Source organism: Lepeophtheirus salmonis, chromosome 4 (genome assembly GCF_016086655.4).
Source record: "Lepeophtheirus salmonis chromosome 4, UVic_Lsal_1.4, whole genome shotgun sequence".
Classification (NCBI taxonomy): Eukaryota; Metazoa; Arthropoda; class Copepoda; order Siphonostomatoida; family Caligidae; genus Lepeophtheirus; species Lepeophtheirus salmonis.
The window spans coordinates 10,563,418-10,689,125 of NC_052134.2; the positions used below are offsets into that span (position 1 = coordinate 10,563,418).

General features: G+C 33.0%; 7 protein-coding genes and 5 long non-coding RNA genes across 19 annotated transcripts; 3 read left to right on the plus strand and 9 right to left on the minus strand.

The window, feature by feature from the left end:
• Nucleotides 1-17,291: 17,291 nt before the first annotated feature.
• LOC121116643 (neuronal acetylcholine receptor subunit alpha-4) lies at nucleotides 17,292-20,120 on the minus strand. The gene is made up of 7 exons (XM_040710907.2): nucleotides 19,790-20,120; nucleotides 19,019-19,427; nucleotides 18,744-18,960; nucleotides 18,495-18,672; nucleotides 18,267-18,419; nucleotides 18,034-18,203; nucleotides 17,292-17,973 (listed from the first exon to the last, which is right to left on the minus strand). Exons 1-7 carry the CDS (start codon nucleotides 19,854-19,856, stop codon nucleotides 17,704-17,706), a joined length of 1,464 nt encoding a protein of 487 aa, XP_040566841.1. The 5' UTR covers nucleotides 19,857-20,120; the 3' UTR covers nucleotides 17,292-17,703.
• Nucleotides 20,121-20,597: 477 nt separating this feature from the next.
• Nucleotides 20,598-22,437, minus strand: Fkbp14 (peptidyl-prolyl cis-trans isomerase Fkb14). The gene is made up of 3 exons (XM_040710908.2): nucleotides 21,932-22,437; nucleotides 21,083-21,306; nucleotides 20,598-21,010 (listed from the first exon to the last, which is right to left on the minus strand). Exons 1-3 carry the CDS (start codon nucleotides 22,212-22,214, stop codon nucleotides 20,846-20,848), a joined length of 672 nt encoding a protein of 223 aa, XP_040566842.1. The 5' UTR covers nucleotides 22,215-22,437; the 3' UTR covers nucleotides 20,598-20,845.
• A 24-nt stretch (nucleotides 22,438-22,461) lies between these two features.
• LOC139905127 (uncharacterized) lies at nucleotides 22,462-22,884 on the minus strand. The gene is made up of 2 exons (XR_011779622.1): nucleotides 22,755-22,884; nucleotides 22,462-22,661 (listed from the first exon to the last, which is right to left on the minus strand). It is a non-coding gene; the product is annotated as an uncharacterized lncRNA (long non-coding RNA).
• Nucleotides 22,885-27,749: 4,865 nt separating this feature from the next.
• On the minus strand, nucleotides 27,750-31,168 carry LOC121116646 (uncharacterized). Its single transcript, XR_005863910.2, has 2 exons — nucleotides 28,142-31,168; nucleotides 27,750-28,079 (listed from the first exon to the last, which is right to left on the minus strand). It is a non-coding gene; the product is annotated as an uncharacterized lncRNA (long non-coding RNA).
• A 6,371-nt stretch (nucleotides 31,169-37,539) lies between these two features.
• LOC121116645 (uncharacterized) lies at nucleotides 37,540-38,771 on the plus strand. The gene is made up of 2 exons (XM_040710909.2): nucleotides 37,540-37,951; nucleotides 38,026-38,771. The coding sequence occupies exons 1-2, from the start codon at nucleotides 37,654-37,656 to the stop codon at nucleotides 38,610-38,612; spliced, it is 885 nt and encodes a 294-aa protein (XP_040566843.1). The 5' UTR covers nucleotides 37,540-37,653; the 3' UTR covers nucleotides 38,613-38,771.
• A 220-nt stretch (nucleotides 38,772-38,991) lies between these two features.
• Nucleotides 38,992-48,880, plus strand: LOC121116647 (uncharacterized). Of its 4 annotated transcripts, none has more exons than XM_071887610.1 (9): nucleotides 41,492-41,563; nucleotides 41,623-41,836; nucleotides 43,519-44,199; nucleotides 44,268-46,031; nucleotides 46,252-46,585; nucleotides 46,649-46,957; nucleotides 47,022-47,281; nucleotides 47,352-47,534; nucleotides 47,597-48,880. In XM_071887610.1, exons 2-9 carry the CDS (start codon nucleotides 41,669-41,671, stop codon nucleotides 48,644-48,646), a joined length of 4,749 nt encoding a protein of 1,582 aa, XP_071743711.1. In that variant the 5' UTR covers nucleotides 41,492-41,563; nucleotides 41,623-41,668; the 3' UTR covers nucleotides 48,647-48,880. The 4 variants fall into 4 exon arrangements, with proteins under 4 accessions (XP_040566844.1, XP_071743711.1, XP_071743712.1 ...); XM_071887612.1 differs by having other exon boundaries at nucleotides 41,521-41,563; nucleotides 43,467-44,199; XM_040710910.2 differs by having other exon boundaries at nucleotides 38,992-41,836.
• A 5,876-nt stretch (nucleotides 48,881-54,756) lies between these two features.
• Nucleotides 54,757-101,838, minus strand: LOC139905125 (uncharacterized). The gene is made up of 3 exons (XR_011779619.1): nucleotides 100,669-101,838; nucleotides 100,428-100,594; nucleotides 54,757-56,957 (listed from the first exon to the last, which is right to left on the minus strand). It is a non-coding gene; the product is annotated as an uncharacterized lncRNA (long non-coding RNA).
• On the plus strand, nucleotides 64,670-78,622 carry LOC121116648 (solute carrier family 23 member 2). 5 transcript variants are annotated; one of them, XM_040710913.2, is made up of 13 exons: nucleotides 64,670-64,809; nucleotides 64,873-64,930; nucleotides 71,738-71,894; nucleotides 71,955-72,112; nucleotides 72,170-72,384; nucleotides 72,766-72,892; nucleotides 72,957-73,062; nucleotides 73,127-73,268; nucleotides 73,335-73,588; nucleotides 75,828-76,055; nucleotides 76,493-76,640; nucleotides 77,564-77,672; nucleotides 78,452-78,622. In XM_040710913.2, exons 3-13 carry the CDS (start codon nucleotides 71,757-71,759, stop codon nucleotides 78,498-78,500), a joined length of 1,674 nt encoding a protein of 557 aa, XP_040566847.1. In that variant the 5' UTR covers nucleotides 64,670-64,809; nucleotides 64,873-64,930; nucleotides 71,738-71,756; the 3' UTR covers nucleotides 78,501-78,622. The 5 variants fall into 5 exon arrangements, with proteins under 5 accessions (XP_040566847.1, XP_040566845.1, XP_071743714.1 ...); XM_040710911.2 differs by lacking the exons at nucleotides 64,670-64,809; nucleotides 64,873-64,930 and adding an exon at nucleotides 70,559-70,746; XM_040710912.2 differs by lacking the exons at nucleotides 64,670-64,809; nucleotides 64,873-64,930 and adding an exon at nucleotides 70,560-70,731.
• Nucleotides 79,525-82,373, minus strand: LOC121116649 (uncharacterized). The gene is made up of 2 exons (XR_011779620.1): nucleotides 81,426-82,373; nucleotides 79,525-81,259 (listed from the first exon to the last, which is right to left on the minus strand). It is a non-coding gene; the product is annotated as an uncharacterized lncRNA (long non-coding RNA).
• Nucleotides 92,803-98,632, minus strand: LOC139905126 (uncharacterized). The gene is made up of 3 exons (XR_011779621.1): nucleotides 96,212-98,632; nucleotides 94,006-94,491; nucleotides 92,803-93,962 (listed from the first exon to the last, which is right to left on the minus strand). It is a non-coding gene; the product is annotated as an uncharacterized lncRNA (long non-coding RNA).
• Nucleotides 101,839-103,747: 1,909 nt separating the features above from the next.
• Nucleotides 103,748-104,740, minus strand: LOC139904709 (low choriolytic enzyme-like; the record flags this gene model as incomplete). Its single annotated transcript, XM_071887502.1, has 3 exons — nucleotides 103,748-104,248; nucleotides 104,314-104,594; nucleotides 104,657-104,740. Coding segments are annotated over 3 exons (705 nt in total), but the record flags the coding sequence as incomplete, so codon positions are not given.
• A 2,271-nt stretch (nucleotides 104,741-107,011) lies between these two features.
• On the minus strand, nucleotides 107,012-108,490 carry LOC121116651 (low choriolytic enzyme). Its single transcript, XM_040710918.2, has 5 exons — nucleotides 108,056-108,490; nucleotides 107,713-107,993; nucleotides 107,439-107,647; nucleotides 107,282-107,380; nucleotides 107,012-107,223 (listed from the first exon to the last, which is right to left on the minus strand). Exons 1-5 carry the CDS (start codon nucleotides 108,452-108,454, stop codon nucleotides 107,120-107,122), a joined length of 1,092 nt encoding a protein of 363 aa, XP_040566852.1. The 5' UTR covers nucleotides 108,455-108,490; the 3' UTR covers nucleotides 107,012-107,119.
• Between the last annotated feature and the right edge of the window lie 17,218 nt (nucleotides 108,491-125,708).

Below are 125,708 nucleotides of genomic sequence, written 5' to 3' on the forward strand. Positions count from 1 at the left end.
TGTTGTTGTTGTTGTTTTTTGCGCCCAAAGACTGCTATAAGGCAGGACTCTCTGTATATACATATATACGAGGAGAAATCAATAAGAAATTAGACTCTTGTCCTTCAGGAAATGGAGCATAAGTATATTATAACTAAGGGTGATAATTTTGGTAAGAATAGAAAAGCGTGAGAGGAGAAGAGAAGAAATACGCATGGCATCATTGATTAAACAATATGCATATTCTCCTATCAATCAAGAACGTTATCATTCCCGCCCTTATTATTTAATATTAATATAATATTAGATGCTGATAGTCGATGAAGAACTGAATAAAATGCCTAAAATAACGTCGCCTTCTGTCTGGATTTCTGAAATTGGCGGCCCGGGAATTTGGAAAATACTTACCGGATGAGAAACAGATGATTTGTCGGACTTATTGATATAGATGTGCCTTTAGTCACCTCTCTAGAATTAAGCGCCACTCGTTATCCTCATCTCATATTAAGAGTGGGGATATTCATCTATAAAATCAAGTTAACGATGAATACATCAAGTCAGACTTTAACTTTGATCTCAAAAAGATGCTTATTACACCTTATCCATTGCTAATCATCCTACGTTCAAAAAATTTATGGAGAAATACACCGGTAAATTATTCCTTTCCCGAGGAACCATCATTAATTAATGGAGGATGTTGGTAAAGATGTCATTTATAGAAATACCCCCATTGTAAATTGTGAAGTTAAGATAATTTTCAGCCTGTTTAGAGGCATCCACCCCAAATTACGAAATGGAACTCTGAATTTTGTACTATCTAATAGTAAGTATTCAATTTTTTTTAAATCTAACCATAGAATATGATTCTATTTTAGCTAAACATATCAAGATTTACGATACACAACTCATTCAATGGCAAAAAAAAAAGTGCTTAAATGGTCACAACAACGGGGGTAGTAGCTTTGGATAGTTCGCAACTAGTTTGTCTGAGACTAGTTTTTTCACTTAAAGACTTAGGTATGATCATTAGGTTTTCCAATATTACATAGTCAATAAATATTACTTTTTTATCACTTAAGGCTTAGCTATGGTTTGATAGGCTCCAAGAAATGGTGTTCAGAAAACTCATAAAAGGCAAAAACAACTGCTTAAATAGTCACAACAACGGGGGTAGTTGCATTGGGTGTAGCATTATAATTCGCAATTGTGTATATATGTTGTTATATAAGCATAAATAGCGGAGAAAAAATCTTTTTTGATGCTCTTAATAAGGAGTAATATCGCCGTATACAATACTACATAATTAGCTTTTGCTCTAAATCTTTACGATGTCATGTTAGAAAACTACATTAAGTCAAGAATGGTTGCCTGAATTGTCTTATCAGTTATAAAGGAATCTTATTTTTATATCTAAGATAAGTAATTAAGGTTTAAAATTTGACTGCATGGATTAACTTTTCTTTTTTTAGATAAACATGAAATAAATGAAAGTGGGATTCTAAAAGCTGTTCTTACTAAGATTGGAAGAAGATATGGATTGAAATCGAACATTATTTTATGATTTAATAAGTTTTAGAAACGTGTAAAGTTACTTCGTGATAAAATTTGAGATAAATTATTGACTTTAGATTTGTTTTTGTAATTACAATAATTCATGACGTTTTTTTCTTCGATAGAAATAATTTAAAATCAAAAATGACCCATGACCTTTGTAGGCTTGATTAAGCAAGTTCATATTTTGACACGAAAGTTTAACAATCTTTTGTTTTGGTTTCTTCAACATGTTATGTGTTTGTTTAATTCAATGATCTTCTCTGTGTCTGTTGCACCAAACTTCGAAGAAGAAGTCACCCACCACTTTCTGTGTGTAACCTGGAGGCGCTCCAATGATTTTGACTTTCAGTACCACTCTTTGCAAGATATTCTGCAAATTCGTTTCCTGGAATATCTGAATGGCCTTTGCACCAATCGAGACATATGTTTATTTCCCATTTTCCAATGTTTAATATTTCTCAGCACTTCTTAAGTATATTACTTTGTGTAAATGGATTTAGAATAGCAGCAATTGCCGATTGAGAATCTCATCGAATTATTATGTTTTTTGATGACTTGTCTTTGTTAAGTAGAGCTACCACTGATTGTGTGATGGCGATGATTTCTGCTTGGAAGACCAATGCTTCGTCATTTAAGGATGCTGATGATTGATGAATTGACATGTCACCTCGACTGATAGCCCATCCTGCACCTGTGTTGCCTTTCTCATCTTTGGATCCGTCTGTATATATAATTGTATCAGGGTGCTGAACTGGACGGTTGTTGACCAAGATACGATTGCCGGTGATATCACCACTTACTTTATTCAATTCAACTTAATCAAGTATTTTATCGCAAAGGAAATGATGCCCACTACGCCTTGGAAGATCACCGACACCATCCCAGGCTCCCTGGAGAAAATACCTTTTGCTCCATCTATTTCATTGCTTGTATTTGTATGTAAAGGTCGAGGGCAGTGATGCCCAGCACTGCCTCCATCCCTATTATTGGTGTTGATTGGAGGGTATGAGTCATACCTAGGAGTTACCTGCTTCTCTCTGAATGGTGGTTAATTGTTTTCCTTATTCCACCTTTCTTGGCAATAACGGTGTGCCCCTATACAAGACACACATAGGTGATGATGGGTCTGATCATGACTTCGTAGAGCCAGAGAACTTTATCTGATGTTAACCCCTCTTTATCTCTATGACTGCCTTTTCCATGTTCCATATACGTGAACACTTCGTAGCTTTTTCTTTCCAAGTGAGTCCTTGATCAAATACCACATTTAGGTACTTTATTTGTGTTGCTTATTTCATAACTTTGCCATCCATAATTGTGGAAAGTATTTAGATCTTAATTTATATGCTTTAGAGAAGACTATAGTACTTGAATTTGATGGATTAAAAGTGAGACCATTTGTTTTCTCCCATTCCAGAATCAAATCTATAGCATCCTACAGCTGTGGTCGCCTTTTCCTACCCTTTGGACATTCCAAAAATAATATAGGCAAACGAGTACTGGGGAAGATAGACACTCAAATGAAAAAGATCAATATTCAAATCGAATAAATATCGCATACATGGATGTCTGAGTTAAAATTATTTACATAGTCCATACAGGGAGAGTTGAAGTAAATACAGCCCGTCAAAATTTGGAACCGAACCGTAAATTTCCTATCCTCCTTGACAAAAGTGAGGGACTCCATTATTACCATTTTCCATTTTTGCGGATTGGTCGAGAAGACCAATATATGTTTGACAAATTCTCTTTGCATTATGTTTGAAGGGAGTCTGAAGTAGCATCTTTAAATGCCAAGGTATAGGAGACTTATGAAACTTACTGCTTTTAGCAGAGGATACTAAAAATTTCCAGACTTAACCTTTGACTCTTGTATTGTAAACATATAATATATAGTTAAAATTTCTATGGAAAGAGACTCAATCATGAGACTAATTGGGCTATCAAAAGGTCCAAAGAACGCTTTCTTTTTTAAAAACTGACGAATAATGTCTACAGTGGAAGCCGAGCCATACGTCGTAGAAGCTTTCCCCAATTTTTTTAAGGAGGCATCCCAGGAAGTAAGTATGTCAAACAGAAGAGAAATAGATAAATCTGTTCCCATCATAATGTATTCAAAGATTTTACTACTAGAATTGACAAAACGCCTTATTTATCCGGATTACAGGATAAATCAATTATAAACTTCATGTATATTTTAGGTAGAACATGACCTAACTGAACTAGCCCTCCTCAAGTTGTCTCCTTGGTCATTTTAGAGCCTCAATATAAATTTCGTGATATAACTTCTGTAGCCAACCTTATTCAGCATGGATCTACCAATTGGCCAATCTTGGCAATGCAGTAGCTAAATAAAGCACTGAAGGAATCAACTTTACATTGTACATGTCGACACACGTCTGCAAGTTCAATCTCCTCCATTCACCTATCCCAAATTTATTCATAATCCTTCTCTGGATTCCACTCCTCCAATGGAAGGATTATTGTTCTCTTTTTATTTATTTCCAAACCTGAGAATTTCTTATATTTTGCAAAGAACAACAGTAAAATTTCAATCCTTTTCTTCAACTACAATTCCAAATTCCCTTCCACATGAATAGTTATATCATCAGCATATATGTATGTCTAAAAGATGGGTTTTCTTTCCAAAATTAACTCCAAATCCAAAGTACTTGCCCTTAATATCCTGAGCAAATTCCTCTATTGCAGCAATAAAAAGAAGGGGAGCCACTAAGCATCCCTTCCTGCAACTCCATTTAAAAGAAGAATTGGAACACTTTCAATACTATCCAAGGTAATTGTAGAGGTACCCTTTAATGACATTGCCCTCACTGGGTTAAAAAAACGAGTGGGCAGTAATTGTTTAACAGAAAAAAGGTTTTTCCAATAATAAATAGAATCAAATGCTTTGTTGAAGTCAATTGCTATAATAACACCAAACATATTATTCGAACTCAATTATTCTATCGAACATTGAATGTTGCGTGATATATCTGAAGTCTTCCTATTTTCAAAAAAGCTTTTCTGATGGGCTCCAATCCTTTTGGTTGAGAATCGGCTCTATTTGCCATAGCAATAACAACCAAAATGACTCTATATGATTCGTTTAACACTGTTATGGGTCTATAATCCTTAATATCCATCCCTTTTCTTTGGAATTAATACAACTCGACCTTTAGAGAACTTTTTATTAAAAAATTTCCATAGATCTATACTTTTAAGTCCTTGTAGTTATTTCATCTCCAAAAGGTTTAAAAATACACCTCACACTCCATCGGGACCAAAGGCTTAATTACCCTTTAATTTTTTTTTTGATATATTCATTTATATTAGCGGATGAGAAAACTGGAACATATATTCCCTTTTTTCTAACTGGAATTTTCGGGTCCCTTATACCAACTAAGTATTGGACTAATGTATCATTTGGCTTTTTGATGATGCTGTAATGTTTCCTTTCCTCTTCAAGTTTTTATACACTGAGAGTGTCTATGAACACCTTTTTCTTCATATCAATTTCCAAAACTTCTGATATTCGATAAGTATTAATTAAGTCTGACGTGCAGCTTCTTAAAAAAGGGACCCATTCTCTAAAATATCATCCAAATCTTTTTGAAACTGCAGTACTGCAGCCCTTGTATTTCTAACATGTTGATACGATGATAATTTAATGATCCTGTTAAACTTTTTAGTAGCTTGCTTGCCAGAAACATTTGAATCTAAATAGTAACTTAGTCTAGTTTTCATGGTCCATTGAAACACTTCTTCTTCAAGAATATATTTTGGCATTTTGAAACTTCGAGTTCTCACAAGGCTGTAGAATTCAATTTCAATTATTTTATGAGCTGAACTAGGTTCCAAAGGATACTTGACAGTCTTAATTATTGACAGAAATGTTGAAAAGACGCGGGCATGATCAATTCTTGAAGAATGTAGCCCCCTCCTCCAGGAAACTGTTTCCTCTGAAGATGTGACCTTCATAGCATCTACTAAGTTAACTTGCCGAATAAGTTTATTTATAATGAGCTTATTTTCGTAGTACCCATCCTCCTTGTCCAGATCCACATTTAAGTCGATAACAAGTAGTAAAGGAATGTCATTACTTATTTGACTATTAATAGTTGACTGAAAAAAGTTAACGATTTCTCGTTAAGGCTGTAAAAGTTTATTATTGAGAAACAGTAATCTGCATTAGAAACAAAAATTTTGTGACAATCACTAGAATGAGAAACTTTCTTTACGACAGAAGATTCATTCAATCTTTTTGACACTAATGTTAAAACACCCTTTTCTTATCTGAGCCGGTAAAATAACTTCTAAAATTCCTGGGGAGACACGTAGGACAGGAAAAGTTAAACGTTGTTACGAAAGCGATTTTTACATCCTGTAGACATATTAAACCGGGCTTCATTGATATTAAATGGTTCATGAGGGCGTGACGAAACTCACGCTTCTTGCCATCTTGAACATTTGACACTAGAATGGCCAAGGCTGTCAATATGACATCATCGGCTAGTTCAATATTACATTAGTAAACAAGTAATCCTCCAATTAACCTGTACTTTTTTTACTTTTATTTTTTTAATGATGTTTGTGGAGTATAAAGTACTGCCAAAGACACGTTACCAACTATAAGGGCCGAAGATGTCATTTTGATATCACTTATATTATTAAATAATGTCAATGCATCAGCAGTTGATACAAGTATGAACACGTAGCAGAGTCAAAGATCTAAGCTCTCAACACTTCTTAACTTGTTTTGAAATGTTTGTGGCATCGTCTACTACTTATTTTGTATAAACAAAGTACCTGGCGCTTTGTAGTCATAATATACTAGAGAAATAGAAAATGAAAATGTATGAAAAGAAACATTTATCCGAATGGGAAATACTGAACATTCTTGATCCTACACCGTATTCTGAAACTGAAGGAGAAGATCAAGGAATAATCAGTGATGACGAATATATCTAACCACCTGGCAGTTCATCAGAAGAGGATAATGCCCCTGAAGAAATGGCTGTTACTGATAGTCACAAAAGTGCTCCTCCATCAGTTTCATATTTTACTTCATCATTAAGAAATCTTCATAAAAAACGAAAGTTAGATATCATGCCACTTATATTAGGAACTGATTTCACAAGCAAAAATGGAACAAAATGGGAAGTTAGTTCTTCAAATATTGTCATTGGGCGTGCTGCATCGCATATTGTAATGAAAGATTATTTATTAAAATTGATCTGCAAATTACAAAATCTAGTGAAACTTTATCTATCTGATCAAGAAACTGAAATACAGCCTCATCCTACTTCTGCAATCGTAAAAAGAGTATGTTGTCAAGTAAAATGCAATAAAAATAATATAAAAAATGTAGGAAACCAGTTTGTGGTCAATTTGTGGCATATAAGGAGGAGGCAGTTATTTGTAAATTATGTAAACCTTGATTGTTATGTTCATTGCTATTATTGTAGAAGTTTATAAGAAACATTTTGTAAGGAAAATAATTTTGTCTATACGTTTTTCATCAATACATATTGAAAATTTACTTTATGTTAAATGTATATTTCATCCATAGATGTGGGGAATTTATATAAATTACATTACTTTATTAAATTGTACATAAAAATAACTAATTCATAATAGAATGAGGTAACTATGAATATGCATTTTGTTATTTGCTCTTTAAATACTGCAAAGTATCATCAACTTAATTAAAATAATAGCTAAGACTATTATTATTTTAATTTTTTTCAAATAACAAAGGGGATGATGTCAAAATGACATCACGTGGCCAATTGAAGTGGTATAATAGCTTAGCCCTTCTGTTGTTAAAGAAATCATCTTACTAATGCCCATATTTTTGTTAATATCATTCGTTATAATGTTGGTAAAAACATCATTGATTTTCAACTGAATAGTATTACTAAAAAAATAATTTTTCGTGATAAGTTTTCCATTTAAAAGTAATAATAATGACGTTAATAACACTTTAATGGTGTTTTTTTCCTTTCAAAAGAATTACCCGATGAAGAAAAATCTCTCTTCCCTGCAGATTGGGATCTTGTTCGACTTAATAAAATTTCCTTGGTGTTCAGTGATCTCTCCAGTACTATGTTAGTATTATTTTGGTGATCAGGTCCCTCGAAATTGTATAATTTGGGGAAGCAAAGAGTGATCAGCAGCTATTTCCACTATATAATCACTATCCCTCCAAATATTCTTGTTCTGAGTAAATAATTCCTCAGCCCTCATATCCTCGGGATTCTTCTTTGGATAGTATTTAACTATTTTTCCGAATTGTTTTAACCCATCTACAAGTTTAAGTTCTTCAACACGTTTAAATGTATTAACTAACGTAATACCTAAGTATTTCCCCCCTGATAATGGATAATTTATCAACGTCTTTCAATTTTAAAGACACCTCTTCTTTGACTCCATCAGTATTTTCCAACATCCTTTTTTTCATTCTCTTCAAATCTTCTAATCAATGAAAAAAAAAAAAAACTACTATATTTTTATTTTTTATGCATTATCGTTACCCGAACAAATAAAACTAATGACATCACAAGAAAATAAAAGAGAGAGAGTTACTTACTTACTCTGCTGTCTTTGTCCCATGATTTTATTGTTACCTAACATGGTTCAAATCAAGATATTTAAATATAATAAATTGTATAAGAGACACTATTTTCATGATAATTCTATTGATAAACTTACCCAATTCTGTATCGTAATATATACAGGGTCGTTCAGGAGCAACACAATCATCGAATTTAATTGCGCGGGATTAAGCCCAACCTACATCAGGAAGATGCTCAGATAGCTAAAGAGCACAGTCTACGACGTCTGCAGCCCCTGAATATAAAAGAAAAGCCTACAAGCCCCGGAATGTTAAAAAACGCACTCTCATATGCTTCGTAGGGCTGAAACTTCCTTGAAGTCACCTAATGGGACTCCAATTAACACTCGTGGCAAAAAGCGCCAAGTAATTCGTAAAAAAGGCTCCAGGGTCATAAACACTTACCTTGAGGATGAAGTCAAACCACCTTTACAAAAGACAAATCCTTATAGACAAAATTAAGGCCATGGAAGAAAATTGCTGAACTATCAGAAGACCCATAGTAACTGAATCATCTTTTATTCAGATGAGAAACAAAGGACTGTCCACGGATTTTGGAACATCCAGAACGAAAAATGTTTGACCAAAGAGAGAACTAATTTTCTCCACGTATTTAAAACCAAATTTTTGGTCAGTACCACCACCCTTGGGGTCAGTGGCCAAACAGCAGTGGCATGTACACCATCTTTTTGTAGCCAAAGGAGATTGTGAGTGCAGACAGGTACTGTTAACTCCTGTCTGACCAAATGATACCTTGGACGAAAGCTTATGCCAATTGTCTCGAGCTCCTGTTTCAACAAGACTCGGCTCCTCTTACAAGACCCAAAAATTGTTTAATGAAGAGAAAGTGTCATTTTTACACCCCCACACCTGACCCTCTAGCTCCCTCTATATGAACCCCATAGATTACTTCTTTAAAGGGGATTAGAGAGGAAGGTTTCTTCCAATTAACACAACAACATTGACTCCTTGAAGACAACCATCACTAGTTTAAACAAAAAAGTCTTAACTGCAGACGTGGTGAAGACCTGCAAATCCTTTTATCGACCGAACTATTAGCTAAAATTGCAAAACTACTATTTTTTCAGTAAATCAAACCTCTTCTTTTTCCCATTTGTTAAATTCAGAAATGCTTTAAATAGTTACAAAAACTGTTAAGATTATGGAGGTACCCCACACCTCGTCAAGCTCCGGCCTCAATGAGAAGATGACGACATCACCCAGTCCATCCTATATACTGACGGTGGCACAAGAAAAGAGCTCACACTCACGACATGCAATTCACTAACGATGAGGAGGACTACAACACAGACAAAAATGGTTGGGGACCCATAGCCCTATCTACAGATTTTTGTGCTGAAGGATGCCTTCATGAACAAGAGAGGAAGAACTACTATGCTTTATATGTACCAAAACTACCCTCCTGGCATCAAAGCCTCAAGGATATCCACCGACACCAGCTCAAGGAGAAATCTGAACCGACACGTCAAGAAACATCACCTCAACAAGGTGGAAGAATTCAAACTGCTACTGGTGGCAAACACTAAGTAGTTGGATAGGCGCTCAAATACGGAACATGCAATTATAAATAAGGATAAGCAAACGTCCATTCTTCCCTGCACCAAAGCTCACCTGAGCTCATGGATGCCCAGGTCACCATTGACAAAATGATTGTTGACTGGATGATAAATAGCCGCCAGGCCTTCCATGCTGTCTAGATCCTAGTTTCATCAGGATGATCACGGCTTTCACTCTCGTCAAAAAGGGTAATCTCCAAGGCAAGGCTTATGTCCGAAATTGATAACACCTTTAAGTATATGTAAGAGACGATAGTCAAGAAGTGGGCTGAGGCAGACCATATCTCTGCAACTGCAGATATCTGATCAGGTGGCCACCGCGAATTCCTCTGTGTCACAGCTCACATACTCACATCCTGACTCCCTAGTTGGGCAGAAAAAACTTTGCCATCGTCTGCTATAAGATGAAAGGCAAATATTACCACCGGAATATCAAGAAGGAGCTCATCAACATCTTCAGGGAGTTCAGCATCCAATGGATGTTGATCAGTGTAATCACTGACAATGCCAGCAATTTCAACGAAGACTTCCAGTAAACTCCTTGATCTTTAGATCGAGCACAAACCCAAGAGGAAGATCCCCTCCACCAGCTATATGTCCTGGAAGAATCAAATTATGAGACACATCTCATCAATCTTTGTGACATGTCGAAGAACGTGGTCGACATTGATCTGGATCTCCCCATGCACTTCAGGTAAAAAATTATAATATTTTTAAAGTGTAGGTGCTGATACAATATATAATATATTTTGTTATAATAATTTGAATCTTTTTTTTTCTTTTAAAGGTGTTCCTGTCATAGCCTAAATCTTGTAACCATAGTCGATAGCAAGAATGCGTTAAAACCGTTCAGTGTGGTTTACCCTAAGAACCATTATTATATCTTCGGTCTCCTCCAGAAGTTGTGGAATAAGAGCAACCAGTCGACGAGATACACAGAGGAGTAGCTGCGTATGATGCAGCACCTAGCCACCGCCCTTGATGTGACATGTCTATTTGCTTATAACATCACATATTTAAAGACATACCTCGACGATAAGAGATGACGTCGACGAATGCAAGCCCCTGGTTGCGCCTTAATAGCTGTGATTGACAAATGCTTCGAAACCTAATTTGAAATGAGGGAGATGCTGGTCGTCTCAGCTTATCTCCCTCAACTCAAAGTAGCGGGTTTTTTAATGGGAATACTCAAGAAAAAGCTAATAAGTTCCTTCTTGAGGAGATCATCATATTTGAAGATCAGCCATCCAACCAGCTGTATGAGGATGTGCAGACAAAGTCTAATTTCTTGACCAACCGTCACAAAAAGATTGATACGACCAAGGAAGAAGTTGGAAGATACCCGGCTGAAGACTCTGAAGATCTGGAAATGATCTTGGGCTACCAGAGGGTCAAAAAAAGTATTTTCGTGCTTCCCAGTAGTGCCAACAGTGAGTGCTTGTTCTCTATGGCCAAATTGTCCTGAGGAGGACTAGACAGATGCTGAGAGACTACACCTTTGAGAAGTAGCTCCTGTTAATATCAGATAAAGACCTATTATTACCATAGTAAAATATTATAAATAAATATATTTGAAGAAGGTGTATAAATCGTTTATTTAAGTTAAAAAGATATATATATATGTATCTATAAGTTTAGTTATAGGCTTAAAGAAGTTGTATATTTGAAGAGATTTTAGAAAAATGTCAATAATTTTATTTTTTGATTAAGAATTTTGAAATTTTTTTTAGAAAACTTTGACAAACGACCTTTGTGAACACGTTCACTCAATGTGGCTACCCTCAGCAGCAATTGCATCCTCCATACGGCGGCAGAATGCATTGCAGGAGTTGATTATGAACTTTTCGGACAAGTTGTTCCACTCCTTCACAATGGCAGCCTTCGGGGAGTCCACGTTCGGGTGAGATGTCTGGTGAGTCTCCTTCTCCAAAGTGCGCCACACAACATAGTCCAACGGGTGCAAATCTGGCGAAGATGGTGGCCACATGTCCTTGGCCGAAATCCACACATAGTTGTCCTCTAGATTGGTGGCCTTGAGCCATGGCATTACGTACCTCAGCACCTTGTAGTAGGTCTCCTGTCCGATTTTCTCCCCAGCATTAAAAAGGAAAGGAGGCATCTTCTTGCCGTCGGGAGCCCCTACCCCCAGGACCATTTTTTGGGTCGGATGTTTTGTACAGAACACCACATGACCTTCTCTGGCGATCCCCCAAGCCAACAGTCGTTCCGAAGTTTGTAGACCTGGTACACGGTGAAAATCTTCTCGCACGAACTTTCTTGCACCTCAGCATTCTCCTTTCCTTCAGTGTGGCATTCAACAAGTTGTGTGGGGTCCTTGTATAAGAGAAAAACCCCAAATCCTCCTTAGCAGACCTCCTGATTGTCCCCTCGTCAATGTCAAACTCGTTAGAGAGGCGATTCATGGATTTCGGGGACCCTCCTTGATCTTCTTCTTCAGGTCCCCCAGAAACTCAGAACCCCTTTTCAATCTGTGTCATCATCTTCCTTTTTTCCTTGAAAGGTATTTTCCATCCTTTTTCATCTTAGCCACCTTGAAAATGAGGTTCCTGGAGCACTTCACAATGTCCATCATCTCTGCCACCTCAATTTTAGCATCCAGAAAGGTATGACATCCTCTGTCTTTTTGCTTCTTGCTCACTCATGATGAAAGATTTGATAAATGTTTATTATTGTTTACTTATGTAAAAAGGACAGGAGATTCGGAGTATGCAGGGGAAAATCACACAACCTCTCTATTTTATTTTATTCCGAACCCTGTACATAATATGATTAGGCCATTTTTGAGTGTGTCTTAGGACTGCACAGATACTTGATCTGAGAAACAACAATGTAATCCAGCATGTGCGTCATATTAAGAAAGAAAAGTACACCATATAAAATAATGAACATGAATTTAAAAAAGGTTTAGCAACAACGTGTGTAGCTTAACCTCGGCCATGGAGCGCTCTAGAGACTAAAATACTCTCTTTTTTATCATTTATTACGTCACAATAAAATGAAAAGGGTAGTACATATATTTAGGGTTGAAAATACTTGACATTATTTGGCGTGCGAGTTTTTTTTGTTCCTGGCAACTTGAACAGCTTTTTTATTCTGAGGCTGTTATTTCCATTCTTGAAGAGAAAACACCTAAGCATCGAGTGACTACGTGTGAGTGTGCTCATGAAAAATCGGAAGAAATACTGAGGATTGGTTGGGAAGTTATCCTTTATATTAATACTAGTGGAGTACCTCGAGCTGAATTTTTCGGTAAGAGTATTTTCAAGTTAATAAAAAAATAAAAATAAACTCGAGGAATTACTCACTTGAATACTCGTTCCTCAGTATAACACTTTCGTCTTGCTAAAAATCTCATCATTCTAAAAAATTTGAAATTTAATTTAGAAATAGTTTTCGTAATTAATGTTCCAAGATTAACTAAAAAATTAGTACAACTTATTTGAATCGTGGTCATAAGTATAATTCAACAGTTATAATATAGTCTACATATCAATATTTTACTATAGTCTAGTTATAACTTATAACCAACATGTTTTTAGTGGTACTGATGCTTATTGATATGAATACATATGATAATATATAGAAAAATAATTTATTTTTACATATTCATCCTTCAACCTTGATGTACTAAGTTATCTATAATTAAAATAGTGCTTATCCGAATAAAAGATGTGTCTGTAAAGAGCCTATCAATCCCTAAACGTATCTAGGGAAGAATCGGAATCAGCAGAAGTTCTTTTAATTAAATTTGAAAAAGAAACCAGGCTTGTGAATGAAATAAAATTCCTTTAACCTAGTCTGCAAACCGTAAGATTGTCCTGGAATCTTCCTGTTCTTTACGACAAAAAATAAGAAGTCATTAGACTTCAGAGCCTATATATATTTGTATTCTACTATTGCTTTTGACACTAGTAATCCTATTATTATACCTAAGGGAACTTTGGCCGAGAGACTCGTACCTAATACACATCAACGTCTCTTTTATTGTTCACAGAAACAAACGTTCAATACGCATAAAGCTCGGTATTGGTTCATAGGTAATTATGTATTTGTCAAATCTTAAGTTAGGAAGTTATGCAATGTTTCTAGGTGTCGATATGTAAAGTTTGAGTTCCCTAGAATGGCATCTTTATCGACTATGAGAATGGATAATTGAAGTCCAGTGCAAAATGTAGGAATGAACTATCTGGGTCCATACATTGTAAACATCAGTGTGATGAAGCATATGTGAATCGTTGTCCTTCATCCACCAACGTTCAAAGTTATACACGGCTTTATTTACATGCCTTTCATACGAGAGCTATCCAGTCGAAGTAATTGAATCTTGTTGCACACGAGAGCTTCTACAAACTCTCAGAAAATTCGTTGTCCGATATGGCAAACTGGCAATTATCTACTCGGATAGTGCTCGCCATTTTGTAGCTGCAAATAAGCAACTACAAACACTTAAAAAACTGGATTTTAAGAAAGTTCAAGAGGATAATTATTCAGGAGAATATATTGATTGGAAATTCCCCCACTTGGAACGACTCTAGATGAGGAACAAAGTATATCTCCGAACATGCTACAGAATGCCAGAAATCTCAACACCATTAACACACCTTCAGATAAGGTGATGGAAAGAGTCCCGTGTTCTGACATGTGGATCACTCGAAAACGGATTTAAATTCGTTTTGGTGCGTACGGCAAAAGGAATACTTTCATGAAGTAAGTATCCCTTCAATGTGGATTGAACAATCTACTCTCCAAAAAAAATCTCCAACAAGGGGGTGTTGTTTTGCTTAAACCAGACACCCTAGAGAAAAATTAATGAAGAATTGGAAAAGTCGTAGAAATCCACAGCAGTAACCAATGTATTGCTTCGACCGTCTTGATAAAAATACATATGTTAGACAAGTAGCCTTGCTTGAGTCTTTGCAATTTCCCGTCGAGATGGACGATAAGATTCAAGACTCGGGGAATTTGAATTCAGATAATAGATGTATCAGAAGGGGATGGTGGATGTTGAAGGTCACCCAAACGAAGGAATGGATCACTCATGAGGGAGGGACCGAACGATCTTCCGTCAGAGGAAACCCCGTACAGGGCTATTATAAAGGAGAAACCAATGACACTGACCCAGGCAAGAAGACAATAACTGCAATCTGTTCTCATACCACATCAGTGCTTAGACGATGCTGAGGAGTACTCTACTGACTGCACTGAGGATTTTTCAAAGAAAGACTCTTCTCATAGTGAAGCCTTGAAGTGCCGCAGGAAGGAGAAGACGCCACCCAAGTTTGATAAAATCCTTAGTAAAGGAAAAATGCAAAGATATTTTTTTTTTTTTTTTCAATACTGTGAGTATTTTTCCCTTGTATACATAAAATCAAAAATCTAAAAAATTCCCATGACTTAGCTTCGGAAGAAAGTTGGGCCGCATTATTCCTCAGAGATTTTACCTGTTTTTCCCCCTCAAGGAGGTTTTTATGGCATAACTTTTCATTCTGACATATAGTTCTCATCCGTGAACAGCCGACAGAAACGCACGGGTAAAGTTAAATAATGTTGGAAACCCCTGCAGTAGTCGGACCTACCGAGGGCCAGAAGCCGTATTACCTTCTGACCAGAGATTATATATGGGATTTACGACCCCATGGAATACAAACTCCTTGATCTAGAGTACAGCTGAATGAATTTCAACTCCGGTCGAGACTCCGGATACTGGAAGCTACATGACAAGAAGGCGTACCCCATTTACATATCCTCCGTTTTTCCGACCTATCAGTTTTATTTGGAGTGTGAAGTTTTTCCCCTTAGCCAGGAGACGCCTTAGCATAATCTGACTTTGATCTGATTCAACAAAGATGGCAAGGTTCGGATGATTAACCATCGTTTTGAGATTTATTTCGATTGTTTTTCCGATGATGGTGGGGGGGGAGTATATTTCTTTCGAGCATGTAATATTATGTAGTTTTGTAGTTTCATTGGATCGATATTCGAGTTGTATTCCAGACTTATACAGCTGGGTGCCGAGTAAAAACTTTGTGGGAAAGTTAGAAATTACCAACACGATTTTATCAAAGTTATCGAGTGGACAACGTCATTGGACCAATTAAAGAAATTATACATAATCCCACCTCTGGTTAATGATGCACACGTTAACTCAATAACCTCTAGGGATCCGCATATTCCCTAAAATAAATTTGTCTTTCATTATGATACCTTTATATCTTTTAAGATCGCTAAACGTCTCAATGGGGGGAGTGTCGCGGCAAATCTATCATTTTAGCATAATATTGCAATTTGCATTATACAAACCACGTTAGTATAAACAATAATTACAATTTTTAACTTGTCCAATAATTGTTGCAAGTTTGAACTTGTGCAATTTTCTCCTTTTGTCTATAAGCGCCAAAAGAGAGAAAGATTCTAACTTGGTACGCTATTAATGCACGCCACTAAAGGAGTTCTCAACAGTGAATAAATATATATAATCCATCTTTCTGAGTAAGTGCTATTTTGTTTGCTATTGTCAGGAAGAATTTAAATTTGCTTATTTGTATTCAATGAAATAGTATCATTTCCATTACAAACATTGTCATATTTATTTATTGAGTTAATAATATTTATCATATTCATTGTTGAGAGTTGATATTCATACACAAGGTTACCTAAGTAGATTTCCGAATTATACAGTCCACTAGTCTTTAGATATTTAAAGGAGTGTCTGATCTTTTATTAGAATAAATGCCTGTATGGATTATGATTGTCAGAGTGAGAGTAGTATTGATTAATGTATCTATTAAGAATATACATGTGTTCCTATTAAATCCAATCCTTGCGTCATTCTTCCACGTCTTCTCTTCATTTCTTTTGGTCGTCCTGGACTCCTCTACTAAATAAATTGTGTCTCTCAACCTCGTCATAGACATATCAGGCTGTGGATGTGCAAATAGTTTTATGAGCGAATCAAAGTCCTAATGTGACAGACGTGCATTGAACAAAGTAAGTCTATTCTGGATTCAATTTTAGACTCAGCCAGTCTAAGATCATCCTTCACCTTCAAGCACGATATGTATTTATTTTTTAAGTTAATACAGAAAATGTATCATCTCATAAATAGGTTGAACCAAGGGGTATAAGTAAATTTAAAGCTGCTTAGCCAACAGGGGTTACTCATTTATCACAGAAATTTAAAACAATTTGTCATGTGTTTTAGAATCAAAATCCATTTTTAGTGTTAGGTCATATGAAAGTTTGATATACACATCTTCCTGTCAGACGACAGATGATTAGCTGTGGCGGTAAAAGGATCGTATAAAGTTATGTTTATGTGGAGCGCTATCTTCTTGGAAATACTTTTGAAAATGATCCAGAAAAGACTTATAAAAAATATGAACGTTCATTATTATTTAAGTTTTGATGCCACTCAAAGTAATTTCAATTTAAATTAAATTCTTATTTTTTTGAAATCATCTCGTGAACCCTCCGTTGTATCCCGCAACCCTCATAGGGGTCGCGACCCCCACCTTGGGAAACACTGTTGTAAGTAATGAAACAATTAATTCAGAGGTCATTTATCTTATTCTCATAATATTCAGATATAAGTAACTATAATACTTTGGAAACTTAATAACGTAATAAAAAAGTAAGTGTATGTATAATATTTTCGATATCAATAAAAATTAATTAATTATGCCTGCTCAAGAAATTGACTTATGCACTTGAGAAAATGATAAACTACGATGAATATTGCATAATATGTATACAGAATAATTGTCAATAAATTAAAACGAAAAACGTAATACACCTACACATAGAAATTACTACTTCACTTAATAATGAAAGTCCTCGTATACAAATGAATAACATAACGAAATATTTCAAAATTTGTCAGGCGGAATGCTAAGCTCACACCTATGCGCTCACACAATCAAATAACTTTTTATTTTTCCCCATAAATTAAGTGTTGATTTCTCAAGAGTATGAATATGTCACTATGGAAAAGGATAGAGCATAAGTGAAGAGACATATTTTTTCAATCCCAGCCGCCACAAGTATCCATTCACCCATAATATCATTCCCCGAAAAAATATAATCATTTTCGTCTTCTTCCATTGAGTTTATTCGAGTTAATCCATCATTAGAACTTATTGTTCGTCTCTGAGAAAGATCTGGAGGCTGTTCGCTTTCAGCCATGTCTATTAGCTCATTGTTAACCTGAAGTCGTGTATGTGTTGAAGAAATCTAAAAGAGATGATCCAATTAGATGGAATACCTAATTAAGTATAATTAGGTAATATTTACTTGATGGCGGTAATGGTCTAGGCATAAACACTTTCCGAGAGGCCCAGCGAATATTATTCTTAAAAATTTTGGTGGATACACGTGTTTGCGAACTTGAGTCATATTAAGGACAATGACGTTAATAACAATTGCTGCTCCAATGAGAACCACAGTATTGCTATAGAATTTCACTATCAATGATTGAATGATAAATTAGATATAATTTAAGAATTACTACATAACTAAGTACGAACCTAGGATGGGCACTGTTGAGGATTGAAATGGTAAAATCGTAGCAAAGTATACTAAATATAATACACACACAATGAATGCAATTCCATTTAAGAATAGTTTTTCGTGTGAATTGGAAGGTAGTCCAAATGAGCAAGTAGACATCAACATGGTGACTGTGGATTATATTAAATAAGAGGAAATACAATAGTTAAGACCAATAGTTATAAGGAATCGAGGTAAACCATTACCTAGACATGGTAATATTATAACGTATTTGTAGGATTGCGATATGCGTTTCATGTTGAAGGAAAAAGTTATATCCGCATAAATATCTGGATGTTCGACATAACTGACGGAATTTTTGACTACTGTTGTATTCAAAACAACCCATTCTCTGTCCTTTGTATAAAAATCTATTTTTTCAACCTGAAAAAAATGATGGATTTGTGAATAAAAAAGAACACACACTCAGCAAGATCATGAGTAAAGTTACTAACAACTGTAGCATTCTTAAAAAGTGCTAAATCAATTTGATTAGCATGTGAGGTCCAAGAACCAAATTTGAGACTACAAGTTTGAGTGTCCAGTGGCCACATTTTTAAATCCAATCGACAAAATGCCTTGAGATGGACGGGGGGAACCCAAAGAACATCTCCCGTATGATGAACCAAAAAACTCGTTTTATGATAAGGATTCAAGGATTCCGGATTCGCACTAAATTTGAAATATCATTTAGTTTAAATCTATGAGTTAAAAGCTTTTAATGATATACTTATTATAAGGCAAAATATCTGGTTGCCATATTTCATCTTCGGAAAAGTGAATCTTTGTCAGATTCTCATAATCACTTGGATCCCATGAAAGATATTCGTCAATCCATGTAAATCTCATCCATGCATCAACATCCATTGTAGACTTAAGCTCGTTAATATCAAGATGAATTAGGGACATACCCACACTCACAACCACAGTATCCGAATGATTTGAGACCGGGTGAACTTCTTTATCATATTTTTCTAATAAAACATTTCTCAGTCTATGTCTAGCAGAAAAAACTCTAGTATTTAACTTTTTATTAGGACTTTTTGGAGAACCCGTCGTGGTTGAGGGAGTGACAACTTGAGTTGTCTCTGATGGTTCTTTATCATGAGTGACACTTTTTATTTCATTTACACTTAAACCTAAAATTGAACCAAAATATTTAATAAATAGAGTTAGTTTTGTGAAAAATGAATAAGCGAACGTGCAAAAGAAAAACGCTAAAGTTTTCATTAATTTATGAATGTTATAGTATTGTTTTTAATATTAATTAATCTCAAAATTTATGATCATTATTATATTTCTATAAATTGATTAACTTTACTCATTTCTTTAATTTAATTCAACATGAGTAAAATTGTAATAAAATTCGTCGGGATCAAATTTCAACTAGAATAAAGTAACAAAAATATTATGTTCATTTATATTAACCATGAATGACTACTAAAGGAATATTATATAGGTTGCAGACTTTATAACAATGTTCAAGCTCTAAGTAACTTACTACATACGGCATGGAAAGCCGTTCCAAATGTAAATAGAAGTAAACTCCATGTAACCACGATCCTCATTTTGTCATGGTATTCCTAGTCGTTACTCAAAATACACAAATCACTTAATCGAACTTCATAAAACATCAACAGGAGCAGCTTGCAAAGTTTATATGTTTTTCCGAAATGTAGTAGATATATTAATAATTCGTCTTGTATACCTGGAGTAGGTATAATTTTTACTCATGTACGCACGTTGACCACTCACACACGCCGCTATTGTGATAAAATCACATTTCAACAACTAGGGGACCAAGGAATGATAAATCCTTATATATTTCACCCAGAAAAAGAAAAGAGGTTTTACGTGTGAAAAATTATCGTATATTTATAAAACCTACTCCCCTAACTGTTGCACCCCTATACACTAAGGAGTTACAATCGATTGCAATTAGCAGGTATGAACTAAGGAAAAAATAGCCTTAGTCAGTTTGAACCCAGAGTTCACAACTCATAATTGATCCATTATGCAGTCCTTAGTTTCGACGACATAAATTAGAGGACAGTGCAATGTACAGAAAACACATTTATATTTAACAATGGTATGTTATTCAAGACATGAATGAAGTATCTTTAAAACCAAAAACTACGATGCTTTGTATTTAAGTAATACCTCAAGCAACTTTGAATATTATTCTCAGATAAACACTGATCCATGCATTTCATTTCCTAATTCTTAGTACACAAGCTTTCTTATCGTGATTGCAATTAATAGTTAATTAAACGATGAGTTGCATAGGAATGAAAGATAACACAGAGAGAAAAGTTTAAAAAAATACTTTTATTCGTATGAAAATACTCTGAAACCTTTCACCAACAAATAATCTGCGTGTTTTTGGTGGATTTTATAAATAATGAGATGTTTTTATACTAACAGGATTTTCTTTAAAATATAAAATGCGTTTGAATATAACGATTACTTAGGGATTTTGGTTTGTTTACATGTTTTTCTAAATAGAAAAGAACTTAACAAGAAAATGCGTTGTAATTAACAAAAAATAATATCCATTTTAAAGTTCGTCGTGCTTAGGACCAGAAAATTCCTCAAAGGAAATGAGACCATCTTTATCCTTGTCCTCATGTGCAAAAACTTCTTCAACAAGTTTACCCTGATCACTCATCAACTTCTTGGCCTCATCAGTTGGTTCATCCTCTTCTGTTTTCATTTGATCGATCTATACAAACGAAAGGAAAATTAATTATCAGAAAAAACTTGCCAGGATAATAATTATATACTATTAACATACTTGAACTTTCAGATAGGCAGAGAGCTCATCTCTTGACAAGTGCTTATCGTTGTCAGTGTCGATTTGTTTGAAGACATTGGTTGGTGGGGGTCCAGAACCAATATCAATGAGCTCAATGTCAAAATGAAGAGTAGCTCCACCTGGGATGACGTCTCCAGCACCCTTTTCGCCGTAGCCCATTTCTGAGGGCACAATGAGCTTACGTTTTTCTCCCACACACATACCTTCGAAAGAAAAAATAAATTAATTAATGAGGATAGTTGTGAATAATTAATGACAACATATACTACTATTTGACATCAGAGAAATATATAATTTAACAGAGAGACAATGTGTGATGTTATAATTATTTCATCAAACAATATCGAATAGCTACTATTTGATACGTTATTTTCTTATTTCAATAGTACTATATTATTAATATTTAAAGAGCTTTAAACGCCTCAAATAGAGGGTAAGAAAATCATATTATACACATGATGAGTACAATATTCCTAACACAGAATAGGTACATTAAAAATTTAATACAAGTAGGAGGAAACTAACTACCTGTCATTGATAGATATGTACGTACTGAAAGGCACTATATAGAATAGTAATCGTGTTAAATTTTTACCATTACAATTTTCCCTTTTAGTTTTAGGGAATGAATAATATTAATTATTATTTGGGATAAAACGAAACGGGATCTCCTATGGCTTTAAAAATAAGTTGAATACATGGGCAGTGTTCCTTATGAAAGCACATGTCCCTTTCAAATAATACAAGAAAAAGAATGAATTGAAGCTATTGGATTGAAAGAGGCGAGACGTATTCTATTAAGTGTAGAATTGTGAGAGGATTCTTTACCTAAGACACCCTCTTCCCATCCTTGAATTACTTGTCCCACGCCAATTTGGAAGGAAAAGGGTTCATTTCGATCCCGAGAAGAGTCAAATGTAGTTCCATCCTCAAGAGTTCCTGTGTAATGCATGGAGAGCATGTCCCCATTCTTGGCCATTTTGCTACATTCTTCCGGTTTCTCATGGATCTCAATTTTGAGACCCGATTCTCTCTCTTCCACTTCCACGGCTGAGGAGGAGAGAAGGAGGTAGGAGGAGGCGAGGGCAAAGAGAAAGATGTGGGACTTCATTCCGGATAATGTGGGGTAGTGGAGACGAAATGAGGTTAGTCGAGGAGAGAGGACGTGTGCTGAATGCAATGCTATTGTGAGTCAATGGATGCGAATGAGAGATCTGTTAGATTTACATTGAGTGAGAGAATCAGAGTTTGAGAAGTAAGAGCACTCCCATTCACTCCGTAGAAACTTACAAGTTGCTGCTACTAGTGAGTTGTAATAGTAGTCAGACGATTTCGCTTCGCTTCACTTTCTCTTCCTCCTTCTTTTTCTTCTTTTCCTTCCCTGCCCTGCCTGAGCTTCAACTTCTTTCTCTTTTCAGAGTTTTCCTCTTATCAGCTCGCCGGTTTCAAAATAATCATATAGGCAGCTGTAGTACTCTGCTGCTCGTCATCGTAATATACAGAGATAGACTATGATGATAATTACAAGTCGACGTGTCATTTGGATTAACAAATCCCTCTGGAATACGTCAGACTTACATATTATATTCATTGTATCTCTACAAATTAGTGTATTCCACATCTTTAGTAGATGAGATTGTAATATATTTACCTAAGATGACGTCACATTTCTCTCTGAATAAATCACCACATGTTACAGATCCACTTAAACGTCTTAAATGTGCGTAGATCACCATTACAGATTGAAAGAGGCAATAAATTTATAGCAATACCTGAAAAAAAATCCTCTGACATCACAAATTGCATCATAATTGAAGATGACATCATCTTGAGGGCTCATAGTTTATATCTTTACTACAAAAAAAAATTAAGTCCAAATAAACACCTATATTGTATATAACATGACGTTTAAAAAGAACATATAGGTATATTTGAATTAAATCTATGTTACTAAAAATCCCGATTGAATGGCTAGATTTTTAAAATTAATTTTGTTTTAAATCGATGAGTGACGAGCAAAGTAGGATAATTTGTTCAAAGTATCTTATCCTTGCAATTTTAATAGTTAATTGATTGTCTATGCTGAGTAAATGAGTACCAATAATGATGCACTAACATTTTTTTAAATAATTATTGAGTCTGAAATAAATAAAAACTAGATACTAAGGGTTTAAGTTCTTATAATTGTTGATCCTATTTATCTAAATACACGGAAGTGGCTCACTATTTTCCTTAATCTTCATGAAAAAAATGTATTTTATTCTTATAAAATTTGATTGTTTAGATCTCCAAGATGGGCGAACTAAACAATGTTGTCGTCACATGAAAACGCTCTTTACCTAACGGCAATGTTAGGTGGTGTACAAGAAATGATAGCCTTTCTTGGTTGAGTATACCAATCTATTTGTTAGGTCGTTTCGTAAGTTTACTCAAATTCTATTTCCAATATTGTACATGTTTTAAATAAAATCTAATGGCACTAATCAAAACTGTAGAGAGTAACTTAAAAAGACGAAATTATATTATTTTTTTATTGTTTAGTGATTTTATGACCTTTAAAATTACTTTGAGATGAATTAATTATTGTTTTTTACAAAACTTTTAACTTTTCATGTATAATTTATTAGCGAGGAGATTTTGTTGAAAGAAATTATCAATCAAATATTAATTGAAAATATTTTTATTATTCGTTCATATGAAGTAAGATTTTTATATTCTTTTTACAGGATATTTATAATAATCCCTCTTCCTCAAATTTAGAATGAAGGACGATTGATTTCAAAAATCATATAATATCAGGCTTGGATCCGTTTACCCTACAAAATCAGAAATTCATTCGTTCACTTATGAATTTCCGTTTAGGCGCTCAGTTCTTGATTTCTTTCAGTTCATTTTCACCCTTTAATCAAACTAGTGAATGACAAAATAAATAAAAATTACTGCAGCCTCTTTCATGAGCATCAAGGAACCCTTCAAATATCCTAAAATACACTCCGGCCTGCAGGTTGTACAGGTGATGTGCTGGTCCAAAAAGTAGTTAACTCTATTGGTGCCATGTTTCTAAGCACCAATAACCCCTTCTAATATTCTATAGTACATCTTGGCCCCTGGGCTGTGTAGGTGAACTGCTGGAACCCAAGACAAGTTAAATATCTCTACTGGTCCTTCCCTGATGATCAAGAGACCCTTCTAATATCCCGGAATACAAGCCACCACTCAAGTTGTACAAGTGAACTGCTGGGACCTAAAGCAGCCTAAAATACACCGTCGCTGCGTTTATAAGCACCAATGACCCCTTCTAATATGCCACAATATATACCCCGGCCCTCTGCCTTTTGGCCCAGCACTTCATTATCTTGTTTGGATATTGAAAGGGTTCCTAGATGCTTAGGGAAGCGTCAGCGAATCAATTTAACATGCCTCGGAGCCCAATAGTTCACCTGCACAACATGTGGGTCGGGGTGTATCATAGCATATTAGAAATGTCCTTGCCTTGTTGCCCTGCAATTTACCCATATAACCTAAGGGCAGTATTTTTGGATATTAGAAGGATTCCTTGATGTTCTAGGAAAAGACTGCGGTTGAATTTGTCTTTTCATTCATATGTTTGGTTGCCAAAGATAATATAATTGCACACGATATTAATATCTTTTAATGAAATTACTCATTATCATATTACAATGAACTTGCTTCGCGATGATATTACCCACAACCATTTTGTTTCACAATAATAATGTATACGACAATTTTACCAAGAAACGATATTGAATCAATGATTTTTTCTGCAACCTTTTAATCACAATCATTTTACTATACACCACCTTCAATACTCCTAGCGAACAAAAAAGTATTTTTCAAGCCAATTAAATTTGGACAAAAATAGATGACATGATAGTCGTTTCGCAATTTTATTTTTATTTAAGATGTCTTTGGAGACGAAGAACACAAGAAATAAACGTAACGGCTTTACCTCTCTAACAAAAAAATATACGGCATATTTTACTGTGCGCTTTCGAAGTTTCTGCATAGCTTTTCTTCAAATCAGTGTTCTGAACGTCGATTGGTTGAATTAGAGTTAGCTCTTGCTAAGTTGTATTGAACAACGATTCTATAGTTGGGAAGAATTGGCTGGCTCAAAACATTTTTGGTGTGATTTTTCGGTTTTTATTATAATTAAAGGTTGTGTGATACAATCAAGGTAACGACGTGGAACGGTTAAATTACCGATGAGAGCAAGATTTTTCAGTTTATAGTTCAGTTTTTTACAACACTTACTTTCCGCTCAATATTCAAGCTTTAACTTGAGTATTGCGAGGAGGATATTAACAGGGGCGTCCGAGGATTATATATATACAAAGGCGAAAATCCAGTGTGGAATGGGCATGCTAAAAAAAGAAACCGAAAATCAACATGGTAACCCGAACAGTTTGAAGAATGTTTTGGAGGAGAGGAAGAATAATGCTCATGACGTTTCATTAGATTAGTTACAATCAGCTGTGACAAGAATGGAAGGGAAAAAGGATATAAAAATACTTAAATAGTCGTTCTAACCCTTACTTATTTACTGGTTCCTTTATGTACATTGTAAATATATATATTAGAATAAAGTAACTTGTAATCAGTTCTAGATAGGAATCTAATGTAGTAATACCTTTAATCATTTTCTATTATTCTTGATTCAGTATTCCAGTGTTTCCCTTTGGGAATCCCTCATCCTCCTTTGGATGTCACTAGCGTGCCTGATGCCTTTTTGGGCCTATCCCTTTCGTCGACCAGAATTATAATTCATAAGTGGTTTATTACTCTTAAATAGGTTAATAGTAAATACACATCAAAAGGACATTTCTTAGAATTAATCGGATATTAATCCCCAATTCTACTCTAAGTCCAACAAGGACTTACGATTATAATTCTGCATCATATCCTCAGGGTTACGCTCCGTCTTTTATGAGCACACACGAATGTTCAAACAAGGTTTGAATATAATTGAATATATTTAGGAAAGGATGTTCACTACTCAGGAATTAAATAATAATGACACTGCTAAGGAAAATAAAATTTGTTCTTTATCTTACCAATTACAAATTAACGGCCCAGCTAATAAATACACCGTAGTTACATGTATGTATGTATTTATTTTTTATGAGGGGGGGGAGGGGCGGCTTGGTTTTTGGAATAAAAAAAAAAAGGAATCCAAAAATTAACATTTTATGAAAAAAATTGACAGTTCATAAAAATTTAATTTCTTGGAAAAAAAATTCAAATATTAAACTTTTTGGATTTCTTTTCAAAAATCCATAGCTATACACAGAAAATAACTCCCAAAGAAATCCTCAGTGTTACTCTTCGTTTTTCATGAGCACACTCAAACTTCGTTATTAAGTACTTATTTGAATTCATATGACATGTTCTGCCTCAAAACTGATGGGAAAAAGGAAGATGATGAGATGACAGATGGGTACTTTAGTTCTTTAGAGTACTCACTAACAAAACAAACAATGCAGTGCTACACGTATGCTTAAAGTTGATAATTTTGGTAAGGATACAAAAGCGTGCGAGTGGAGGGAAGAAATACTTATGGTATCATTGACTAAAATAATAAACATCTTCCTCTATCAAGAACCTTATCAATTCCGCCTTTATAATATCCAATATTAATATTAGATACAGATAGTAGATAGAGAACTAAATAAAATGCCTAAAATAACATCGCCTTCTGTTTGGATTTCTCGAAATGGAGGGCCAGGAATTTGGAAATACTTATCGGACGAGAAACAGATGGCATTTCGGATTTGTTGATATAAATGTGTCTTTAGTCCCCCGTCTAGAATTAAACACCACTCATTATCCTCATCTCATATCAAAAGCATAGATATCCATCTAAAAAATCAAGTTTATGATGAATACATCAAGTCAAATTTTAACTCTGAACTCACAAAGATGATTATTACATGTAATGCACCCTTATCCATAGCTAATCATCCTATATTCACAAAATTATGGAGAAATACACGGGTAACCCCATCCCTTCCCGAGGAATCATCATTAAATTAATGGAGGATGTTGGTAATGATGCCATTTATAGAAATGCCCCCATTGTAAACTGTGAAGCTGAGAGATTTTTTAGCATGTTTAGAGTCATTTACAGCAAATTACGATCAAAGTTATTAGTAAAAAGTATAAAATATTTACTAGTTTTGAAATGGAACTCTGAATTTTGTACCATCTACCAGTAAGTATTCATTTTTTTAAATCTAATCATAAAATACGATTCTATTTTAGCTAAAAATATCAAGAATTATGATATACATAATTCATTAAATTATGTAAAAACAACTGCTTAAATGGTTACAATAACGGGGGTAGTAGCTTTGGATGGTTCGCAACTAGTTTGTTTGACACTAGTTTCTTCACTTAAAGACTTGGGTATGACACAAGGAAATTTACTCATTTCTAAGTCATACTCATATTTCATTTAATTAACTCTCCTCTCAGCAAATAACTAAATCTGACAAGTTATTTATTGTATGTAATTGTCCATACTATTATACACTTATATGTCTACTATTTTGTTGCAACTCTGATGTTTTTAATAAAGTAATGAACAGTGTTAAACCTATAAAATTGAATTCTTTTGTCTTCATTATTTGATTTTCATTTTTGAACGTACGTACGTTTGTTTTATTTTTTTTTAAATATGTATATTATATTAAATGATCGAAATCTGCCGTTTCAACGACATCACAAAACACTTTTTTCCTCTTAACGTTTTAAACGCTGCGAGAAGAGGATGAACCATCATTTTATATTATCATTGAACTTCCCTATAAATAACTTTATAAATGTATATTACATTCTACAAGACAAAATATATTGTTAGTTTGAGAACATCAAACCCATCATAACAGGAAGTGTACTCATAACTTCTTAGTGACGACTGACCATAAAGGCTGAATAGATAACTTTGGCACGAAATCTGAAGAATAGAAATTAGGCAATTAAGTAACAAATTATTTAAAAAATATTATTAATATTTACGTGTAGACAATTAAATGATAACGAAACATTCATTCCATTTGGTGATCAACAAATCCCTCAATTTCTTAGTTCTTAGTAGGGAACTTCTTTTCGTATTGATGATATTCATCATACTAAAGACTCTCAGTATCACAATTGACAATATTTTTGTATACAAGGTTGTCACATGTTGAGAGTTCCTTTAGTTTTGTGTAGCCAGGATTCTTTTGAAGCACTTCATTTAACTTGGTCTTGAATGGCTCTTCCTTTAAATCTTGAGTGAGATTTCATACTATGGTTATACTGGTAAGAAGAGGCAATCTTTCCTCAATCGCAGTCATTGTCAAAGGTATTTTCCAGTATAAATACGATTTCTTCTCTTAAGGAATAATTATTAATTACTTCGTGTGCTCTTCCGGTTGCGATTAAATTTCTATATGATAGCTAAAATTTCTTCATATAAATAATAAAATGGAAAATACATAAATAAACAACGAGGGATCAACATGAAATTGTATTCCTGTTCTTTTGGAAACAGAGAATAGGTATAAGATTATTACTTTGTTTATTTACCAAAAAAAAGACATATTTTTGATTAGTATTATCGTTTGGAAAATATTGTAATTATATTTAAACTCATTTATATTAATTTGATTATGCATTATTAAATCAATTTATACAAAAGATAGGCGAGAATTCTCTTTAAGAGATAAATGTTAAGAACTCTCCACAACTTATTAAATAATGAACAAAAAAGGAGAAGATTATAACCATCAACCTTTTTTTTATTTTTTATTGCTAAACCTAGTTTTTTCTTTACACAAATACCCTCTTTAGTTTTTATTTGTGACTATTATATAAACTTTCTATGTAAACAGAGTACACTAAATAAACTAGATTCAGATGAAACAAAAACCATCTTTTATAAAATATTTCAAATGTAGTCAAGATGGTTGTATTCAAATTTATGTTGGGGGCAAAGTCATTTTGTATTTCCCGCCTTTTTTTTAAACAAGTATATCTAGTTATTATAGGTTACATTGAATCATGCGAGTTTTTTTTGATAAGGTTTGAGTGTAATTTACAAAAGCTTGTCGGATATTATTGTGCTTGACTTGTGGAGTTCTGAATTATCGTGCGTTGAGTTTCTCAAAGGAAGAAATTCGCTATATTTTATATGTTGACTATCTAAAAGGGAAAAATGCAACGGAAGTGTTTAAGAAAATTTGCGATGTATACGTGGTAGATACTCTTTCTGTTTGTATTGAACAAAGATCCTATTTAAGACTAACCTAACTTAAAGATACTCTAAGGAAAGACGTGACAGACATATCATTGGGAGAAAACAAAAAAATATCCCCTTGAATACTGATAGCCTAATCGATTTTATTTCGGATATGTTAAATAAAGAAACCAAAAACCAACATGGTAATCCTATCAATTTGAATAATGCTTTGGAGGAGAACAGTATTATTTTTGCGTGTTTTTACAATTAATTATATTAAACTTTTTTTTATATAAATACCCCTTATTTTAGTGATGTACATTCGTAATAATTTTTACTGGTTTTAATCAGCAATGTACGTTCTACTATAATGACCTTTACTCTCCCTTTTACATCATTTAACAAATACACTGCATGTTCATATTAGTTTCTCGTCTACAATCATTACTCTCCGTTCCGTGACTCGGTTACCCCCTTTGAGTTTCGGCGACGAGAATCGTATAACTCTTTAATTACATTAAAGTAAACACCCCAAGCAGATTAGCTATAATGACGTTTAATTACATCAGCTACAAGCAGCTGTGACGAAGGAGGATAAATAAATAAACAAGGGCAAAGGCAGAAATTACTCCGATGTCGATCTTCAATTCTACTCTGAGTCAAACAAGTACTTAAATTATAAATATATAACAAATCGCCAAGATATCTTATGAGCACACACAAATGTTCAATCAGGGTTTGAACATAATTAAATGTAGTTGAAAAGGAAGTTCACTCCTCAGGAATGATATAATATTGACAACAGCTCATGAAAGGCTACTCTTCAGTTTGCCAATTCCAAAAAAACGGGCGAGTTAAAAAATTCTCCCGATTTTCATCACTAAATATTACACGCTAAGGTTTAGACACGCACGCTTTTTGCTACATTGATATTTCTTATATCAATTAGTCAAACAATTATAAGATACTTTTGATCATGTGCTTAATACCTTAAAACTGTGTGACCATTTGATCAATGAAATAACAATTCACCAACCAACGTTTGTAGCTAAAGCTCACCGCGTCTTTTTTTTTTTTCTAATACTCCAAAAATACAAAATCCTTTTCAATTATACCGGGTGGTTCATTGAAATCTGAACAGTTAAGAATTCAATAACTAATTATTCTTGAGTAATTGAAAATAATTCATATTTCGATATATTAAAGCATAAACAATTAGTTACAAAAGTCCGAAACGTTGGAGAGGAAGAACGTCTCCAAATAGGCCAAACTGGATCTGGAGGCGTTAAATAAAGCAGCCCTGGCCAATCCATGCAAGTCGCCCGAAAACCCGAGATATCTTGCATGAATTACCATGCAAGATTTCTCGGGGTTTCACACCAGACTGTCTAGAGAGCTATCAAATAGTGAGTGGAAAGAGTCATGTAAGGGTGGAGAGGTTATTTTTGACACCAGCAATAAAAGGAACCCACCTCCTCCGTTGCAAGACTCTTTTGAATTCTTTTTTGACACTTTTGGTCCCTTCGGGCTTGACACTAACCCCCTCAACTACATCTTTAGAATGCATGTCGAGGTGAAGGTCTGCATTGACCGTCATCACAATACCGAGGCCCTCAAAGCTACTATTAGCCAGTAATGCCTTGATAAAGTACTAAATCTAAAGAGGATGCCAGGCCTTCCGTCGCCACCTGGCAGCCATCATTATCACTAAGGGCGGCTACATTAATGAAAAGAGCCCAGACACACATATAAAATGATGTAAATACAGTTTTTTTTTAGCTGGGCAGTTAATTTGTAATTGGTAGTATAAAGAAGTAATCTTCTTTTCCTTAGGAGTTGTCATTATTATTTAATTCCTGAGTAGTGAACATCCTTTCCTAAATAGATTCAATTATATTCAAACCTTGTTTGAACATTCGTGTGTGCTCATAAAAGACGAAGTGTAACCCTGATGATTTTTTGCAGAGTTCTAATTGTAAGTCCTTATTGGACTCAGAGTAGAATTGGGGATCGACATTGGAGTAATTCTAGCAAATGTTTTGTTCATATCCTTTCTCCTTCCTCTCTCATCACAGCTGATTGTTGGTGATATATTGAAACGTCATGAGTATTATTCTTTCTCTCCTCCAAAATATTCTTCCAATTGGCAGGGTTAACATATAGATTTTCGTTTTTTTTTTTTAACATGCCCATTTTACACTATATTTTCATAATTGGTCATCTATTCATGTATTTTTTTTTATCATGAAATTATATTGTTAATCAATAAATTATACCTTGTTGAAGTCAAAGCGTTCAGATTTTAATGGACCACTTGGTACTTTGGATGCTAGAATTATATGTTAAATATTTCTTGAACTTTCTGTAAGTAATTATAATTTTTACATATGTGCTTAAATTTTGTGTTATAACTTAACAAATAACTTTGAGTAATGGCCTGTACTCCCGCTAGTTTAGAATATTAATATTATTTGGTTGGCAATGAGTCAATCAACAAAATAATTAAATTTATTTCTTTAGTCACAAGATAAAAAGGAGGAACATTTAAAATAACAAAAACTTTATTGTTTGACCCAAGAGTATTTAATAGTTTTAAACAGGTCATCTGTTGTACAACATTTTGATTGTATATCATAAACAGTTTAGTCTGATCATTGAACAAATTAAGATTTTTTTCAGGAAATTTGGAAAATATTAGTACTTTTTTAAGGTAGAAAATTATTAGAGCTTCAGAAATGTTGAATATTTTGACATACTTGAGTAATTTTAGAAAAGGTAAAGAACAGTTCTATTAATTTTCAATGTGTTATAAAACATTATTGTATAACAATATTTATATATTATTGTACTAAGCCTTATAGTACCTCAAATTTTAACAAGCAAAAGAATCAATAGTTTATATAATATAAGTTTTAGCTAAAACAATGATAAACTAACATTAGAAAATATTGCTACTCCCAAAAGCTACAGTGTTTTTCAGGTAAATCCAGACCATCTTTAACAACATCCTGAACAATAAGGAAATCATTTAACTCGTTTATTTCAATTTTGAAGCGAGACGTTGAGCGTTAGATTTAAGTTAGTTGCACAGCTTTTAATTCAAAATATGTATTTACGATGGAGGAGACCCGAAAGAGCACCATCATTGAATTTGCTTGCTCGGTACACAGAGCAGCGTTCATCAAAAAGATACTCGAGTATCCAAAGAGCACAGTCTACGACGTTTATAACCACAGAAAGGAGGAGGGGCGTATAGGAGAAAAACTCATAAGTCCAAGAGTGAGAAATAACGCACTCCCGATTACTCGTAGGCCTGAAACGGTCAGTGAATGCATCCCCTGCAATACGGATTAACGTTCCTGCCAAAAAGGGCCTTGTAAGCCATGCAACAGTCTCCAGTCCCATAAATACTGACCTGAGGATGAAGTGATACCGCTTCTACAAAAGACAAATCCTTATAGACAAAATGAAGGCCACGTAAGAAAATTGCTGAACGATTTGAAGTCCCATAATAACAGAATCATCTTTTATTCAGATAGAAACAATGGACTGACGACAGATACCCCAACATCCAGAACTACTGATGGTTGGTCACAGAGAGAACTAATGTTCCCTGCGTCTTTAAAACCAAGTTTCCGGCTGAGCATAATTAACCTTGGGGTTATTGAGAGCAACGGATGTACCATGCACCCCATCTTCTTGTATCCAAAGGAGAGGGTGAGTGTTGACATGCACTGTTAACTCCTGTCTGACCAAGTGATGACTTAGATGAAAGCTGAGGCCAATGGTGTCCAGTTCCTATTTGAACAAGACTCACAATACCCGCAAAACCCAAGAATTGTTTAATGAAGAAAAAGTTTCATTTTGACACCCCCACACCTGGCCCTTTTACTCCCTCTATATGAATCCTATGGATAACTTCTTTTAGGGGAGTTAGACATGAAGGTCTTTGCCAATTCACACAACAACATCGACTCCTTGAAGGCCTCCATCATCAAGAAATGTGATTAATTTCATAGCTTATTTTTGGTTCATTTACAGTATGTGAAAATATATGAAAAATCCTGAAATAACCTAAATAAGTGATTTTTTTCGGGATAAACTTTATTTTCTTCCCAATATGGCGACCTTTAAGCTTAATACATTTTTTTATGCGGTTTGGCATCCCTTCATACAGATTATTCAAAGTATCTGGAAAAAAAAATTCCCAAGCTTTTGTCGCTTTTTTTTTTTTAAATTCATCCTCTGAAGTTGCTGGCGTATTTTCGTTGAGTTCCCTCTGGAACACAAATTTTCAATGAAAGACTGTTGGCAGGCCATGTGCCTTTGCCCCAGAAAGAATCCAAGTTGGCTGAACCCCACTTTTGTATCTTTTTGAAGTGGTGAGCAGGGGAATCATCCTGCTGGAAAATTGCTCTTGATGTGTCAAACAACATTTTCCTCTTCAAAGGACGTCCAATTTCTTCAGTACGAGACAAAGCTAACATCAGAGACTTGCTAAGGATCTCTGTTACGTAGTACTCGGCCGTCACAGTTTGGTTTCGTGGAATCAGGTGAAGATCGGACACTGCCTGGTGGCTGATAACGGCACAAGCCTGAATGTTCGGTGGAAATTTCACAGTTGGAGTGGGTTCCACATCTCCCTTATCTCCTGCCCAAACCCGATCTGTTTGGAGATTTTGGGCATGAAATAGCTCGAATGGACTTTCTGAAGAGGATACATTTCCAGTCATCTACAGTACAGTGTTTCCGCTCACGACAGAATTGAACCCGGGCCTTCCTTTGGTTTTCTGAAAGTTTCGAGTGCAGACGAGGTTTGTATGGCAAAGAATTCAAAGAGTGCCTCAGGTAGTTGTGGGCAGATGACTTGGATACTGGATGGACTGTAGTCCTCCCCCCCCTAAAAAAATATATATCCAAAGAATCAATTTTTTTAAGTTGTATTGCAAAAAATTTAATTTTATGTGAATCACTGTGTTTTTGATTTTTTTTCTCCAAAAAGTAATATATAATTTTTTTTTTCAAACAATTAGATATTTATTAAAAAAATCAAAAATTAAATTTTTTTTCGAAAAAAATGTTTAGACAAAATTTTTACTTGTTAATAGCTGTGAAACTTTGATTTTTTTTTCCAAAAAACTTAAATTTAATTTTTTTAAAAGTATTTATGAATAGCTATTTCATCGACAAATATGAGTCAATTATGGACATTGTATTCAAATATGTGGAATTAGTTAAAATACCCAAGAATTTGAACTATAGTTTAGAACATTTGTATGATTTGAAAGACTTATATTGGTCCCGATCTGGTCTGAAATAACAAAAACAATCATATTTAGTATCACATTGTGACTAAGAAAACTATTTGATTTCATCAGATTAGGGGTAGTTATTTAATTAATAATTTTATAAAAGGGAATCCATCGTATATATTTACATATATATATATGTCATTTCAAAACTGAAATCCAGTAGAATCGTTGATTCGCCTAGAAGAGATCATGATCGTAATCTGTCCTATGACAGATTACGATAAAAAAATCATGATCTACTAGAAAAAGAAATCATGATCTACTAGTTACTAGTTAATTCTACTAGTAGATATTTCAATCCTATTCTTTCCTAGGAGAAATTACAATTTTACTGAGGGAAATAGTAGCATTGAATATTTGAAGAGGTTGCATGTTTTCGGGAATATGACGGCAAGTCATACAGTCTATTGTACCGTGACCGTTAATTTACTTCCCAGTAAATTCATCCCGTGTCTTTTCATTCCTAGTAATTTAATTCCCGGGCATCTTATTCCCACTTTGAAGAATGATATTTAATGGCGTCATACGATTACTGTTTCTACACTAGTTAGTAATTTTTGTGTAGGGCTGTAGAGGGGGTCTTGGGAGTGGTCAGTCGGCAATTTAGATGAGTGATGATTAATATAATAAGTGAGGGATGGGAGACGGATACAAATGACTTATGGTGTTATTAGATTAGAAATTACGTCATGATAAATTTTTAATAGTGAGTAGAAATGGAATCCGTTGATATTATTTAAAGGTTGAGAAATATAAGTAAATCTCATTACTTTTCTTCATCGTCTATTTGTATTACTACTCGCTCCTACTTCTTCTCATCCACCGACAATCATCAATTTAATAATCCTCTTTTCTCTTTCTTTCTCTTTCCACTATTAATATCTACGTAAACAATTAAGCTAATTGCTCGGGCCCCTCACTCCGTTCTCCAGGACCCCTTACTCTTCCTCTGCTTCAAGCTCAACTCGGGATTGAATCCTACAAGTTACAACAATCATCATCTTTCATAGGATAATGCTGGAACTAGTATTATATTTCTAGAATATATCATTCAACTGAACTGTTTTAACAAATTAACTGATTCACTAAAAGAATTGAGTCTATAAAGAACTAAATATTTAAAAGAATTGAATCATCAAAATAAATGATTCACTAAAAAACTTATTTAATAAAAGAACTGAATCCTTTACATATTATTCGTATATCGTACATTCAAGTAGCAGTTCACTTGAGTCCACTCAAACTATTAAATCAAAAAAATTATTCCACAACCCCTTCCTTGAGCATCATAAATCCCATATAATATCCAAAAATCCACCGCTTATGCAGGTTTTCTTAACTAAAGATAATTTATTAACTAAAATAAACCCTTACATTAATATTGGGTTAACTAGAAGACAAGTTAAAAATGTTATATCATTATTCATGCGATATGGAAGTTTTAGGATATAAGGAATATTGAATTGAGTCCAACTAAAGTCAGCCAGCTTGTATTCCTTAATACTAATTTGGATTAAATGCAGTTTGATCCAATATACATAATGTAGTAATCTATGATATTTAAATCTATATTTAATACTTTCGAACAATTTTTTCGGTAACATTTAATCTTTAGAATTTTTACTATATTGATTTTATACAGGGTTTTTAAATCAATTTGAATCATTCTAAAAAATGGTAACAAAGCATTTTTATTGGAAGGGGGGTATCTTAGAAGTGATTCATGCAGTGAACAAATCTTTTTGTCACAATTCCCAGCATTATACAAAACATAATTTTCACAAAAAAAAAAAAAAAAAAAAATCGTCAATGAAAGAATCATTTTTGTACAACATTGCAATATATAATACCATAGACTTGGCGTGTTATTTTGAAAACACACAACCTCTTCAAATATTCAATACTACTATCTCTCTCAGTAAAATTGTAATTTGTCGTAGGAGATAATAAAATCGTAATCTCTACTAGTAGAATTATTGATTCTCCTAGGAGAGATCATGATCGTAATTTGTCATAGGACAGATCAACGATTCTACTAGATCTCTACTGTGACATATATATAAGAAACGTTCGTTTTCCAAAAGGAATCCACTTATTCGTCTCCTTGCTCCGTTTTCCTGTTTTTTGGGAAAGAGTTCCTAGATGAGTTTTGACAGGCTCTTATCTTCATTTGGATGGTAATGTTAAAGAAGTTTAACCCTCGAAATCTGTTTCTATACTAACCAAGGACTGACTCACAAAAAAATGGAAGAGCTCATATTGTTTTAAATCAAGATCTTTAAAGAGAATAGGAATATTCATGAATTACTCCTTGACGCGTACTAACGAATGATTAACAAATAATAGATATATAAAAAATTAGACATAATTAACCTATTGAAGTATTTAATTTTTATATTAATGACTAATTCGACGTATTTAAGGAGCTTTCCGAAAATCCTTCTCAGATATTTATAACATCATGTACAAAGATACTCCTTCAAAAATCGATCCCTATATTCATCGTATAAAATAACCTCCTAACACTCAGTTTTCAGTCAATTTTTTTTTCATAAGATTATGTACTAATATTTATTAGACGATATGTTGGATATAGGGTGAGATAATGAATCTAAGTGTGTAATTATTTTAATTGAAAAGGTTCTTATTTTACTATTAAAATTTTGATGATTTGATGGAGATACACATTATGCCACGTGACTTAAAAATAAAGAAGAGCCTATGCTGTTTTGAAAAATAAAGTAAATTATATATACTTACGGTGAAACTACAATTTTATTTTTTCATTAAAATGTTATTAATTAAACCCACCGATGAGGTTGCGCAGTAGATGTGGCGACTCTCCAAATATTTGTTTCTTTATTTTTGTTTCTTTTCAAGTTTTTTGAGCGCCCTCTTTCATTTCTATCCAAACAACAACAAATCCGTGGAAATTATTGACGTCCCCGATCACATGCTGTAGACGTAGATTTTGGAATTATCATTGGATTGGCAAAATGCCGAAGGCAGAGGTGAAGTTGGATGGAAATGCTGCTAGATTAATAGCTCATCTTAATGTCATTAAAGCATCAATTAAGGAAGAAGGGAATGAGGCTATTGGCGCATCTCAGAACTACGATGTCCTAGTTCATAATCTTAATGTTTTAGCGTTGAGACTATCTAATGGAGATGAGGATTTGAGTGATACGATTGAGAAAATAATAAGATTTGCCTCTTCTCTCGTAGTATCGGGATCAATCATTGAGGGTCGTTTTCTACGAGAGGAAATCAATGAATTCGCTGAGACCCTTATTGGTTTGTGACTTATTTTGTACGATCATTACTAGTTAACTATGATAGCTTATTTCTTCATTATTTTCCTTAAACAGAAAGAGCAATTGACTTCTCTCGGTTAGTCTTCCAAAAACCCTACCCGTCAGAATCCATTCAAAAACTTGGTATAGTGTGGGACCTCTATGATGTCTCATTTTCCTCTAATAATCTGGAAGCTTGCATTAAAATTCTATCGCGTGAAAAGGATCTAATAAAAGATGCATTGGATGAGTTATTAGAAAATGATGAAGGAGATACTGAAACCGAGGAACTTGCACGATCCAAAGGTAGTGGTCTTGTTAAAAGTGTTTGGGTCTTGAATAAAAAACTAATTGAGTCTATTGGACACGCCTCCACGGATATTGATGACATTACGTCAGCTTCATTAAAATTAAGTGAATATGTGGATGACTATGTGTTTTCCTTGTATTCTGCATCAGAAGAACCAGACTCCGTAAGGGAATCAGCAGAAATTCTTAATGAATCTGCCAATAATATACTTGACAAGATTCATCAAAACCCTGAGCGCTCTAGTGATTTTGGGTCTTGGGGTGTATTTTTAAAGAAGGCTTTTTCTCATAATTATACGCAGATTCAAAATGTTATCAATGAAATTGATATGAATAAAAAGTTAAAGTTATAATATATCTAGAATTGTTATGTTTTTTTTTAAAATTCCTTGCTGTAATTGGCCAACCAATTAACAAATGTCACTTCTTTAAACTAAATATAAAATGTACGCCTGAAATATTCATACTTAATGTAATAAAATACATAATATATATAAACACAATTCGTTAAATCTAGTAAAAATACCTTAGTGTAATATTTTCTTTTTAAAACAAAAAAAGTTATTGAGTTGCAAGAAACGTATTAAGTATGTGTGACTTAATATCTAACTTGTACTTAAACTAATATCCTTTCAAATTCAAGTTACTTATTTGAAACATCAGTTCAAAGATTCAAGATAGGACATTCATTTCACGCTGACCCTTTATAAGACAAACTTCTCTCTATTTTTTTTTCATATAAAACGTTTTCATTGACGTCATAAATTGAATAATAATTGAAGGAAACACCATTTTGGGGGCTCAAAATTGATAATTTACTACATAAAATTGACAAATTTCTAATAAATCTTGATGAAACTACATCAAATGGCCCCCAGAATAAATAAATAACACCTGTATTGTAATATTAATTGATGCCTGAAATAACAGTGATATTTGAATAAATTCGAGGTAATATTTACTTAAAATCCCTATAAAATGTCTAACTTTATATAATTATTATTCTTTTTTACCAATTAGGGACAAGAAAACTATGATAATTAGATATAAATATCTTGTTCTTTTCATTTTAATAGTTAATTTCTATCTACAATATAGAAATAAGATTGTATAACAATATAAATTCATATTTTAATACAATTTAGGGTCAGATCTATAAAAACAAGGCAATAGAGGGATAGAAATTTAATAGATAGTAAGGTTTAAATCCTTCTATTTGTTGATCCCATTTTGAAATCTAAGAGTTCACTATTTTCCATGATATTAATGAAAAAAGAGTTAGGGTGTTCAGGTTCCCAAAATGGAGGACATCAAAATTGTGACTTCACGTGAAAACGCACTATACAAACTCGGATCATATTTTATTGTTGATGCTTCATGATTTCTAGTGATGGGACGATTAATCGGAATCGGGTATTTTTTCTTGAATTGGCATCGGGAAAATAATATTTAATTTGCGATTCCGATTCTTATTTATTACTTTTCTATGTTATTGTTATATATTTGGACCCCCAAAAAAAAAAAAGGAATTTTTGCTTTTTCCTAGAAAATTTTGAATCAAGTCAAAAATGGCTCATGAATTAAAGGTACACTGTTATAACATTGGACAACGAAAATGAACAGAGAATGCATATCCTTTTTCAATGATCCTACTCCAAGAGGACACATCGAGCGAAGTGTTTGAATGTTGTCCCACTTAATATGCTTTGTGAATGCATCTTTCCAAATAAGCTTACAGAGTTGAGACGAAATACAAAAAGATCCTCAGTTGCTCTTTCCAGACTTCTCCAGAGCATTTTGACACAATGCTCTGGTGGTTCAAGTTACCTTGTGGTAGGTAATGACTAATGAGCGATGACGTTTAATAATTACGTAATTTATTTCATAATATTTAATCAATAAATTCTTAGAATTCTTTTATTTATTATATGAAAATGTGGCTGAAATGAAGGTCTCTAAAATTAAGCTTGTCCGAATGAAAACTTGTTCAAATGAATGTTGCTAAGATAACCCTCGCTGAAATAAATATTATGCAGATGGGGTGGGCATATAGGTGACCGCGATGAGGGGCGGGAGTGGGATATATGGTACTATTGATTTAAGTTTATTTATAAAAATCAGCTGCATATTATGCTATGATTTTGGAGGATAGCTAGAATTTGCCTTGTTTCAGCCCTAGAAACGATAATCTTTTGAATAACACTAAGGGAGAGTTAATTTAAAAATAGTTAAAATTTTATTTAGACATTTTGGGCCTAGATCATATAATTATTAATTGAAATAAAGAAAAACTTCAGTGAATTGCATTTACATAGGCAGAAATTAATAAAGTTGTTCAATACCAAAAATTTTATCAGAATGAAATAGTTGATTTTGAACCCTTGATTCTAAAGACTGCCTTACTTTCTCACTATCACTCTCAGAGCCTTCAGAAGAAGGCTAATATTTTTTTTTTTGTATTTATAAGATTCAAAGTGTTTGTAAGCACTTGGTTTTGAAGAAATGGATAAATGATATAAATATACTTAAAACATAACATTCAAAAGATTTTAAAACAATTTTTAAAATGTATTTATCGAGTAATCTTCGTAAAAATTTGAAAACGATTGCCTTTTCTTCAGAGGCTCATTGCAGTGGATTTTATTGTTAGTGATACTCATAATGTTACTTCAGCCATATTTACTAGCTAAACATTTATTTGACAGGTTCCAAATTGTGAAGAGTAAATGAGTTCTATAAATATCTGGGGTGTCACTAGTGCAACTGTACAATCTCATCATTGGGTTAAATAAAATTATAAGAAAAAAATATAATGGCAGATTCTTAGCCGATATTTCCTCATTTTTTATAGTGTGAACCTATACTGACCCGAACTTTTCACAATAATCATGTGAAATTATTTCTCCTTTTTTGTAGTTAAACACTTAATATAATTTTTCAAAATAGATTTTGTTTTTTTAATGATGAAATAAATGAATAAAAAAAAATTTTAATTTTTAAAATATCATAATGGCCTGAATAATATCTACTAAAAGAACTTTTATAGAATAAATTTTAAAGTCAAGTGACCCTAAATACTTTTTTGTACAATCCAATATTATTAATTTTATGTTTTGTACAAAAGAAGGTTTATCTAGCCGAATAGCTATCCCTTGTTGTTAGAGATGATGCGGTTTTAAAAATAAAAAGCGGGACGCATAGCATAAATAAATAATAAATAGTTATTTATACCGTTGTCTAAATACCAAGTGAAAAGAGTGTAGTTCCATAAATTAAGAGCAGATTTAACATTCAGCTAAATGAAGTGAGTAGTTTTGTTTGGAATTGGAATCTATTAAATAACAATAACTAATTATACATTAGTAGAATTAATGAAGAATAGTTGATATTATATATAAAGTGAATAAACATGTCGAAAGAGCTTTTCACCATTGAGAAGGATTTTGAAACAAAACTCGCAGCACTCGAAAAGGAAGTACTTTCAGAATCAGACCTAAAAGTCACCAATCCTTCTCCTCCGAAGTCTCCATCAGCCACAAATATTCTAAAGAAGCAAATTCCTCTTATTTTGAGAAAAGTATGGGCTATTCCTAATTTTTACTTATATTTTCCATCCTCTGTAACGACTTATTTTTTTAAATGTTTATGAACCACTTTTTGTTTTTGTTTTTACTATTTAAGTTTTAAGTCTCGCAACCTCTTCTTTTCTTATGGAGGGATTTAATCCTTTTGGGCGGTTGAAATATGGGATTAACTTATTGAGTATTCTATATGTAGATCACCTTTGCTAGGCTATGTCTAAATTGGCCACGAAAACCCCTATATTATATGCATTTAAATATGTAAGAAAAATTATTTGAATTAATTACACTAGTCAATAAATTTATATCTACTGGAACGTAGCGGTTAACAATTTTTTCAAGTTTTTGACTTACTAAATACTAATTGTGTAGTCAAATATCTAATTATGCTCAGTATATCCCGAGATATATTAATTTTAAGGGATTAAATTTATCTATTCCTCTATAAATACACAATATCTAAGGGGTTTTAAATCACAAACTCAACTTCTGAATTAAAATAATTTGGATGATAAATGAATTAATAAGCACATGCTCGATGCTGCAGTCTCAATATTGAAATACAGTGTTGATCTGATCTGGTGGTATACATTTCATTATTTTCATTTTTTCAAGAGTAAAATTTAATCGAAAGGTTTTGTGAGTACATAGATTTAACAAAACTATCTGAAAATAGTGTTTGCCACAACTTTTATTCAATATGTGAGTCCTCCGCTCTAATAATTGTCTGATTAAGAGCCCTAAATCCCTTACTTAGAGACTGGATACTCTTTTGAGGAGTGACAAACACCCTCTCCACCAGACGCGTCTAGATAGAGTAGACCAAGAGGTTCGCATCTGTAGATGTGGGCAGGGACATGTTGAAGTCCCAAAAGTCCGGAAAGTTGTCTTAGGAAGGCCTGGATTTTAGCGGCGCGATACCAAAGAGCTTCGTGTGGAGTTAAAACAAAGTTGTCCCCGAACTTTTCTCTGCCCGAAGTTCTTTTAACTTTCTTATCCATAAATTCATTTTAGTATCTGCAATGAGCCGCTCCTATCTCTTCACAAAAATGGGAAAGCAGACTCCACAACTCCCTACACCATGGCTACGGCTAGATTTTTTTGCTCTGGAGACATGTCTCAATGAACCTGTAACATTGTTTGGTTGTGATGTAGCGGCTCTTCTGCTTATTCAAAGTGACATTCGACAGTGAAAAAAAAAAACTAATAAGAAAAGAGCAAAACTTAGCCGAATGTTGGTTTTGAGAAAATTTAGAATCTTCCTTGCTCTTTCATATCGCCTCAGCTTGCTCTGTTGGGGGATATGATGTTCTGTTGTCCTCCTCTGATTTTTTTCCAATGTTATTCCAGATTGAAAATAATAAATGTGCACCACCATAAAAGATTAATCCTGTATGTTAAGATTCAATATATGTAAAGTTTAAAATTTCAAGTCAGCCTTAAATTTTTATTGTATCAACTTTCTATTGTCGTCTTCAAACAAAGAAATGTTCTAAAATGCTTAAAATATTAACCTATTCGGCTCTAAAAGTAACGTTGAGTAGAAAACCTGTATTACACAATATATTTGGGCAATCAAATAGGTAATTCTAAGTTATTAGATGATTGTTTTTGTTTAAATTTCAGCTGAACAAAGATATTTTTACTCTGCTTATATGGAACTTACTTTATTTTTTAGCCTTCCGGACAAACTGGCAAACTAGCTCAACTATTACCTAAAGTAAATTCTCCCAGTATAAAAATTTATCCCGCACCCGTATTTCAAGAGAAAACGACTACTCATGGTTCTAGACCTATTAAACTTATCCCTGTCAATTTGGAAAAAGATGGAGTAAAATATCTTATACCAGAGAACAGAAATACTCCAGAACCCATTAAACTCTTGGTTCCACACAATCCAAATTCCAAGAATAAAACTCCAGTATCTAGCAGTTTGCCTGTTGTTACACCTCCAATAAAAGTTGTGGTTAGTAATGGTGGAGTACAGGCAAATGTACCAAAACCCATTAAGATAATTGTAAAAGGAACAAACTCGATGAGAGTATTTGATCCTAAATTAACTAAAGCTATCACTGCAGTCGCTTCAGGATTACCTGCTACATCTCTCAGTAGTAGTACTGGTCGTTGTAGCATTAGTACGTGCATTAGCGGCAATACTCCGTTGAATTTGATGACTTTGCAAGCAAAATCCAAAATTGTCAAAGTACCCGGGAATTTGAAAGCAATTAAGTATCCTATTGATCCCTCAATAAGTACGTTAACCACTATTCCTACGACTAAGATCATCAATACTAATCAGCACAAAAGTACATTGGATTCCACCAAATTAGTCAAGATTGATAATAGATTCATTCAGTTAGTAAGTATTTATTCATTCTGTCTGAAAGATAAATTTGATCCTAATCTTTTTGTTTCTTACACATTTAGCCTTATACAAATTCAAAATCTGCTCCTGCTTTCATTTCGCCCACAAGTAACCAAAAATCCAAAGTAATAAAAGTTATCAAAGGCCCTTCTGTTGATCGGAACAATTCCCTAACAACAAAGGAGTTGTGGAGCATTCACAATCAAATATTACCGAGTAAAACATCTGAACCTATTCATGATGATTTTTTGGAAGAGGTCAACTCATTGAAATTGAATTTAAAAGATGTTATTGCAAGTGCTTCTCACAATCGTATGGATATGCTAAAGAAACTACATTTTATTCAACGATTCATCTTTGATAGTATTCTATCAAAAAATAAAATAACTTCTCTGGAACCAAAAGTGTATCTTGACCTTTTTAAAGAGCATTATTTTGTGATGAAAAAATTACTGACTGTACGAAAACTAATTAGAAAATATGAGGGTTTTTCTATTCCTTATCCATATCATATTAAGGCAACAGAAAGCTCAAAAAACGCAGAATATGAGAAAGAGCTATGCAAAGAAATGAGAATATTTGGAATTGATGATATACCAAGTTTATTCCATTTAAACGATGCCAATCACGACTTTCTAACCGTAATGTTAAATGCTATGGAATCTAAAAATAGCAATCAATTTTGCTGTCGTACTTGTTTCTCCAAATTTGGAATTTTTTCTAAATATATCCGTCATTTGATTTTGAAACATCCAGTCCTATTACGTTGTAAATACTGTGGAGATGTGTTCATTAGTGCATTAGAACTCAAAGAACATATTAAAAGTGCTCAACATGGCTACTGTGGGAGGTGTGATATCTTTTTTAACAATTACATAGAGTATTTTGATCATATAAAGGTTCTACACGATGATAGTAAATCTTCAGTTCAAACGGTGAATACTGTGGTTAAGAAAGATGACGTGGACAAACATAAACACGATATTTATTTACATATGTGCAAATATCATCCCAACAATAATTGCTTTGTTTGCTCTACTTCAGCTTGCAAACTTTCTTTTGATTCAGTTAACAAGTTATACGAACATTTTATTGAAAACCATGTTGCAATATGGTGCAGATTCTGTTCTGAAGATCCTGGTGAAAATGAAACAATATTTTGTTCTGACTTGGAATTTTTCGCACATTGTAAGATAAAAAGTCATGTCTTTTGTCCTATTTGCGATATACTTTTTAAAAATGAATACTTGATGCAATGTCACTTGACTGGTGTTCACTCCCTCTCTCCACTAAATGAATCTGTAAAAACTTTGATGGAGACTTACCCCAAAATATTTAACCACATTCGCTGTCAGGCCTGTGGTTACACTTCTATTCACGCCAGAGAAGTGAAAAGACACATTCAACATATCGCTCAAATGAGCTTACCTCCAAACGCCCAGTCAGACTTATTAATTATTCAACACAAAAAACTAATTTGTTCTTATTGCAATGAAGTCTTCTACGATCGACAAGAATGTGTTAGTCATTTATCGTTAAAACATAGTCCCAAAATTACTTCTTCGAAATTAATCCCCCTTGAATCTGAGATACATTACTCCAATGAAATTTTCATTAGAGCAGAAAGTATAATCGATCATGCAGTCTCGAAAGTGGATCAAGAAAGTAAAAAGGTTGTTTATTCCATAAAGAAAAGTGACTTCATCAAGAAGATAATGAATCCATTGAAGCAAAATTCACCTGATAAGACTAAGCGATGCCTCACGTGTCGTATTGCTTGTGCAAGTGCTGCAGAACTAGAGAGTCATGCCGACGAATTTCACAAGGTATTATTCTCTTCTTTATATTTATATATTCGAGGTCTCTTCAAAAAGTAAGGTTCAAATTTCGCGGGCAACACATATTTGGTATCCTATTTTTTATTTTTTTATGTTAGTACATTCGATACCAAATATAAATTGCCCGCTAAATTTGAAAAGTAACCTTACTGTTTGAACACATCTCGTATATAACTCAAACTTATAATTGAAATTAATTTTCTTCAAGGAAATTCATTGTGGTAAGTGCGATTTTGTTGCCAAAGGGAAAAAAATGTACCAAGAGCACTTTGACGCCAACCATTTTCACGAGAAGACGGTTGTCAAGCTAATGATACCTGTTCCCCCTACTCCGGAAGAATCCTATATTTGTACAATTTGTAGTGATAGACCCGTTTATAGTGATAAAAATGATTTTACCTCCCATATACTTCAAAATCCATCATTACATCCTAGTTATATTTGCCCAATTTGTGTTACTGCCTTTTTATCGACGGAGGAACGAAATGAGCATGCAAGAGTTAAACATTCTGATAAAATTTGTCATTTGTGTGATAATTCTGGTATGAGATAATTTTATCATTATGTATTTAAACTAAACCTAACTATGTTTTATCTTGTTTCAGATGTCGTACAACTTTTCATTTTCAAATCTTTACTCCATAACCATTTCGGCGAAGTTCATAAAGACAGAGTTTGTATGTATTGCCAAGCCAAAACAATTTTTGAATCTCCAGAGCTACTGAATGTGCATGTAAATATTTTTCATAATAAGCATGTAAAAAAAATCAAATCTAAGGACAAAATGGAAGCTCACTTATGTTCTGAGAGGTCCTGTCAAAATAATCCGACCAAGGGCACAATGTTTATTTCACAAATCAATCACGATGTTCTTAGACATAACAAATTTTTGGACATTGACGAATCCCAGAACGGTATTCATGATTGAAATCAGCTATATCCATATTTTTGCTAATATTTTTCCCTTCTTTATTTTAGATGAACCATTTATTCCTAGTCATTGTGGGTTTTGTCCAGAGGGGCTTAAATATTACACATTTACTAAACTCTTCACTCATGTGAAGGAGCGTCACTCTTCAATTGTAGCTTGCTATAACTGTTTGGACATTCCTATTTTTAAAGTGAAAGAAAATTTATTTCTGCATTCTAAATTATTTAATCATTATGGCTGCTTTTGTTGTTCTCGTGGAAATTGGAACTCTAAATTATCATGGATGGAAATTCAATTTCATATGAAGGTATATTATACTGCTCATTTTCTCTTTCATTTCTCATTTATGTATCACACGCTTGATTTATTTTATTTAGAAAATCCACAAATTCTACTTTTGTTGGAATTGTGAAAAATTGTGTCAATCTCTTGATGGCCATCGGTCTATCTGTTCTATGTGTGATACTGTTCATTGTCTTCCATTGTCGAATTCTGATCATAATTGTTCTGAAGAGGATCTTGAATTGAAGAAGAAATTATTTAATAATAATGGATTTCTTGTACGTATAAAAAATATTTATTTATTTATTTGATAGAAAATATCAATTCTAATTCTCAATAGAAATCAAGAAAGAAATCAATCGATAGATATTTCTCAGAATCATCAAACAAAATGCCAAAAACAAAACTCAAACTTCTACTTCAACACATATTCCAAGATCAATTTGAATCTATATTTTGGTTTGATCCTAATTTGGATACATCCGATCAAGTAACGCTTGAAGAAGCGATTGAGGTATTACACGAGGCAACCAACTCTCCTGTACCCAATGAATATCTAATTAAGCTTTGGCGAGATTTTTCGAGTATGTGTAATTCAAAATTTTTCGATCCCATGGTGAAGGTTAAAGAAGAAGTTGATACTGATACAGTCTTTGCAACAGTACTTGAAGAGGCAGTAAAGTCCACTTCTATGATGGAGACTGATGTATTTATCAAAGAAGAAATTCAAGATGAAACAATTGACTTGAAATCTAATGATGAACACTTTCAAAGGATAGAGGTCGATGCGTCATCCACTTGCTTGCAGGGATCAGAATCTACTCTTGATAATGTTCTAGTCGAAGAGCCATCACAGATACATTCACCAGAAAATGATATGTCTTCATTTTTTGTTGATGAGCTTGACGTCATAGAGCCTTCGATTCCTTTATGCTTGGAGGATATTCTCAAAGAGGAGGAATGTGACGACTACATCAGATCAAAACCTGGACCAAAGTGTTCAAAGAAAAGGAAGAAGAAAGAAGAGGACGAACTTTCTTCGCTAAATGATAGCAGGAATGATGATAGTGCTCTTTTAGAGGATATCGATGACATACTAGAGACCACACATAAACCCGCAACTCCAATCAAATCCACGGAAATTAAAAAAGATGCAAATTTATCACCTTCTCTTGCAACACGCCAGAAGAAGAAAATCAATTATGTCAAAATGGGTGATGCTGAAGCAATGGTCGTTGATAAAGATGTACACACAAAAAAGAAGCCAACGTCATTAAGACCATTGACTAGGAGATCAGATGGTTCTAAAAATAGGTCAAATAAAGAGGGACTGAAGCGTAAAAGTTATTCAAACGAGCGGGTATTGAGGAAAAGGACTAAAACTTCTTGATATTAACATCTTAAATATTTTTGGAAACTGAATTTCATTACCAATTAATAGTAATATTATATTTATGGTATATAAGAAAACAAATTAGTCATGCTCCAAAATGAATAAACATTTTCATGTGATGGGATTATTGTACCTACAAATAATTTAGATTAATTAATTATTTATTCAAGAAAATACTCGAGAGATATTTATTTATAGAAAAATATATATATAATTCTTATTTATAAATAATGTACTTTGTATATCTACATATTTTATATGCAGTTTTATAATAATGGTATGTGATGGTGAGAAGAGACACTATACGTAGAATTTAATTGATGGATTTCCCTTTTTTGTTTTGACATCATGAGTAATATTCTAATAATTATCTATTAATGCTAAGTTATAATCATTCTAGTTATTACATATTGATGCTTTAAATATGGATTTGATTGGTTTATTGAGATTATAGATAATTGAGGACCTCTTGATGAATGAGTGAGCGGAGGCACTATATAATTTAATTGATGGATTGATTTCCCTTTTTTGTTTTGACATCATAAGTAATATTCGAATAATTTTCTATTAACTTTAAGTTGTGATCATTCTAACTATTACATATTGATGCTTTAAATATGGATTTTATTGGTTTATTGAGACTAAAGATAATTGTGGCTCTTAATTTAATTTGCAGTATCCTAATATATCTGACATTGATTTTTTGTTTTAAATACTCAAGTTGGCAGCAATTCTAATTCATGTAATATTTAGTTCTGGCTGAGTAATAAAAGACCAGCTCTCAGTACAAATATTGTTATTTATTCACATTTCAAATAACTATTTCTGATGATGCTATGCTTCGTACAAGGGATGCGTAAAAGGGGGGACCATAATACAACACTTTTCGGGAGTTAACAATTTTATCAACAGTGATAAAAATTGTATGCAATTTGGGCATGTTAAAAAAATAAACCGAGAATCAACATGGTAACTACAAAAAGTTAACTCTTCCATTATCATACTTTTTTCATCTACATATTATTCTTCCTCTATTTTTTTTTTAAAACAGGAATTGTTACCCTCTTAAAACAACTAAATATTTAGTCATGTAAATGAGTAAAAACCACGACTGAGATGATTTATGGTTATGAAGAAAATCGTTAGCATTTTTTGCAAGAAAAACCCGAAAATTAAAATGGTGACCGTCCATGGAGAAATAAATATATATTTCTTTCTCCATTACTGCCAATTTGAAGTATGTTTTGGAAGAGAGCAACTAAGCTTTCATGATGTTTGTTTAGATAAGCTACAAGTAGCTGTGACGAGGGAGGTGGGGAAGATGGTAATTAACAAGAAAGTAGAGGCAGGAATTTGGATCTTCAATTGCACTCAAGGGCATACTATTGAAGCGCATAGGAAAACATGTTCTTTTGCTCCATTTTGGCGAAAATGAGTTTATTGAATTTTGAATTTGTTGGTATGTACTCTTTATTTTCCAAGTGGTTTTATTTCTAAATTAAAATAACTAAGGATCGAGTGGACAAATCTCCATATTCACACCTAGCACCTTTTTTGTGAAAGATGCTCCTATATGCAGGTAGAAGACTAAAAATGTGCACTTGAGTCCCTCATCAAGGCAACTCCTAATATTGCCGCAACCCGTGGGATCACTTTCCAGAGATGCAAACTACCTATGTGTAGGAAAACCACGACAGGAGAGGCAAAATATACTCCCGATGCCATTCCTGAAGCGGAGCATCTAACTTTACCCCATCAAAAATGCACTTTCCCAAAGGAACTGAATGATGCCCATCTTGACCTCCTACCTATTAAGGATGCAAAGCTCGGAGATATTAAATCCCTCTTGAATCATGTTTATCTTCCCGACACTGTAACTTTTTGTGACAACTTGAGATTCTGAAGTAATGAAATAAGTATGAAATGAATAAGGAACGATATCTTCTTTTAGCGTGCACTTTTTTTACTAGAGTGCATATGGATTTATCATATTTGATATTAATAAAGTAAATACAGTAAATTGAAACTTTAACAGCTCATAAGTCATTACTTACTCTTTTTAAACTACTAAAAACTTAATTTTGTTTTACCCGTAATTTTAATTGAACTTAATTTTATAATTAAACAAATATAATATGTTCAATATTCAAATGACATTGAAGAAAAGAAGGAGCTAATTCCCTATTCAATCTGATTTCAGGTTTGAATTTTTTTTAGTATTTTTGCAAGCCCTTTTCCTTTTTTTATTTACATGAAGATGGCTGTTTGCTTCAGACACCATTTTTTTTGTAAATACATTAAACATTTTTGATGCAATTTGATTAAAGAAAGCGCTGCTGAGAAGATAATTATTACTGTATAAAGATTTTTCAAACCATGCTGTAGTTTGATTACAAGTAAAAAATCTTCGTGCACATTTTACAAAAACACTTCTTAGAGTAGCCATCGATAAAATAACATTTCGCCTTCCTTTATTTGAAAAAAAATATGTCATCGAAGTTCATCGAGATGTCCTCCCAGAAGATGGATTACATCACCGGACTTTTTTAGACCACCCCTATTAATTTTATTAACAAAATGAGTCTAATTTTTAATATTTTCAAAATATAACTATTGAGAAAGTAATATTTCCATCCGAAGATAAGAACTTGGTGCAGCACTGCCGATTTAATTTTTTTTTAAATAGAATGGGTAACATACAAAATAAATGAGCGGCTACAGACCTTTTAGTGAATCTAATTCCATTGCAGAATTGGAAGATATAAGGCTGATAAATGTAGAAACATCTTCTTCACTTGTATAATTAGATTCTCTTGTATCGACTAACATGATGCAATTGATGATATTGATTTTAAAAGTAGGGTAACAATATTTTTTTTTAGCTTCAAAAAACTGTAGACAACTCAGTAATTTCCACCAGCAATGGATGTATACCACCGAAAACGTCTTTCTATTGGGTCTTAATTAATTTTAAAAAGAGAAAAATAAACTTAATTTTATTTTTATCCAGTAAATATATCACTAAATGGTCTAGTCCCATGGATGTTTGATAGGTGGGATGAAATCTGTCTCGGAAGATAATCGGTTTTAATGAATCATCTCTCTTTTGGATGTACATAGTATTAGAGTTCACATTTATGCAGTTCCAAATACGCATAAGGATATCCATAACTTGTGCTGTTGTTTGAAGCTTCTGAATTGATCCTTTTTCAACACATAATGGTTAAGTACATTCAGAATGGAATCGTGAAAAAATCTTACGGAAAGATCAACATTACACTTTTTAATTGGTTGGGGAGAAATTGCTTTATGATTAAGTTTGTGATCTAATTTCAATCCCTGGTCTAGCTCCATGTAGTAGATTTGGATCACATGCCCAACTTCGGCTTCAAGAATAATATCCTCATTTTCAAAAGATGGACATGAAAATTTTTGTTTTCTAGTAATTTTTGCAGATATTGACCTATTCGAATAACATTAATATTTTTCTTTCCGAAGTGGAAAAAGGATTCTGTATATATTTAGGAAAAATACCTTTTCCTAGTTCATCCATATATCACTTTTTTGTTTGAGACATTCGCATCTGTAAGGGTTGCAGCGGGGTGTAGCCCAACTTTGGTAAACACTTCAAGAACTATCATATAATATTGTTTTATAATGGAAGATTTAATATTTGTGATTTGTACAATAGCTACCATGTCATTGTATTTTTCAAGTACACTCTTCACCATAAAACAAAGTATGGTTTTAGAATAGTTGCCCTTCCTATCATATCCAAAAAAATTGCCACCACTAACTTCAATTCTCTCTCTGAGGAATATAACTTCGTTAATTATTATAGAAACATTAATCTCTTTAATCCAATAATTTATATATAAATTTTAAATAATCAATTGTTCAGACTGGCAACCTCCTTGAACTGAGAACACACTTGTTATTCTTCTTATACACGATTCAGATGGCAAGTAAATAATTCCAGATTCTCTAATTTGATTATATATATATGTAGCGTTCAGCTATACAAGTTGATTCCACGTTCTTCACGAGAGTATCTCTTAATCTATTATTTTGTATAAACTGTTTCAGTCGTTCACGTTTACTCGAGAATACAACTTCTATTTTAGTAATTATAGGAAGCGTGTATTATTCTGTAGAAACTACACTGGTGACCCCGACATGGCGAAGTCGAATGAAGTCCCTCACGTTGTAGGGCAGCTCAAAGTCTGCCCTTTCTGGCCGACCAAACCTATAGCTTGGTTTCGTCGCATGGAACCTTAGTTTCAATTATACTAAGTTAAGGAAGAATTTGAGAAATATCATCATTTATTGTGTGCCATCGATGACAAAGTCCTGAACCCTTTTGATGATTAGAGCAAAGCCATATTAAGTGCAACCCCTTACTCTGATCTGAATGCAAAAGTCTTGGATAAACACAAAATTGCCACCCAGGATAAAATTGAAAGGCTCTTCCAGGTCATTGAAGCACCGCATATACACCCTATTGATGAAATTGTGAGCCTGGCAAGGGATTACCTCTCAAATGTTCCGATGTCCGTGAGACTATAATCAAACAAATACTCGTGAGGAGTCTCCCAAAAAGCAGAAGGGCTGGGTTATCGGTCCAGTTCTCAGATCTTAGCTTGACGGATTTCATTAGGAAAGTCAAATATCAAACAACTATGGTTGAAAGTCCAGGCCTGATTCATTCTATCAAGAACTTAAGGCCCCATGACCCAACGAAGGAGAAAAAGGAATGCTTCTATCACAGGAAATGGGGGAAAAATGCCACAAAGTGGGAAACTCCTGAAAACTGTCCAAAGCTCATCACTCCAAAAAACTAAGCAATTGTTGGGTCCTTATCCCGACGTTAAACATAAATTCACATCCAGGGACTCACCTTTTAGAAATGTTCTTTTATTTATTTATAGTAATGGGATAAAGTTCCTTGTCGGTACCAGATCTCAGCGGTCGATTGTTCCGAGGGGCCTCTTCTGCGGTAGACGTAATCCAGTATCTCCCAAGCTCGTTGCCGCAAATGGAACTCCTTTTGGAACTCATGGTTCTATAAAATTATGGGTCGAATTTGACCCCGTGGGCGAGGTCCGGTGGGAGTTTTTAGTGGCGGATATTGAGTATGGTGTCGTTGGTACCGATTTCTTGAGCCATTTTAAACTCTCTGTAAACATGGAACTAGGTTCACTACAACAGAACTAACTTACTGCTTCGGCGATAGAAAAAAAAGATGTAACATTTGCCAGGAAAATGCTAGGTTGATATACCAGTCCTCAGTGTGAGGAAGAATTCTGTCCGGAGCCACGTCATGCAGTTCAGCACGAAATTTTCACAACGGGGAATCCCTGTTTTTCACGTACTCGCCGTCTAACTCCTGAAAAAGAGACTATAGTGAAGAAAGAAATTTCTGAACTATTGTCGGCTGGAATTATACGCAGGTCAAAATCCAATTGGTCTTCCCCAATTCATTTGGTACCAAAGAAGGATGGTTCATGGCACATGGTTGGTGACTACCGACAGTTGAACACCCTAACCTTTCCAGACCGTTACCTGATGCCTCATATTCATGATTTTATAAGGAATACTGGAGGCTTTAACTTCTTTACTAAATTGGATTTAAATCGTGCTTACTATCAAGTACCAATGTGAAGCGAAGACTGCTAGAAAACTGCAATAACGGCGTGCGCAGGGCTTTATGAATTCACGAGAATACCCTTTGGACTACGCAACGCCTGCAATACTTTCCAAAGATTGATGGATTCCTTGTTTGGAGGTTTTAACTATGTTTTTGCCTATATCGACGACATCATGATAGCTTCTCATTCCGAAAAGGAACATCATAAGAAATAGAAATTCTACCATGTCCATGTCGATTTAGTTGGCGCCATCAAGTAAATGGAATGAGATATCTGCTTACTATAATTGACAGAAGGACTAGATGGCTAGAATCAGTGCCTCTTTCGAATACTACTGCTCCAGTGATAGCGGATGCATTTCAAGTAGCGTGGGTGTCCCGATTTGGTGTCCTGGCTATAATGACCTCAGACTTAGGAAGACAATTTATCTCTGAAGTATGGAGGTACATGCGTAGTAATTTGGGAATAGAAAATAAATGTACCACACCATATCAGCCGCAATCCAATGGTTTGGTGGAAAGAGCACACAGGATGTCGAAGGAGGCTTTGAGGGCTCGTCTTTCGGAGAATGAGGAAAATTGGATAAAAACACTAAATAGGATCTTATTGGATATGAGAACTACTCTTAGTACGGATTCCGGCGTTTCTCCTGCTCAAGAAGTTTATGGCGAAGAAATTCGTTCTCACTCTCTTCCTGATGTGATCGAAAGGGAAAAAACATCGAATAATAATTTCAGGACAAATCATCACTCTTCATATAGCCAAGAGACTTCACCTGAAGAGAAAAATCTGCGTTTACCCAAGAAAGCCTTCATAATGAGTTCCCCAATCGGAGGACCTCTTGACGTTCCATATGAAACTCCTTTCGAAATATTGGAGAAACATGATCACTATTTTATTTTAAATAGAAGAGGAATCCCTTCAAAACAGCCAATTAATCGGTTAAAAGCAGCTTATGTTTCTATTTAGTTTAGTATTTTGACATTTTTATTTCATTTACAATTTTATAATCGTCATTTTATCCGTGGTTTGTAATTTCAACCCGGGAGGAGAATATACGTTCAGGGATACAAGTTGATTCTACGTTCTTCCCGAGAGTATCTCTTAATCTATTAATTTGTATAAACTATTGTAGTCGTTCACGTTTACTCGATATGTATACAACAATAGGATACAAAAGAATAAAATACAAAAAGTACTTTTATTCTTTGAACAATATATATACTATAAAAAATACAATATAGCACACTAGAAATAGAGTGATTTTTAATGGTTTAAATTAGATATCTTGAAACTAATGTATTTATTTCTGTGGTATTTCACAACTTGCAGTAAACCGTTTTTCTGCTGTTGGTCGGTGGTAATCCTAGTTGCGAAGTCACTCATTGTGAAGCTATATTCAAAAGAATACAAATTAACACGTTTTTTAGCCATTTTCTAGAGGCACCAACAATAAATTTTCAAGGCATTTGCGGCAGGCATAGCCGTGGTCCAAAATCCAAATGACTGGTATATTTAGTTTCTTTCCAAGTGTATAACGGAGCTGAATAGTTATAAGGAAATGTTGCAATTTAGAAAGGTATGGCTGTATTGAAGAGATTATGTGTGTCACATTTGTCAGAAGTGTTAGTTTTGGCTTTTTTTCTTGCGATAATTTTTTTGTCACCCCATTTTGGAGGGAGATATATTGTCTGAGTTTTAGGATTAAAGAAATGTTTTTGGGTTTACTTGGTGCAGAGACATCCAAGCAAATGTTATCTGTAAAAAAATGTTATTGACACCCTATATCTTCTTATAAGTATAATCATAGCTGCTGAATGTCTTTCAAGTAAGGCCAAACGAATCGGGTTCTTATTTTGAATACGTCATAAAAAAAAACGACGTTGTGGAGTTACTTTGGGGGATTTGGTACATCGAACATAGTGAAAATTGCATTAGGTATCAGTATGTATTCTTTTTTAAATAGAATTCATGAGCATGCAGTCCTCAAATGCTTATCACAAAGTCTAACTCGACCTTCCTCTTAAATTGGCTCGACGATAATTCTAAATCCATCTTTTGCAGATATCATTATTCAGAAGAAATCTAAAGAAATGCAAACGGTTGGGATTCCAATTGTTGAAACAGTTTATCACCGTACAATAAGTTCCCATATCCGTTCTCATTTTGGATTAAGGGCTCTGAAAAGGAAATGAGCTAAGTCTTCTTTGTTCAAATAGATAGATGCTTTATCAAGCCATTAAAATGTGGAAACTATATCAAAGTGTCTTTTAACGGGCTTAAAGTTAATTATCACCAACTTACCTAATTAATGTTTGTTGAAATATTCAATTTTTTGAAGATTGATTTACTTATCTGTCTTATCGATGCTCACAGAACGTTTGGGGGTGCTACTTTCGCGCATTTGTCAGTAGCACTTGCCTGTAGCTATAACTCTATATATGATCTGTAATATTATCTTGAAGTTATGCGACACTTACAAGAAGTAATACAAAGAAAACGTTCGGTAGTGTGGAAAACAGTTCCAGACGTTTTCATCCACAACTGAAATATTGGGAAGGATGTTTTGGCCAAAATCAACACTATAATCATGCCTCAGTCACCATATCCACTGGATTCGGCCTCATATGACTTTTTCTTGTTTCCAAAACTGACGAGACCTATGAAAGGACGGAGATTTGCAACGATTGAGGAGATAAAGACTGCATCGCTGGAGGAGCTCAAGGCTATCTCGAAAAGGGCTTATGGAAAGTGCTTCAAGAAAAGAAGCGTTGGTATTGTATCTGAGGGGAATTACTTTGAAGGGGACAACATAAATATTGATGAATAAATTAATATTTTTCCGAAAAATACAAAGTCACTTACTTTTTTAACACCCCTTGTATTTTGCTGGACGGGATATTGTTTTTGAATACATAAATATAACTTTACATTTAGTTAGAAATCGTTACTATCACTAGAGCATACCCTGGAACATAGTCTTGGGCACTGGGATACAATAAAGTAGTTAGTAAATAAAACTCTTAGTATGGAAACATATAATATATTACATGAGTCTTCACCCTCCTACTCCTCTGCAGAAGACAACAAGAAGATAAGACGAAACATTTCGTTTCGTCCTATTTCGTATGGTGTGTCACATTTTGCTTTGACATAAGAAGAGTTAACTCGTTAGAAATGAAAAAAACTCCCTTTATAAATTGGAAAAGGAAAAACGGTTGTTTTAAATGCTCTTTCTTCTTCTTTGTTCATTATTTTATTGGTGGTCGTGGTGTTAACTTCTCCCTCTGAAGTATACATTATTGCCTATCTTTGGTGTAAAATGATTTAAAAATAAATGTATATTATATGAGTTAAATACAATTATGATATTTAAAGGAGTTGGGCTGGAGGGGTCTAGCTTCTCTCCCTAAATATTCAAAAAAATGATTTCTTCCATTTTTTTTTCCCCAAAAAAATAATTTTATTTTATTAGCTATGGAGTTATTAAATTTTTTTCCACAAGATTTTAATTTTTGTGAATAGCTATCGCTTTAGAATTTTTTTTTTGGTGAAAATTTAAAAAAAAATTCCAAAAATGTAAGATTTGGATCTATATCGTGCAGGCGGCCCAGGAGAAGCTGTTTGAGGGGATCTTTGTTATTAAAATCTATATCGATGATGTGCTCGTCTTTTCATAATCGAGAGAGGAACACCTGAAGAAGTTGGAGCAAAAACCACTGGACTTTCCACAACCTTCTTGGACTCGTCGTCCCATCATTATTGTTCATAGCAATGAGCGAAATCCACCTTGGAGAAACAACTAGATCCAGCGAGATCCACAAACAACTTTTCAGAATGAGGGAGGGGATACAAATGTTTATTAATGATAGGTGATATCGTGTGTGTAAAATAAGCACATATCCGGACTTTACCATTAGGTTAAAGTACAGAGACTATAGGAGACGCCCACTCAGAATACTCGACTCTACTATGTATCCCTCTATCAACCCTTTCCCGAACTTCATCAGACACATGCTCACGTAGGCAAGAGGTATAGTTCGCGCCCGTATGTAACGTGGGCGTGCGCTCTTGCTCAGGTGGACTCTAACCTTTATATGGGTTTAGGAGGATTTGCCTTGTACGTTTTCGCCTTGTGAGAGTAAATTATTTTGAAAAAATGAGGAATGGGTATTGTTCCTGAACACATATTTGGATGCACAATATTATTTTAAAGATGATTCTTAAATGCAAATACAACGTAACTTTACTTACAAGTGCGAAAATCAGGGCTAGTGTTTTTGATGACACGAAAATACGAAAACTCTTCAGATATGTTATTCAAGAGATATGACGAGAGATAAATAAAGGGAATATAAGGAAGATATTTCTTACTTGATTCTTACAGACAATTGTAAGAAACGGTCTCAAGGATTAACAGTCTTAAGGACCAATATGATCAGTCCTAAGATTAGAATGGGCCAGACCGAAGAGATTGAAACTGACACATGATTAATTATTAGGCTTAATAAAAGAAAGGTTATTATGATATTATATAAAAAAGTAATTACTAGGCATCTAATTTATCAACATGATTAACTGAACTTATTAGATATATGTAGATGTCTGCGACATGTTGTAAGTCATCATAGCCTATTCAAGTGGCAGGGACCAGGAGTTTCATCCCCTCCTCACACAAAGAATATCTTATTGGGCACTAAAAGTTATAGGTGCTCAAATTAATTTAAAAAAAGAAGAAAAGTGGAAATTAGTTTATAAATTTTTTTAAATCAGTAGCCTACAAGCAACGAAAATATTCTGAAGGGGCACCTAATCGAAAAAAAATCTGAAATGTATTAAAAAAAATATATGGCCGGAAATCCCCCTAACGAGGATTATTTTTTGCGTATACATATTTGTATATCTGTAGTGTAGATTTAGTAAAGTTCACACATGGCCTCCCCTGTGAAAGTCGTCCTACTCCAAGAGCTGGCCTATGGTGAAAGATCTCTGAATAAACTTTTCTAGTTTATTAACTAGGTCATCGAGTGTACCTTTCTCTGGTTCATTCAGCTATGATGTTTTCGTCATTTGTACCATTTGTATTTTCGATTATAAATGATTGAGAGAGAAACTGATTCTTTTCTATATATCCATAACAATCATTTTCGATTACATACATAAGTCTCTTTCATTTCATAATCCTTTTTATACTTGTAAAATGAGACAACACGTTTCCCTCTCCCTAATAATTTGTATAAGATCCTTCATGTTTGAAACCTTTTAACTACAGAATGATAATTCATGTTCAAGGTTTAAAAATAACAAATAGTGTTAAAGTCAACAAATTTTTTTCACAACATGGTATTAAATATACGAAATAAGATATATCTAACAAAAATAAAAGTCTTCAAAACGACAAACTCATCATGAACAAGGGCTTAAAACTAGGAACAGGAACAAGTTATGACTTAAAATGTATTCTTTTTATTTATTAAATTATCTAGCCATTTATTCTTCTAAACATAACATTGAATCATAAGAGTTGACAAAAACACTTGTCCTCTTCAATATAAATACACATATAACATATAAAAACCGGTGGATCTAATAGGAAGCTACCACGTGACTGAAGATAATAGAGGATCTCGATTCAGTTCTCATAAATAATTATCTATCAACAACATTGTTCAAAACGGTTGAAGCACCCTCAGTTTTCCGTCAATGAAATCCTCGAGTCTTGTCGTTCTTATTATAGAGCCACAGTCCGGGTGAAGCATAAAATGCAGGTAACTTTCGTGATGACTGCGTTAGCCTTTAGGTGAGCCTGAGTCGTATGTGACATAGCCACCAGCTAATATTTTTTTAAAGTTCTATTTTGAGTGCGTCCCTAATTATCCGTTCCACGATTTCCTCTACATGTATCACTCAACTGCATTCATAAAAAAGATAGAAGGATGACTCCGTGCGATCCTGGCAGAAAGAGCAGAGCCTCTCCCTGGTGAATACTGTTGACGTAGCGAGAAGATATCTAAGCCACCTCTCTCTTGAATCGATGAATGGATTTCTCATGACCGATCTCCATCCCACTTTATGTATTCTTTGTGTTTTCTATTGATTCATTAATTAGTTTCATAGTCTTATTTGAGTTACTTAAAAATTTAGTTTATGTATATGGATATAATTCATGCCCAGATTAACTGTTTTATAAAGTCTGACCAAAAAATCAATACACAAACAATGTCTAAACATAGAACACGTCGTTATCTCTTATTAATTATATTAGATTTAATTAAGTATTAGAATAATACATGTTGTTACATTAATTAATAGGGCAACCTTCCTTACGAAAATAAATAGGATGAAAGGACTAAAAATCAGTTGATAATTACATAATTCTTCCCTATTATGGAATTATTATTGAATAATTAAACAGTTGCCAAGGACTAAGAACATTTTTCAATCCATAAGACCGGAAGAAGTGTAGTTAGCCTAACTAAGGGGTTTTATATTATTCTCATTTTTGCTTCAATTGAAACATTCAATGAACGTTTAGAGCATGTAGAAGACTATTATTGTCATTCATTGTAAACGTAATTGTATTAGATCAAATACACTATTCAGATTTTTAAATGTTAATAGTGTATTTGATTTATACACTGATTGGTCGTAAATAGAAGGTCAAGTGGACTAAGCAAACTTTATATGTTTACTTTGTGAATTATTTGCCAATGATTACGCACAAGCATGCATTGCAGTCATAGACGGTGTTTAAAATTGGGAGGGTCTAATTTTATTTATATACCAGGTTGTGCAAAAGTTTTGAGGCTAAAATGAACGAATTAAGCAATGATGATTAGTTTTGTATCCATCACAATTTTATTCATATAGTGAATAATAATGATTTTAAGGAATAGTTAATATTGAATGTGACCACCGTATTCAGCAATAACAGCTTCAAGGGTGTAGTTGTATTTGCTACATGTACTTTTGATGTAGGACTCTGACATGGCTTCAACATCTGGTTGTCGTATTCTGCAGGCATTGACAACCAGATACTATAATGCAAAGGATTCAGATCTGGTGATTGAAGAGGCAAAGAGTTCTTGACCCCGAGTTCAATCACAATCATTCCTGGATAATCTCGGACGTGTGGAAGTGTGCTCCATCCTGTTGAAATATAATTTCAGGTGGTAAACGGTTGTGTTTGAGCCATATTTGGCTGCAATAACTGCTTTTGAGGACATTGCGTGAGAAAGTAAGGTTGCAATCATTCGCCTTAGTTTTACTTGAAACATGGAAATAAACTACTAATGTTTTTTAATAACGTAAACGACAAGAAGAGACTCTAGGCTCCTAGAATAAGGGAAAATAATCATATTGTTGATATATAAACGGTGTTATTAAGTTTTAAAAATTGTCCCAAGACTGTTTCACGACACGGTACTAGAATATATGGAATATTTACACACATTCGTTATGCGCAAGTTGACTTTTTTTCAGTTCCCGGGTCAGCTCTTGCATCTCTTGAATTCTGTAACTCCGCCCGACCTACGCCATTTTATGAAATTTGACTATTTTACAAAGTTTGAGTATACTTAGTTGTTTCTTGATCTACAGGGCTCGGAAGCAAAACGTGGACTGAATGACTTATTTTAGAAAATTGTCAGTAATTTTATTGTTTGATGAATAGTTTTGGATTTTTTTTGTACAAAACTTTGAGACACGACCTTTGTGAACATGTTCACTCAATATGGCTGCCCTCAACAGCAATTACAGCCTCCACTCGGTAGTGGTAAGCCTTGCAGGAGTTGAGGATGAACTTCTCGGACAAGTTGTTACACTCCTTCACAATGGCGGCCTTCAGGGAGTCCACGTTCGGGTGAAATGTCTGGTTAGTCTCCCTCTCCAAAGTTCCCGACAAGGCAAAGTCAAATGGGTTCAAATCCGGAAGAAGATGATAGCTACATGCCCTTGGGTCAAAAATCAGCCATGTTGTCGGCGCACATTTGGTCGATGTGTGTGAGAGTGTACCATCTTGGGTCCACACATAGTTGTCCTCTGGATAGGTGGCCTTGATCCATGACAGGATGGTGAACCTCAGCACCTTGCAGTAGGCCTCCTGGCCGATTTTCTCGCCAACCTTAAAAAAGAAGGGAGGCATCTTCTTAATATTGAGATTGATGACACCAAGATATGCGGTGATTAATTTTTATATAGGGAGTTGCTAACACGACGACAACCTATTAAGTAATGAATAAAAAATACAAAAGAGCAGTGACTACAACCATTTTCCTTTTTCTAATTCTTAAAGATAGTGTAAGAAGGAACCGAGACTCAGCAATGTGGTCGGGCAATATGCAATCCCTCATAGAACTATGTGAAAATTCGACCCAGAGATAAATAAATGGATCCTAAACGGTTAGCTAGAAGTCAGCACTAGGACGGACGGTAGTGTAATTCCCCTCATGACCGTCGAACAAAATAAGAAAATGAAAGTGAGACCTGTTTTGGACTCCAGGGAGTTGAACAAATATGTGGAATGAGGTTGTGTAGACGCAGATGAATTGGGGAAAAAACTATGAGAGTGGAGTCAGTTCTCAAATAATAGCACTCGTCTGGATTTGTGCGATGCTTTTATATTAATTTTTTTGAAAAACATTTCATGAAAGTTTAAAAAAAAAAAAACCGCTAAACAAAGAAAAAAAAAGTCAAGACACTATGGGGTTTGGAAAAAAAATTCCAAGTAAATTAAGGTTGATAAGGAATGCTTAAAAGTAATGATAGTGCATTACAGAGGAGAAGGGTATAAAATGGCTAATCTTGGATTTGGGTTGAATTATGCTCCAAAAATTATTAAATCTGTTCTGGCATATGTTTTTGAAGCGATAAGGAAGATGCAGAAGCAACCCATAATTACTTCTACGACATAATCATCAACTTGCACAAGATTAAAGCGGGGAAAGTGAGAAATATCGTCAAGAAGTATGGCCTCGAGACAAAACCCCTGGAGAACTTTAATGAGACGTGTGTATTAGGACTTGAGGTCTATAAGGATCAACATGGTAGATTGAGGTGGAGGAGAGCCGGTGAGGAGAATACACAGCTGAGTGAATATATAACAAGAAGACAGTGGTTCTCGTTCAGTGGAAAGCTGATAGGCTGCTTCTTTGTGGCACGTTGGCAGGAGTACCCGTGAGTTTTGTGAAAAGATCATTTAGTGAAGGGTCATTGAGTGACTGTTCCAGAGCCAATACTGTCAGAATACTTCGTGATATCGTAGATAGAATTAGAAAGTCAGACCTGGGACATGGCACATGGAGTGTGAGAGGCAGTGCCACGAATGAAAAGATCCTAGTTCAATTGTACTTGGAGGATGGATAAAGAATTGAGAATGGGTGTGGATCCTAACGAAAGAAGACGGCTCTCATATGAACCTGTCAGAGTTAAACGTGGTTGTCAGAGGGATTAATATTGTAATAAAGTGGGGGAGGGAAAAAATATCCATTAAGACCGACTCTGCTATTGTATACTCATGGCATTCCAGACACTCTTAGTTTCTTTTCTCTCCTTTTTATGTGGTAAGCCATGAAAGGAGAGAAAAGAAACTAAGAGTGTCTGGAATGCTTGTTAGAAGAGGAGTTGCACTACTTGGAGAGCTCTTTGTTGTGTATGGAACAGGTTGGGACCTGGAGTTGGTGAGGGTATATAAAAACTTAGCCGACACCATGACAGGAGTCTCAAGGGCATGGATGGAGAGGTAGGGCAGTGATTAGAAGGAGTTGGATGAAGAGCGGTCATGCGATGTACCATAATGTGATAGAACACCACACTCTATTTCGCAAATCAATCACTAGACGAAGTACCAAAAAAGTTGTCTAATCATTATTTCAACTTTCATTAGGAATTATAACGGGCAATGCATCTAATGTAAATAAGATGAGAAATTTTAACAAAATCAAAAGAGTCTCAGACTTTGGAGAAGACAGTAAGAGAAATCGCTAATGTAATTCTATCGTCCCTACAAAAAAAAGATCTGGTGGAAGCTCTTTGTCAGTGGAATTAGATTGACAAAGAAATCCACAAGGAAGTTATGCTCAAAATTAATCGAATAATAAATTGTATATTTAAAATACTTCATGATTAATTTGCACTCAAGTGATAATATAAATAAAGTTGAATTAAATGAATGATATGAAAAAAATCAAATGATTTAAATCAGCCAACCCTGGTTTGCACCCATAAAAGACACACATACATACACAAACTCTATTATATATAATAGAGCTTATATAATATAAGTATATCTACTAATATGTAATGTGTTAAATGATATCCGAACCTGCCAGTTAATAGTCAGCCTGTATAAATTTACCTATTTACTCATGACAATGAGAACTGCCTTACCTGTCTACAAAATAAGGCGAAGGGGCATATTATTCTCTTATAAATAAACTTTTAGTAGCGTTTGTTATTGTTTCAAGTCCAAATATATTATAATTTGTCATTCAAACTTCAATTTATTACTTTAAGGTAAGTGAAATTTAAAAGTTTTTTGAAGAATTGCTTAAAATGTATTCTTGATCTCTTCCAAAGGTCTTCAGACTTGGGGACACAAGCTTTTCTCAGACGATAGGGAACAAAGAACAAAGTAGTATGTAATTTGTTTAGAGTATGGGTGATGGGCAAGGGCTCCGGGCAGAAGTTGGGGGAGGAACAGTTTATATAAATGACATCACATGTAGATTACACCATAATTGCACAACTTCTATTTTTATTGTTTATCAACAAGTACGTGGACCAATATCTACTTGATCCCCTTAGCCAGTTTCTGCACAAAAGACGATATCAAAATTTATAAGTTTTCTTCAACAAGAATACACATTTGTCATTACGTAATAAAGATGGAAGTACAACTTCTTATAGTTTAGTCACCCCTGTTCCATTAGCAGGGGGTGGGATGGAGGGGCTGTAGCTCCCCACTACCAAACTAAGGCATTTTTGTTTTTTTCCAAAAATTTGTTTAATTGAGATGAAAAAATTTGACGCGAAAATACAACCAAAATTTTTTTTAAAAGGTTTATTTCCTTAAAAAAAGACATTGCGGCAAATGATACAGCAAATAATTTCTTTTTTGGAGACTCAATTTGTACTACATAAAATGTACAAATTCCCAATAAACATTGATGATACTTTATCAAATGAACTTCAAGATAAAAATGAATAACCACCTGTAATGAATACTAATTGATGCCTCTGATAAACAGTGATATTTGAAATAAATCGTTGTAATAAGTAATGCAAATTCTAATGAACTAGGTAGATATGTAATATTAAATATATATTTGGAGGGATTCGTGACGATTAATGTAGGATAATTAGAAAAAAATATTTTATTCTTCCTATTATAATAGTTAACTAATGGTCTACAATATGGAATTAAGGTTTTAGGTATAATGAGGAAATGACACATTTTAGTGTCTGTTGTATAATGAAAATAGGTATCAGAGTAGGCATGTTACAAAATAGATTTGAAGGCAATAAATAACGTTATTTGATGTAGCCTTTTCTTCTGATTGCAGTGATGCAAATATTTCCAATATTTATTCAACAGCGATGGTGTAATTTAAATTTTTTGATAGAAAGTACTGCTATATTTTCTCCGTTTCTTTAATTCTAGAACATGGTTTTTTGACATACATAGATGATTCTTGTCAGCTTCATGAAATTTTGTCAAATCATAATTGAAACATTTAAGTATGTGAGAAAATTTAAAAAAAAAAAAAAAAAACATGCCTAATCTTGAAATTTATAGAAAAAAAATCACATACATACATTTGAGGGATAACGTTTTGATACTTGTTCGGTAAGGTCCCATTTTTGAGATTCAATAATTCACCCTTTTTCTTAATATTAATGAAAAAAGGGGGTTCGCTGTTATAAAACTGAATTGTTTTATTCACACATTGCCCGAAACCAACAATATTCACGACCCATTAAAACAATTTATTCTAAAGTTCAGAACAAAGGGATCCCTTGCAACAAGTGTTTGCAATTATCATTGCATTTTTTATTTCTCTTTACTATTTTTTTTATACAGCTATGCTTAATTAAAACACATAATCTATATAGCTAGTGTAAGGTATTGAAGTTAAGCGCCGATCTTATGGAATGACAGTTTTTAAGGACCAGTTCCAATGATCGACAGTCATAAGGATTAATAGGTCCAGTCCTAAGACTGGATCTTACTGAATATATAAGAACTGATAGAACACTATTTATATCAGAAATCAAAAAAAATCTTCTTGTTTTGAAAATGTAATAATTAAAAAGAATCAATTATGTTAAAAATATTATTCATAATTTGGATTTTATAATAAAACAAAAAAATCTCCTCAAAAGTATCATTCTGCCCCCCCCCCTACTTGCAAATACATCATTCCAGTCCGGATGATATACGAAAGTCCATCGAAATTTCGAGAACTTCTGGTGCATATCGAGGTTATGTTTAGTTAGTCTATTACTTTCTGTTGACATTCGTTTGAATCGAAGAATTGGGTAGAAAGATTATGACGACCCTCTTTTGGATCTGCAAGGAATAATCCTCATCGACTATTTGGAAAAGGATAAAACTATTACAGGTGCATATTATCCATCGTTATTGGCTGTTTGAAAATCGAAATGCAAGAAAAAGGACCACGATTGGCTACAAAAAAGTCATTGCCCATCCCGACAATGTATGAGCTCACACCTCAGAATTTATGGTCGTAAAATTAATAGAAATAGGTTTCCAAATTGAGATTCGCACCGAAAAGGCAATCTCACACACCTTCACTATTCTGTCACTTATCACCCTATCATGGATTTTGGATGCTTTGTGGAGTAATAACCTCAACAGGCCGTCCAGAAAGTTCAGCGTCATTTGTGGCAAATGACCAACTTCAAAAATTTTAAAATCCCTTATAAACTGTTCTAATCGAAAGTGTAGAGTCTCCATAATGTTTATCAAGTTGTTTTTTTAATCTACTGTGGCTTTTTGCCTTTCATAAAGTAATGTTTAATTAGCGTACGAAATTATTTTTTGTCGATTTTTGAAAATGGCTGCATCGATTCTAACAAATGCAGAGCAGAACGCATTTGAACGATCTGGCCGAGAGTTGGTATTTGTTCTTCCATGAGATACTAATAACGAAACATAACCTCGATATTCACAAGTAGTGCCATCTCTGGACTTTTCAAACTACCTTCGTACAGTCAAACCTGCGGTCATAATCATTTTCCAATTGAAAATTGCTACAAAATAGGAATACTGGATCAAGAGGGCACCTGCACCAAGAGGTTTCTTTTTTAGTTGCCCTTACTAAAGGTGGCTTATAAAAAAATATAATGTTAAAGACGTAATTAGAGATAAATAATTGATATTTTTATATTTAATAGTAAATGATTAAATATTCAAAATTTTACAAAAATATATTTAATTTCCGTATAAACTTTAAAAGCATGCCTAGATATAAGCAGGCTGGGATAAAAAAAAATAATATTCAGAAAAAAGGATATTTCATGCATCAAATATAATTTGAAATAGTATATTATTAAAATTACAAAGAAGTGGCGTGATACGATATTTACTACGGGTATGTGACGTCATTTCATTCCTTTAACTAATAATGTAGATGTTTCTAGTTCTTTCCCCTATATCTTTGTTCTGAACGTTGATTGGTAGAGCTTGATTCACAGTAATTATTGAATATGAATGACATACTTGGTAAGAACTACTACTAACAACTGATTTTGGGCCATTTTTCTCTTTCTTTTCGAAGTAAAGGCTGCATGATTGAAGAAAAGTAACTAAGTGACTTATGTTCATTCTCACCAACAACCACTTGTGACTAGCAAATGGCTAGATGATATTGATATTCACTTTAAATTTAAGTCGTTAAAAGTGCGACTTCCACTCAACAAATTACAAAAAAGTATTGTTAATAGGTTGAGAAAAAAAAACCAATTTCGTATTTTTGATTTTATTTCATTGCTTTATAAAAAGTGAGGCAATCATCTGATTTAAGCCAAGTATGCCCCGTTCTGTTTGATAACAATGAGAATTCAAGTTCATAATGCCCTTTTCGTTGGATCCCTTGTAGACCAAATTTGTACACCCAAGCGCGTTTTCCATATTTTAAAATCTCAAGGATGGAATTTCCATCCATGAATTGCTACTGAATTGAAACAAATTGGACAGACCTGGCACCAAGTGACAACTACCTGTTCTTGTCAAATTTGCTTGAATTCAGTAGCGATTCGTGGATGGAAATTCCATCCTTGATATTTTTAAAATATGCCGATTTTCTTCCTTTGACACCTCCATAATTGACACACGATAATTCACGACTGAACCAGCCATGCGCAATACTGTCCGAAAAAGTGTTTGTGGTATACCCCAACACCTTTTACAACACTTAATCCTATGATCTTAGGTGACCAATAACGAACAAGATATACGTAGTTCAAAAAAGGGCGGGAATATGAAATTACTTTTTACCCAAATCTAATATATTTAAGCACTCCATACATATTTTAGTATATTATAGGATTTTTATTCAAATTTCCGGGATGATTTCAGATACACAAGGATATTGAATAGAGTTTATTATCTTTATTTGACTTTTGAAGCTTAATTTGATCCCGATTGGGTCTTTCAAACAAAATCTACCAACTTCTAATTCTTTCATTATAATGTTGCATTTTTGCAACAAAGCGCAATATGCAGCACCTCCAAGGGATGAATCAGAATAATGTGTTGATAGAAGTCAACGATGATCATTGAAAACATACAAATTTATTCCAAGCTCAAGTTATAAAAAAAATCATTCTAGCCTACTTTTGTGTTGACAGATCACATATGTTAACTTTCAAGAATATTTTTATTTAGACTTTAAAACATTAAGAAAAACGCTATTTTCCAAAAATTATATTTCCTTTATATTTTAGCATTGTGTTGTTTTTTATTCAAAGTATATGGGACGTGACATAAGGAAATTAAATCTCATGACATTTAAATCACCGTAAAATTTACATACAAATATGACAAGTACACATGCAAAATATCAATACATTAATAACTGCACGGTAGTGTAGAGAGTCCGAGCCTTGGAAACAACCATGCATTAAACACGGGCTAAAAAGTCCCGGGCATAATAGAGATACACTTTATTTCCGTACAAATTGGCTTTTATAAATTAATATCTTTTTTAATTCTTTTTTGGAGCAGAGTCTCCATAACATTTTTCAAGCCATTACCTAACTTGAACGCTATTTCTTCACATCAAGAAGCTTGACACGGTAGCTCACAGACTAAAAAACAGATTGTCATGAAAAATGTACATCTTTCTTTTGAAGCCTGTTATAATCTGAAAATTATGTGAATTTAAAAAAATACCCCCATTTATGTATGGACCCAGGGACTGTTTAGTCCTTGAGTTACATATGGATGAGCAAAACGTAGAGAAAATTAACAGTTGTGTGACTAGAAAAGGTAAAATGGTTGGTGCATGTGCTCTTTTTTACATAAGAAGTAAATTGCAGTTGGTATGACTGACTTATCTGGCTAACTACCATATTCTTTTGGGCTTTTTTTTTCTTTAAATACAAAACTTACTATGCTAACATTGAAAACAAAACAAAAAAAAAACTATTGTGATACATTAATAATATGATAAAGGATATCAGCTCTTTTAATTTACTAGTGTACCCTTTATAAATTCGACTATTTACTCATGAACATGAGAATTGCCAAACCTGTCTACGAAATAAGATGAAGGGGCATATTATTACTGTATATAACGTTTGTTATTGTTTCTTAATCAAGCATATTATAATTCGTCCGTCAAAATTTTATTTTATTTTATAATCGTCATTTATTGCAAGCCAATATAGGAACGTCCGTGGTGGGAGGGAGGAGCTTCAAAATATCTTTTAAAAATTAAAAATATTTTAGCGAATAACTGTAGATTTTTGAGTTTTTTTCAAAAAATTTAATACTTGAAGTTTAACTGTCCAATTTGTCTTCCAAAAAATTTAGTTTTTGTGAACTAAATCCAATGAGACATACAATAAATAATTAAAATTTGTTAAGTAAATAAAAATTATATTAAGAATAATATAATACTAAAAGCAGCACAGTAACCATAAATGTAAATATACTCGAGGTTGCGTTGATACATAAAATTGTTCCGATATTTATGTAAATTTGCCATAATTTGTACATTATTTATGGTGTCATTGTTATTATAAGAAAGAGAGAGGCAAACAGCAACATTTGCCTTTTCCTTGAACTTTAATTTATTACTTGTTAAAGATAATTGATTTTGTGTAGGGTTTTTTGAAGAACTGCTTAAAGTGTATGAGTGACCAATTCCGGAGGTTTTCAGACTTGGGGACACAAGCTTTTCTCAGACGGTATGGAACAAAGCAGTATGTAATTTGTTTAGAGTATGGGTGATGGGCAAGGGCTCCGGGCAGAAGTTGGGGGAGGAACAGTTTATATGAATGACATCACATGTAGATTACACCATAATTGCACAACTTCTATTTTTATTGTTTATCAACAAGTACGTGGACCAATATCTACTTGATCCCCTTACCTAGTTTCTGCACCAAAGGCGATATCAAAATTTATAAGTTTTCTTCAACAAGAATACAAATTTGTCATTACGTAATAAAGATGGGAGTACACCTTCTTAGAGTTTGACCCCCTGTTCCATTAACAGGGAAGTCTGCAAGTGGTGGGCTGGAGGGGCTGTAGCCCCCTCACGAAATTTTGTATTTTTGTTTTTTACGATAAATATGATTAATCATTATGAAAAAATTTGACACGAACATAGGGGTTAAATTTTTTTCTTCAAAGAGTTATTTCCTGAATAAAGGACATTCGGGAAAATTATGCAGTAGAGTTCAAAATTTAACACTTGAAATTTTTTGTGAAAAGCTGTGGATATTGGAAATTTTGCTCATAGAAAAATTGTTATTTGAAAGTTTTTTTACAAAAAGTTTAATTTTTAATAAATAGCTGTGGAATTTTGAAATTGAATTTTGAATTTGCAAATGGACTATTCATAGTGTTGTGTCGGTACTTACTGATTTAGTCCAGTGTAGTCTTAGGACATATCCTTAGGACTACCAGTATTCTAACAGATTAAAAAACAAGTGATGTCATCGAGCACTAAAATTTATAGGTTTTTAGAACTGAACTGGACGGGACAGGGGCTGAATGTACGGGATTGCAGTCTTCATTTCTAAATAAAAACCGATCACACATTAACTATTCCTCTATATTAAAGTATATTCTTCCAAAATATTTGAGAATATTTTAAAATAGTACAGCTATTCTCAATGATATCTATTTGGGTTGATTGTACTATTTGTATATTATGATGTGCATTCATGATTTTTTTTCGTTCTTTAGAAGTGTAACTATTCCCAAAATGGTTGTGGAACACCACTTAAATCATTTAGAGAGTGCAGGATCTCAAAATGATAGTCCAAATGAAGATAAACTAGATATTATGTATGACATTGATACCTCTCCGCCCTGGTATCTTTCAATTCTTCTTGGAATACAGGTAGGGAAAACCAACAAAGATTGTGGATTAACTTTTCACTGTATGTGAATATCTTTTTAGCATTACTTAACCATGTTTGGCTCAACAGTAGCTATTCCTTTCATTATTTGCCCGGCCATGTGCATGGAGTCAGATGATCCAGCAAAGGGAAACATCATATCCACAATCCTCTTTGTATCAGGGATGGTGACTCTCTTACAATCATCCTTTGGTGTGAGGTACTAGAGAGTCCACTGCCAAATCGCTTATTACTCATATATAACCATTATTTTTAGACTGCCCATTATTCAAGGGGGAACGTTTGCTTTTATTGCTCCAACAATTGCCATTCTTTCATTAGATAAATTTAAATGTCCAGCAAATTTTGAACGAGTGGGCTTGGGAAATATGACTTACGTCGAAAAAACGGAGGAGTGGCAGATTAGGATGAGAGAAATTCAAGGAGCAATCATTGTATCATCATTGGTACAGATATTTCTTGGATTTTCAGGTAATCTGACCTTAATAGACTCTAAGGAAAGAGACGACAAGACGGCTGAAGTAGTAATGAAACAAAATAAACAGGTGTCTAAATGATGCTCACTCCTTTAAGCAACCTTGATCAAAGAAATTCTATAAACAATTACTATGGATGGGACTTTTGTAGAGCACGAATAGAATAGAAGTGTAGGATGTCTCTACAAAATCCCATCCCTTACAATGGTGCGAGACAAAAGATGAACTTAGCTGAGTAAACATATTATTAAATATATCAGAATTCAATGTTATAACTATTTCCCATTCATATGTTTTTGCCTCTTTCATCTTTGCATCCTTATTTCATCTTATATTTATATTCATTTATCCTATTGATTCGCCTATATTTTCAAAGGAATTGCTGGCTCTTTCCTCCGATTTGTAACTCCATTGACAATTACACCAGCCATAGCCATGGTCGGGCTTGGTCTCCTAGAACCAGCTTCACAATTTTGTGCAAAACACTGGGGTATCTCTATGGGGTGAGTACTCAACAATGAATCAGATATAAATGCACTCCAAATATATATATATATATTTCATTAGAACAGTTATGCTTATGATCCTTTTATCCCAATACTTGAGGAATATAAACATTCCCTGTTGCAAGTTTCTAGCCATTGAATCACTACCAATATTTAAAGTTTTCCCTGTAAGTTGAGATCTTTCTAGCAAATGTTAATTTAAAAGATGAACAACCTTATTGCAATTAACAGGTAATAATGACAATCTTAACGATGTGGTCTCTATGCTTCGTTCTAACTGTTACTGATGTACTAGAGAAGGGTTCATATGGACGAACAGATACAAAATTAAAGTTGTTACAGGACTCAACTTGGTTTCGAGTTCCCTATCCATGTAAAAACAATTTATAAAAATATTTTATGATGTCCTTATAAATTTATCATTTTTTTTTACTTAAAGTTCAATGGGGATTGCCAACAGTGCATATTGGAGCTGTGGTTGGGATGATTGCAGGTGTCATTGCCTCTGCGATTGAGTCGGTTGGGGATTACTTTGCATGTGCAAGGCTTTGTGGAGCACCTCCACCTCCAACACATGCAATTAATCGAGGAATAGGTGTGGAAGGATTAGGATGTATGATTGCAGGGATCTTTGGTTCTGGGAATGGCACAACGAGCTACTCAGAAAATATTGGTGCCATTGGGGTTACAAAAGTATATCCTTAGTGTAATTAAAAGAATATTCAATACATGTTTTGGCGAGACGTCACTATTTTGATGTCATCCATTTTAGATATCAACAAAACAACCAAGGTAACAATGAAAACTATTTTTTAATTAATATTAAGGATAATAGTGAACTATTGGGGCCTAAAGAGACTTAAAAGAAAAGAGGAAACAAGATGGTTGAAGTAAAAAGTAAACAAAAACTATATATATGAATTATGTTTAGGATTCACTTAACCTTCGATCAAAAAATATAGATTATAAATACCCTTCGTAGATGATTAGGGTCATGTATTTTTGTTTAAAAATAACTTTTATATTTTTTAAAGCATAATTATGATTCAAATACTATGAATATGGTTTTGATTGACAGTTAATGTTTCTGGTTTATTCTAAAGAAAAATAAATAACCCTGTCCGAAATGTTGACTCGTATTTAATTACATTACAGGGTAGGGTAGCAAAACGCGGAATTAATGTTTATTTTCTCATTACTATGGGAAGGTATTTTGATTACTATTTTGGCCGTCCTTTTTACTTAAACAAACTTTACTAGTTATTTAGTCATTTGATCATCATAAGCGAGTAACAATCTAAAGGCAGCACATCTCAGATCTCTTAGAAGCTGGAGTTGATGTAATAAAAATTACGGACATTCTTAAGTATTATATGAGCTTGGTTTTTAAGTTGGCCAAGATAAAAAAATAGAGGAGACCTCCCCAGGATGTCAGGAAGTGGAGGGCATAAAGTAAAGTGGGATACGAAGATCTTGTTAAGTTTGGAGAAGATATAAAGGAGGATCCCACCCAGCCGATGTTTTGTCTCACCAACCTCCTAGGACCATACCGGGGGAGCTATAAGCACAACTTGGATTAGTTTCTATATGGGGCACTTTCGAGAGGGAAACCAACAGAACCTCTAACCCAAATATGGACTCACTGAAGTCCTCCACAGTGGATGTATGGGACAACTTGTCATTTGAGTTTGTCATCAACTCCTGCATGGCCTTCAGGCGACGTGTTAAGACCGTGATTGATATTTTTTTCCCTATTGTTAAAAATATCAAATTATTGATGTATTTCTAAATCCATCTCTCGGGTCCACGTTTTGTTGCCCTGTCCCGTAAATAAATCTTAGTCAAAAGACATGATAACAATGGACTGCGCAAGAGCCCATAAGCCCATATACAGAATTGTGAATGAATCATAATTAGAGATAAGAAAAAACAATCTTGATTGATATACATGACGCCTGTTTCCCTTATGGTCTTTTTAGGGCCAAAAAATAGGATAAATTTTACCTTGTTGTCTATAAAATTTTTATCGTTCAATTACCTTGTCTTAATATATATATATATATAACCCTGAAGTATATTAAAAATATATTATGACATAGTTATAGTGAAATCATAAAATAAAAATGAAGTATTATAATGGAAAAAATAAAATATTTTTCTTTAATTATCTTACTTTTCTTGTCCCTTACCGATGATTTTTTTTTTCCCCACAAGCCTAGCTATTTTTAGGGATTTTCTTTGCACATTACATTGATTTAATTCTAATTTCCCTGCCATTAAGTACTATTCAATGCAAGTGTTAAGTCTTTTTTTATTCATAAATCCATTTGACATAGTTTTATCAAGGTTTTTCGGAAATTTGTCCATTTGTTGTATTAAAAATATCAACTTTGAGCCCCAAAAATGGCGTTTTCTTCAATTATGATACATGCATGACGTATTACATTTGAACTAAATACATTAATACATTTTAGGGTCTAACAAATAATTAAACAAATCAATGGAGGTATTAAACTTTTCTAAACAGTTTAAGTTCTTCAATTCGTTGGTCCCATTATGATATCCAATAGTTCACTATTTTTCTTAATATTGATGAAAAAAAGGGTGTCATCCTTTTAAAACTTGACTGTTTAACATCCCCAAATGGACGACATTAAAACTGTGATGTCACATGAAAACGCTCTATACGTAGAATAGTTGTAAATGAATAAGGAATTGAACATGAACATTCATGTAATGAAGGATTTCAGGAATTAAATAATCTTTTTTTGTGTGTTGATTTATTTATTTTATGTACTTAGAATAATAATCAATAAAATAGGTTATTTTAATTCCTGAAAAGATTTATTATCTAATGATTGTATTAATTGTGTGTGATTCATGTATTCTTTATATGACTCTATCAATTTAATCAATATTAACAAATGGTTAGGTTGGAAGTAGAAGAGTGATACAGTTTGGCGCATTGGTCATGATCTTTTTTGGACTCTTTCCTAAATTCGGATCCTTTTTCTTAACAATTCCAGATCCCATAGTTGGAGGTATTTTCCTCACAATGTTCAGTATTATTACTGGTGTAGGTCTATCGAACCTTCAATATATTAGTTTAAACTCCACTCGAAATATGCTCATTTTAGGTATTTCCATTTTTTTCCCATTGGTAAGTACATAATTGTGCTAGGTTAACACAAAAACAATCTTTAAAAAATGCAAGAATAAGAGCAATGCCCAATTTATTTCAGACCAATATTTGATAGATAATTTGGTCAATTACAGGCTTTCTGGGATGACTTGAGTTACCCAAGAGTTTAGAACCTTCATTTGATATATGACCATTCAAATAGAAAATCTATCAGTTTCTAACTGTGCCCATGAACTTGTGTTACTTTAAGTGCAATTTATGACCCCTTCAAAGGATCAATCAGAATAATTTGATGATAGAAATGGATGATAATCATTTGTCAAGGAATGAAAAATATTATACAGATTCGATTTTGAGACCAAATCCCTCTGGCTTGTTTTTGTGTTGACCGTGCCACAATTATCATTTATTATTCTATCTGTCTTTTTTTTAACCATCATATTTGTATTATAAAGATGATTCAAAGATGGGCTGATAATGAAGATAATCAAGAAAAACTTGAAACTGGCTTTCAATTCTTGGATCAAGTGATTCTCATCATTCTAAAAACTGGAATGTTTGTTGGTGGAGTTTTGGGACTATTCTTGGACAATACGATTCCAGGTGAGTCTATTTTACTTGTACTCATTACAATACCGAGTGGTCCATTAAAATCTGAACTTTGAATTTTAAACTTCAACAAGATATAATTAATTAATTAACAATATAATTTCAACAAAAATATTTCTATGAATAGTTTTGTGTAGTAGCTCTCATAGTCATTTATGTAGCCGACATAAGCGGCGATGATGGCTTCTAGGGGGGCGGCGAAAGGACTGGGACCTATTGCAGATGTAGAAATCTGACATAGCGTCTCAGTGCTGGCTGACAGTCGCTTTGAAGACCTCGCTGTTTGAATGACAGATTCTGCAGGCATTTCCCTATACATGCGCCCAAATGTTTAGTCAAGGAGGTTAGTATCAGGCTGTAGGGGGGCGAAAAGTGTCAGAAAAGAGTTTAAAATAATTTAAAATACTCATTCAAAAGAGTCTTACAACGAAGGAGATGGTTTTATTTGATTGCTGGTGTCAAAGTGGTCTGTCCACCCTTACAAGGCTCTTTACACAAACTTTTTTGGACAGTTTTGTATGAAACTCTGTGGTATTTTTCATGGACCCTAATGGATTTGAGGGGATTGACCTGGGCTGTTTTCTTTAACTCCCCCGAGTCCAGTTTAGCCCTTTTGACAGAGCTCTTACGTTTTTGTCTTGCTGACGGCGCAAACAGTGGTCCTGGAGGTACCCAACTGCTTGGAGTGGGCAAATGTAAATTCTTCGATCACGTTCAAGTGTTATTTCCCCTACTTGTACGTAAGCTAGAGAGCTCAGATTTGTTTTGTTCTGTAACTAATTGTTAATGCTTTAATATATCGAAATATGAATAAATTTCAATCACTTTTCCTTAATTAATTGTTGAATAAGTAAGTGTTCAGATTTCAATGGAGTACCTGGAATGTATTGATGACAATTTAATCTAATTGCTCACAGGATCTCCGGATGAAAGAGGAATTACTAAATGGAATGAGCATGCAAAGTCTGGTCAAGATTATTCTTCCTCAACATATGATATTCCGTTTATTACCACATATCTTCGTCGGTTAGTTTATCCCTTCTATAATTATTTTTTTTCAACCAATCCCTACTTTTGTATTCCCTCGTGTGATAATACAAATTCTGCATGATTATTCCAGGTCTCTAGAATTCCATGATTAACCCTATAGCGCCATACAGGTTTTGGAATCCTTGATTTGAGCACTTTGACAATTTTTTGGCTCAAAAACTTAATGAAGGCATTTGTATTCTAAATATATAATCACTGGATCATTTAATAAAAGAAAAATATTTTTTTTTACTTGTGGCTAGTCCTCGATTGAAATCACATGTTCATTGAAAATTGAAAAATCTAATTTTATAGGTGTCATATGGAGAAAATCATACATTTTACTGTATCAGTAAAAACAACCACTCAAAATTCTTATTTTCTTACCAAAAACTGAAAAACCTCCATTTTCAAAACAATAAAAAATCTTTAATTTAAGGCAGTTAAAAAAATAAAACATTTATATTTTTTTAAATGAACAAGGATTATGATTTCAAAAAATCAGAAAATAATGACCATTCATATAGGGTAAGAAAGGTGTTTGCAAGGGGCATCCCCCTTCCAAAATCCATGAACTATTTTCGTTATCACACAAAAAAATATCAATTTGCGGGGGAAATTTTAAATGGTAAAACGGGTAAACGTTTTTTTGAAGTTCTAATTTCTAAAAAAATGTGAAAATTCGGGCCTGGGCCAATTATGCAGTGTCTCCTATTTAATAAAATATATCTTTATATGAAATTCATTTTGATAATTTAATTATCTCTTTTTTATAGATGGAATTGGTCTAGTTATGTTCCATTTTCACCTACATTCAATCACTGAAGGATGTAATCGAGGCTATGATTTGTTTTCAAGCCAATCTCGTTAAGCATTAACATTTCCACATTGTAAACAATATTTCTACTTATGTTCTCTTAATAATATGTAAATCTATTTATATCCCATATCTCGAGCTTATTTTACTACTTATCAAATATGTTGTTGACATACCTATAGTGAACTAGTTATATCCAAGTAAAGATACACTAAGGAAAGTCACGTCGAGTTTTTTTATCCATTTGCAATCTCGACCACTGATGCATAATACAATGTAGTGATGTAATGTGTGTGTTTTTTAGGTGAACGTTTTTGGGATTGGTACTTCTTAGCAGTTGTCATTATTATTCAATTTCTGAGGTGTGAACTACCTTTCCTTCTACATTCAATTACATTAAAATTCTTATTAAAAAATTGTCTGTACGCATAAAAGAAAGAGATTCATCTTGAGGATTTGTTGAGGAGTTATAATTGTAAGTCCTTGCTCGACTCAGAGTAGAATTCAGGATCGACATTGGAGTAATTCTTGTAAATGTCCTTGTTTATTTTCTTCCCCCCTCCCTTGTCACAGCTGATTGTAGCTGCTCTCCTCCAAAACATGTTTCAATTTTTCAGGGGTACCATGTTGGTTTTGGTCTACTTTTTTAAACGATTTTCATTATTATTAATGTAAGTCCCACCAGTTTGTTAAAATTCTGCTATTTTTTGGATGAAAAACGGGCTATATCCAGATTTCTCTTATATCCAAAGTATTTGTATATAAAAAGCACAATTTTTGGATACTTTTATAAATAAGTATTTTTGAAACTTTCTATATTGATACAACCAGTGTTTCATTAGATCCTGTTTTTCACTGATCATCGAGGATTTTTAGCTTATATTTCAGTAAAAGTTTTTTCGGATGGCACGCATAATATGGTTTCGTATTGATAAAAAACAATAAGAAACGAATTGAAAATGAAGCATTCATGTCAAAAACTTTGGCGTCAGCTTTTCATTTGTGCTCTTAAAAAAGAAAAAAATCTTACCGTTTTTGAATACTATTTTTTTATTCAACTTTGTACTAAAAGATTATTTAAGAATTAAAATTTTCTAACGATACAAAAAATCAATATAATTTAAATATTACGCAGAATACACATAAATTTAGCTAGGTATAAAATATAATAACAAAGGAGAGAACACGACATTCATTCATTAAAGTTGTAGATAAAAAGGGGACTAAGGTCACGTTTTTCATCTCCTTCTAGATCAGGAAGTCTAGTAAGTCCTTTGTTAAAACGTCCTTTCATCTGTTGAGAAGCCGTGGAATGACTATTCTTCTCAAAATCTAGAATATTGACCCGATCCAGAATAAGTTTGTTTTAATTTTTATTCCGTAAATAACTCTTTGGATCCCTCTAATAACATATTCGATTTTAAAAGCATCTAGGAACAGAGGCAAGTTGATACTTGCTAATCTGAAGGCTCAAGATTAACCTTATAGGCTTCTGAGCAAGACTATCCACCATTCTTATCAGTAGTAATATCTTAGGACAGCTATAAAATATATAAAAAGAAGTTTCAAACTTCGTATTATAAAAATTCTATCCTCTGCTTCAAGTTGAGACTTGTTTGTAAAATGGAAGATGTCGCTAATATGTATTTAAACCATTTATCCCCGAGGTTAAAGATTGGATTCCGAAAAATCACGTTTGAATCCATTTTAACTTTAAAATATACTGTAATTCTTCTCTTCTGCTATTATACAAATGCAATTGAAGTTATTTTTATTATTCGAGATGCATCATCTAAGAAAAACAGTACAAAGTATCTATCGTGCTGGTAAATTAGCCTACCAAATATTTGGAATATTGATACCTTCAGTCTCAGTTTTTTAAAATGTTACATCAAGATGATTCCAGAAACTCTAAATATTGATGACAAACCAAGAAGTGGACACACGAGGTCAGCTAGCAATACTGACATAGTCTAGAAACTTAAAGCAAAAATTTAGGAACCCCTACAGATCAATGGCTAAAATTGCAAAGCAGATCAATATGTCAAGAACTTTGATGAATCGAATCATCCATAAGGATCTAGAATCTCAAGTTTCGTTACGGTCAGAATATTAATGATGAAGTGTATTGAAAAATGTCAAAATTTATTATAACTTTGGACGTGGAAAGGGTCTGTTATAATTTTGGACGAGAAGAAATGGGACCTGGATCAAAAATTCAACGTACAAAACGACTGAATAATGCCCTCCTCCTAAAAAAGTCTCTCCGTAGAGCTCCAAACTATTCAAAATGGGATTAAGAGTAAATCCCTTATGGTTTTGACAGGGGTACAAATGTATTATTCGTGAATTTTGCAATTTTAAATAAAGGTTTAGTAAATTTGATAATTTATTCGTCTTTAAGTTCCTCTTTTGCTTTTTCAATTTAAGATATACACATATACAGGGTCGTTCATGTAAATCTGGATCATCTTTAGCTGCATCCTGATCAATGAAGGTACCAAGAAAAGTCTGTGAAGAAGACTTTGTCCTAGTACTTGATGATGGAGGCCTTGAAGGATTGGATGTTCTCGAGTGAATTGACAGAACCTTCCTCTCTAACTCCCCCTTAAAGAAGTAATCCATGGCGTTCATATTAGGGGAGTTAGAGTTCTGCGATTTTGGAAGATGGACCGAATTCAAACACTCCTCCTTTGCTTACCATGTATAGAAGTTATCTTTTTCGCCAAAAGATACATTGACCACCCTATCTCTATTCTTGTTCCTTCTAAAAGAGAGTTGATAATATCGTTAAAGTTTCTTGATATTAAGCATGATGATAAGTATTACCAAATGATGTCAAAAAACTATAAAAAACACGATTCAAATTTTTTTTAAATGATCATCAATTTTCTGACATTTTGCCCCTACATTTTTTACGCATAAATTTTTACCGCTAGTTATTTTTTCTCGGGGAGATTTTGTCGCCTGACATCTTCGCCTCCTTTTTATATTTTTTTATTATCGGGTCGAACTTTGCTGTTGTATCTCGATGAGATTAACTATATAGCTAGGAGAAGAAGAAAAAAAGAATTATGATAAAACATTAATCCGTAATCGTGTGCTGTTTATATATTTAATATAGTAAGAAAATAATATTTATTTTCCGAAGATGGTGGGTAGCCTCTTATTTCTCTATCGTATCTACTTTTACTATCAACGAGATGAAATAGGTTACGAAGGTACATTTTTTTTCTTGGATTTATCTCATTTGGCCTTAGTCTTGAGCACTATACACATAGAAAGTGTACGTCTTTTCAGAAAATACATGGGTTGACATAAACAATAATAAAGACTCTCTCAGCTTGACAATTGGAGTATTTTTGTATACAAGGGTTTCACTTCTTGAGAGTTCCTTTAGTTTTGTGTAGCCAGGGTTCTTTTGAAGAACTTTTTTTTGATCTGGTATTGATCGGGGTTTCCTTCAAATCATGAATATGAATCAATTCCGGGAAATTTGTTCGAAGATCTTCTCCTGCTTTGAGACAATACGAGGCGGGATCAGCGAGGAAAACTGTAAGTCTACACCGGACAAAATCTTCTCCCAATAACTTATAAACTGAGCTTATGACGATGTTCTTTACATTGTTTACGTTGGCAATCTCAGTATGAAACAAGTGAATAAGGTAAGGTCTACAATATAAATGTCTGTCAAAATGGCCAATCAAAATTGCCGTTATTGACCTCCCTTGATGATCTTTTGTCTTATCTATTGCAACGAAAATAGTCCTTTCTATCCCCTCTTCTTTTATTCTATTCAAAACTCCTTCACATACTTCTCTGACCAAGTTGTTAACGGCCCATCGATCTGGTGTAGTTTTTACGGTACATTTTTCAATGAACTTGGATAAATTGAGATGATTCAGGACATTTAAAGGGATGCTACACGACAAAAATAACTTTTCTAAATACAAATTGAATGATGTGCCGTTTAATTATCCTTCATCTCCTTGAATCTTGTGTTTCTTGAAGACTTAAGCTGTTGTCGGATAGGAGGTTTTGGAGAGGAAGATTATTAGCCATAAATAAATAGATGAGAACAAGAAACCTCTAAAACAGCAAGACATAATTTTATTCTCGAAATCATAATTCCACACATCTGTACCTCCATTGTTAGATACCCATGAAAAACGGAACGTTTTCTTCAGCATGGTGCGCCTGAGAGATCAGTAAGGGAAAGTTACTTTATTGACGATTAGTAGAATACTCAGGAGAAGTTGTTTAAAGGATGCAAGGGCCCCTACAATTGACGTACCAAAGTGATTTTCTTATTATTAAAAGGTTGCAAGAATTGAATTTCAACTATCATCTGTCGCTGTCTCCGATTTCGATATAAAAAGAGAAAGTATGATGCACGGACAAACTTTTACAGGATACCCGAAAAAATTTCATTGTGTAAAGAATTATATAGTAGGTCGTTCCTTTATAGTATTACGAAATATTTTATCCAAAAAGAAACAGAAAAAAAAGTCCGTGATTATTATGTAGTTAGCTAAATAAGTCAATCATACCAAACTAAGTACTTCTGGGGATTTATGGATTGTCAAATCGCTGGAATTATCTTCTTGAAAGAGACATTGATCATATCGAAAATAATTTTTTTAATTAATGTATGATTCTAAATTACAAAATTAGTTATTGATTCACAAACATATTGAAATTTGTTACCCATGTAAATGATAGAAAACAAATATTCGCTTTTTCAAATAGCTTTGATAAAAGGTAACTGACTCACATTAAATATTTTCATACTTTTCATAAAAAGATGTCACATATTGTTATAGCAAACTGCGTAGGACGTACCACTAATGAACGGAGTATAAGCCTCGTTAAAAGTAATTTGACACATTTCTTTGCTTACTCATAGTAAGTATGTAAAAACTTAGTATCTAACCAATAAGACAGATTGGATAATGGCAAATTGGCCAGCAATCTATATAAATAATGTCTGAGGCATGTGTATTCTATCTAATTTATATAAATTGGATAATTTCATCTCTTTGTATTCGATCTCCAATATTTATCATTGTGTTAAATATAAAAATCATCAGATGTTGGATTCTATTAAAAATTACAAAAAAACCTTCATGATGTCAAAGCACTCAATCCATGATGATATTAATTAACGATTATTAAGAATAATGTAAGTTTAAGATGTTTTATTATATAAACTAAGGATATTTAAGTAAGCTTTAATAATATTATTCATCTTGAAAGCAGTTAGATATATCCTTGTGATATTAATAAATAATGGTTGAATAGCCAGAACATACATTATGTCAATAAAATTATAGTATTGAAAATATTTTAGGTTCCATGTCTAATTTGAATTTGAAACTTGGATTATGAATTTGTAATTAATAATGTATTTTAATTTCAATTTTATTAAGGCAAAAATTACTCGAGGTATAATGATTCAATTAATTGTATTTATTGAAAATTTGATAAGTTACAAATTTATATTTGTATTGTTACATAATTATAATAGTTTTTTAAAAATATCAACACTTACCACCGAAAATAAAAATATTGATATTAATTGCAAAGCTTAGGACAATAACCATAGCCATAGGAAGTGGGAGCCTAAAGTTTAAATACGTTTTTGTCCATATTTAATTATTTTTTTAGTAGGCCTTAAAATTTATTATCAGTGTACAAGACGGGAGATTTTAAATCCGGAACAAGTTTAGACCACAATATCTTGACAAACCTGAGATCTATGCTTATAAAAGTTTAATCATCCGATTTGGCAGACAAGACTGTATATGAAAAAATTCAAAATTCTAGAGATGTCCTCCGAATACGAACATCGTATACCATTACCGTTGTATCTCCATGTCTAGCGCATGCCTTAGGATACAAATAACTTAAATGTTTAAATATATATAAAAAAAGACCCAGTGTCATTCCAAAAAATTTAATTTGAGCAGTTTGTCCAAATCAGCTAATTGAAATTGGATTTATTCCGGAAAAACCAACACTTTTAAGACCTCCATGTTTTTGGCACAGGAAATGAGGCCCCCTAGCTCGCCGGACCTGAAACCTTGGACTACAATATGTTGAGTATCTTTGAGAGATAGTCCAATAAATATGCACATAACATTGTTGACCCATTGTGGGCTTCCATCCTAAAGGAGTGGCCAACATGGACAAGGAATTCATTTTCATGATTGAAGAACAATGTGAAATGAATCATGAGAGAGAAGTAATATTTCATTTTATCATACCCAGATTTGACTGTACATACACATCTTTTCTATGATTGCCATTATCAAAAAAAAGCCATAAACATGTGTAACTACAACTGACAAAGAAGATAAATTATATATTTATTCATGCTGAATGTCTATTACAACATCATTAGAGAATAAATAAGGCAAAATCATTCATAGCAATTGTATTCTTCCAAATCTTGTTTACAATTTGTTTGGATGAGGAAAATGTTTACCACGAGGACAGCTGTAGAGTGCTGATCACTGGTCATTTTCCACAACCAAATAAATTGTAAAGAAGATTTGGAAGAATACAATTGCTAAGAACGATTTTGCACTATTTATTCTCTAATTATGCCATAATGGACATTCAACATTAAAAAATATACAACTTATCCTCTGTTTTAGATTTAGTAAGACTTGCGTTTGAAATTTTGTCATGTTGACAATTCCATAAACTATGTGTACTGTCAAATCCGGGTACAATAAAATTAAATATTACTTTTTGTTTTGAATGATTAATTGGACCTTGTTTTTCAATCAATACGGTTACATATTGTGATTACCCCTCAAAAAAACACTATGGCTGAAAGATAAGCTAACAATCAAGGATGATCTGATAGAAAAAGGATCTAATTAGAACGCTATATGCTTAGAAATGGGGAGTTTTAAAATTACTTATTTTTATAAATGCCCAAAAATTGTGGTTATTTTTCAAATTTTGTCTGATTTACGTGTCTTGGTTAAAAAATTCAGTGGTTGTGTGAATAATTATCTTTCAGCAAATTTTAAAATAGATTCTTTCAATAAAACAAGAGCTTCTATATCTTCTCAATGTGGTTTGATATCTCCTGTTGGAAAATCAATTGTTTTTCTATATTTTTTATTCCATTTAAAAAAAAAAATTCTGACCTCTAGGAAGTGCCTTATCATTGGCAAAAATTAATTATAATTTAATTAATTAATTGATATAAAAAAAGGTTAAACTGCTTAGACTTAAGTCAAAATAATTTGCTTAAGTACATTTTTGTCATTACTTACAGAGCTATTGTGGAAACGTTTGCTAATTTTTATTAGTTTATTTAACACGACCTTAATATCAGATCAAAATTTAGGCATTTTGTTGTTTTAAAGAATGTTTTTGTTCCACTATTCAACTGCGCATAATTGATTTTTTTAGAGACAGCAAGGGTTGTTGTCTTTTTTTCCGTGTTGTGCTAATAAAATTAATTTCTCGACGAAATAGTAAATTCAATGACATTAAAAATATATTGAAGAGTGAATAAAGATTCGTTTCAAAGGTTGATCCAACGCAGATAAAGGAAACCCACAGGGAAGATTTGATAGCCAAATTTCGGAACTAGGTACATGTGTTGGAGGAGGAATAAGCAAAGCTTTTAAAAGAGATAATTTGGATTGGAATGGCGTTGCAGTTGAAGACCTGTCAAAACGGGAAAAATACCTGTCAAAAAGGGAAAAGAAAAGGTAAATAAGGAATTCAATATGACATTCAAAAATGACCAAATCTAATGGAATTACTGGAAAACCAACAACAGTTTACCCAATTTGGTATACAATATTTTTGGACTAGAAAGATAAGACAAATAAAAGCTTTTAGGAACTTTCCCTAAATCTAAATTAAAGAAGAAGGTTTGATGCCCTTGGTCTTTCGGGTGGAAGAGATTCTTCGAAGCAGATTTTATTAACATCACGTTTAAAGATCATGTAAAGTAAATACAAAGTTTGAAAATGGAAATTGTACAACTAGAAGATAATGTATTTTTCCTTAGAAGAGGTCTTGATAACTTAAGTGTTGCTCAAAAGCCAATTGAAGTAACTATAAAAAAATGAGGTGGAGGTACACTTGACTTGAAGAAATAAGTATTAAGAAGAAATAACTTTTTTCAAATGTTCCTTTAACTGGTTAACTGATTAAGTATAAGTAAACATTATAGTATTACATTTACTCCATCTAAATAAGGAATAATTGGGTGAAATCAATATACATAAAGTACAATGAAATATAGTATCATTATAATAAAAAAACTTGAGGCATACATTAGAAAAACTTAATGACACTTGTAAGGGTTCAGTAAATATCAGTGAAGAACTAAACAAAATACTAGAATATGAAAAATTTGGATGAATGATCTGCTCGAACATGAACCTAGTGGAATCTTTATTTTACTCTGCGACTAAGTAATGGGATAGTGTCGAATGCCCCACATAAAATATCAGGTGATATCACAGCCTTCTACTAAGTCTGTAAATTTTTCGAGAATATTAGAGTGAAAGAAAATGTGTCTTTTGTTAAAGAAAGGTAATGAAAAAAAATAACATCCTATTTCTGTGGAAAAAATTGGTACATATATAAAATCCCTAGAAATATCGGGTTGCTGTATGAATTCTATACCCATTTCGTCCGAAAAGTTTCCCGGCTTCTAGAATTAGTGAATGAAGAAATCTTCAAAACATGGAATTACCAGATTTTATCATTACGGAATGACTGACTTTAATTAACAAAAATGAAATTTTATTCTTAATATTAGGAGTGGCCTGTATGAGACAATTTTTTTAAATAATTTTGTCAGTCTTTAAAGCTTCCAAATAGCCTATCTAGATATATTAAGGCGGGGAAATGGAATGGGCTTCATAATCAAGGTGAGCAAGTCCACTTTAGGTGTCTTTGTCCCTTTTTTACTCGTGATACAGTAATATATATATCTCAGCTACTATAAGGAGTGAATACGCAATTGAAAAAATTTATCTGGTGGATTTTTATACTGTACGACATATTGAGGAGTACTAAAATTCGATTTTAGTTAATAAACGGACAAAAAAACTATTTTATAGCTGTTATTTCTATTCTTTTGCCAAATTCTTGAAAAAATTGTATAGTATATTCAATATACATAATTTGAAAACATTATTTGATGACTTCCATCTACTCTTAGAAAAGAAAAGAGTTCATAAATCATTCAGCTTCTGTATATATATATAAAGATTCACGCGACTTGGTTGCCCGTAAGAACCATTTCATAACAGTAGCTTTTAAGACTTTGCCTATTTTCACATACAACCTTACAATGTTATTTCTTAGCTGTTTAGAAATTTCAAATCAGACAGTACTATGCTAATGTCTTCCAAAGTTATTTTAAGACTAAGAGGAAGGTAAGATGGGATCAAAGATTACCTCATATTTATCTCTCATACCTCAGAAATAATTAAACAGAGTGTCAATACAATAATGAAGGTATTTAATTGTATGAAGGAAGAATGAACGAAGGAACATCTAGAAGAAGAAAATATCCAATGATATTGCTAATATCTTGTTAAAAATGTACAGAACATGGTGATTCAGTAACTTCAGGACAAGAAATAAAGAATTTGATTGTGAATGATGCTTCTAAATAAATGAGACAGTTCTTTAGGAAAAAAGGTCCAGCAGCAACAAGTGACCCCTCCAAGAGATATGATGGCTAGATATGGACTGTATAAGGTCAACAAAGACACTGTGTAATTCCTATTCTAATTACTGAAATAATGGAAACTTCTACATCGAAATGTGTGTCAAAAATGGATGCTTTTCCTAAATTTATGTACTAAAATTGGATTTAAGCCTTCCAAAATGTACCCTAAAGCATTCAACGTCTAAAAATGGACCAGAAAAAGTTTTTATAGAGTGTATATTATAGAAACTAAGATATAGATAATACTGTATCGCAAGTAAAAAAGGAATACGGTCACAAAAAAGGGGTCTGCTCATCTTTGTATGAGGCCAATTCCATTTTTTTGCTAAAAAAGCTAAAAAACAGCCTAAATTAAAATCTACAAATCTATAAAATGACCCTCCATACATCCTATTCCTATTAAGATATCAAACAATAGGTCAATGACGGTGCTCAACACGACTTACAAATCTCTCAAGGGTATTCTGAACAACCAATTGGAGAAAACGTTGGAAGTCAGCATATAAATGGTGCATAAAGGATTTATGAAAGAAAAATACGCGGAGGGCATTTCTCGTTCTGTAAAACACGCCATGGATACCATAAACATACAGAAAGAGGATGTCGCTAAAAGACTTCTACTCCATAGCTCACGAGTTCCTCACAAATCAACTCCATCGATACAAAGCTCTTAGGGATATGATTAAAAAAATAGCAGTTACATTATGAAATTCCATGTAAAAATTTAAAACACCTCGTCTACAAGGAGAATTTGATATCTGAAGGGATTGTAAACGAGGAGACTTGATTTCAAAATCCTTTTCTATTTTGGAAAACAATGTGTTATAGTATCAGATCTAGGAAGATAAAAATATTAGAAGCACTAAAATTGATGGTGGCAAGGTTCTTAAGGCCCTCTTTTACGCTGACGACCTTTCTATTATCTAATGAGGCAATGAACAAGATATCATAAGGTCTTAATATAGAATAGGCACTATCTTAAAAGAATTTTAAGCCGAATCTGGACTTCAAATAAACATTGGAAATACTCTGGAGATAACTCCATTGGAATCCATGCTAAAAACCTCACAAAATTCTTCTAGGCATATACTAAAGTTGAAAAGTCCGTGCAAAGTTCAAGAGATTACACAACTGATACGTATAGAAGTTTAATGCTACCTTGCCATATCCTCAGAAACTTTCTGCCAGAAGATCGAGGGTGGGTGCTAAAAACAGATCAACGACTTCTTTATTAAGAAGTATGGCACTTCTCCCAAAGAACGAATTCGGAGTGTCCTTGATCTTCTAAAGACGAATCACTTTCGCCAAGTAAGGCAATGGCGAAGGTTCACCGACTCTTTGACCTGGTATTCGTACCTGACTTGAGGAATTCTTTATTTAGGGGGATTGTGATACAATCTGTCCAGGACTTACATACCCTTGGCCCATACAAACATGAAGTCCAAAGAATTTGTGAAGGTTTGCGAGGGTTTAAAGGAACATTCTACAGTCGGATGTCATCTTTTAATTCTCCTAAATCGAGCCCGTTCGAAATATTTGAAGCTTTTATGGTGAAAAGGAAAAAAGATGTGAATTGGAAAGAAAGAAGAATCAAACATCAATTTTCTATAAACACAGGGCTTACGGCGCTGAGGCAAAGACGTGCACCGGACCCCCATGTCCCTTCTTTTCTCTCATCGCAAAAAACTAAGTAGTCCTCAGCTCGTCGGGGCTGAGGTATTAAACCTAGACAAGGATCTAATTTACGGAAGAGAGACACTTAAAAAAATTAAGTTCCTTATCGTTTCAGGAGCTCAGGTCTCAGTTTTACAAAAAAAAATTTGGCACTTGAGAGTTTGAAAAAGAGTAAGTTACCGTCCTTAGTCACCTTCATTGTTCCTTTGTGGATGGAGTCCCAGTATATTGTACGTCACGCAAAGAAGTACTACTAGATTTTTTATGTATGTTTTTCTAATTTTGGGTATTTTTAAGCTTTAACGTCACAAATTGTTCCCTCTTCAAAAGACCGGGGTGCCTACAACTAAACACCTGTTCGGCACTTGATGAAACCCTCGATAGTTACTTTAGGACTGCCCTGTTGTGCTTGGGCTCTGAGATTCAGTGGACCCAAATTGGCTTTTCTGAAGAAAGAGGTGGACAAGCTCCTGGAACTTGGAGTTCTGCGAGTGTGACCATCATCCTTCTCATCAGCAGTGCACATCCTTTAGAAGCTAAGTGGAGGATTCCGCCTCTGTGGGGACTTTTGTTGCCTGAATTGCATTTCTGAGCTGGATTGTTATTCCTTTTCTATAACGAGGGACTTTTTCAAGGCATTAGGGGATCCAATGTGTTCAGTAAACTGGATGTAAGGAAGGCATACAATCAGATCCTTGTAGAGGATCAAGACGATCACAAAACGGCAATAATTAAACCAGTTGGCCTTTTCAAGTATACTCGCATGCCTTTAAGGCTAAAAAATGCAGCACAGTCTTTCCATGGGTTCATGGATTCATGGAAATGTGCTGGAAGATTTTGTTTATTTAGACAATAATGTTATTGTGTCCAAGTCCAGAGAGGAGCATCGAGGGTCACTCTCAAAAGTGCTGTCGAACCTCCAAGAAGCAGGCCTCCGTCTCTTAAGAGATAAATGTAAAAAGGCGGTACACTCTTTCGATTTCCTGGGCCCCCACGTCTTGGAAGAGGGCATTAAACCTCTTTCGACTAGAGTCGTGGCTATTCAAGTCTTACCTCCTCCCAATTCTTGTAAAGAACTTCAGGCCTTTTTTGGGATGGTTCATTATTATGAAAGGTTCATACCGGACCACTCTTACTACAAAGGGAAAATACATGCCCTATTGCAATTGCATTCCAAATTTGGGTGGGAGAAAAAGGAGCAGGAAACATTTAAAAAAATTAAATAGGCTCTCTTGGGCTTTCGAGAGGACAGCTCCCCTTTTGCACTGACAACAGACGCGTCGTTGATTGGGATGGGAGCTTCTTTAGAGCAATGGACAGGAACGGCTTGGACACCATTGGCTTCTTAGTCCGAATCGTTGACTCCTACTCAGCAAAAGCACACGGCATTCAATAGGAAGCTGCTTGCAATCAAGGAGGCTCTGGCACATTTCTGCTGGTCACTAGAAGGGTTGACTTTACGATATTTTACGACTACAAACTCTTGAGTTCGGCATTGGAATCGATGAACCCGTCATAAACGACAACGCAGTTTAGATGTTTCTCCTTTATAAATGAGCTTCATTGTCAGATTAATCACAAGTCGGGGAACGAGCACGTCGTGGCCGACACCTTCGAGACTGATATCTCCAGCCAGTTCTTAAATGCTTCCCTCCTTGAAGATGTGTTACAGACCCAGTCTTCAAACGACCCACGTAGCCTGGATTTTAAAGCAAGTCTTTTGCTGCTAGGAAGTTTGGAAGTTGTGTTCTGGTCGGTTTGGTGACAAAAGAAACTTCAGATCTATAGTGTCATCAAATAAGTTACGGAAAAAAATATTTTCTTTAGATCACAGTATTAGAATAGAACAATTCTAATCAAATTAAAAGTGGAAACATGATAATAGTTTAATACATGAAATAAGAAAGAAACAACAGGTAACGCACAACAAAGCTAGCGCGTGTGTTTAAAACAAAGATTATAAAATTAATCAGCTGTGAATATAATTTTCTAATGTGTTTACTAAGAGTGGCATGGGACAGCTACTAATCTGTTTATGTTCATAAATTAATAGTATGATGCACTCCAACTTTATATTCTCTTCCAATGCCGGGTGCATCATTATGATGCAGTCTCTCTCCAAAATCATCCCTCCAAAAACGTTGCACACTACTAAACTTTCTGTTGACTTACGGAATGAAACAAACCTAAGGAAATTATAGAATAGATGGTGAGAGGACTCTACTCCCATTTTACAAAACGTACTATATTTCTCGAGTGGGCTCGAGGTTTTATTATTTGTAAAAAATGACTATACAGCTAAGTTATAGCAAAACCATTTTTGTTTTGAGTTTGTGAAGGGATTTTGGACGAATCCATCCTGCATGATTTAGAATAGGGTGGTCGGGGGATATACCTCAGTTCTCCAGACGTCTATTTTTTAAATATCTCGGGTTATTCTCTAGGACTCTTCCAGAAAAGGCTCTCCTGACTCAGCTAATGCTCATTGTCAACAGACCAATCATACCCAGCATGTAGTCCCGATGTCTGTCACGTTGTTGCTTAATCGCACGGCCTCTCACCAAGAAGTTGTGGGAAGTCAAGGAGGGCCTCCTACCCATTAGTTGTCCGAACGAGGTGAGTTGATCTGATATGTATAGTTCCTCATTAATATGAATCCTCATATTATAATTTAGGGACTCGTGCGGACATAATAAAGGAAGGACCAATGGAAAAAAACAGAATTCCAATACTGCACCATTTTGGCCCAAAAGGAGTCCAAAGTCTTAATTGTTTTTGTGAGTTCTAATGGACCCGTATGTAAGTTACGAATTGTATGTTCGGTTAACAAAATTTTGTGGGTAAAAAAAGTTTTAGAAACTAAAAAAAAATAAATAATAAATGACTAAAATAACAAAACTGTTCAGATAAATGATAAAAAGGATGATTTCAGTTTAAAAACTGAAACTTCTTATACCTGAATATTGACAAACTAAATTTCTTATTAATGCCTGCCACATACTCATATTACATGTTATCTCGATCTTAAAACTGGTAAAAGGATAACCTTGATCTAAATAATCTTAAATAAAAATGAGATTGTAATTGTTATAATGTCTTGATAAAGGATTACCCATATTTTGTTTTAATTTAGGTGTTGGGGAGGGGTAAATGGTACTTTTTTGGGTTTGACATCCCGGATGGAAAGTTTTTGTAAGTATTGGTTTTTTATGATGCTCCGAGATAGTTCTTTAGATTGCTGCAAGTCTTTTCCGCCCACCTGATGGCTCAAATAAACCGTCCGGAGGCTATTTTCAGAGGTCTGGAGGTCAGACTTAGCAGTTCTGTCAGGCTGACAAACAAAGACTCAACGTTTTAGGTGACATAAGTAATTTCATGGGGTCAAACCGTGGGAGGCTCTCGGAACATGGATTGAATTTGCATTTAATTTGTATGTAAATGTTTTCAAGCAAAAGAACATATAAAAGTCAAATACAAAAGTATATTCATCAATGTGAACATATATAATAATACAATTTGCTACCTATTGGAGGGGTTTAAACTTGTAGTTTCCTTTTACATATAAGTTGGTCTGTCAGGATAAATATGCAAGCAATAATGATTTCTTGTAATAGAGTGTGTTTGGATTACATTTGTGTTCTCCGAATAATTATTTCAATTTCTATCAATAAATTAGGCATAGTATTCTTCCTTTCATTTCAACTATAGTTAAATTTTGACATAATATGTTGATAAAACAGGGAAACGACAAATTATTGAGTACATCTTAGGCCACTTAAACGATTAAAAACAAGTTTTGAGGCGTCTGCAGGGGGTGAACTGTAGGGCCCCTACCCCGAATTAAGGAATTTCCCTTTATTAGATTTTTGTTTGTCACAATGAAAAAATGTTATTAAAATAAGGGTAAAACTTTTTTTGAAGATATATTTCCTTAAAAAAGGTCACTCCAGCAAATCCATAGAACTCCAGAGAAAAAATTTGAATTATAAATTTTTTCCTTAAAATTTAATTGTTTTGTGTGAGCAGCTATAGATTTTTGAAAAAAATTTATTATTTCAAATTTTTTTTGTGAACACTTGTGGATGTTTTTGCAAAAATTATAATTTCTTTTTCATAACTATGGATGTTCATGGATTCAAGTCTTATGGTCAGGCTGAAGGAGAGCTAAAGGGCCTGCTTCAGCATTGCTGTTGCAGGGTGAGTAGTTTCATTGCAGTTTAAGAAATGATATATATTATTAAGGCCCCAATTCCTTTCTATTTCTATAGATAAGGGGATTTTTACCTCCGTATTTTCTTGAAGTGGTCCCCTGGCTCCCATTATCTTTCAATATATCTTCTTAATATTGGTTTCTGGATCTAGGCCATTCCATGGCGTTTGATTTGTAGTGTAGACGAAATTTCCCTTATCGCCTACATAAAAAGACTTTTTATAGAAAAAATTGATCTGAGATGCTCTTTTAAAGTAGGAGAACAGAAGAAATTTTTCAATGAAGCATCATATTTATCACACTAGCTCCCCATTTCTACATTTGCAAGTCCTATATATTTTGGTACATTTACGTAATCAATGCTCATCTTATTCCATTTCTTGGCACACTCCTCCTTATAAGGTAGACATATTATAATATGGGTTATACTTGGAACTACCATTATATTCCAATATTTGATTATGTCAAGTGCTTTGAGCTTATATTTTTTTATTTGATAAAATTAGTAATTCTATTTTATTGTCTATTTTTTTAGTGTTATTTTCCCATAGTCATGTTATTTCCTAATATTGATGCATCTTTTACCAAGAGCTCCCAATACATAATTTGAATGAAAAATATTTTAAAATAAATTCCAAATATATACAGTTATAAATTATGAACGAGATATTTAATTTAATAAAAACTCAAGGAACACAACATTAATGGCAACCCACTTTAGAAATAGATTAAAATTACAATTGTCGCTAATTGTTTTAATTATTTTCTGTATCATTGGAGACTAATGAGTTTTACATCTTGAACATAGGCGGATTCTTCATGAAACGAGCCTCTCCAATGATGATGCATGTTACCATAAATTCACTTCAGACTAAAGAGCCAATGAAAGCTTTTTTCCAAACAAGTTGGAAAGACGGAACACAAATTCAAACATAATTTAGTTACTTTATTTCTTTTAATTTATAATGGAATATGTATATATCCTTAATTTGCGATAAACACTGAAAATTAAATTAATTCCGAATTCATTTACGGCCTCTTCTGTGGCATCCTTTTGAATGTCACATCAATTTCTATCGCTTGTAGTCCGGGGCCGCCAGTTGCCCTCTTTTCCGTTTGAAAAAACGAGCTTTCCCTTTGCAGACCAGTATTGTACTGTCCCAACTTCCGTTTTAACCTCAGGGATTTCCATCAATTTTTCCACCTCAGAAAAAAATTCTTGCGTGAAGGATTTAAAGATAGAGCCTTGAAATTTGAAGTTTGATAGTTGTTTTTTTTCTTAGTAGAGTCCTACTGCAAGATAAATAATAAATTAGACCAAAGGAAATTTTCTGTTTCAACACGTCTCCATTTTCGTTACTTTCATTGGCTTGCAGTAATTAGAGTTGTTAGTGTAGTAAATTATCCAATAGAGACAACATCTGTCAGTAATGGACAACAAATCTTTTTATGGAAAATTACGATTTTTAGCATCAGCAAGAGATTTAATTGAAGATAATCCTGGTGATGATTTGCATATAGTTGTGCTTCCTCCTGAGCTAGCAGACTAAGGTAAGGATATTTTTTACATAATTACTTTGAAATTGTTATCTTACATTATAATTACATTTGAGACCAAAATTACCACAGTAAATAGAAATGTGTATACTAACATTCAGGTAACGACAGTGATGAAGAGGGTGATGATAATATTCTTGATATCGATTACATGCCTGATGAAATTGCTGTGAGGTTGATATTTATGGAGAAGATTCAGAAGAGGAAAACAATGCAGAACATGGAGATGATGATGTTACGAATACAATTAGTAAAAGATGGAGAAAAAATGTATAAACATTTTTTGGTGAACTTGACCCAATTCTAAAAAGTGATGTTATTAGTGAACATGCAGAAGAAAGTATGCATGATATATTTTCATTATTTTTCACAGATGATATGATATCACTAATTGTGGAACAAACAAATCTTTATGCACAAAGAGACAAGAATCTACCGACATTCTCAGTAGATGCTAGCGAAATGACAAAAGTTTTTAGGTTTATTGATTTTTAGCGGCTATCACCGTCTTCCGTCAGAAAAAGATTATAGGAGCACTGCAGATGACATGGAAGCACCTATTTTCTCGAAAATAATAAGCAGAGATCGTGTACGTATTATAAAAAAATATCTACATATTTCTGACAATGAGAATCTGGCCCATTCAAAAGTAGCAAAAAAATTATTAAGAAATAATTGTCAGCAATTTGGAGTATTTCATGTACAATTGAGCATTGATGAATCTATGGTTCTGTACCGCGGTCTTCACAGTGCAAAGCAATTTATAAAAAGTAAACCTTTCAGGTTTGGATACAAACTGTGGATTCTCTGTAGCTCTGATGGATTTCCTTTCAACATTTATACTTAGTGTGGCAAAGATTCTAGCCAAAAAACTCCTTTAGGATCATCTGCCGCGAAAAATATGTTGACTCCAGTTTCAAACAAAAATCAACATGTTGTCTTCTTTGACGATTTCTTTAGGAGTCACTAGCTTCTTACTAATCTTACAGAAGAAAATACTGGGGCATGTGGTACTGTAAGAGGTAATAGAACTGGTCATTGTCCACTACTATCAAAGAAGGAATGCAAAAGGAAACCATGGGGAACATATGATTTTCGATCAGATGGAACTGTTGTTTGCGTCAAATGGAATGGTAACTGTCCAGTTACTGTTGCAAGCAACTATTATGAGTGTTTCTCATACAAAAAGTTGATAGAAGAGTTAAACATGAGCACAAGAAAACAGTTGATCAACCATATCTTATAAAAATGTATAATCAAGGAATGGGAGGTGTAGACATCTGTGATAGACTTCTTGCTTCATATTGACTACGGCTTCGATCAAAAATGGTGGTGGAATTTGTTTGCACATGTAATAAACCTATCCATTGTTGCTGCCTACAGATTCTATGAACATGTGGAAAAAAACACAACTCATTTGCAATTTAGGAGAGAAATTGCAAGAGCATTAGTGAAGTCGGAAAATATCCGAAAGTGCCAAGGAGGACCAACAGCTCCACCTAGCGTGGCCGTAAGATATGATGGAGTCAACCATTTCCTAGTGGAATGTAAACAAGGTAGATGCGTGATGTGTCAAAAAAACACTAGACTGAATTGCACAAAATGTGTAAAAAAAACTTCACAAAGGATGCAGTCTAAATATCATGACCAGAAGTAAAGATAGTAGAAATTGATGTTTCCACTAAATAATGAAATTGTTGTAAATGGAAATATATTATTAACTTTTTTTTTGTTTACTAGTTATCATATATTATTTGTATATGTCAGTTGTATTCTTTGCTTATCAGGAGTTAAAATAAAGTTATGTTTGAATTTGACTATTCTGTATACCTTGAACATCCCAACCTTCCCATTTTGGAAACATACCCAAAAAAAACCATGAAAATACCATTTAAAACAAAAAAAATGAACTTACACGATTCTTAGTGGGGTCAGCACCTATGTAATACCCAAAATTCAAGTTACTAGATCAATTATTTCTAAGTGTTCTCCTTAAAAAGTTAAGGGCACCTTTTTATCTTACTTGTTTTTATTTGATAATGATTTGGTATCAGTGATGGCTTATACAGGCTAATTTTTTTAACTAGAAGGGAGCCGAATCAGTTAAAAAGTCGAAGTTAAAGCAAAGTTTATTCACTAGTAATTATAATCATTAGTATTTACAGATATGCCCTAGTATCTGGGGGTTAATACCATTTCAGCAAACATATTGTATAATTTTAAACTATCAAGTCTTACTCATTATGAACAGGACTCTCAACTTCAGAGACCTCAGAATTTGATTTAGAATACTTATATTAGCACGATATGGTCTTTCAAACAAAATGAATTTTGTGAAAATTCATTCTAGCTTGCTTTTGTTTTGACGAATCCACAACAATAAAACAAAATAATGGATATGAGGTTTTCCATGGAGTGTGTGTAGCTAAAGCCCAGAAAATCATATTAAAACAAAGGGGAGTACTTGAAATCGGCACTTAATAACTCTGACCAATGCAGGGTACTCTCTCAAGTACCCACTTATATTAACAAGCTCTGATTTGCCGGATTTATTGCCATGTCGTGGGAAATTGTACAAATGAACAGATAAAGGGTGAACTGGTCTAAGCCTCAATTTTAGTAATTAGAATGTCAAGTGTAGTAATTGAATCATGTATTTTATGACAAAGAAATTGCAAACTTGTACAATTTGCTTATACAAGTAGCAACTTGTACATAACATGTATAAATTGAAACTCTCTAACGTTAAGTCAGCCATGTTCATTCGCTATGAATAATTTTTTCATTTAAAAATATCGTGGCGAGGGCTTAAAATTAAGAATGTTTTTTTGTTAACATTCATCAATAATTGGGGCATTATACCAAAAAAGTAACTAAATATCTTAGTGTATTTGCCTAAATTTCCGTTTAGCGGGGTTTTTTTATCTTGTGAAGGCGGAGGGGTTATCTCTGAGGTTTTTTCTAAAGGGGTTTTGTCCGTGAAAATGTTTGTCCCAGGAGATTTTCTCCACTAGGGTTTTCATAAGTGACTTTGCTTGAATATTGTTTCCCCCTTTGTAAGGAGCTCCTGGTAGATTTGTCATATACTTTAATTGATGAATATTTGAAGGGGATAGATAAACTTTGCAATGATAAATATTGAAGTGTGAAAAACAACAGATGATATTTTTTTATCAAGATTAACAACATAGAATATGTACAAAGTCCAATTAATCTTCTCGATACATCAACTTTTCTAATTGTTGGCCAATCAGATTTTATCCAATCAATATATATATCATAGTCAAAAACATATTATAAGGGACTGTTTGTTATATTAATTCATGCGATACATTTGTTTGTCACTTCATTTAAAACATATAAAGGAAGGGTAGTCAGGGGCAGTTTCAATACGGAACGAGTGCAACAGGCTATATCCACATCAACTTTGATTCGAGATCATGAATAAAACCAAATTTTGACTTTTTTGGTAGAGATGTAATGAATGTAAATATTCCTATCACAGTTACAATTCTTGAAAATGGAGTACTGATTGTGCTCAACTTGCCAAATTAAAATTATACATTAAATCTAAAAGATCTTTAAAAAATTCAAATTTTATTGAGTTTCGTTATTGATATTGTGACATCCTTCCGGGTTTTCCGATATTTTTCATTGAGTTGAGTACTTGATTATATGTTACAAAAAAACACAATGATAAAAATTAGATAGCAAATACAAGAAGATTCGAAACTCACATTAAGATTAATCACATGAAAAATATATAGTATATATATATAAATGATATACTACAAGAAGTATTACGAATAAGTGTGTCAAATTATAATTACTATACATACCTAGATACAACGCAATTGCCTCTGATTACCCTATGCTGTGTTTATACTGGATTTAAGGAATGAACATAAAACATTTTTGCCTAAAGACAATTTACAAATGGACGTTTGGCCCAAAATTGTATTTAATATCCTATTCAATTTATGTGTGTGTCTTTTGTGGGTGCATATACCGTTGGGACCAGGTGCTAAACTAAAACCTTGCATGGGTGCCTCTTTTGAACTCTCTAATCAGGTTAAGACGGGAGTGCTTATTTTGGGGTCATATAAAGGGAGCTTATTCTATATCCAAAAAATGAATATTATTTTATGGAGATTTAAAAAAAAAAATACGATTACAAAAGTTTGAACAAAATGTAAATTTTAAAAGCTTAGGGCCGTTGAACTATCACTAAATATTCATAGACATTGTTCAAACTTTGTCAGTCGTATTTTTTTTTAATCAAAAAGAACGCATTTGAGCCCACATTTGCTCATTTTTTACAAAAAGTGATTTAATTACCACCCTAATATACAGGTATCATAATGCCCAACTCGGTATAAAGCAAAGACAGATATATGATCGAATTACACGAATGTCGATCCTCGATTCTACTAAAAATTCAGCAAGGACCTACACTTATAAATCCAAAGTAAACTCTCATAGTATTTCATTAGCACACACACTAGTTACTATTTCATACTTAGATGTTCTCTTTGCAGGAATGAAATAATAACAATAACAGCTTAATTGGGTGATTTCCCTATTCATTGCAGCATCCGATGCAATGTTCAAACCTTTAATTTTTCTACATACAGTAGATAAAAACATTATATTACTGCCATCTCCCAACATTTTCCAAATTTTTTTTTTTAGAAAGGTTTTTAAGAGAAAAAATTAAAAAAAAATCGTACACACCATGGGAGAATAATGATTTAATTTCTTCAAAATTTTTACCATTCCAGCAAAAAAGGTACTTTGAATATTCAGCACCACACTCCATTATAAATTTTCTTAGCTGATCTCTCCATTAATGACCTCTGCGCCAAAGATGCTCGATCCAATAAAGATTAATAGCCCTTCAAACACAAAAACTGTCAATTCCTGAAAGGTCAACATATTTTCTGAAATAATGAAGAATTTTTAGCAATAAGTTATTCTTCTTTTTTAGTTTAAAAACACGTAATAGATGGATTACCTTTGGAATAATATAGTTGTTCAAAGATATCATTTTAGCTTTGAATTAATAGGGCGAACGGCTGTAGAAAGATGGTAGTCTTCCCTACTTTAGATAAAATGCATTTTTGATTCATTTCAGTATTGTTCCCTCACCCATGTGTCAAGTAACTTTATTTTGAATCTTGTCTTTAAAATTGGCCATTGTTTCTCCAAAAGGGCGCAGTAAGAACTTAGAACCACTATTTTCCTGTAGGCATATCTAAACCAACTCTTTTTTAATTAACTTTATTGTTTGATTGAATTACATAAACATTTTATATGGGAAATAGAAGATTTTAAATTTATAATGTTCTCATTTTCTAAATATCATGTAAAAAAAAGTTTTTAGAAATAAGATAAATAGTGTTATAAGTGTTATAGATCCAGGATCCCCTTGGTGAACGCCTCTTTTGTTAAAGAAAAACTTCAATAATATTTAATAAAATTAATATAATCATTAAAACCTTTTATATTCAGACTTTGGATAATATACCGACGGGTATTAAATGCTTTATCAAAGTCGATTGCATGTAATGTCACATTTTCGCCTGATTCTAAAAGAGTTTGTAGGGATAAAGTGATTTCGTCAATTCCGAATCGTCCGCAAGAGGTGGTTGGAGGGTTTTTTGAGGGTAGTAAAAAAAACAGTAACTAAGGAATGTTTGATTTTTATTTGAAAACTTTTTCGTGATGATGAAAAAATTTTAAACGAAAATACCGAAATAAATTGAATTTAGATAATTATAAATTATTTTTTTAATTTATTTCTAAAAATTTAATATTTGAATTATTTTATACCTCAAAATTTCCAAAATTTTACTTTTGGGATTTTTTTGCAAAAACAAAGCCCCTCAAAAAAAAAAAAAAAAAATTCCACAACCCTGCCATGGTTTTTTTTTTTTTTTTTTTTTTGACGAAATCGTATTTATTTGAGCTTGTAATTAAGGGAGAGGCGGTTATTAATTTATAAAAATGAGGAAATTAAGTTTTAGCAAAAAATGTTGAATGAAAAATGATTTTTTTAGCACTCTGGAAAAGATAAAAAAATTGCCAGCATTGAAGTGTATTGAAGTGTCTAATTTTTAAGGGAATTCAATCTACTGTGGTATTATTACGGAAAAATTATGTTTGTAAAATTTCAGCATCTAAATTTTTGACCTCTATAGCTATTTGAAAATTACTTTTTTAATGACATTCTCTATTTGTAAAGGGATTCAGAAATTTCAATTTTAAAGTTATGGTCCTGAATTTCAGAAGTTTAATTAAAGTTCACTTTCTCAAGTGAAATATGAGAATATAATCCTTTATTTTCATTTTGAAGTAAAATTAATTGTAGCCCAACGAAATACTTCATATACTTAGACAATCAAATCCAATTTACTAACCTCCAAATCGAATCAAATAAGTATTAGAACACATTCCTGAATTTTATTGTAAATGGTTAAAGTAATAGAAATTACTCTGAAAAAAACGAATGTATACCTAGTTGGACAACGGATAATAATAGAAACTTGTTATGAAGTAAGGAGAAGAAATAAAAACTAATTTTATAGAAAAATATTCAATATGACTGAAGGATATCAAACTTCTATGAAAATACCATAACGAGTATTTTTAATATTCTTAATGTATGTTTGGATTGATGTAGCGTTATATAACAATTCATTTTTCAGATTGTATCCAGATTAAATATGCGTGAAGATGTGTATTTTCATATATATAGGGTCAACATCCCATTTCATTGTATAATACAATGAATTCTGACTTATTTAGTCTACACCTATCTCTAAAGAAGCCATATTTAACATTGGAAGTAAATCACGCAATATTAATAATTTCATAAAATATACCACTTGGGGTATGATTCAAAATGATTGATTGGTTCCAGTTGATTTTCATTTCATATTTCAAGGTCTAAGGGAAAGATATTTCTACCAAAAAAAAAAGTTTCAATTTCATTATAGTGTCAACTTCCTATGGCAATCACCATCATGGACCTATGAAATTGTATTTATTGATGCTCTCATAACTTTGACCAAGAAATCATTTAATTCATTCCTGAAACTTTTTTTAGTTAGATATGATCAATTTTCTGATCATATCAAAATCTTCAAATCTTCTCTGTCGATGGAATCATTCGGTTAGTTTGAGAAGAACATTTATTTATACAATTATGTTTGAATTAGTTGAAAGACTGGCTGGCTGGCTGGAAAATATCTTGGTTATCTCAAGGATGTATTGTATTCAAATCAAAATAAAGTTACTTTATTTTGAATATTAATTTTTCTATAAAAAATTTGTGGATGTTGCTAATCGGAGGAAAGTACAGTGGCTCTGATCATTTTAGTATCCAAAGTATTCAGTTGGGCTACAATTTTTTTTCTTCAAAATGAAAAAAAAGGATTATATTCTTATGTATCACTTGAGAAAAAGAACTTGAGGCAGGCTTTTCAAATTCACAGCCCTAATTTTAAAATTCAAACTTCCAAAGTGCATATAGAAGTAAAACAACGCTGTTGAAGACTGAAACTTTAGAACCATAACTTTTTCTTTAAAATACAGCATTAGATCGAATTAATAGGGCCCCCTAGAAATTAGACACCCCAGTACACACGCTAAAATAATATTTTAGAGTAAGTTGACCTAATTGTGATCTTTGACCTTTTTATTATCTTTAAACTTTACTTTATAAGCTTAAAATGTGAAATAACTATTGGGTTAAGCATTAACAGGCTTTAATGATTACGACATTAGTAGTTTCTTCTTATGATTTTGAAAAAAATATTAAAAATATACGTATTAATGGGTGAAAAAGTATTTTTGGGGTTAAAGTGGGGGGTGGGGGATTGTCAGAATTTTTTCTTTTCCAGAGTGTTTAAAAACTCATTTTACATCCGAAAAGTTGGTATAAAATTGAATATGATTTTAACAACTTCCCCTCCTCTTATTGTAATAACTTCTGCAGTTATTCGACTCAATCCCGACCAAGTGGAAGGTATCAATGTAATGCTGAAAACTTTGCAATGTCACAGAAAAATAATGAAAAAATCACAACAACGTCTTAGACCAATATATTTATTAAAAGGTATTCAGTTTAGTAACCAACATTTTCAAAAATAGTCTAAACTTATTGAAGTTCAAGAAAGAGCCAATTTATTTAAATATTTGGTAATATAATAAATATTTTGATCAAATGGAATATATATAATAAATTGTACTTTCAACATTGACCACATACTTTAAGACACCTATTTTTGATGAAATCATATTTGCAATAATCTTTAAGGGTTGTACAACTCTCATCAGCAATTTTGTTCTCACATACTAAACATTTTTGTAAATATTTCTTACGCTTAGCAGTTGTAGTTGATGGTGCAGGTGCTAGAGATGAAGCTGTGGGTTCTGGAGATGTAGTAGAAGCTTGAGCTGTGACAGCATCTTGGCATTCATAGGCTGCTTTGGTCTTTTGAACATCCAAATCACTCATTCCACTTCTATTTGGAATGCGAGCAGTTGTCGACTTTTTCAATGAAATTGTGTTTTGACCATTAGTTGAAAAGCTAATAACAGGGAAAATTACTTTTTTAAATTAATAAAATCTTATATGGTTTTTGATGGACCTTACTATGTAAGTCCATAGTGCATAATTGATCCATAATCGTAGGCCATTCCAAAGGTTGAAGTTCTAAATCCAGCATAACAGTTGTCATATTGATCAATGCCTACATTTCCACAGTATGGAATAGTAGCAGCTTCATTCTCCCCAAGAGCTCTCCAAAAGTTGCTATAGGTTCCACTTCGTATATTTTCCCAACTAATTGTAACATATTGGTCTCGATCAGGTCTGGTTTGCTCATGGGCAAATCCAAGGATGTGGAGCAATTCATGAGCAATAACGCCCAAATGCTTATTAAAAAATTCAAAGTTATTGTCGATCATAGTTTTTTACATAATGAAAATCGTTTTACCACACAGCCATTGCTCTGTAAGTGAAGGACACTTCTTGATCTCCTACTATTGTAATTAATATTAATGATAACAACAATGAGAAAAAAAAATCCCGTTCAGATTACCAACTAAAAGGACGGTAAGCAGCTAGAATAAAACTGATTTTTATGAATTCCTACAAAAATAACAAAGCAAATACAGTATATGACTCAATGACATTTTGAGTAATCAAGAAACGGATCTCTTAACATTTCACAATTACATGCAGTTATCAGGGGCGTTCGCAGGATTATGTATATATATATTTATATTTTGGGGGTGGATGTCTTGGGTTTGGATTTGCTTTTTCAAAAATTCACAGCTATTTGTAATTATAGTGAAAAAATCGACAAATGTTAAGATGCCTAACATAAGAGGAATTAGTAATTTTGGATGATTTAAAAGCCAGAATCAGCTTATGAATCTGAAAGTATAAGGACTACTTAATATCCTACAAAAATAATAAACGACCTTTTATTTTTTAGCAGCTTGTTTACACTTATAGGTATTGTAGCTACTATAACAATTACTCTGGAAGACACAAATACATTAATAAACATAGTAAAAAGACATATCTCAATTGTGGTATGTATTTAATTTTCTTCTTTTAAATTGCAAAATAATTTATTTTAGCTTGTGAGAACAAACTGGATGACAATTGATTCAGTAAATTTACTCGTTATTGTGTAAATGGTTTAATTCAAAAATTATATCAAAAATAATGTAAAAAGTGTTAATGTCTAATTTTTTTTATTAATATCAACAAATGTTTAAATAAATAGGGCAGCATTATTTAATTGTTTCATATTTATTTACAATTATATTCATACATAATAGGGATTAGAGGTTCCAACTGCCATACGGGTTGACCACTTCTGAAGGGCTTGATCCTCTCCCAACGGGGATCAACGGTCGTTTTGTTAAAATAATCTACATATATTAAAGATTATTTATTAGATTCATTTAGTAATGGGGTTAGCTCTAGGACTATTTGACAAAATATTTTTGCCTAATAACAAATTTGGGACTCTTGGCTCATAAATGATATTTAATATATTAACATATGCGATAACATATTTTAATTGTATTTCATTTCATATTATGATGAATTGGTATTTTTCTTAGTCTCTTAGATTCGCCAATTTACAATAGAACAATTAATATGGTCATGCCATATAGGTAAATTAATAGAATATTCTTCAACAGAATCATATTTTTTCTTTTCAAGTATAATTACCTATTAATGATCTTTATCACGTCGATACCTTTATTGTACGACACAATCTATCATCCGGTAAAAGACCCAAAATTATCTAGAAGTTAGCGAAACAAGTCAATCATACCAACTGCTACTTATCTTTTTGATATTCCCGGACTATCATGATCATATTATTTATCTACAATTTTCAAAATGAAGTGCATATATAAATTTTATAGTATTAAAATCCATCTAGTAATTTCTTCGATACTGTACCAGGTGGTACAGTATCCAATTTGGAAAAGAAGAGGGGCTCTGTCAAAAAGGCCAAACTGGACCACGAGGAGTTAGATAAAACAGCCCAGGTAATTTCCTTTCAATGAGGGGCCATAAAAGAGATCTCGGGGTTTCACATCAGACTGTCCAGAGAGTATTATAATATTGCAAAGTAATTCTTTATTAAAAGCGAAGTTATACATTTGAATTTTGTATATGATGCCAAAAATTTCTTCATAAAAATATTAAGATGGTCAAAATTTATATTCCGGTCCTTTTCGAAATGGAGCATACTTCGTTTATTTATCAAAAATAATTAATTATGAAATAAACATGCCGTATCAAGGGATACAGGGAATTGGCAGGTGACACCAATGTACAAAAGGACGCCTGTTTATATAAACACAATATATTTGCTTGTGGTTCGAATTTAGTTTCAATTTACAGACTTTTTGACTTTTCATGTTTGTTTATTTACATGTTCTACCTTTTTCACAAACAAATAAAGGATCAATAGTGTTAAGGCTTTTCTTGAATTGACTAGGTACTAGTTTTGAGGTACAAGTCAAGTCTTGAGTCTTACCTATCGATTCCAAGTCTCCATCTCTGGAAAATAGTAAGTCAAAACTTTAGTTTCCTATTGATATCTTCACATTCATATAATTATGTACAGTACACAGTTAAATCCAAATTTTCATTAACCAAAATTGTTCCTTTCCTCTATAAACCACCCAAACTACTGAGAATACTAATATATTAATGAATTTTTAGAATGATGTATTATGTATGTTATTTTTAAGTAGAAATAAACATTTACTGAACCTTAAAAAATACAAAAAATAAGAAATCGAAGAGTCCAAAATTATGAAAATGTAATCAACAGTTATTTATTTAAATATTTGGTAATATAAGAAAAATTTTGAGCACATACAAAAGGTTTATGTTTGTATATGTATAATAAATATGGGTTTTAACATTTTCCACATCCTTTTTGACAAAATTGACGGATAGAACTATATCCACAATATGCTTTTAGACTTGCACAACGCTCATCAGCAATTTTATTCTCACATACTAAAAAAGAGATGATTAATTAATTATTGAATACAAAAACCAAATGTAAATCACATACCACAATTGAAGCAGGTCTTTTTACAATGTTGGTTAATATACGAGTGTTTTCCACAATAGGATGTATAGCGGCTACAATACTTAAATTCGTCAACACAAGCTGTAAAAAAAGAATAAATAATAATTATTTATTTTAAAATTTTGTAAATATTTCTTACGCTTAGCAGTTGTAGTTGTTGGTGCAGGTGCTAGAGATGAAGCTGTGGGTTCTGGAGATGTAGTAGAAGCTTGAGCTGTGACAGCATCTTGGCATTCATAGGCTGCTTTGGTCTTTTGAACATCCAAATCACTCATTCCACTTCTATTTGGAATGCGAGCAGTTGTCGACTTTTTCAATGAAATTGTGTTTTGACCATTAGTTGAAAAGCTAATAACAGGGAAAATGACTTTTTTAAATTAATAAAATCTTATATGGTTTTTGGTAGACCTTACTATGTAAGTCCATAGTGCATAATTGATCCATAATCGTAGGCCATTCCAAAGGTTGAAGTTCTAAATCCAGCATAACAGTTGTCATATTGATCAATGCCTACATTTCCACAGTATGGAATAGTAGCAGCTTCATTCTCCCCAAGAGCTCTCCAAAAGTTGCTATAGGTTCCACTTCGTATATTTTCCCAACTAATTTTAACATATTGGTCTCGATCAGGTCTGGTTTGCTCATGGGCAAATCCAAGGATGTGGAGCAACTCATGAGCAATAACGCCCAAATGCTTATTAAAAAATTCAAAGTTATTGTCGATCATAGTTTTTTACATAATGAAAATCGTTTTACCACACAGCCATTCCTCTGTAAGTGAAGGACACTTCTTGATCTCCTACTATTGTAGCCAAGATTAGCATAGCATCCATCTCCGCCAGTGAAGATATCTACATAATTCGCTTCATTTGTTCTTTCAACAAATTTGACACATGTTCGATCCGAAATGTGCTTAATAGAATCCATGATAGTTTGTCGATGTCTTGAAGAGAAACTTGAGCCGATTGTGTATGGAACAATTCCATTGGGCCATCGATTGCTTCGTCCTCCAATAAAGTTCCTTGAATACATAGCAGCTCTGTCATGGGCATCCACCAGAACTCGACAGCTTCCCTCATCGGAAACATTTTCATCACTCAAACAGAGTGAAAAGAATAATGAACTCAATAGCGTTATTACTAAATGATTCTTCATTGTGATCAATTGAAAGCGATCTGAAGCAATTCAAAAGATTTTGATTAATATATACCTTTTTCTATATTTTCAAATAGATACACAAGTGTTTTTGAGGCTAATATTCCTTTACAGCTCTAATACCTTCAAAATTCCAATTAAAACAAAAATGTGTTTTGAAAAAGATCAATGTTGTTCAATTCTTGGACATTTATGGTCAACTATGTGCAGAATTTGGTAAACTTTAGATTTTAATCGATCAAATAGTATAATTTTTTAGAATTATATCCACTGATATAGTCATGATTGGACTGGTGGATTTTTTTCCCTATGCACAATGAATGATAAAGAAAATATGAAATATAAAAAAAAACGTCAACACTTCATTTACATAAAAAACCATTGAATCAAAAATGTGATGTCATACTATAAAGAAGTGTGTTCGTATGTTAGATTTTATAATTTATAACTGTACTTTATGTATTTATGCTAAATAAAATAATCTATTTATACTTTGAATTATAACCTTAAAAGGTTGAATTGTAATAGTATAACATCACCCCTGGACCTCTGATTTAATTTTAACAACTATCTCACTGATAAAGAAACTTGTGGCACTGACAATAAGGTATTTATATTATAAAGAAATTTGGAGAGATAGCGATTATGTCTTTGAAATAGTTACAGATCCGTGCTTTATCCACCACATTGTGCCAAGGACAGTTAGTAAAGCATAACTTTCGGGAGTCAAACTCAAATGCCAAAGGTGCTTCTTTTTTTGCCATATTAATCAATATTATTCTTAAAAAAAAGATGAGCCCCTTTGAATACGAAAAAGTGCTCAAAAAACAATGTCAGAAGACCAGTCATCCGAAGTAGAAAAATACTCTCATAACATTGGTTCTATTATTAATACCAATACCGCTTCCAAAGAACCCGATTCGGTACCTCAGGGGGAGGGAATACTTAATGATAATAATAGGGGAGGGCTCGAACGCTCTGTCACTTGTACTAAAGGCAAAAGCCAAGCCACACATGATGATCCTAATGCTGATTCTATTACCCCCTCTAAAGAACCATCTTCGGTTCCTGAGGAGGAGGAACTGTTTAAAAACAAAGGCAATGCCCCACAAGATGGTGAGGTAGCAAATAATGATCCTTTTAGGCATCTTTTCATCAATGAGAGTGATGTTAATAGTCCTCAAAATGAAATTACACCGAGGGATGCCCCCCTGAGTGTTAACAAGGCCAACAATAGCCTAGCCCGACAATCTCATAGAGTCTGTCCGGATGAGATATGCAAAAGGAGAAGTAGGATTAGTCCCAAAAAACCGAATAAACCACATCTCAATTTCTCAAAGGAATTGGAACATTACACTCGTTCCTATTCATGGGTAAAAGAAATAATCCTGATACGGGTCATTCTCCAATAAGGAGTGGAAAGCAATAATATGATTCCGAATCCTCATCTCAGGAATCATAGTCTTAGTTTCTCCCTTATTTCTAAATCTATCATTATGAATACAGGTCTGGAACCTTTATATTCACTTAACCAAGAGTAGACCAGAATCACTGATTTTTATTTGGAACCACTATCCAATGATTTTAAATCGACCACTATGAGCATTAAAAACTACTTTTTTTAGACACTAGGGGGAAGTAGGAAATCGAGAAGTGCCTTAATGAGATATCTTCTGTCTATGGATCCAGACACTATGTGTCTTCAGGACATATAATCAAAAGTTTCATCCTCTTCAAATCCAAATTGTCCTCTCTGCCTTCCAAAAAATTTGCATACCTTTGTTACTGGAGATAACGACAATAGGGGTGTTCTGACTCAAATCATGAAAAAAGTTAATGATGTTATTTTTGTAGAGAGTGATTGGAATAAAATATATATGACCATGAATAGAGTGACGTTTTCCGTAATTAATATATATGGACCAAATGAGCTGCCCACTCCTTTCTTCCAATCTGTTTCCCTTCATATTAATTGGAGATGGAACGTTTACCTTGACGGGTTGACAAATCAATATCCACATTTAAAAGTCTTGGGTGAGCATTGTGTGAGGTTTAAATTAGTGGGCATCTTAAAAAATCACTGTCTAGAAGAAAAAGTATCCTGGCAAAGAAACAAAGATTCTTCTCGGATTGACCTGTCGTTAATGTCCAACAACCTAAACAAAACTGTTGACAGATCAATATATCTACCTCAGCCAGCATCTGATCATAAACAATATAACTCAGCTTCTATTATCATTTGAAACGGCGTTTATTTAGTTTATCAAGACTGATTCTTGTTATAAGTCAAAATTCCTCGCAAAACAAGTAATACACATTCTATCTCGAGCTATACAAACTTTTAATTCAGATTTTTTTCGGGAGATGAAAGAAGAAAAACGAATATATCAGAACAAAAAATATATATATTTTAATCTAGCTCTTAATTTACTCGAACATTTACGGGAACTACTCTTAATTCATTTAGAATAGCTGAAATAGCCAAGAAGGAGAAGATTTAAAAATGTGTCCTGACAAAACAAATAATCAGTTCCTGGGATAAAAAAGAGTATTACTAATGACAATGTAATTACAAGCCCAAAAGATATTTTAAAATATTTTCATTCCTGTTTTGAATCAGTAGTCCAAACTGAGATGATTTTTTTCCTCTAAAAGACGTGGATATGGCCTGAAGAATAACATCTATTCAATGGAGAATATTAAGAATTTCATCATCATGAAAAAGTTTAAAGCTAACAAAGCGGCCGGCCCAGATGGAGTTTCTGGAGAGCTTTTTACGATGTGCCCAGATGAAATTATGCCTTTCTGTATAGAATGAGTTGTACGATCAAAAAGACGAGTAGAATGCCTGCATCTTTCAAAAGAGGAAGAATACCTTTGATTTGTAAAGGAGGAGATGGGTCGGACTTCAATCACTGGAGGCTTATTACAGTATTGAAGGCATATTACAGAATTTTATCCGGAGTTTTGGCTACGCAAATGGAGCCCATATTAATAGGGCTCCATCACAGACCATCACAGATAGAAAAATTTCCTATCTGTCACGAAACTTCTAAGCAGCTATCGAATCAGTTAGTAATAGAAAAAAATATGGAGCTAATATCGGAGTTGATTCGATAAATCATTGTCATGTTCTCAAAGCTATTAAGAGACTTTTAAACAAAAAGTATTTTTAATCTTGTGCGGGCACTTTTACATAAGGTTTCATCTACTAATTCGTAAAATGGAGTAGAAAGTAAGCCAATTAATTTGGAAAAAAAAGCTGCAGACAAGAATGCATCCTCTATTCAGTGCATCCATAGAAGATTTAATCATACAGGTTTTAAAAAAGTACGGGGGGTTTGGTGGTTATTTTAATAACAACCCGCAAAAGATCGATGCTTATGCGGATGATGCCGTCTTAACAGTAGAAGCTAATTCAGAGTCACAGCTTCTCAAAAGAATCAATATCCTGCTGGACTTCTTTGAAAGTATTAGAAAAGATCTGGTTTGAGACTCAACAGGCAAAAGACCTCCATTCTTCCTCTGGTTGCTTGGAAGCCAAGTGAGGATCAAAAAGAAAGAAATTGTCAAGTCAAAAATGAAATTGTGATCTTGGGCATGATTTGGGAGTGTCAAAGCGTTCATATTTTTAATTGGTATTCTATAAATTCTGCTATTTCCGAAACCTGTCTTGGTGGAGACATTTGAATCGTCAGAAAAGAATTGATCTATATAACACACAATTAGATCACCAAGTTATATACAAATCCACTGCTGCCTCTCAATTTGCTATGAGAGTTATGAACAAGAGTGAATTAAAAGGCTATTTTACCAATGCTATTTGACCGCCATAAAAAGACCTAAATCACTCATTGGAGGCAGAATTGCACTTCTTGGGAATATAATACTCAAAATTTATTGCAAGATTTTTATAGATATGTCCATGTACGTTGAATGGAGGAGACAGGTTTCATCCAGTGATTTCTACCATAGACTTATGATTGATACTGACCTCATCAGCGTGAAAATTGTTGCTCACTCCCCTGCATGGGCTGCAGCTCAACTTATTATTTGGTCAGCTGTTCATTATTCAATGGGGATTCTATTCTGGATATAATCCAAGGCAAAGTTAAGAAGCCTATCTTTGAAGAATTTAGAGGAAGAAACCCTGGGAAAAAACATTTTACCTAATTGAGCAAACCCCTTTTACGATGGCTATTTTTACAACCCCTTAAACAAAGGTTTTATTGTTCCTAGACCCTGGTATCTTAAAATGTCTTTTATTAAACTAATAAACGAAGCTCAATCTATTTGTGAATCTTATTTAAATTTGTTAGGACTTTGAGAGAAATGGAGAAAAATAATTTTATCTTCCTTTATGTATATTTCGGAGGATAGGAAATTTACCACTCAATTTCAGATGTTTGCCAATTGTATCAAATTTTATAACCCATGCAAAGATTGTGGGAAATTTTTTAACAATATACTGCGTGCCTTTGTAGATTACAGGGTTGTCAAAATTCGACAACGATTCGTTCCCATCAACATTAAGGGTCTTGAAAATTGACCTGTGAATTTAATCAAAGCTTCTATACTCTTCGGATTATCTCATAGGGAGAAGGAGTATCCACAGAAGTCTAAGGCCATTGATTTTGCTTTATTAAACTCTAAGGCATTAATGCTGGAAAGCTTACACCCTATGAGCCAATATACCCTCACGAACTTAGAGCAATTTTTATGGCATCTGCTGCTAGATATACCACCCTTTCCTTGAAAATTCCCAGTGCTGATGACACTTCCTGGATCCCGGCGGTAAAAGAAGTGAAATTCTATCCATCGGTATCACTCCAACATAAGAAGCTACTCAAGTCTATTCTCAGAATCTTTAGAAATTTCTAACTCGGTCTTTTGATTGCTAGTATTTATTTTGGGTTCAATTATTTTTATAAAGTGACTTTTATAGATGTGTTTTATTAAGAATGTTTTTTTTTATTATTACTGATGCACTTCGTTTTTTTGAATTTTTTTTTTTAAATCAATGACACTTAACTTCCCAGACCAGAATACACTGTTTTTTTTTTCATTTGGCCTTTACTAAAGTTCTTATATGAAGCAATAACTTTAAACTGTCATGTTTATTTATGTATATTTATTTACGTAATTACTTTCTGCATTTAAAAGAATGGGGAATAAAAAAAACGTAAAAAAAAAAGATTATTTGGTTAAAAGTTACTTAATGTTTTCAAAGTGAAACACTCAACCCAACTCCTACCCCTTAAAGACTTTTTGAACGACTCATGACAGAATTCAAATGTAAGGGCACTAAAAAATTCCGACTGCATTCTTCTCAAAGAAATTCAATTATATGCAACGACAATATTCAACGTTTGATCATGAGCTATTGGCGCCACTTTAAGCACTTACTTGAGGGGCAATCTGTCACAATTTTTATTAATCACATCCCGTTGGAGTCTGTAATTCATAGGGTGATAAAATATCAAAGTTATATCGTCCACAGTGCCATATTGGACTGATAACTGAATTTGTCCAAGATTTTCAGTGCATACATGTGCAAGATAACATAGTAGCAAACTGTTTATCTCGCTCTATATCTTCAGTAAACTCAATACTGTAAGACTTCCCAGCTTTTGTAGAGAAACAAAAGTGTGGATGGGATGAGGATACTAATTTCAAAGATTATTTTAACAATCATAAAAACAATTTCAAGTATGTTATGTTATCAAAAGATCATTCACATCTTTGTGAGAGATCCACCTCGACCTTTTATACCAAAATCTTTATGCAATGATGCTTTCTTTATGTTTCACTCATTATCTCATCCTGGTATTGAGTCTTCGATTAAAATAATTAACTTTCGTTATTTTTGGCCAGACTTGGACAGATACGTCATAGAACTAACTCAATCGGTTGTCAATATTACCGACCTGGCAGAGCATATTATAAGCAGTGACTTTCTTTCACTTTCTGCGGGGCATGACAACTCCAAAAAGATAACATTTATTTTAAATTCTTTATTAAATTCGAACTTTTGTCTGGGTTCGGAACTACAGAGTAAGACGCCCTCTCGAATCCCCATATGTTGGTAGAGCAAAAGTAATTAAACATCATGATAAAACTTTTCTCATCAAGTTTCCTAGAGGTCGATGGATAGACTTTCTATACAAAGATTGAAACCTGCATTATTAGTGAATAGTAGAAAAAAGATTCAAAGCTCTAAAAAGCAAAGCTGTAATGAATGAAGATAAAGAACGCACATCCACACCTACTTATAAAATTGAAATGAATGGATTGAGAAGAAAAGTCAAGATTAAAAGAAACCCCGAATATATTTATTTTTCATATTTTTAATTTTTTTAGTTAAGTCATTTTACCTCAGTTAGTATGAATGTGTATTTATTTGTCAATATTTATTATGTATGTAATGTTAGGCTCCCCTAGCTTGAGGGGGGACCTAATGTGGAGGACTTAATGCTATATATGTATGTTATTCGTATACATTCCTTGTTATTTCATATTTACCATTTCAGTCTTTGAAGAATATCCAAATAGAATACGCACAATAAGTTACACTTTTAGCAAAATTTGTATTCCTTCATAGAATAATTAATGAATTAATTTATTCTTCAATTATAGAACCGGAATACGCATTTGTAGTTCATCAGCATAATTAAGCAATCTTTTAGATCTACCACTATTTCCACAATATAATCCCCATTCCTCCACACATCTTTGTATCCCTTGTACTTTTTCTCTACTAATTTGGGTTGTTTGTGTAAGTAATGATCGACATCTTGTCCAAGTTGTTTCAACCTTTTAACAACATCTAACTCCTCGAATCTTTTGAATTTGTTAACCCTTATGACAGTCATTTTTTTTTCTTTATTAAAATTATTTTTGTCAATACTTTTTAACTTTATGTTCACATTGATACAACTTTTGTCCACATTCTTAAACCCTTTTGAGGTCTTCTAATCTTCCTCTTATATCAATTTGAAATTTGTAGTAAACATCCGCTTGTCAATAAAAAAATATGGATTTGCTCCTATTAATTCAAGCTACTTAAAACCATATCATAATGCAATATCATAAACGTCATTATGCCTCAGACTTTCAATACGAAAGTGTTTTCCATTACTGTCTTCAAATAAAAGAAGAAAAAAAATCCCATTTAAAGTCAATAAATTTTCCTTCATTGACACTCTTTCTTTGCTTAAATCCCCTCGAAAATAGTATACGAGGAGATGATTCAGAAGAATCCTTTGTTGTTCTTTCGTCTGGTGGTCTAACGGGTCGGAGCTTGGTCATCTTCACAATACACGTTTTTTAATAAACAATGATATGGATTTTACCTTTTTAGGATGTAATTTCTAAATAGGTTGTCATTGATTTGTTCAAGTACACACAGACCTTGTACGGATTTATTGTATAAGTACATCTTTAAGAACTGAGGATATGTTGAATTAATATGAATAATACTTGAATAAAATGCTTACTGAGGAACAAAGAGACTTATTATCCTTCATCTACAGCTCTTACATTAAAACTCCTTCCAAAGTCTATGAATTTCGTTTAACATATTTATAAGTAATTGAGTCGGGATACATTTACCAAATTACTACATCACTTGTTATCATAGTTAAATATGACTCTCATAAGAATTTATGATCTCCACATCAATATTCAATAAAGAAATTACCGATTCCACTCAACACTTACAATGTGACAAAACTGTATAGAAATAGGATTGTTTCAGTATTTATTAACATTAAACGATTGACTATGTGCATTGAAAATTTTACATTCTATTAATATGACATTAAACAATAATTTTTTATTATTATTATCAATTGTAAATAATAGTGTATTGCACTTTAATAAATATGCATTTATTTATGTGTTTCATTGATTTAATTTTATATTTTTATTTTGACTAAATTGTTTAGCCTTATAATATATTTCATAACTGATTAATTTACTACGATTTACACTTATTATAACTATATACTTCTAAATATCTAAGTATGTTGTCAACACTTAATATTTTTTTTGCCTACTCTCATTGGTCTAAGGTTAATGCCTCATAAGTACCTTGCATTAAAATCCATCAATATTATATTTTTTTTTTCAGAATGCCGTAGTAGTCACGAGGTATCAAAGTCTATACAAAGTGATTGTATGGCTTCAAGAAATTGATATGATTTCATATTTCTATGCAACAGGATTTGTGTGTCTAAAAAGTATTTGACAATCAAAACACCTGGATCAGTAAAAACTGTTTGCTAAGATTATAATAGGGTCTCTTAAAAGCAAATAAAAACGAGGTTTATGTCGTAAACAGAATAATTATAAATTAAGTAGTATACTATTTTTACAAAAACAATTTATGAATGTAGGTATGATACACAATTGTTCACTTTTACACAAGGATGTGAAGGATTGAACACATTTTGCTGTTTGCCATATATATCCGGTTTCCATTTTTAATTTGTTCATTAATTCAATTGACAATAGTGAGTCATTCATGTTCTAGATCCTTCGTGACGAATTTGATGAATGAATCTATGTATCTGTTACGACTTATGTACTTCTTAAAAAGTACAAGATACAAAGTTTTCCTCTTTGTTCATTCCATTACGTAAAAAATCAAGTATAAAATTTATGAATTAACAAGACAAGTCAAGTTTTTATTCCATTCAAATCGCTCTTTTGTTTTTAATCGGCCATCTTGCTAAATGAAGTAAACCGGGATCAAATCGATGTATCCAAACTTTATAAATTAAATATTTATCATTGAAATAAATGTGCCCCTCACGAGTCGGTTTTTTGTGATCAAGTAAAGCATTAACCAAAAAAGGCTTATTGATTTATTCCTAGGTGACTATATATAAGGTATGTTGGTAAGAAATTTACAATACTGTCAGCTTGAAGACAGCTGCCAACTTTTTTTGATGACGTCACAAGGGAGCCAAGATCTGGGTTAGTGACTAGTGTTAACTCATATTATTCTAATAATTAAGTCTTCTTCTAGAGGTACTAGGCGTTTTTCTGCTGTGGCAACCTGTACAAATCCGTCAGATGTCCACTATTTTTGTAAATTTATTTAAAAATTTATGTTCTGATCTATATTTCATTAAAAACAGCTTTCATTAATTTTTTTAAATTGTTTTTGTACCTTGATCGTTGGAGGGTAAAAATTAACGCTAAGAGTATTGTCTACTGAGAAAATAAAATACTTTTTTATGAATTAATAGAATTTTTTTTTATTGAATTGTTTCCTATATATTCTGCTAGTGAGGAATCTGCCATGCAAATAAACAGAAGAAAAATTAGTGAAAATACATATCTGGAATAAGTTTTGGAGAATCAATATATGACGGGATAATATTTCCCATTGTGCCCAATTTGCTAAGGTACACTCCCTATGACGCAAAAAATGTACGCCCTGATAGAGAAAAAGAGAAGCATCCTGATCTGGAATGGAAAGAGGTTCAGTATATTACAAGATAGGTTGGTTAGTGCAGTCCTTAAGTGGGGGCTATGATCTGTCGATGTAAAAGTAGCATGAAGAAATATTAATTTAAAATGGCTCCAAGGGTTATGAAGTAGTACGGATACATGGGCTTTAAGGCTGAGAAGTCGGTTCAAAAAGGAAGTGGGGAGCCCATTTCAAATGAGAGTCTTTATGGGTGACAGAGAAAAGATAAAAGTGGCCAGGGGTTTGGAAAAAAGACTGCACGAGTCAGTTATGCTAAATATAATGTGGATGAAGTTCATTTTCTGACAATTGACTTTTCAGAAGCTAAGTTCATTATATATTTATCTATTGAAAGAGGAAAGACTCATTTCTTATATTTTTTTAAATCAATTCTTCTTCCTCATTTTGGGCATTTTAGAAATAAAAAAAACCGAAAATTAACATGGTAACTCTGACAATTTGAAGATTTTTTGAAAGAGAGCAGCTAAACTTTCTTTACTTTCCGTTAGATAAGCTACAACTTGATGTGACGAAGGAGGAGGGGAAGAAGGAAATAAAGTACACCATTTTAAATAACGAAAAACTATGAAAAATATGAGTTTTATTTTATCATTATATTGTTTAAGTGCATCTAAGTTTTGTTGTCCCATTTAAAAAAAAATATATATATTTGTATAATTTTCTGGTGTGTGATGTTCTTTCTATACTGAAATAAACTTCTCTTTGAGTACAAGAAAAACAAAGAAACCCTACTTTACAGATCATTATCGCATCTAGACCATTGCAAAATCTTGAAAGTTTTAAAGGGATTTGACAACTAAGGAGCATGATGGTTCTTAAAATTCATTATATTAACTATATACATATGCATGCTGTGTGGTTATTTAACTAACAATGATAAGATTAGCCAGTCTCGAAATTCGAAGTCGGACGGATGTTATGTAATCACCTCCGTTTGTAAGCAGTATACATAAGTTACAAAAACCAATTTTCTAAACTTTATAGAAAGATTATATTTGTTAACAGTAAGATGCCATTACATTTTGTAAGGTTAAAGTCCATGGTCTTAATTACGTTAAAAGTGCATAATTGACCATTGTTTTTGTAAAAAATTGATATATATATACATAACTCAAATTAGTCTTATCTTGTTGGTATTTCGAGAGAAGTTTGAGGTTTGCACTTGACTGAGTCCCCATTCTAGTTTTATAGATACCTATAACACGCAAAATCTTATCTAAATAATTTAAATGTTGGCAAACTGTCCTTCGGAAAAAAAGTTTTTGATCAATTGTCCTAGAACTACAAATATATAAAAAAAGAACACGGTAAACAATAAAATTCATTACTCAATGGCTGATAATGATAAATTAATCATACTGATATATTTGTAGATCCCACTAACTTCTCATACTCTTCAAAAGTTAAACATCAAGATGGCTTATACAATTTTATGAAAGTACCTAATTAAGAAAACCGTTTCCTTTCGAGAGACAACGTAGTTTATTAGATATTTTTTTCGTAGCAGTACTTAAATAAAATACATAAATCATCGATAAATAATTAAACTATCAATACATAGATAAATTAAAAATGCAAAATCAGGTAAAATAAGAAGTAGTTATTTAAGTACTAAGAGATAAAAAGTCCTCCTCTGCAACGATGGAGTAAAGAAGCCACGGTTTCCTACAGAACTAATGGTTTTACTATTAAACATTAATAATAATAAACACTCCACAATTTTTGTCATTTCTCATTTTCTGTTCCTCCGTCAAAAGACAACACCTCTCGTACTCGATATCGCAGTTGCTGGATTGTTCTGGGCTCAGTCCGTTATGCCAATCGAGGAGGGTTCTTTTCAGTTCATCCTAGATCACAGCTTTGACTTCTTGGAGGAGTCTCTTCATTGCTTTTGGTTATGAATTTTAACTATTCACACAAAAAAATTGTATCACTTCGTATTAGTCATTGAACCAACCTGAAAGAATGGTAGTAATGGTTTGGATATTAATGATGATTTTTATTGGATCAAGTTTCTCTGACACATTCAAAGCATCAGGAAGCTCTGGAATAATGTTGTCAGCAAAAGTGACTTTTACAAGTCCCTCAAATTACAGGTAATTTTTTTTGAAAAATTCTTTCAAAATAATGGTTAAGTCATGTTAAATCATGCCACGAATGTAAGTTTTGTAAATCTAGAGGGACGATTGGCGTAATTCAAATCATTTTCTTTATTGCATATTTCAGGCATTTTTTGAATCAGTTCCGTCTAATTTGCTGCCTGGATGCTTACTTTGCTTGAGCGGTCTATTTGGACACTATATTTATTAACAAGCTTCATTGAAACCAATATTTCCCCATCACCTTTATTCGACAGTCCTCTCATATTGTCTTAGAAATTTAATTTATTAATTTCCTAATTCTATAAATGGTGTGGTGAATCTTGGCTACTTTAAGTACAATTAGCGGTGCCTCCAAAGGATTAATTAGAATCATTTGTTCATGGAAATTAATATAATTTGTCGGAAAATGTATTTTATGGTCAATTTTGAGAAAAATTATTTTAGCTTCCTTTAGGGTTGACAAATATGCAATTTTATTACAATGACTCAGTACTATTTAGAGTTGGGCATAAGTTATATAAAGTAGATTTTAATAATTAATTATGACTTAATCTATCTATAATGACATATGAGATTAAGAGAAGATTGATATGATTGAATCAAAACGGACATAGCTTTTTATAACTCAAAAACTGTAGAAACTTATAACTGGAACGTGGAACGGAACACGGAACGGAACGAAAATATTGGCTGAACGATGAATGCTGAACGAAAAATTGGACTGAACGCTTACAAACCTGTTAATCGAATATTCATGTAAGCGCTCAATTCAGTTAATTAATGATTTTTAGTTAAGAAAACCTGCACAACCGGTCGGCTGGGATGTATTTTTGGTATTATATGGGATTTATGATGCTCAAGGAAGCGGCTGTGGAAGAATTATTTCATTCATTAGTTAGAGTAGAATCAGGTGAACTGCTAATACGAATCATCAGTAAAGGATTCAGTTCTTTTGATGATTCAGGTTTTTTAAAGATTCAGTTCCTTTAGGGAATCAGTTTTTTTGTTAAAATAGTTTAGTTGATGGGTTGGTAACTTTGCAGTTATTTGTGTGTGCAAATTAGAGTGCACTCAAAGTAGCAAACTAATGAACTACCATGCGATACACAAAAATATACTTCTTCACTTGAGTATATTCATATTTCGTGACGAAAAAGTGTAAATGGATATAAATATTTGATCGAGATTGAGTGATGTATTCTCTATATTTGGGAAACTTACGGTATAAACGAATGAATCATTTATGCTATTGAGTCGGTTCAGTACGTTCTCTAAAAAGAGTTGTTCAAAAGAACGAATTGTTCGCGAATGACACAGAAGAAATGCACTGGTACACGAACTCAAAGAGGCAAATATAAGAGAATCAACGATTCAACTGGCTTTCAATATCTAAAATGACATATACATTAATTCAATCCATCATTTTTTGCTCAAAAACATTTTGTTAACATTTTAAATATAATATCAAAATAAAAGTGCTGCTTAAAATTCTACGTGATCTTGATATAAAATTACAACTACGACAAATATTATAGCCTTATAGTTGTACAAAGTTCAAATAAGTTCACCAAGTGGAATTTATTATCAAAATAATATTTTTACCACAACATGTTGCATGATTCGAGCTTGTGCTCCTCCAAATGGCATAGAGCCTATTTTCACAGCCTTTTTTCAAATTAACAATGATGAAGAGCGTTTTTAAATTAAAGCTATGGCTTTCAGCTATCTAATGAGGTATTTTTAAACTTTTTAAATATATTCTTCTTGAAACCACGAGCCTCTGAAAAAAAGCATCCATTTTCAATTTTAATTAAATATAATTTTTTTTTGTTTGTTTATAATAAATATTTCTGAAATACAAATGTCTCTATTATTATTCGTCCATTTAAAAAAAAAGTTTCTTTAAGTGGTAAAAGTACAGGGATTCAGGCTTCTTTTTAAAATGATTTTTTTTCTTCTATCGAATTATTCTTTGGATAATACTCTGTATATAAAACGGTCCATAAATGTACAATATACCTATTAAAAGGAGATTATCATTCAATTTACTGCTTTTTTGGCTTTCTTGCTCTCAATTAATCCATTTTTCCTAAAGTTAATTAAAAACTTTTTGTTTCGCCATAAGAGTAGTTTATATATTTAGGTAAAAGGGTTAAAATGTACCTTTGCCCCCTTTTCTGGTTATTAAGCACCACTATTGTAGACAAAACTTTGAACTCTCAACATTTAATTGATATATTGGAAAATGTTATACTTAAAATTATATTTCAGTACTGATTTTACCGAACAAAACTTCATATCTGGGACTTTCAAGAAGGAAAGGAGGCGTCTCAACACAAATTTCTTCTATTCTCTTATAATACTGAACGTCTTAAAGATTTAAAAAATACATCTTATTATTTTGCTAATGTAATAGTGTTGTGTAAAAAAAAAATTCTAAAGTGATTACCCATGAATGTAGTGAAGAATAGTTCATAATATATTGACATTGATAAAAATAATAATTGAAGAACCAAACAGTTGGAGATTGTATAGTGATTTTTTTAAAATACATAATTACAATTTCTTCAACTAAATATATTCCCCATTACTTTCAAATATACATCTATTTTACAATATAATTGGAGTCAAGGCAGATTTTTATTTGAAACTATCAGTCGAAGTCGAGAAGAATTAATCATAAAAGGTACGAATTACTAACTTGTATGTTTATAGTTGGGATCTTGTATTCATGTCAACAAAAGTATCACTAAATACTTCTTTAGAAACAAAATTTACTGCAGACCCTATCAACACTTAAAGTAATTTATAAATGTACTATGTATGCACATTATAAAGTTTGAGACTTACATTCATATTTTTAGATATGAGTGATGTAAAATTTTGAATTTGCCATTAAATTTGAAAGTTTTATTTGAAACCATTAAGATTTCTTCTTCTCTTATTAAATTTGATATGAAATAAAAAATAAACTTTCTTTAGTCAATGATTCATTGTCTTGTGATTTATAGCCTTCGAATGAGGAACATGAAAATTAATGGATTTATCATACAACAGGGGACATATTGAGTTATTAAACCCAAACACAACGGCGTACCTTTTATAAATTTATTCTTGAGTCGCTATTAAAAAGGTGTCTCATTCTCCAGATAAAAATCTCTGGACAGAAAGGCCAAGCAAAAAGAAAACTTCAAAAAATAAACTAATAAATTAACCAAAAATTAAATGTGGAGCTCACTTCCTTCACTCACAAAGTAGAGTAGAGTAAGGCCAATAAAAAATTATTTGAATTGAACTTGAGTCTATTAAGAAAAATATCCAAAGAGATAACTTTGGAGAAAATGTCTTCAGAAACACACTGTTCATTCAGAGGAAAGCGATTCAAAGAGGTTGACTTCCTCTTAACAATTGAAGAAATTTGAAAATTCAATTTTTATTCATTTTTTTAATTTTATTTCCTTTTCTACAAATTATAATTATAATTTTTTTAACTAGTTATTCTTTAATATTTATACTAATTATATAAAAATGGATATTAATTTAGACATTTTGTAAGGATATCAGATTTATATACATACATGATTATGTATATGCCAATGGGGCATGGCATATATAGCTATACACAATATACTAATTCATGTGTATGTAGCTTCAACCAAGTACATGTACTAACCTAAACAAGTAATATCAAAGTTTATCGCAAAGTAAGTTTGATGTATGTAAGTCCATTTTAGTTCACAGGATTTAACATATCTCTCATATTCAATAAATAAAATAAAAAATCAGATAAAAATTTGAGTCTTAACTTTTGTGTTCTAGTCGCAAGTTTATCAATTTGAAATAATTTCGAGTCAAAAGCCTAGAATTATGGATCCATGATTTGCCAATTGTTTTGCAAGTTAAACCCTAGCTAATATTGTTAGTTTTTTATCAAGTGAATAACAATATTTTAGCTTTGCCAAGTAAAACCTCTTTTCTAGGACTTTGTATAATATTTATGAAAAAGGAAGGATGATGCCTCTATCATAGACTTCATAAGAAACAGGGATCTCCATAAAAACACTGAAACTAAAGGTCGTGTGTCATACAGAACCAGAGAGAGCTACCTTTTATTTCTTAAACTATTTCATTGAAATCCGTGAGTCCATTCCTACTTAAGTTAACTCTACTTCGTTTCTTACTCTAAAAAACCTATTTCATTGGTCAGTAAATCACGTAGAAATCACTTATCTTTATCACATTTACATTAATTCTATTTATTCTCTACTATCACTGATGTACAGTCTACATGGACAATTAGAGAGGCTGGCCACTTTAACAAGCCCACCCTTCATTTTTTTATTACTTGTGAGTCTCTTTTCTCACCCAAAAACAAGTGGAAGATTATTCTAGAATCTTAAAGATAATATGCCTCGTTATGCTCCATAGTTTGAACTTGTTACATATCTACTTACCTAATAGGTTTAGTGACAGTTTAGTTCCTGCTCCTGACAGGAACTGGGATATAGTTTTATTGCCAGCCACATAGTTATCGCGTAAGTTAAATAAGATAAATATCACTAAAGACGAGTATTATTAAAGACAATTGTAGTTACATATTCAAACGTCATTGCATCATACTAGAAAAATACTCATAAACATTCATTGAAAGAGCCTATAAGTAACTTGTTATGGTTCTCATAACTTGACTTGATACATTTGAAGTATGAATTCACAGTCCTGAATAAACTACTTCGAGAGTTGAAGTCCTTTAGGTTATTACATAATGCAGCCTGTTTCGTTCTCTTTGGACAAGAAAGAAAATTTATGAAGAGACAAAAACCATCGTTCTATTGTAATTTCAGATTGCTTTAACTGTACTGAGCTTTACAGCTTTCTTCGCACTCTCCGACTACTTGAGATCGTGCCTGAATCCTCTCAGGGTTTTGTCAGCCAGCCACTTTTTCTTCTGACACATCTTGAATCATAACGAAGTGGAAATCGCTGCTCTTGCCTAGTATTATCCAAATGTTTGTTAATCAATCCAAGAGTCTTGTCAAATATATCATTTTGTAATAATATTATAATTGATAACGGACAATTAAGTGATTAGCACTTTTTCCATTGGAATCGCTGTCGTGTATGTTTATTTTTCTTTTATTATAATATATATTATATTGGTAATAGGTATTATATCAATTTAAAATAATCTTGCCATTTTTTTTCACTTACACACTTTTTCTTTTTTTTCTACTGCCATTTTTCCTAAAATCTAAAAAAAAGGAATAAAAAAATAAGGATCTTTGGTAAATAAAAATATATATTAAGACAAGGAGCACTCTCCCTGAGTAAGTTTAAAGGACTCTAGGGAAAGAGCGGTTAATGGAAAAATAAACAATTGAATCTAAAACAAGGAAAACTATGTTACTAACACCGACCTATAATATCTTGTTATTGTTTTGACGTAGTCGTCCTTATTTTTCTCTTTTCACTAGGGCAAAATGGTCTGTTCAAACTGACTGCGTGTCTGGAGGAACCTGTAGCATTTTGCAATTTTAAACTAATCAGAATGGAGAACTACTCAATCCTACCTTCCTTGCCTTGAGTGTCCACTCCTTGCCATGGATCCTTGAATTAAGGTAACAACTGCAAAAACCTGCTGAAAGAAAGATAA

Coding starts and splice junctions, on each gene's coding strand:
- LOC121116643 (XM_040710907.2), bottom strand. CDS start 19,856: ATGAGGATCGTGGTTACATGGAGTTTACTTCTATTTACATTTGGAACG. Junction 18,961..19,018: donor GATATTTTGCCTTATAATAA/GTATATCATTAA, acceptor TTTCAAATTTAG/TGCGAATCCGGAATCCTTGA. Junction 17,974..18,033: donor TAGACCATTACCGCCATCAA/GTAAATATTACC, acceptor CATCTCTTTTAG/ATTTCTTCAACACATACACG.
- Fkbp14 (XM_040710908.2), bottom strand. CDS start 22,214: ATGAAGTCCCACATCTTTCTCTTTGCCCTCGCCTCCTCCTACCTCCTT. Junction 21,307..21,931: donor ATGGGAAGAGGGTGTCTTAG/GTAAAGAATCCT, acceptor TTTCTTTCGAAG/GTATGTGTGTGGGAGAAAAA. Junction 21,011..21,082: donor CTGCCTATCTGAAAGTTCAA/GTATGTTAATAG, acceptor TCGTTTGTATAG/ATCGATCAAATGAAAACAGA.
- LOC121116645 (XM_040710909.2), top strand. CDS start 37,654: ATGCCGAAGGCAGAGGTGAAGTTGGATGGAAATGCTGCTAGATTAATA. Junction 37,952..38,025: donor ATTCGCTGAGACCCTTATTG/GTTTGTGACTTA, acceptor TTCCTTAAACAG/AAAGAGCAATTGACTTCTCT.
- LOC121116647 (XM_040710910.2), top strand. CDS start 41,669: ATGTCGAAAGAGCTTTTCACCATTGAGAAGGATTTTGAAACAAAACTC. Junction 46,032..46,251: donor ATGCCGACGAATTTCACAAG/GTATTATTCTCT, acceptor ATTTTCTTCAAG/GAAATTCATTGTGGTAAGTG. Junction 46,586..46,648: donor TCATTTGTGTGATAATTCTG/GTATGAGATAAT, acceptor ATCTTGTTTCAG/ATGTCGTACAACTTTTCATT.
- LOC121116648 (XM_071887613.1), top strand. CDS start 70,676: ATGAGTGACCAATTCCGGAGGTTTTCAGACTTGGGGACACAAGCTTTT. Junction 72,113..72,169: donor CAATCATCCTTTGGTGTGAG/GTACTAGAGAGT, acceptor CATTATTTTTAG/ACTGCCCATTATTCAAGGGG. Junction 76,641..77,563: donor CTTGGACAATACGATTCCAG/GTGAGTCTATTT, acceptor AATTGCTCACAG/GATCTCCGGATGAAAGAGGA.
- LOC121116651 (XM_040710918.2), bottom strand. CDS start 108,454: ATGAAGAATCATTTAGTAATAACGCTATTGAGTTCATTATTCTTTTCA. Junction 107,994..108,055: donor TACAGAGGAATGGCTGTGTG/GTAAAACGATTT, acceptor TTTTTTAATAAG/CATTTGGGCGTTATTGCTCA. Junction 107,224..107,281: donor AAAGACCTGCTTCAATTGTG/GTATGTGATTTA, acceptor TCTCTTTTTTAG/TATGTGAGAATAAAATTGCT.